The sequence below is a fragment of the Neolamprologus brichardi genome, chromosome 10 (genome assembly GCF_056152115.1).
Source record: "Neolamprologus brichardi isolate AB-2024 chromosome 10, ASM5615211v1, whole genome shotgun sequence".
Lineage (NCBI taxonomy): Eukaryota > Metazoa > Chordata > Actinopteri > Cichliformes > Cichlidae > Neolamprologus > Neolamprologus brichardi.
Window position 1 is genome coordinate 32,645,319 of NC_142113.1, and position 139,094 is coordinate 32,784,412.

The 139,094-nt window shown below is 43.7% G+C and overlaps 9 protein-coding genes and 5 non-coding genes across 24 annotated transcripts; 9 read left to right on the forward strand and 5 right to left on the reverse strand.

Moving 5' to 3' along the window:
- Positions 1-480: 480 nt before the first annotated feature.
- Positions 481-14,376, reverse strand: uimc1 (ubiquitin interaction motif containing 1). 7 transcript variants are annotated; one of them, XM_087847548.1, is made up of 23 exons: positions 14,169-14,371; positions 13,653-13,790; positions 13,290-13,377; positions 11,783-11,892; positions 11,571-11,649; positions 11,330-11,451; positions 10,606-10,992; positions 9,921-10,526; positions 9,693-9,735; positions 9,515-9,612; positions 9,265-9,383; positions 8,666-8,837; positions 7,973-8,077; positions 7,844-7,899; positions 7,579-7,748; positions 7,290-7,351; positions 6,512-6,611; positions 6,130-6,435; positions 5,134-5,209; positions 4,950-5,052; positions 2,674-2,722; positions 963-996; positions 481-839 (listed from the first exon to the last, which is right to left on the reverse strand). In XM_087847548.1, exons 3-23 carry the CDS (start codon positions 13,342-13,344, stop codon positions 671-673), a joined length of 3,021 nt encoding a protein of 1,006 aa, XP_087703674.1. In that variant the 5' UTR covers positions 13,345-13,377; positions 13,653-13,790; positions 14,169-14,371; the 3' UTR covers positions 481-670. The 7 variants fall into 7 exon arrangements, 5 of the variants coding, with proteins under 5 accessions (XP_087703674.1, XP_087703673.1, XP_087703672.1 ...); XM_087847547.1 differs by having other exon boundaries at positions 10,606-10,757; positions 10,836-10,992; positions 13,290-13,790; XM_087847546.1 differs by having other exon boundaries at positions 10,606-10,760; positions 10,836-10,992; positions 13,290-13,790; positions 14,169-14,370.
- LOC148100994 (uncharacterized) lies at positions 14,009-19,266 on the forward strand. The gene is made up of 5 exons (XM_087847549.1): positions 14,009-14,543; positions 16,177-16,391; positions 17,641-17,758; positions 17,844-18,003; positions 18,244-19,266. Exons 1-5 carry the CDS (start codon positions 14,022-14,024, stop codon positions 18,255-18,257), a joined length of 1,029 nt encoding a protein of 342 aa, XP_087703675.1. The 5' UTR covers positions 14,009-14,021; the 3' UTR covers positions 18,258-19,266.
- Positions 19,267-21,493: 2,227 nt separating this feature from the next.
- Positions 21,494-23,653, forward strand: LOC118453811 (uncharacterized). The gene is made up of 5 exons (XM_087847550.1): positions 21,494-22,093; positions 22,365-22,570; positions 22,681-22,798; positions 23,034-23,202; positions 23,303-23,653. The coding sequence occupies exons 1-5, from the start codon at positions 21,608-21,610 to the stop codon at positions 23,314-23,316; spliced, it is 993 nt and encodes a 330-aa protein (XP_087703676.1). The 5' UTR covers positions 21,494-21,607; the 3' UTR covers positions 23,317-23,653.
- Positions 23,654-28,315: 4,662 nt separating this feature from the next.
- LOC148100995 (GTPase IMAP family member 9-like) lies at positions 28,316-39,456 on the forward strand. 2 transcript variants are annotated; one of them, XM_087847551.1, is made up of 2 exons: positions 28,316-28,431; positions 38,249-39,456. In XM_087847551.1, the coding sequence occupies exons 1-2, from the start codon at positions 28,407-28,409 to the stop codon at positions 39,076-39,078; spliced, it is 855 nt and encodes a 284-aa protein (XP_087703677.1). In that variant the 5' UTR covers positions 28,316-28,406; the 3' UTR covers positions 39,079-39,456. The 2 variants fall into 2 exon arrangements, with proteins under 2 accessions (XP_087703677.1, XP_087703678.1); XM_087847552.1 differs by having other exon boundaries at positions 38,252-39,456.
- A 2,278-nt stretch (positions 39,457-41,734) lies between these two features.
- LOC102800103 (GTPase IMAP family member 9-like) lies at positions 41,735-45,784 on the forward strand. Of its 2 annotated transcripts, none has more exons than XM_087847554.1 (2): positions 41,735-41,861; positions 44,197-45,784. In XM_087847554.1, exons 1-2 carry the CDS (start codon positions 41,837-41,839, stop codon positions 45,021-45,023), a joined length of 852 nt encoding a protein of 283 aa, XP_087703680.1. In that variant the 5' UTR covers positions 41,735-41,836; the 3' UTR covers positions 45,024-45,784. The 2 variants fall into 2 exon arrangements, with proteins under 2 accessions (XP_087703680.1, XP_087703679.1); XM_087847553.1 differs by having other exon boundaries at positions 41,764-41,861; positions 44,194-45,784.
- An 11,283-nt stretch (positions 45,785-57,067) lies between these two features.
- On the forward strand, positions 57,068-65,705 carry LOC102788303 (complement C1q tumor necrosis factor-related protein 3-like). Its single transcript, XM_087846747.1, has 5 exons — positions 57,068-57,116; positions 57,858-57,920; positions 63,555-63,617; positions 65,193-65,324; positions 65,428-65,705. Exons 1-5 carry the CDS (start codon positions 57,068-57,070, stop codon positions 65,703-65,705), a joined length of 585 nt encoding a protein of 194 aa, XP_087702873.1.
- Positions 65,706-72,341: 6,636 nt separating this feature from the next.
- Positions 72,342-97,759, reverse strand: st6gal1 (ST6 beta-galactosamide alpha-2,6-sialyltranferase 1). 2 transcript variants are annotated; one of them, XM_087847555.1, is made up of 9 exons: positions 97,481-97,759; positions 96,883-96,967; positions 82,135-82,341; positions 81,144-81,506; positions 80,796-81,060; positions 78,809-78,906; positions 77,498-77,599; positions 75,209-75,383; positions 72,342-73,151 (listed from the first exon to the last, which is right to left on the reverse strand). In XM_087847555.1, exons 1-9 carry the CDS (start codon positions 97,738-97,740, stop codon positions 72,889-72,891), a joined length of 1,818 nt encoding a protein of 605 aa, XP_087703681.1. In that variant the 5' UTR covers positions 97,741-97,759; the 3' UTR covers positions 72,342-72,888. The 2 variants fall into 2 exon arrangements, with proteins under 2 accessions (XP_087703681.1, XP_087703682.1); XM_087847556.1 differs by lacking the exons at positions 96,883-96,967; positions 97,481-97,759 and adding an exon at positions 90,319-90,367.
- A 1,542-nt stretch (positions 97,760-99,301) lies between these two features.
- trnae-cuc (transfer RNA glutamic acid (anticodon CUC)) lies at positions 99,302-99,373 on the reverse strand. Its single transcript has one exon. It is a non-coding gene; the product is annotated as a tRNA-Glu (tRNA).
- A 436-nt stretch (positions 99,374-99,809) lies between these two features.
- Positions 99,810-99,881, forward strand: trnaw-cca (transfer RNA tryptophan (anticodon CCA)). Its single transcript has one exon. It is a non-coding gene; the product is annotated as a tRNA-Trp (tRNA).
- A 1,238-nt stretch (positions 99,882-101,119) lies between these two features.
- On the reverse strand, positions 101,120-113,462 carry ncf1 (neutrophil cytosolic factor 1). 2 transcript variants are annotated; one of them, XM_087847557.1, is made up of 12 exons: positions 113,298-113,462; positions 110,107-110,210; positions 109,883-109,963; positions 109,720-109,795; positions 106,894-107,062; positions 106,758-106,816; positions 106,219-106,341; positions 104,924-105,031; positions 104,718-104,835; positions 104,336-104,434; positions 103,548-103,723; positions 101,120-102,246 (listed from the first exon to the last, which is right to left on the reverse strand). In XM_087847557.1, the coding sequence occupies exons 2-12, from the start codon at positions 110,176-110,178 to the stop codon at positions 102,089-102,091; spliced, it is 1,239 nt and encodes a 412-aa protein (XP_087703683.1). In that variant the 5' UTR covers positions 110,179-110,210; positions 113,298-113,462; the 3' UTR covers positions 101,120-102,088. The 2 variants fall into 2 exon arrangements, with proteins under 2 accessions (XP_087703683.1, XP_087703684.1); XM_087847558.1 differs by lacking the exon at positions 113,298-113,462 and adding an exon at positions 110,505-110,657.
- trnav-cac (transfer RNA valine (anticodon CAC)) lies at positions 111,524-111,596 on the forward strand. Its single transcript has one exon. It is a non-coding gene; the product is annotated as a tRNA-Val (tRNA).
- Positions 112,942-113,014, reverse strand: trnav-aac (transfer RNA valine (anticodon AAC)). The gene has a single exon. It is a non-coding gene; the product is annotated as a tRNA-Val (tRNA).
- A 4,572-nt stretch (positions 113,463-118,034) lies between the features above and the next one.
- On the forward strand, positions 118,035-118,107 carry trnav-aac (transfer RNA valine (anticodon AAC)). Its single transcript has one exon. It is a non-coding gene; the product is annotated as a tRNA-Val (tRNA).
- A 185-nt stretch (positions 118,108-118,292) lies between these two features.
- On the forward strand, positions 118,293-124,540 carry LOC102782503 (uncharacterized). The gene is made up of 2 exons (XM_006785151.3): positions 118,293-118,421; positions 120,999-124,540. The coding sequence occupies exon 2, from the start codon at positions 121,155-121,157 to the stop codon at positions 123,825-123,827; it is 2,673 nt and encodes an 890-aa protein (XP_006785214.2). The 5' UTR covers positions 118,293-118,421; positions 120,999-121,154; the 3' UTR covers positions 123,828-124,540.
- The last annotated feature ends 14,554 nt before the right edge of the window (positions 124,541-139,094 follow it).

The window sequence follows — 139,094 nt, forward strand, 5'->3', positions numbered from 1 at the left end:
CAGTCACGACTTCAGCACTTCTTCCTTCAGTGACCTCAGAGGTCACCACGCCGGACCACCTGCCTCCATAACCAGCCTATCCTTCTCTGGATGACACCCAGAGAGCTCTGAGGTCTCCCTCTTCTCCTCCTTTGTCCAGACCACGTCAGCCTCGCCTCTCTAACCTGAGGCGTCCCTCTGACGGACTCATTTCTAATCCCGCCCATCCCAGTCGCTCGGCAACACAAAGGTGTGTCAGAGCACGGCGAGCAGAATGTTCACCGAAGGCCGGCGACACAAGCAAACTGAGTGAAGCTGAAAACTCGACTGTACTGTGAGAGTTTATGGGGACTGACTCACCGCCGCCTTGTGTGGCCACTAGAGGAACTGCAGGTTTCGGTACTTTGGTTTGGCCTCGCCTGTAAACGCAGCGAGCAGCGCCTCAGCGCCTCATCTAACCCGCTGTTTCCACACGAGTATCCATGACGACGGGACAGAAAATCAAAGGCAGAAAATCCAACATTTAATTTCATTTCATGTTTGAGCGAAGCTACAGTAACATAAAGGAAATGTCCATGAAGAGGTAGACTGAGACATCTTCAGCGTCAGCCCGACGCACTTTCAGCACTCAAAAGTTCGATCTGCAGAAATGTCCTTCAGCCCGCTGTGGGCTCCGGTTAAGGCTCCGCCCTCATCGGCGTCTTTGGTACGGCTTCTTGGCTCGCTGCTGTTTCTTGAAGTCGATAAGGCAGTCGGCGGCTTCTGAGATAGGTGTGAAGGACCTGATGGGAGAGTTACTGACCCTGAATGCTGACACTTCCTCCTCGTCATCATCATCATCCCGCAGATCGATGACATCACTGAAAGAATGAAGACAGAAGATTTCAGGCGTCTAAAACTTGAACAAACAGGCTGCAGCAGGAAGATTTCAGGTGTCTTTACAGCTGGACTTCAAACCCGGAGCTGTTTTAAAGGCGCTTTACCCGGGCAGGACTTTGGATCCAGACGGGCCAGCATCTGCAGAAACACAGCGAGGCAGGAAAACGTGACTTTATGAACCCTGATTCAGCGGTGACATCACATCAGCAGGACAACAGCTTTCCCCGTTTCTAGAAACATCCCGACCACGTGTCCCTGACTTTTAGAAACGGGAACGTTGATAACAGAAGAACAAAACCTGGAGCTTCATCTATAATCAGTCACATCAGAGTCTCAATAATCATCATAACAAAAGACTTTACACCAGAACTATCCAAGTCTCCACTCAGTAACTTCATCTCAGGGTTCAAATCTGTGAGAGATTTCTTCACGCTGAACCTTCGCGAGGCCAGACTGTTTGATTTAGGACGCCTGTGAAACACGAGGGCTGTAACTGAAACGTGACGAGCAGCTCATCACTGCTCAGTGAAGCGTGGCTCAGTTTGGTGAATAAGTTAAATAAAGAGATTATAATTTGACTCCACCCCAGTCTGAGGCCCGAGCGCTGAGTGTTTAGCTTTGGACACGTTTATCGTGGACATCTGAGACTCATTCCTCGTGTTTTCCTCCCTTTAAGCTCGTTAGACTACACTGCAACAAGGCCAAGGCCGGCGCGGGCCTCGCCTCGGAAAAACAAATTCCAGTGAGAACAGAAACAAAAGACAAAGTCTGACAGCGAGACGCTCCGCTCTGCACGAAGGTCACGGCGAATTGTTGCTGAGGATGTTTAACGGTGACTCAGACTTTTGGGTTTTCATTTAGCTCCTGTGATCTGCAGAGAGCAGTCGGGGCTCTGGCATTTTTCTCCCATCAGGAGCACACAGGTGGAGGCTTTTATTTTTGAGCATCCTCCTTTACATGTCACTTGTGTGACCTTTGACCTGCTGACAGTGCTGTCATAAAGAAAAACGAGGAAGCAAAAACAGAAAAACAAATATGAGCGTCAGACGCCCTCTGGTGGTCAGAGTGAGGAACTGCAGCCGTCTCTGCTGGAAGCTTTGAGCTCACAGGAACGTCTCATCAGTGTTTACTCTATTTTACTTTTTCATCATTGTTTTATTCTGTGTAAGTTAAAGAAAAGCAGAGAAGGCTGATCTGAAAACAGAATAAATTAAATCACCTTAATAAACTCATAATAATAACAATAATACATACAGCTAATGATCCGACAGCCTTCTTTGTCAGCTCGTTTCCACTGAATCAAACGCTCACGCGGAGCCTCGGGCTCTCTGACATCACATCAGCAGCATCACACGAAAAATCGATAAATGAGAAGATTTCTTCATCACTGCTCAGAATTTAAAAAACCTTTACTTTACGTATTGAACAGTAAATTCAGCAACGTTCCTGCAGGCTGCTTTATTGGGGGCGTGGCTGTAAAAACATGGCTGCCAACGACTCTGTGCTACAAACATGGTGATTTCAAATTTGTTATTCAGCAACTATTAGCAGGTATCTGTGATACAACCATGCACTCAATCATAGAGCATGCTAACAAAGCTAGCTAGCATTAGCCGATAGCTTAGCACTCCATGCTCTCATCTGAATCTTGCAAATTCTGCCTTCAGGAAAACCCCCCAAAAAACAACGACATCAAATGACAAACCACCGTAATGAGGCTACATCCATCTTTTATATACAGCCTTTGCTTTTTTTTATCATTCAGATTTTTGTGTTTCAGAGGAAGAAAAACAAAGAGCAACAACGATGACGTACCCGAGTCTCTGCTCTCCGTCTGATCCAGAGCCAGCAGCAGATTTCCCCTCTGCAAGATCAGAAGACAACAACTTTTAAACATCTTTACGTTTCTTTACTGAACTTTTACTCTTTTAACACCAACAGTCGGCACTTTGAATGAAACTCTTCAGCTTTCCGAGCAGCTTCTCTTCTTCGTCACCTGAGCTACGATGTCCCTGTCTGTTGTCTCCTGCTCCGTCTGCTCTGCTTTTAACCAAAAAACAATAAAAACTAAGTTTAGGAATAAAAAAACAAAAGCCTGCTGTAATTTAGGATCAACAGGTGTCTGATTTCAAAATAAAAGCTCGCTGCTGTTACACATTTTCCTTGATGTTTCTCCTGGAAAAATGCCACGAACATCCTGCTTCCTGTCAGACCTTCACCTGTGGATCTACACCGCCAAAGCCATCTGGCAAAGGGGGGTGTCAAACATAAGGCCCGGGGGCCAGAGCAGGGCTGCCAGAGGGTCCAATTGGTCCTGTATTTTCATGTTTTACAATTTTTACTGCTGATAAAGACCTCACCGCTCACACTACAACACAGTAGTAGGGTTGGGCCATATCATACCGTTCACGGTAACACCGGTGCAATGTTAGGCAACAATAAGAAAATGAAATATCACGATAGAATATGGGTAAAACGCGCACGCGCACATGGCCGAATAAGCACGGTGGTAACGGAGAATGAGAAGGGAGAAAGTGGATCGTTGAGTGAAACGGATGAACCAGAATTGGTTCGTAAAGATGGTGCCACTTCAGTGGTGTGGAACTGGTTTGGTGTCTGTCACAAACCCACCAAAACACTTTTTTTTTGTAGAACATGTAAGCGGCCATCGTTATTGCCGTATTTGTAGGACTAAGGTGCTCGTAAATCTGGGAGTAATCTGGGTCCTAAACTCCGTCCACTTCAGGTCCCAAAGTCAAATGAACACACAGCATCACTGAGAGTTACAAACGGTCTAAATTCTTTCATCTTTAATAAAACGATCAGTGTTGCTGCTTTACCAGGTATAACTATGAAGTTTAACATCCAGGCATCCATGAAAACAGAATTCATTACATTTAACCGAGTTAGAAGTTAGCAGGAAGTTAACAGAAGTTAGCTCGCTAATTTCGCTAGTTACCTAAACATGATATAGCATGTTCTGACTGAGAGATTTCTGAAAAAATTCAAACGTACAGCTCTGCTATCACTTCCAACATAAATGAAGACAGAAAACTAAACAGCAGTGACGTTTGTAAGGTTACTGAAGTTGGGCTAGCTGGTATATAATGATGTGCGACGTAATCGCTAGCGACACAGCTATGCTAGCATAGCATAAACAGTGAAGCTGGAGGAATGGTGCTAACTTTTTTCCACTCGATAAAAGTTAACGTGAAGGTTCCTGATGGTTAGAGACAAATACAGTCGCATGGCAGGATGCTGTAAACGGACCAAACTTCAGTCAGGAGAACAACTGAGATAATCCATCCACAATACGAGGTTAGTGATTAATATACTGCAACAACATGGGAACAGAGCAGCTGTGATAGAATACAGCATTAATGAATCAATGGTACAGAAGTGGAGGAAGCAAGAAGAATGAGTTGAATAAAGTTTGATTTATCTGACTGCTTTGTTGCCTTATAATCCCGTGCACCTTATGGTCCGAAAAATACGTATTTGACTTTTTTATTTGGCACACTGCAGTTTAATGTTGCAAAGCTCCTCATTTTAACTTCACTGGATATTATACATGGTTATGCTCAGGATATGTCAGCCCATTTCTACTGGAAATGCCCTTTGGTTAAACTTTCAGCAAGGAATTTGCATTTGCACTGTTAAATTTTTATATAGGTTTAATGCACATAAAAAACAGCTGCTTGTTTAAGTGAAAATAAATGGGTGTTTTTTGCGCTAGTAATGCTGTGGGGTTGTATTTAGTCTCGCATCAATTATATCGTCATTTATAACGCACATTTTATATGTATATTGTGATAAATATTTTTGGCCATATCGCCGCTCTACACGTTTGGTTTTCCAGGACTTACTATAGAAATTTAAAAAAAAGTGGGCCCAGAGTAAAAAACCAAACCAAGATAACGAGCTAACGTTTCACTGAAACGAGCGGCTCACATGTGCCTGCTCCTTCTTTGTAAACAGATTTGAGTTTACACAGTGAAAAAAAGCTGATCGTGGTTTGTTGCAGACTAAACTGGTGGACTGTCTAAGCTACAAGCAGACAGGTGTGTGGTTTCAGAGCGTCGCCGGCTTACAGCTGCAGTCTTGGATCCGTGGCGCTGGATGCAGAGCTCGGTGTGTCGGCTGTAGTCCTTCAGAGGCACGGCTCTCTGACAGATGTAGCACTTCTCCTGGTTCCTGTTGGATTAGAAGAAAGCAGCGAGTCAGAAAACAAAGAGCTCTCGCGGCTGATGTAGACGTCGCCGCAGACACACCTACCTGCCAACGTCAGCACCGTCATTTGTATCTTCGGCGTTCGCTCTGTGTGTTCTCTTCCTCTGAGTCTTCCGTGACACTAAAGAGGAGAACAAAGCTCCGACTGAAACCACAAATCAAACCACAAAATGCCACATCTGACTCTCACCGGTGACTCATGTTGTAATTCCCAGTTTGGCCTGAGGGTGGCAGCGTTTCGTCACTGTTAGGTTTAAAACCGTCCAACTACCTTCAATGTGAAGGTTTGGAATAAAAAATCTTGAGAGAACTGATTTTCTACCTGTGAATCACTCCGATAATCTAACGCCCACGCTCGCCACGCTCGCCACGCCCGGCTTTGACACAGCCTGAACTCCGATTTCATTCCAAACGTGAAGCACTGTGTTCTTTATATTTGGCTGACGCAGAATGAATCATCATTTAAAACCATCACACAGGACGAGGTGGAGGAAGCTGATAGTGGACACGCCGGTTTGATGGATTTTGCTCTCAGTGCAGCTTCCAGCAGAGCCGCGATTGGCTTGGATATACGAGACGCAGCGCAGGGGAAAGTTTTTGCTTCTGAATACGTCCGAAAGATTTCCACGACGACGACAAACCAAAACAAAGGTCCCGATCATGGAAGCTCGGGTTTATGATCGCAGTTTGCTGAACAACAGTGGAACCTCAGTATATATATAAGGTTCTTTATTTTAAATATCTGTTTATTCTATGATTTATTTAATTTCTATTACTCCTTCATTCCTTCTTCTTTTTTCCTGTTATATAATTGATGTTACTGAGTTACTCTGTGGCTGCTGTAAGACAAAATAAATCCTCCTCTGTACATCTGCATGTGTGACCGTTAAAGCATCTTCCTGATCTATGAACCTTCAGCAGTTTTATCACTTTGTTCTTTGACGTCTTTGTTGTTTTTCTTCTTCTTGTTTCTTTTTTCGAGCCGCTCGCTGCGTTTGAATGATTAAAGTTCCTGATGAACACTCATCTTTAAAAACTCACCTTGTATGTAGTCGACCTTGGGCCTCCTCTCCTCCACGACTGCCACCTCGCCGTCGCAGTACGCGGCGTGCATCTCGATCTTGCTCGCGGGGAAGGACGCTTGGCAGAGCGGGCAGTCGACGGCGGTCTCGGGGCTGCGGGGGACGACGGCCGGCTCCGGCCCAGGCGATGGCGCTTGGTCCTTTATCTCCTCCACATCTGGATCCCCTCCGTCCTCCTGCACCTCCTCCCCGCTCGCAGGCTGACCGGCGCCGCCCTCGCTGCTGCTGACGGGGACGTCCACCTCCATCTTCTCACCTGTTGGAGCTGAGGATAAATGACAGCTTCAGCTTCTGAAACACGCAGCGTGGAGGGTGAAAATGAAGCTTCTCTGTCTGATTACCGTCGGCCTCCACCTCCTCCACCTCCTCCACCTGTGGCTCGCTCCTGGAGGGAGGATCAGCCTGAAGGATCATCTGAATCTCCGGGTTTTTAGCTGCAGACTGCGGACAAACTTTTCACATTATTTCAGCACTTTAACACATTATTTACTGACGGCAGCCACACACAAACCCACCCAGCACCTCCACCTGCTGCTTGTACAGTTCAGGGTCTCGTGGCTCTGAGGAAGAGAACATGCAAACTCACAGAGGTGGTGCCGACCTGTGGACTTGAACCTAGAACATCCACAACGTGAGGCCTCAGTGCTAACCACTGCAGCACCGAAAACTCTGCCATAAGGCGTCAGGACCAGTTCCTGTCAGAGTCGGCCAATCAGCTTTAACGCAGTTAAATCAGAACACACGAGCTCAGACATAAAGGATGAACACACACACGGTGACGTTCATCAATGAAATCGTCGCTGTGACGGTGCTGCAGGTATCTTCTCTAACACCACCCATTTACTAGCAGACAAGCTCCACGCTCTTATTTTGAAAGTCTAGTTGCTGCTAATCAGTTGAAAGCAGTCCTTCCTGTCAGACTCCAACTCCACCGTGATGGAGAGGAGCCTCTGACGGCGGTCCCAGTCTGCTCTGCAGGTCCTGCAGCACGCGACGAACCGGAGGCTGAGCAGAGCGAGGACCGCCAGCTGCTCGCGGGAGGAGGAGTCAGCTGGGACCTGCAGTTAACCTCCTGACTTCCTGTCTGCGAGTTTCTCCCGCACACCTGAGCAGACTCACCTGATCTTCTGCGTCACACACCAGCGTCACGTCCTGACTGCTGCCGCCGCTCAGCTGCGTCTCTGAGGTCACATGAAGAATAACGTTATTGGAAAACACAGATAATAAAAGCACACAAACATATCACAGCATCATTGTTCGCTCCTCTCACTGCATTCAGCTCCTTCACACTCACATCAGCCTCAGCGTCTCGACTTCCTGATCAGAGACAATCTGACGAGTTTCTTCTATTTAAATAAAACGTTAAACTCAGGCTGAGGCGTGAGGACAGGGGGGACAAAATCCTCACCTGGACAAACCTCACAGTCCTCAGCGTCCATCGGTTCTTCGTCTCCATCCTTCTTCCCGTCCTCCTCTTTGTTTTCAGTCTTCGTTTGCTCCTCTTCCTCCTTCTTCTCCTCCGCTGTCGGAGCATCAGCAGCTTCATCCTGAGTTTTGCTCCTCAGCCTGAGACCTCGTCTGAAAGCCAGTTTGAACAAATCGAACGTTCCTCGTCAGATCAGACCTCCAAACACGAAGCAGACGCCGCTTCACGGCCCAGAGCAGAGTTTTACCTGCGAGCGGCGTGACGCTGAGGCGATCCAGCGGGCAACTCGTGCGACGGCGATTTCTAAAAACATCACACGTGTTCAAACATCTGGAACAGAAGCAAACGAACGTAATCTTCTGACACATTTTCGTACCTCCGTTTGCGGCAGGACGGCCTCGCCCCACTCCGCCTTCCTCAGCAGACGCCGCTGAGCCCGTTTCAGACTCTTCTCGTAAACCTCCATCTGAGCCACGATCACCTGAACGGCGACAGGAAGGACGAGTGAACGCACGCTTCACGTTACTGATTTCACAGTGACTCAGATTTGATTTGATTTTGACATTTTTAAGAGTTTAAAAACAAACAAATTTATTTTACACAATAAAATAAATTTGACACTTCATTAAAGCAGCTTTGCATGATTCACAGCTGAAAATAATCCTTCTTTATCCTAAACAGGGGCTTCTGCAGCCCCTTTGTTCTGATTGGCTGTCCCTCGTAAACAGCAGGTGGCGGGCTTCTCTGACTGACAATAGCCACACACCCCCTCTGTGACATCATAAAGTTGCACAAGTAGAAAAAAACTGTGTAAACATTTCAGGGATTATTTGCAGACATTTGAAACGTCGGCCATGTTGATTTCTGTCTCATCTAAGACCAAAACTACATTTAATCACTGAAAGAGTCGCTAATTATTTTTGCAGAATTTCATGCATGAAGGAAAAGAAAGCAGCAAAGCGTCGTCCTGATGTCAGAACCACGACTGTCTTCTAACAGTTTACGGGGTTTGTGCTGTAAACGTGTAAACGAGTCCGTTATAAATGATCGTAATCTGTAGCGTGACCACCTGCGTGTACGTGTCCGGGTCGAGGCCTCGCGGGCAGAAGGGAACGCCCCAGTAGTAGTGAACCGCGGTGGAGTCGGCGGACTCTCCAGAGCCGACAGAGGAGAGCGTCCTGCTGCGATCAGGCCGCGGCTCCTCTGTGCCGGACTTGGAAGAAGTTTCAGGTGAAGTTCGTCTGACAGAGAGAGGAGACGGAAACTGGTTTGCATGATTCGTTCGGCAGCAGGACTTCACTGTCCTGTCTGTGTGTGCGCAAACGTTACAGCTGGATTCAAGTAACGTGTGCACAAAACCCACAGGCCCGTGTTCACTGACTGTATTCAGGCCACGCCTCCTTTGTTTCTAAGGAAACACTTCCATCTATCCGTCCACAAAGCTTCCCAGTCCCTCTCGGGGGATCTCGGGGTATTTCTAGGCCATGAAAGACTTCTAATATCGCCCAGCTGGATCTGCCTGGATAACCTCGACAGGGAGGAGGCGCTGGGACGAGCATGAACCGCCTCAGGTGACTGAGGGCGGGTGTAACGCAGGCTGTGAGACAGGTGAACATCCCGCTCCCCTCAGTCTCGTGAGCCTGACAGCTGACACGTGAGGTTTCGTACCTGCAGTTTGATCCAGTCGCCCCTGAAGAAGCAGCCACGTGGTTCAGGGAGGCCGCCGGGCTCTCCGCCTGATGAACTGACGTCTCCTCTGGGAAGACGGGGCTGGGAGAGCCGGTCGGCTGCAGGAAAAACAAAAAAGCAAAAAAAGACATTTTTAAGACGACGTGACAGAGATGAAGACATCGCCCGTCTTCATCTGCAGTCTGTGTGGACGAGCTGTGTTCTTGTAGTGAAACGATCAGCTGTGTACCGTGACGTCCTCGTCCCCGTCAGACCAGACTAGCGTCATATCGCTGGTCAGCTGACTCTCGGCCGGGTCCGGGGCTTCGGCCCGCCCGCTCAGCTCGTCTGCATCGAGGAAATCCAGAATAAAAACACCGTCAATAAAAACAGACACAGTCCGAAAACAGAGCGAGCGACCTTCGTACCTGACTCGGACGCTTTCAGCCCGTCCAATCGACTCTGAGCGTCCTGCAATAAAAAGCAACAAAAACAGAGAAAAGAGTCTGAGTCACATAAACATCAAATAACTGAGACCCAGCGTGGATCAGTGAGGCACACGATCGAGCGGCTCATCGTGACGTAAATGTATCGAGCGTTCGGCTTTCTGAGGGAAAGCGCGCTCTGACATGCAGCACTGCGACCTCTGACCTCACCTTCCTGTTGGCTGGAGGACTCTCGCACCTCTGCTGCTGCAGTCCGAACACGGGGCTCTCGGAGTGGGCGTGGCTCGGCTCGGCCTGTCCTCTGTTGGGACTTTCTGGGAATGCTAACCGTTCTGATGGAGGAATGCCGGGGCTTCGTGGGAACACGGGGGACGGGGGTCTCGCGGAGGCGGTTAAACTGTCCTGAGAAGAAAACGTGAATCCTGAGTTTTCACCGTCTTGGCTGCGCACGGCGTCTTGGGGTCTGCGGGCGCTCGGCGACCTCTCGTGCTGAGCGTTCCTGCCAAACACGGGGCTTTTAGCGAACTCGGGGCTCGGCTCAATCTCGTCGCTGTTGTCGGGATCTGTACCAGACAGGGCGGGGCTTTTGGGACATGAGGCGACGTCGCTTCCAGGGAACGTCGGGCTCTCGGGACGAGGGGACTTTTGGGTGGCGTTCGAACCATTCTGAGAGCACAACACGAACCCGGAGCTCCTGCAGGTGTCCAGCAGGTCCTGGCTCAGCCGGCCGATGCGGACCTCCGCCCGGCAGCCCGTCAGTGGAAAGACGGGAGACCGACGCAGCTGTGAGTCCTCAATCTGCGTGGAGTCGGAGCTCTGGGAGGAAACAAAGAGATGAACCTTTAAATCACTTTTCTGACGCACGTTTCCCTACAGATCGCAGACGACGACGAACCTGCGGCGAGTCGGGGAGAGCCGGCAGAGACTCGGAGCTGCAGGGAGACGCCTGAGAGTAGACCCGAGTCTGCGACAAGTCTGGCATCTCCGGCAGAGGACTCCCCGCTTTCCTCTTCCTCTTTAAACTCCCGTTGTCACCGTCTCCAGATCCTGCTGGAACAAAGGAACAGTGCCTTTCATATTGATTTCCTGGTGTGAAGTCTGACCTCAGATGGACGCCGGTGTTACCTTGAAGGCAGCCGTCCTCTGAGGCTCCTCGATCGATGGCGAGCGTTGTCTTCCCGTTCGAGTACGCTAGTTTGCGGCGGGAGCAGAGCCTGAGGGAAACGTCGGCGGGCTGAGATGGACTCTTGGGGGTCCGGCACGCCTGCGTCTGCCCGACCATCTGTGAGAGGAAAAGCAGGAACATCTTTCTCTGCATTCATTTGTCTGTTTGCTCTGATTTGTTTATTTACTACGATTAGCATCTGTGCTGTTCTGTAGCTTTTAGCTAGTTTAAAGAACATGAATGAAACTCTCATAACAGGTTTAGAGGACGACTCTCATCCTGGCGGTAAAAGTAAACCATGCTAATGTCAGGATTCACATCGTCTTAGAGAAGGCGCCGGCGCTCTGCAGAGAGGCCCTGATTGGTGCAAACTGCCATCAGCTGCTGACCGACAGGTAAACAGGACAGAAATAAAACCCAGACGCGTGCACGCCTGCTCCAGCTCTGTACTCACGCTCTCCTTGATGGCCCTCATCATGGCCTCCTCCTCCTCTTGCTGCCGTCTGAGCGCCGTGGCGCTGGCTTCCTGTTCGCTCAGGCGCAGAGCCAAGTCCATCATCTCCTCCTCGGACATCTCTGCAAACACACACACAGAGCTTCATCGCCAAAGTCCTGCTTACACCCTCAAAATGAAACACGTTCAGCAGTTCCTGATCCTCCCGAAATGCCCTGATTCCACCTCCATGCTTCTGCACCTTTAGGTTTGGATTTGCTCTCCCTCTGCCGTTTCTCCCTCGCCATTGACGTGGCGAGCAGCGACGTCGAGAGCTCGTCCTGCAGAGACAAAGAAGGACGAACAGTTCTGATGTTGTTTTTCATGCGGCTGCCAGATTATCAGTCAGACTTTACTGATCCTGGTTCCACGAGAGCGACCTCGCGTTCATTCAGGACGCTCGCGTTTCTTCACCTGCTCGTCTGCAGCTTCGTCCTCCTGCGAGTCCTCCTCCTTCTGGCTCTCAGAGGCCACATCAATGAGCTTTTGCTTCCTCAGCGCCATCTTGCTCTGTTCCTGAGTAACTGCAGCCAGCAGACACACAAAACTCTAAATAATAAACCAACCAGCCGTAAAATCATTGAGTTTAAGTTGTTAGTAATCATCTTTAGATCCACTGCTTCCATAAACATGTAATAAAACATGTGGCTGCCAAGCTCCAAACAGGGTTTTACTAACACGTCGTTTCTGATCTCAAATATCACCACAGTCCGTAACATCAGGATCCACCCAACCATTGTCTTCTGCTCCAATCATCATTGGGTTGGTAAAGTCGATAATTGGTCGGATCAATTTATCCTCCAGCACAGTCCGAACTCTGAGGAATCTTCAGAAATGATTCTCCAAGCGTCCTGAGGGACATTCAAAGCTCTTCTTTGGATGTTTCTGTCTTTTGTCCTGTTCTCCATCAGAATGATCTCACTCTGCTTCAGGGATGTTGAGGTCCGGCGTCTGTCGCGGCCAATCTGTGACTGATGGTGTTCCTCAGGCTTCTCCTGCACTGGCAGTGTGTTTGGCATCAGCCTCATGCTGAAAAACGAAGCTGCTGCCACTCAGATGTTTCCAGACGGTACTGATGGCGTGTGGAAATCTGACCGCACTTTCATAGAGTTGATAATTCAGTTTTGATGAGATCAACACACTGATTGAAGGACAGCAGAGACCACGACGCAGCCTCCACCATGTTTTACAGACGGCTGTAGACACTCGTTGTTGTAGCTCCCTCCTGACCTCCTCCACACATTCGGACCATGATTTTGATTGGTCGCTCTACCAGACCGGTGTCCATTAATGTTAAATCCAGTTCAGGTGTAATGAGGCATACCTGTTTCACTTCTTTAAGAATGGCTTCCTGAGAGCCATCCTTCCCCTGAGACCACTCCTGATGAGGCTTCAGTGAAGAGCAGATGGATCTCTCAGGTCTCTGAAGGACATGACTGTCACCTGCTGTTAACACCTCTCACTTCTTCTGTCCTCCACTCGTCTAGCTTCCTCCTCTTTGTTAAAAACACACAGCACACCATGCTGAGATATACCAAGTTTCAGCTAATAGATCTTTGGGAATCACCTTCCTGGTTCAAACATACTTTCCATACCCCAAACTTTGTTTTTTCTTTCCACATTTTTTGATTTTAAATGTGAAGAAAAGTCCCCAATGGAGTAAAATCCCAAATAATTATGAGTGGTGGCTCAAGACTTTTGCACAGCAGCTGAGAAAACAAACATGAATGTGCGATACGAGTCTGAAGTTTGCTTTGATGGTCACGATTAAATAATTTAAGTTTGTGATTGTTCAGCGGGATTATTTAAAGGGTCAGTTCACCCCCAAAACACGAAGCTTTAATCCTTCGAACCGCTTATTGTTTCCGTCTTTAATAACGAACAGCAGAATGAATGGCAGCCCTCAGGCCACGCCTACTACCTGCTTCACCTGACGATGGTGGGTCTCCTCCTCCTCTTCTCCGCCCTCCTCTCATCTGTCCTGCGGTGGGGCCTGAACAAACTGCCCTCTGCGTTAACACAAAAACAAACAGAGGCGCGTGAGCGGCCTGAAACATCGCACACTGGACGTAACGTTAGCTCACACGGCGCGAGGGCAGCGGTTGATATGGAAACAAGCTGACCACACGAGTCAGCGAAAAGAGGCCGTTAAAAGTTGGCGCTTTTCGGTTTTCCCGCAACTAAACCGTGACGCTAGAGAGCGGGTCGGCCTGCCGCTCCTGCCCGGCACTCCGAGCGGCTGAGGCGGCGGTTGAAGGCCAGCGCTCCGCTCACAAACACTCACCCAGCACTTTTCCTTACTTTCGCGGCGCCATGTTTGTTTCTGTCCACCTCGTCACGTGACTGCGACGTCGGCGGGGCCGCCGCTGTCCACGATGCCTTCACGGACTGTCGGTGAACACAGATTCCTCACCTCATGTTCCTGATGTCAGAATTCTAATTAGAGTTGATTTGTGACAATAAATGAATTAACAATAAATAAATAAATATAAAAAGAAGAAAAATGTATATTAAAATTAAAATGAGTGTCTGTTTGTCTGTTCGCAAGATGAAATGCTTGATAAACTCTTGAACTTCCCCTTAAACCTGTAAAAATTAACTTTCATTTCTTGGTAACCAGCTTCAGTTACTGGGCGTGGTCCTTACAGTTTTTATGATCGCCACCACCCTTCATCTAATCATGGAGACGCGAAAAAACAGCAGAGACTATAGAGAATATTTTGTAAGGGGTGAACACTTAAAGCTGAAAGAGCTGAAATCGGAAGCTCGACATTACCTGGATACGAAAAGGAAAAAATACCTGTTCAAAAAATACATCCCTCCGTCCCCCTGGCCGGAGTTTCACGTGTCTCGTGTGAAACACGACACAGAGAGAGGGTCGCTGTGCTGGATCTGGAAGGATGGAGGCTTCAAGGATCCACACAGAGGCGTCAAGGACCCTGAAGAGCCGTCCCTGGTGTGGTGGAGTCTGGCTGTTGGACCAGAGGAGATCCGGTCAGCTGAGAGGAGGCTCCTGAAGAAGACCTTCCCATACCGGACCAAGGAGCAGGCCCGGAGGCAGCAGGGCTTCCTGAGGAAGTTCACCTCCTCTCCAGCCTTCAGTGAGAAGTCCAGGTATGGATCATACCGCTTCACCTTCACAGTGCAGGAGGTGCTGGAGGCCTACAGCGAGCAGGTACGGACTCCTTCAGTTTAAATTTAAAACACTTACTAACTTTTGATAATGCTGTTTTATTACAGCAGACAGTGATGAGAGGCCCGCTGACTCGTTACAAACTGAATTTTATTTATTCATAAGTGTTCAGTTCATCCAGCACCTACAGCCCGCCCAAACTCTGCGGACCACTTGCTTACTGTCACAGTGTAGATCATTATTATTTCAGTTATTACAGGTTTTAAAATTTGATTTCGTTTTGACTTTTTTGTTTTTAAATCATTTCAGTTTCAGGAAGTCTCCTGTTCAGTTTACTGGTCTCAGTTTAGTTTTTATAGTTTGAAAATGTTTCGTTTTCATTTAGTTTTATTAGTTTCGATCTCAGTTTTAGTCTTAATTAGATGTAATTTATCTGCATACATATTCAAATATAACCAGAAGGCTCAATCAAAAACTTCCATCTGACCTGATCAGGCAGTTTGTGATTTTACCAGAATATTAAATCACAAAACAAAAACATTTCCTTTGTAAATTGATTTTACTTTAGTTTTTCATGTTGTGAGATTATTATTCTAAACGTATGGTATCTTATACCTGTAGTCAAGGTAGTTGAATTATGTTAACAGCTGTAGAACATAAATATATTCCTTAGTCTAGATTGTGTGCAAAGTATGTAGCTTAGTTTCCCTTATATTTTTAGGTTAAAAGAACATGACCATTTTTGTAGTTTGTTAGACAGGTGTTCCATTATATTTGTGGGGTTGAAAGAATGTGACCATCTTTGGATTCTGTTAGACAGGTATGCGCTGCCATTGATCTGCTGTGAATGTATTACGCTGTTTTCTTGACATGTCAGACTGCTAAATCATGAAGTGAATGTTGTGTGCAGAGGACCTTGTGCCGATAATAGCAGAAACAGACCACATTCCATGCCCCCACCTTTGTAGGGGGCAGAAAGACAGGGAGCCGAGGTCATAACTTAGGCGCCGTGACAGAGAAAGAATGTGAATGTTTAGGCTTTTACGACTAGGTGGGGGCCAGTAGAGGGTATAAGATGCTGTGTAACCCATCACCATTTTGAGATTTTGCTGTGACCCTCTTCATGCATGTCTCCCCATCCGGATGGTTTATGCTCATTGTATGGAAATTGTATGGAAATAAAGGATTGTTGATTGAGCATTTATACACCGAGTATTGTCCTTCCTTCAGCCCAAAGATTCAAAGAATTGGGAGATTTCAACAATGTTCATTAAATTTCATTTCGTTCAGTTTCAGTTTGTTGTATTTAAGGTCTAATTTTTGTTGTAGTTCTATTACCGTGTAATAATCTCGGTGTACAGGTGAGTAAACGTCTTCCTTACATTTTGCTTCTAACAGCCAGACTTGATTGTGATATCTAAAGAGCCCTACAGATTTCCTGAAGCCTTTTCAAGGCTTTTATTTAGACATTGGCTGCTTTTTCACTCATTCTCAGTCTGGTCCTTGTACCTGACCCCAAAGCACCAAACACATGGGAGGAACCAAGATTATAAATCTGTGACCAGCCTTTCACGAAACAGTCTGACACCAACAAAGAGCTCTAAGTTGAGCACTTGTCACATCTCTGCGTGGTGTGCAGCGCTCCCTCCACTGAAACCTGTTTATTTGTCTCCAGTTTTGCTCCCGTGCTCGACCCGTCTTGCGAGTGTTCAAGACCTCCCTGTACAAACAGGAAGTGATGTATACCGTGCTGGTCCACCGCCCGCACGATAACGGGCGCTTCTCCGAGTACCCCGAGCTGCCCGATGATGACCCGAACGCCGTCTGTGCTTACAGACGAGAAGAAAACATCTTCATCTGGAGGCCAGAGGCCATGTGTAAGACACACTGGTAAGAAACAGATAAAAATTTCACCGCGGTAAAGTGAGCCGTCATTTGTAAGCCGCGATCAAGCCAGCCGCCTCTTATCCGCCGCATAAATGTCCTTGCGCTTTTACACCAGTCTTTACGGTAGCCTCAACTACTAAGGATGATTTTTAATGAATTTTTGAAAATTGACATAATTCTATTGTATTGGCTGTATTGTGTTGAATATAAGTTTCCTTTAATTTCTGAGGAATTTTACAGTAAATCTGGCTGAAACCTGGCACACAGGTACAGCAGGTGTCCCAGAGAAAGAATGTGTTGAAAGTTGGACCTCAACTACTAAGGATGATTTTTAATGAATTTATGAAATTGACATAATTGTATTGACTGTATTGGGCTGCTCCATCGTAATGTGTGCGAGCGCGTGCGCGTGTCTAGGCTTTCAATCGGGATATAAAGCGAAAAGGCGCTACCGTAAAGACTGGTGTAAAAGCGCAAGGAAATTTATGCGGCGGATAAGAGGCGGCTGGCTTGACCGCGGCTCACAAATGACGGCTCACTTTACCGCGGTGAAATTTCCATGGAGTCCACCGAACCACACACTCACTGCCAGTTTATTAGATACACCTTCTCAAACATCTAATCGTGTGGCAGCAGCTCAGTGCAAAACGACTGAAGCTGAGCATCAGGATGGGAGGGCGAAGGTCTGACCCAGAGTGTGGAGTGGCGGTTGGTGTTTCAGGAGCTGCTCATCTGCTGGGAGTTTCCCAGACAACCGTCCTCACAGGACCACACTGTGCCATCTTCTGATTGGCTGCTTCCAGCAGAGTAACACGCCATGTCACACAGCCCAGATCATCTCAAGTGTTTGTATATGATGTCATGCCACTCCAAGTTTAAGCACATTTAAAAAAATAGCTGCTATCTGATTCAGAATCAGCTGATTTGTCTGTAATTTGTAAAATAACTTTGTTATCGTTAATGAAACTTACTAACACGTGTAGACTCACAGAGATGATGGTGAACGGAGGACCTAGTTCCTGTGCCGCAGACACGCGGGTCCAGTTTTGAAACTGTGATGTAATTCAGAGTTAGTGAGAAAAACACTGATGCTGAACAAAAACCAGGCCGTGACTTCAGGACACTCAGAGTGTCTTTACACGCAGCCGCACGAGCATCAGGTTCACCTTCAGCGGTGACCTGAGCAGCGTCAGTGAGGTGCAGTGATGCAGTTTAACCTCTTTGGGCTGATTCAGATGCTGCTTCCTCTCAGGTATCAGCTGAACTACAGACCTGAGTACAACCTGATGGACGCCTGGGGCCCGATTAAGTACCCTCAGTATTATGTTTGGGATCACGTCGCCCTCGCCCTGCACATGAAGAGCGGAGAGGTACGTTCGCTCAGATCTTCACATCTTCACATTGCTACAAATCCAGCTGCACAGACGTGTTAATTATCCTCTGTTTCTTTTTCAGGTGCTGAAGTTTGACTCCGATCAACTGAGGCAGAACCTCAAGTTCTGTGAGCGAGACGACGTGACCATCGCACCGAAATTCTACTTTGATGATTCTGAGGAAGCTCAGAGCGTGATCGAAAGTCTGTGGCCCGAGTCGTCACTGGAGAAGGATTTTGCAGGTAATAAATCAATAAAACTCTCAGTTACAAACCTTAAAGTTATGACAGAAACTCAACTCCACATAGTTTTTATTACGTCAGGCAGCCTGTTTATTTCTGCTGGAACATTTTACCATTGGAGTCTATGGGGACTGAAACAGCCTCTAGTGGTCGCTAGAGGAACTGCAGTTTTCGCTCCTGGAGCGTTGGCTTCATCTTTCCTCCATCTCAGTTCCTCCTCTGCCTCTCTCCTTCTCACAGGTCTCTCTCTTTAGGGGAAGACAACCCCACAGCAGTGTTAAAGAGGCCTCAAGACTCGGTGAGGCAACGATCGGGTTTAACTTCTGCAAACCTTTCCTTTTTTAAAGAAACCAAACGTACACACTGCTGTGCAAAAAGCTTGAGGCACCTGGATAAGAAGCAAACTAGTGAGAGAGCTGCTTAAAGTGTTATTGATGCTGTCAATGATAAGCCGCGCTGCTGAAGCATCAGCGCCTCTGTGTGAGCGCACTCTGTCCTGTCTGCAGGAGACCAGTCTGCAAATTTAAGATTAGAGGACGATTTCAGAAAGTAAAACTATATACAGTATTATTATTATTACGACTGTTACTGTAGTTATTTTTATGGGTGCTGTGGGAAAGTTAGGGTGACCACCTTTATTCTCAGGAATCCTTCTCCAGGCTTTTCATTCAGAGCTCTTCTTTGGATGTTTCTGCCTTTTGTCATGTGATATGTGATTGTTGGGGTTTCTCAGTATCACTGTGGGGTCTTTACCTTGCAGTGTGAAACACCTCAAGGTCACTGTTGTTGTGATTTGGTAATAAAGAAATACAACGATGATCTCACACTGCTTTGAAAATGCTGATGTTTCCTCTGAGGAGGCCGATCCACGGCTGACCGTGTGTTTGGGCCAATCAGATGCTTTCCAGACTGCTGGTAACAAAGTGTCTGAAGATACAATTTAAAACAGCTTCTTTGATTGGTCGTCTGTTACGTGTACACTGGTTCACGTGGGTGGGGTTTCTCCACTTCTATGCTCCATCACGGTGGAGGTTATACATGTAACAGTGGAGACAGAAAAAGTGCTTCACATGCTTCGCTTTTGCATTTTATTAGTTGATTTCAGATATACGATTTCCTGTAATACCGGAGATACATAATTATGTCCCTGTGGGTATGAACATGTATGATTATGTGTTTTTATGCAGCTTCTCATGTTCATGTGCCTGAATTCTATACACATTTCTACCATTTTTATACAATAAGACAATAAAGTTCTTTTGAATCGGAATTTGTGTATTTATTAACAGAACAATCGTAGAATTAATTATAAACACAAAGATGAGTTTATTTATATTTCTAGAATAATATTGAAAAGCTCTGAGACATTAATCTAATTTGATTGACCCCACCTTGAAGTTGGACCTGTGGGCGGGGCTTGTCAGAGCCTCTTGTGGGTTTACCGCACATAGTTAAGAGCACCACCCTTCTCTGGCTCCTGGAAGGTGCTGATAGTGGGGACCGGGCTTTGACTGGGAGGAACGACCTACCTGATCTCTGAGCGCTGGAGGTCGACAGCAGGAGGAGCAGAGTGCAGCTCGAGCAGCAGCTGAAGCAAAAACCTACCATCAGTCATTAGGTTGGTTTAAAGTAGGGATGCACCGATACCGATACTGGTATCGGGTATCGGGGCCGATACTGTAAAATGTGTGATTGATGAACCATGAACCGATACCAACTTATTTCATTAATCAGAGGGTGGCTTGTCATTTCTGTTGTAGTTTTTTAGATTGGCCACTAGGGGGACATCCCGCGCTAAACAGGCACAGGGTTAGGCGAGTGAGACTGGCAGCTCCAGATAAAAAAGAGAAACTGGAGGCTGCTGTAGCTAGGCTAAACAAAATGTCAGCAGTGTGGAACAGCCAACTTTAACTCAGGTTTTGGAAAAGCGATGAAAAATGTCAAGAGAAAATCCACGGGCAGTTAAAATAACAGAGGCTCGACTCATTTTATCGCTCTGGATGACCAGCCAATGCCGGCTGTGGAAAACATAGGATTGCACCGTCTTCTCAGCATACTCGAGCTGCGATATGAAATATAATAAATAAACAGAAGTGTTTATTTATTATTCTGAAAGCTCGAGACAGTGCCAATAGTTCAGTGATGTTTTGTTAAATTACAATGTGGAGACTCTGCAATAATTTAACAGAAGTGCTTATTTTTCACTTGAAATTTTTTTGTGGTCATTTTTATTAAGATTTTATTTTTTATCAGCAGAGAATATAATAAAACCTGTCTTCCAATTCATTGCATTTGTGTGTGTGTGTGGTAGAAGTATCGGTTTTTGTACTCTGTATCGGCAAGTACTCAGATCCAAGTATCGGTATCGTATCGGTTTGAAAGAATTGGTATCGTTGCATCCCTAGTTTAAAGAGAATCGTGGATGCCAGCAGCAGGTGGGGCTCCATCAGTGAGGTCAGGTCTCTACAGTCACATTGTCATTGTTGTAGTTTGAAGTTTGTCTGCCCTCAGCACACATACTGTGTGTCTGTGTCGGGCCAGTAATATGTGTAATACTATCAAACCTGAGTTTGTGAATGAGTCAGAATTTGTGGGTTTATTGCTGATTTGAGTCAGAACTGCAGTTTAAACCTGGTGAGAAGAACAAAGAAAAGTAAAAGAGCCTGAAAAACTGTCATCAGGGGATCTGCAGCTGCAGGTGAGGCGAGCTCGAGAAACTGTCCAGAAATGCAGCTGGTGGGAGAGGCAGCGTTTAACAAACAACAACCTTGAGACGGTGACGGAAAGGTGGGTAGTCGAATGACGCTCCACCCAAGAGATCAACGCAAACATCCACCAGCCTCCAAAGCAGCACGATGAGAGATAAACGAACTCCGTGAAACTCTGGACCTGTTTGTTCTTACTGTCACTGCCTCATTAACACCAGAGAAGAAGAAGGAGGACGTCTGCTGTGCTCAGAGGGGTTTTTTAAAGGTGCCAACACAATAACACAATAACTGATGTTGTGTTGTGTGTATCAAAGAGCCATGTAGGGGTTAGAGGTGGGAAGTAATGAAGTACAAATACTTTATTACTGTACTTAAGTAGAATTTTCAGGTATCTTTACTTAAGTATTTATTTTTTACTTTCTACTCCTTACATTATCAAAACTCGTCTCTTTGGGCTCAGCAGTATCATTTCTATGTTAAAGTGGGGTTTGGTTTGATTTCTGTTATGTAAGCTCATAAGTAACTTGTTGGCCTATGATATGTGAACCACATCTCAGATGTATCCCTCATGAATGATATAAAATCATCTTGAGACACAAACATTCACATCACAAGAAACTGGAATCAAACAGACTTTTGTTCTTTATCTTTAGCTACAATGACGCAGTTTATCGGCACTGGGAACAGGGCCGTGTCTGTCTGTGGGATCACAGACAGACACAGTGTGTTATTGTGTGTTATTGTGTGTGTGTTCAAAGATGAACTTTTATTTCCAGATAAGCAGCCGACGACACTGCCTGACATATACTGAGCTGTCAGATCTCGGAGCTGCTCATCAGCAGAGTGACACTGACGGTCTGGACGGTCTTTTTGATCGACATCATCCAAATCGGATCATGCAGAGACAAGGAAACATCAAAGAACATTATAAAGCGAGGCATTTAAAGCTGAATGATTTGAAACTGGAAGCTCAAGATACTCATTTGTACAAGAAGTACCTCTACAAAGACGACATCCCTCCGTACCCCAGACCTGGAGAGGTTTCACTTGAGTTTCAGGCGTCTCGGCTGAAGCACGACACGCGCAGTTTAGAAGAGATCAAGAATGACGGAGGCTTCAAGGATCCAAACAGCGGCTCAGAGGATCCAGAGAGACTGTCCCTGGTGTGGTGGAGTCTGGCTGTGGCACCAGAGGAGATCCAATCAGCTGAGAGGAGGCTCCTGGAGGACGCCTTCCCAAACTGGACCGAGGAGCAGGCCCGGAGGCAGCAGAGCTTCCTGTGGAAGTTCGCCTCCTCTCCAGCCTTCAGTGAGACGTCCAGATACGGATCGTACCGCTTCACCTTCACAGTGCAGGAGGTGCTGGAGGCCTACAGCAAGCAGGTACGGACTCCTTCAGTTTAAATGAAGATTAATTAGCTCAATGAAGTTTTATTTTTTTAAACTTTTTTGAACTTGATTTTGTCAGTGTAGCACCTCAGACTGAAAAAGCTCCCTGACTGCTTCATGTAATCAATGATCTTCTGTTTTCAGCCGGTCAGCTTCACCTCATTTTGTGTACTTTGTGTTTGAGACGTCTGTACAACGTCCGGCTCACTGATGAAGCCCGCTGTTATTGTTGTGAGTCTCTTATCAAAACATGTTGTTTTTCCAGTTTTGCTCCGGCCGCCTGCCCATCATGCGTGTTCTCAGGACTTCCCTGTACAGACAGGAAGTGATGTATGCTGTGCTGGTCCACAGCTCAGCCAATGATTGGCTCTTCGCTCAGTATCCCATGCTGAATGACCCCCCGAACACCGTCTGTACTTACAGGGACGGACGCTTCACCTGGAGGCCCGAAGCCATGTGTGGGACACACAAGTAAGAAACAGATGTTACCACACACACACACACACACACACACACACACACACACACACACACACACACACACACACAGAATCAGCTGATTCTCTCCTGCTTCCTCTCAGATTTGTTCTTTTACAAAGACGTGACAAAAACCTGATGGAAGCTTGGGGGCCGATCCAGGATCCACAGTTTTATGTTTGGGACCACGTCGCCATCGCCCTGCATGTGGAGGGAGGACAGGTACCTTCACCGCTCCTCCTCCTCACACACCTGCAGAAACATCAGGAACATTATTGTGTTTAATCATCTTGAAGCTGGAGGAAGCTTTTTGTCTTTGTGTGTTTCTGCCAGAGTTGGCGTGTTTGGAGGTTTGATGAATAAACGACATGTTTCAGTTGTGTTTGAGTTTCATTTTGTTGGTTTTTTGTGTAAAAATGTTGCTCGTCTTTTTCTCTGTGTTCATTTTCTTGTCCAGGTGCTGAAGTTTGATTCTGATGATCTGAGAAAGAACCTCACGTTCTGCGAGCATGACGCTGTGACAGTCGCACCTGAATCTGACTTTCAACATTACAGGGATGCTCAAAACCTGGTCGCTCGTTTGTGGCCACTGAAGAAGGAGGTTTCACTCCAGCAGAGGATCAGAGGTAATAAATCAATAATCAATAACAGGCTGACTTCCTGCTTTATCTCCTGCCGATGAGCTGTGAGCTGTAAACGTCTCACACTAACCTTCTTCATCAACAGGCTCTACAGAGTGAGGCTGTCTGTGGAGTTTCTCCACCTTTATTCTCCTTTTCCTGAGCGACTGCAGCATCACCGGCTGCACAGTGAACCATGGTGGAGGTTACACAGAAGCAGCAGCCGAGAGGAACGAACACAGAAAACTGTTTGATGTGACTTTTTTATTCGATTAGTTTATTAAAGGTTTATTACATGAATTTCCAAAGTGCACAGCAAAAAACCAAAGACAGATAAAACATAAACATGTGATTATGTGTTTCACTGCACTGTCTGTGTGTGATGTGTTCATGTGACTCAATCAAAGACTAATTACTTTGTACACACAAAAAGTGGACAATAAAGTTGTTTTGGATATTTTGGGTGTTTTCCGTGGTGTTCAGGTGTCTTCACTGCTCCTCCTCCTCACTCTTCACACACCTGAAGCTTTTCACATCAGATCATTTGTTGCTGTCTTTGTTAAATCAGTCCAACGTGTCACTAAAAGCGCTCCGAACGACCATCTACTCCTGATTCTGAAGCGAGGTGAAGCACATCAGCAGAGTGTCTGACAGATTCAACTAAAATGCAAATAAATCTGTAACCTGAAAACGAACCCAGAGGACACTCTTCCTAATCTTTCGTTTAAACCATCATTTCTTTCAAAAATAAATACAGTGGCTAGCAAAAGTATTCGGCCCCCTTGAACTTTTCCACATTTTGTCACATTACAGCTAGAGATGGCACGATACCACTTTTTTATGTCCGATACCGATATCATAAATTTGGATATCGGCCGATACCGATATGAATCCGATACAGTGTGTTTTTTAATCAATAAAACTGTTTTTTTAATATCTTGCTGAATTTTGTATAAGTTTATACTCAAGTTAAAAAAAACACTAAAGCTATTCTGTTATACCTGTGTGCAAAAAACACACTGCACCCAAAATATTTCATAGTTCAGCAACACTGATCAATCTAATAAACTTAAACCTGCACCATCCTCCCTATTCTGGTATTTTAAAGAGTAAGCAACCTAACTAATTGGTTTAATTTAATTTATGTTTTTGCTGGGGGTTGAAAACTCCCAGCAAAAACATAAATTAAAAAAAAAAATAGGGAACCACCCTCCACCTCATGATGCTTAATCGACGTAATCAATTTTAATTTGATGCAGTGTGAAAAAAAATGCACAGAAATCAATTATTTTTCAAGAATAATTAAATAGATTCAACATCTTTCTTCAGCAGGATTGCAGACTGCACAGATGGTACCTTCCCAAAGGAAAAAGTACTATAGCTTACTAGGGTATATTAGACTTAATAGTTACTATATACAGTAATGGAGTTCTATACATTTTACATCAGATTAAAATTTTAGGTGTAAGATTCGGATAATTATTAAATAATTAAAAGCTAGATATTTTAAATGGGAATAAGAAAGAAAAGTATGTCTTTGTGCCCCCTTTTCCCTGTTCATGCCCTATCGGCCCCCCTGGCTAAACTTTGCTAGATCCGCCCCTGCACAGTTACCAGCCGTCAGCTGCGTAGAAAAAGATCCTGGTGTAGAAAGTAATATTAAATAAATTCTAACAACAGCTTATCAAGCTCAAACGTGCTGCTGCTGTTTATCCGCTGGTCTCCTCTTTATGAGTGGGGGATAAACAAACAAGAAAGTCGGGACTCGCGACAGAAAAGCCGATCAGCTGATCGTTGATCAGCTTCATGTTTGAAGTAATAACAGGAGAGGGAGGGGGAGTGAATGAGAGAGGTAGATGCAACTGCGCAGCAAAGACAGAATAACTTCAGCTTTGTGTATATTTTTTAATTCTAGCTGGAGTCCGGGACAAATCGCTTCCCTTTCACCTCAATATGGAACTCCGAAGGCCGGTTCAGCTGTGGCTCAATATATCAGTTGTTAAGCTTAACGTGGAAATACTCTGCAAACATTCAGGGATGAACTTACACACTGGCTTTACTTCTCTGGGATAGTTTTTGCCGAGATGAAAGGCCTTAGGAAGCTTGTAGCGAGGCTCCAAATGCTCCAACAGTCCGCCGACAGGCACATAGATGTTGCCTGATGAGTGCTAATGACTAAACAGAGTGCTCCTGTGTGTAATCTAATGTCAGTACAAATACAGCTGCTCTGTGACGGCCTCAGAGGTTGTCTAAGAGAATATTGGGAGCAACAACACCATGAAGTCCAAAGAACACACCAGACAGGTCAGGGATAAAGTTATTGAGACATTTAAAGCAGGCTTAGGCTACAAAAAGATTTCCCAAGCCTTGAACATCCCACGGAGCTCTGTTCAAGCCATCATTCAGAAATGGAAGGAGTATGGCACAACTGTAAACCTACCAAGACAAGGCCGTCCACTAGTGATGGGCAGATGAAGCTTCATGAAGCACTGAAGCTTTTCATCCAATTGGTTCACTCCAGCGCAAAGCTTCTTGAAGCTTCATTTGCTCTAGTAGGACACCTACTGGACGTAAAAATATTAGTTGGCAAGAATTTGAAGAGTGTGGCCTTTTGCACACAGCCTGTAAATGTCAACAACAAAAGGAGTGTGTAAAACATATATATTGTAGTGGTGGCAGTATACTTTGTATATTTATGCTGGCAGTATGGAAAATGATTATTTGGAAATGCTTAAAATGGAAACGATCATTTACTGTGAGGTGAGGTTGGGGTGTGGGCAGTGGTTGTGCTTTTGTAACGTTCAGGTATGGACAGCTACACACTGAGGCTTTGAGCCTCAGTCCTGCCCACATTTTATTCTGTAAAAACTAAATTTCCACTGCTTTTATGACCTCTGGGGAGTGGGGAGAACATAGCTAGGATTTAATGATTTAACAAATCTTTTAAATCCTTTGTCCTCCACAATGCTAAATGGCTGGGAGTCCTCAATCACCATGCCAACCAGGTCTTCATCTATTTGAGATTGTTCTCCTGAGGAAAGACAATAAAAACAAAGCACAAATATAAATATCACACACGTCACTTATTGCATTGTATAATATTGTTATATCATTTAGTAACATTACTGCATGCTATATTATCATGATTATCATGATGGCTCACCTGGTCTTGCTCCACAGTCGGTGTTCCCCTTATTCTCATGCAAAGCTCTGTAGTGCCTAAGCATGGATGAGGTGTTGTTGTTATATCCCAGCTCCCTGCACATAGCAAACACTTCACCTTGTACAAAAGTAAAGCCGCTTAACATATGTTTTATTGCACCATCAGTATTATGAAAATACATCTTCTGTAGAAATTTACATACCTTGTTGGGAGGAATAAAATCAAAATGTTCCCACACAGGGGAGGACATCCTCCTCTTCTTAGCTGGCTCCATTCTCTCCTGACTTTCTCTCCTCACTCTCATAAACCTCCAAACTGTCTCCAAACTCTCACTAACCGCAACTCTCCATCAAACACCCACATTTTTGAATGAAGTCTGAGGGGTTTATATCGCTGTCATATCTCGCGGCAAAGTTTGAACCACTTCCTGAACCAGTCACGTGGTACAGCCGGGCAGCGAGGCTTCGGACGTCATCATTTTCAGCTCCTCCCATAAATGAAGCAAGCCTCGATACGCGCTTCGCGGAAACGCCCCCTCAATTACTCGACACAAGCTTCGAAGCCTCGATACAGAACGTCACATCACTACCGTCCACCTAAACTCACAGGCCGAACAAGGAGCTGATCAGAAATGCAGGCAAGAGGCCCATGGTGACTCTGGACGAGCTGCAGAGATCTACAGCTCAGGTGGGGGAATCTGTCCATAGGACAACTGTTAGTCGTGCACTGCACAAAGTTGGCCTTTATGAAAGAGTGGCAAGAAGAAAGCCATTGTTAACAGAAAACCATAAGAAGTCCCGTTTGCAGTTTGCCACAAGCCATGTGGGGGACACGGCAAACATGTGGGGACACAGCAAACATGTGGAAGAAGCTGCTCTGGTCACATGAGACCAACATGCAAAACGCTCTGTGTGGGGGAAAACTAACACTGCACATCACTCTGAACACACCATCCCCACTGTCAGATATGGTGGTGGCAGCATCAAGCTCTGGGGGGGCTTCTCTTCAGCAGGGACAGGGAAGCTGGTCAGAGTTGATGGGAAGATGGATGGAGCAAAATACAGGGCGATCTTGGAAGAAAAACTCTTGGAGTCTGCAAAGGACTTGAGACTGGGGCGGAGGTTCAGCTTCCAGCAGGACAACGACCCTAAACATGAAGCCAGGGCAACAATGGGATGGTGTAAAACAAAATATATCCATGTGTTAGAATGGATTCAGATCTGGACTTTGACTGGGCCAATCGAGAATCTGTGGCAAGATCTGAAAACTGCTGTTCACAAACACCGTCCATCTAATCTGACTGAGCTGGAGCTGTTTTGCAAAGAAGAATGGGCAAAGATTTCAGTCTGTAGATGTGCAAAGCTGGTAGAGACAGACCCTAAAAGACTGGCAGCTGGAACTGCAGCAAAAGCTGGTTCAACAAAGTATTGACTCAGGGGGCTGAATAATTACACACACCCCACTTTGCAGTTATTTATCTGTAAAAAATGTTTGGAATCAGGTATGATTTTTGTTCCACTTTTCACCTGTACACCACTTTGTGTTGGTGTTTCACCTGGAATTCCAATAACATTGATTCATGTTTGTGGCTGTAATGTGACAAAATGTGGGAAAGTTCAGGGGGGGCTGAATACTTTTACGAGCCACTGTATAAAACAAAAAACATTCCTCCTTCAGGTCGTCTTTTTCACTGGAACTAAGGAGCCGAGCTGCTACTGAAAAACAACCAAAATAACTGAATGTAAATATGAGGAAACAACACAAAAATACTTCTAAAAAGGCACAAAACTGCAAAAAAAACTGCAGTAACATAAGACTGAAACAGAAACATTAAGGAACAGAAAATGAAAGTGCAAAACTGCTTGAATGTGCTTTTAAGACCAGGCAAACGATCAATATCAGATGACCTGATTGGAAGCTTTAAAAACTGGGACAGAGCTTTGCTGCAGAAACACAGAGCACTGCCAACGAGGTGGCTGAAGGAAGTCACGCAGCTGAGAGCAGAACACCAGCAGAGACAAAGATTATCCGCCTGTAAAAGACGAACATGGACAGCGATCCTGCTCCACCCGGTGAGTAATTTATAACTTTTATTGTTGTATAAGAAATCTCAGGTTCATATAAAGACCTGAACATTAAAGTCAATTTCTTTGTTGCTGTGTGCAGGTGTGTGTTATGCGCAGTGTTGTAGATGTGTCAGAGGACCTGTATATGTAAAAACCTGCTTTACTCAGCACTCATTGGTCGGACCAGAGAAAAAATAAAAACTGTCTTGGCTGCATCTCAGAAGGCTGCAGTGGTTTGATGCTGACAAAATCCGTCTTCCTTAAACCTCCATCAGAAGCAGACTCAGGGAGGGGCGGCTGTGTGCCGTGAGCTTTTGGAGTTGAGTGGAGGGAGACAGAACAAGGACACGCTGTAGAAGAGAGCCAGAGATTAATAATAAGAAAGGATTAAATGCAGAGAGGTGCATAAACGTACGTCTTTGTCTCCCTCCCCTCAGAGGGCTGCCCCTCCCTGAGGCTGAGCTCATTGCTGAACAGAAAGTGTTCTTGTGCATGTTGTCCCCCTGCTACCCCCCCAAAAACCCATCTCCATAGAGACTGTGTCTGCTTCCAAAAAGACAAAAAACAAACTAAAAACCAGCAACAAACAACTTAAACATTTACAAAGAAAGAACAATACAGTATCCACATCTGAACCAAAGAGTAAAACAGTGAAATGTGGATTATTAAATATTAGGTCTCTCTCCTCCAAGTCTCTGTTAGTACATGACTTAATAAATGATCAACAAATTGATTTACTCTGCCTTACAGAAACCTGGTTGCAGCAGGATGATTATGTTAGTTTAAATGAATCAACACCCCCGAGTCATTCTAACTACCAGAAATCTCGAAGCACAGGTCGAGGGGGCGGTGTGGCTGCAATTTTTCACACCAGTCTATTAATTAATGAAAGACCAAGACAGACTTTTAATTCATTTGAAAGCCTGATGCTTAGCATTGTCCACCCCAGCTGTGAAACTCAGAAACCAGTCTTACTTGTTATCATCTATCGTCCACCTGGGCCTTACACAGAGTTTCTGTCTGATTTCTCAGACTTTATATCTAATTTAGTTCTGAGCTCAGATAAAATAATTATTGTGGGTGATTTTAACATCCATGTTGATGCTAAAACTGACAGCCTCAACATGGCATTTAATCTGTTGTTAGACTCAATTGGTTTCTCTCAAAATGTAAAAGAACCCACCCACCACTTTAATCACACTCTAGATCTTGTTTTAACATACGGCATAGAAACTGAACATTTAACAGTGTTTCCTGAAAACCCTCTCCTGTCTGATCATTTCTTGATAACATTTACATTTACAATAATTGATTACGCAGCAGTGGAGAGTGGACTTTATCAAAGTAGATGTCTTTCTGAAAGCGCTGTAACTAAGTTTAAGAATATAATCCAGCCACTGTTATCATCGTCAATGCCCTGTACCAACACAGAGCAGAGCAGCTATCTGAACGTTACCCCAACAGAGGTCGATTATCTTGTTAATAATTTCACCTCCTCACTACGTACGACTCTGGATACTGTAGCTCCAGTGAAAACTAAGGTCTCTAATCAGAAGTACCTGACCCCGTGGTATAATTCTCAAACACGTACCCTAAAGCAGATGACTCGTAATCTGGAGAGGAAATGGCGTGTCACAAATTTAGAGGATCATCATTTAGCCTGGAGAAATAGTTTGTTGCTTTATAAGAAAGCCCTCCGCAAAGCCAGAACAGCTTACTACTCATCACTAATTGAAGAAAATAAGAACAACCCCAGGTTTCTCTTCAGCACTGTAGCCAGGCTGACAAAAAGTCAGAGCTCTTTTGAGCCAACCATCCCTTTAACGTTAACTAGTGATGACTTCATGAACTTCTTCACAAATAAAATTTTTATCATTAGAGAAAAAATTACCAATAATCATCCCACAGATGTAATATTATCTACAGCTACTCTTAGTTCCATTGATGTTAAGTTAGACTCTTTTTTTCCAATCGATCTTTCTGAGTTAACTTCAATAATTACTTCCTCCAAACCATCAACGTGTCTTTTAGACCCCATTCCTACAAAACTGCTCAAAGAAGTCCTGCCATTGATTAATTCTTCGATCTTATATATGATCAACCTATCTCTAATAATCGGCTATGTACCACAGGCCTTCAAGGTGGCTGCAGTTAAACCTTTACTCAAAAAGCCATCTCTAGACCCAGCAGTCTTAGCTAATTATAGGCCAATCTCCAACCTTCCTTTCATATCAAAAATCCTTGAAAGAGTAGTTGTCAAACAGCTAACAGATCATCTGCAGAGGAATGGTTTATTTGAAGAGTTTCAGTCAGGTTTCAGAGTTCATCACAGCACAGAAACAGCTTTAGTGAAGGTTACAAATGATCTTCTTATGGCCTCTGACAGTGGACTCATCTCTGTGCTTGTCCTTCTTGACCTTAGTGCAGCATTCGATACTGTTGACCATAATATCCTATTAGAGTGATTAGAACATGCTGTGGGTATTACAGGTATTGCACTGCAGTGGTTTGTATCATATCTATCTAATAGACTCCAGTTTGTGCATGTAAATGGAGAGTCCTCTTCACACACTGAGGTTAATTATGGAGTTCCACAGGGTTCAGTGCTAGGACCAATTCTGTTTACATTATACATGCTTCCCCTAGGCAGCATCATTAGAAGACATAGCATACATTTTCACTGCTATGCAGATGACACCCAGCTCTATCTGTCCATGAAGCCAGATAACACACACCAATTAGTTAAACTGCAGGAATGTCTTAAAGACATAAAGACCTGGATGGCCACTAACTTTCTGCTTCTTAACTCAGATAAAACTGAGGTCATTGTACTCGGCGCTGAAAAGCTTAGAAATATGGTATCTAACCAGATTCTTACTCTGGATGGCATTACCTTGGCCTCCAGTAACACTGTGAGTGTCAGGCGTTGTGTGGAGGCGAGGAAGAAGGAACCCAAACGCAGGACTCACAGGTAAGTGAAGACTGGTGGATGTTTATTATAAGGAGTGGAGGAACAGAGGGTGAACGGACACTGACTGGCTGGAACACTGAATGGCTGACTAACTGAGAGAACACGGGGAGGACAACATCACATGAACATCATCAATGACACGACAAAGAACGAATAGAAACAGAAGACTTAAATACACAGACTGATGAGGATGATAATGAGAGACCGGTGAGTACACAGCTGAACATAATCTGGCTAACGGCACGAGACGAGCTAACACAGGAACAAACAGGAAGTGACGAAATAAACTGAATGTGAACAACACGGAAAGCACTGGGTCACCGACCCAGGAACCCTGACAGTACCCCCCCCTCCAAAGGCCGGCACCCGACGGCCAAAAGAGAAAAAGACCAGAACAGGGCGGGCGGAGGGGGCCCAGGACGGAGGGACGGAGTCCACAGAGAGACAAACAGTTCAGGCGGGCGGCCGCGTGGCCGGCGGCCGAGACGAAACAGTTCAGGCGGGCGGCCGCGTGGCCGGCGGCCGAGCCGAGACAGTTCAGGCGGGCGGCCGCGTGGCCGGCGGCCGAGCCGAGACAGTTCAGGCGGGCGGCCGCGTGGCCGGCGGCCGAGACGAGACAGTTCAGGCTGGCGGCCGCGTGGCCGGCGGCCGAGACGAGACAGTTCAGGCGGGCGGCCGCGTGGCCGGCGGCCGAGACGAGACAGTTCAGGCGGGCGGCCGCGTGGCCGGCGGCCGAGACGAGACAGTTCAGGCGGGCGGCCGCGTGGAAGGCGGCGGCGGCCGCTGAGCTTGTCCGGTGGGCGGCTGCGAGGAAGGCGGCGGCGGCGGCCGCTGAGCTGGTCCGGTGGGCGGCCGCAAGGAAGCCGGCGGCGGCCGCTGAGCTGGTCCGGTGGGCGGCCGCGAGGAAGCCGGCGGCGGCCGCTGAGCTGGTCCGGTGGGCGGCCGCGAGGAAGCCGGCGGCGGCCGCTAAGCAGGTCCGGTGGGCGGCCGCGCCGGCGATGACGTCCAGAACGTGGCTGGGGCGACGGTGCGGCAGCCGCAGGACCAGGTGAAGCGGAGGCTGGCGACGCGGCAGCCGCCGGACCAGGCGAAGCAGAGGCTGGCGACGAGGCTGAGGCCGGACCCGGCGAAGCTAAAGCTGGCGACGAGGCTGAGTCCGGACCCGGCGAAGCTGAAGCTGAAGCAGAGGCTGAGTCCGGACCAGGCGAAGCAGACTCTGAAGCAGAGGCTGAGTCCGGACCAGGCGAAGCAGACGCTGAAGCAGAGGCTGAGTCCGGACCAGGCGAAGCAGACGCTGAAGCAGAGGCTGAGTCCGGACCAGGCGAAGCAGACGCTGAAGCAGAGGCTGAGTCCGGACCAGGCGAAGCAGACGCTGAAGCAGAGGCTGAGTCCGGACCAGGCGAAGCAGACGCTGAAGCTGAGTCTGAGGCTGGACCAGGCGAAGCAGACGCTGAAGCTGAGTCTGAGGCTGGCCCAGGCGAAGCAGACGCTGAAGCTGAAGCTGAGTCTGAGGCTGGACCAGGCGAAGCAGACGCTGAAGCTGAAGCTGAGTCTGAGGCTGGACCAGGCGAAGCAGACGCTGAAGCTGAGTCTGAGGCTGGACCAGGCGAAGCAGACGCTGAAGCTGAGTCTGAGGCTGGACCAGGCGAAGCAGACGCTGAAGCTGAGTCTGAGGCTGGACCAGGCGAAGCAGACGCTGACGCTGAAGCTGAGTCTGAGGCTGGACCAGGCGAAGCAGACGCTGAAGCTGAGTCTGAGTCCGGCCCAGGCGAAGCAGACGCTGAAGCTAAAGCTGAGTCCGGCCCAGGCGACGCAGACGCTAAAGCTGAGTCCGGCCCAGGCGACGCAGACGCTGACGCTGAGGCTGGACCAGGTGACGGCACGGGAGCCGGGGGTGACGGAGCCACAGCTTTAGGGCCAGCGGGCGCGGAAGCCCCTGGCTGGAGACAGGCAGGGCCAGCGGGCGCGGAGGCCCCTGGCTGGAGACAGGCAGGGCCAGCGGGCGCGGAGGCCCCTGGCTGGAGACAGGCCGGGCCAGCGGGCGCGGAGGCCCCTGGCTGGAGACAGGCTGGGCCAGCGGGCGCGGAGGCCCCTGGCGGGAGAGCGGCCGGGCCAGCGGGCGCGGAGGCCCCTGGCGGGAGAGCGGCCGGGCCAGCGGGCGCGGAGGCCCCTGGCGGGAGAGCGGCCGGGCCAGCGGGCGCGGAGGCCCCTGGAGGGAGAGCGGCCGGGCCAGCGGGCGCGGAGGCCCCTGGCGGGAGAGCGGCCGGGCCAGTGGGCGCGGAGGCCCCTGGCTGGCGAGCAGGAGGGCTCACAGCTGGCTCTGGGTGCTGTGGCTGCAGGTCCGGGAACTGAACTGACTGGACGGGAGGCGACTGGACTGACTGGACGGGAGGCGACTGAACTACAGGGGACTGGAGGACAGGAGGAGACTGGACTACAGGGGACTGGAGGACAGGAGGAGACTGGACTACAGGGGACTGGAGGACAGGAGGAGACTGGACTACAGGGGACTGGAGGACAGGAGGAGACTGGACTGCAGGGGACTGGAGGACAGGAGGAGACTGGACTGCAGGGGACTGGAGGACAGGAGGAGACTGGACTGCAGGGGACTGGAGTGAAGGCTGAAGAGCAGGTGAGGGAACTGACTGGAGTGGAAGCTGAACAGTAGGTGAGGGAACTGACTGGAGTGGGAAAGCTAAGGGATGAACAGAGGTTGGCGACGCTGATGGCTGAGCTAATGACAGAGTTACCGAGGGGGATAAGATTGCGGCCTGGGCTAATAAGGCTGGTGCCTGAGCAGGGGACACTTCAGCTAGCCTAACCAGGGACAGTGCGAGGGCGTGAAAGGTAGGATCAGGAGGTGGATGAAGAGGTGCAGTAGTAGGTGGGCCGGTTAGCTCTTCCAAGCCTCCAGGGAGGTCAGGCTGGGTTGAGGCTGCCCTCAGCCTGGGCGCTGGGACAGGCACGGGAGGTGGCTGGACACCAGTCACCCCCACCCGGGAAACAAGAGTGGATGTGGAGGTAGACTGCGTCGCAGCTGCCTTCCTCCTGGGAGCTGGCACCGGTGTGGGTGTAGGCCGGGCCCTAGACATCTGAGGAGGTGAAATGGCTGAAGAAGAAGGCCAAATCTGGGCTGCCGTGCTGGTGGGGAATGGCTGAGTGATGGGTGTGGAAATGGTGACCGGGTGTGTGCTACTGGCAGGTTTATCAGCGTTAGGTCTGTTTCTTCTGCCACCACGATTTACAGTCTTTGCGGGAGCACAGCAGAAAAACTCTTCCCAGTCTACATCATCCAGGAGGGAATCTCCCCATGAATCGGAGATGAGTCCCTTAGTTAATCTGGGTGAAGTGTCAAATGAGGAGGGTGGAAAACAATTACCGGAACTCACCACCGGGAGTTGTTGACAATAGTCCGTGTTATGGCGGCGTGTGCGCCGCTTTCTCCGGGAAGAGGAAGCGGCCGGGGTGAACAGCTGAGCCTCTGGCGCGGTAGCCTCCATTGAGCCGAGGTGGGAGGCGTAGCCGCGGTGTCGTGGCGAAGGTGGAGGTCCGGCGAATGAGGCGGCGGGTGTGTGAACGAGGAGCGGAGCGGCGAGAGAGGGAGCGGCCGAAACGCGGCATGAAACGTCCGCTCTCCGCGGCAAATGCTCCGGGGCAGGTGTGGCAGCAGGTGGGGGAACGCGGCGTCTCCGAGGCCCGCCCAGAGCCAGGCGAGTCCCCTCGAAGACGTGCTCTCGCTCCGCGAAGAGCCGCTGTTTTCCCCTGACCAACTCTGCCCAACGGTAAAGCGCTGCCACCTGCCGCTCGTTGAGGTCCGAGTCCGCTGGGTCCCAATCGTGTCTTCGTGGCACGGGTCGTGTCATTCTGTCAGGCGTTGTGTGGAGGCGAGGAAGAAGGAACCCAAACGCAGGACTCACAGGTAAGTGAAGACTGGTGGATGTTTATTATAAGGAGTGGAGGAACAGAGGGTGAACGGACACTGACTGGCTGGAACACTGAATGGCTGACTAACTGAGAGAACACGGGGAGGACAACATCACACGAACATCATCAATGACACGACAAAGAACGAATAGAAACAGAAGACTTAAATACACAGACTGATGAGGATGATAATGAGAGACCGGTGAGTACACAGCTGAACATAATCTGGCTAACGGCACGAGACGAGCTAACACAGGAACAAACAGGAAGTGACGAAATAAACTGAATGTGAACAACACGGAAAGCACTGGGTCACCGACCCAGGAACCCTGACAGTGAGGAACCTTGGAGTCATTTTTGACCAGGATATGTCCTTCAACGCACATATTAAACAAATATGTAAGACTGCGTTCTTCCATTTGCGCAACATCTCTAAAATTAGAAATATCCTGTCTCAGAGTGACACTGAAAAACTAGTTCATGCATTTATTACTTCCAGGCTGGACTACTGCAATTCATTATTATCAGGATGTCCAAAAAACTCACTGAAAAACTTTCAGTTAATCCAAAATGCTGCAGCAAGAGTACTGACAGGGACTAGAAAGAGAGAGCATATTTCTCCTGTTTTGGCTTCCCTTCATTGGCTTCCTGTTAAATCCAGAATTGAATTCAAAATCCTGCTCCTCACATACAAGGTCTTAAATAATCAGGCCCCATCTTATCTTAATGACCTTGTAGTACCATATCACCCTATTAGAGCACTTCGCTCTCGCTCTGCAGGCCTACTTGTTGTTCCTAGAGTATTTAAAAGTAGAATGGGAGGGAGAGCCTTCAGTTTTCAGGCCCCTCTTCTGTGGAACCAGCTTCCAGTTTGGATTCAGGAGACAGACACTATCTCTACTTTTAAGATTAGGCTTAAAACTTTCCTTTTTGCTAAGGCATATAGTTAGGGCTGGACCAGGTGACCCTGAATCCTCCCTTAGTTATGCTGCAATAGATGTAGGCTGCCGGGGGATTCCCATGATGCATTGAGTTTTTCCTTTCCAGTCACCTTTCTCACTCACTATGTGTTAATAGACCTCTCTGTATTGAATCGTATCTGTTATTAATCTCTGTCTCTCTTCCACAGCATGTCTTTCATCCTGTCTTCCTTCTCTCACCCCAACCGGTCGCAGCAGATGGCCCCGCCCCTCCCTGAGCCTGGTTCTGCTGGAGGTTTCTTCCTGTTAAAAGGGAGTTTTTCCTTCCCACTGTCGCCAAAGTGCTTGCTCATAGTGGGTCATATGATTGTTGGGTTTTTCTCTGTATCTATGAAGCGCCTTGAGGCGACTTTTGTTGTGATTTGGCGCTATATAAATAAAATTGAATTGAATTGAATTGAATTGAATTGAATGTTATCAGCTGCTGACTCATGGAGGAAAGTCCTGATATCAGTGAAAGGAGTAGAAGGAGATGTGAAACAGCTGGGCTTATAAAACTGCTCCATCATCTGTGTAGCAGTGATATCATTTCATGCTGATGAATGATGCAGCATGAACGATCTTTTAATTGGAGCTGACTCTGGTCTTCTCACCATTCTCGTCCTTTTAGATCTGAGCTCAGCCTTCGACACCATTTCTCACTCTGTACTTCTAAGCAGACTTTCCTCTCTCAGCATCTCTGACACACCCCTTGCCTGGTTTCAATCATGTCTCCTCGACCGTTCCCAGTTTATTCAACTAAGATCATTCCGCTCTCGTCTATTCCCCGTCACCTCTGGTGTACCTCAAAGCTCAGTTTTAGGCCCTCTTCTCTTCATAATATACATCCTCCCTCTAGGTACCATCTTCCACAAATTTGATCTTCAGTTTCACTGTTTTGCTGATGACACCCAGTTCTATCTCTCTTGCAAACCTGATTCCTCCCTCCCACCTTCTTCCCTTACAGAATGTCTATCCGAGTTAAAATCCTGGTTTACCTCTAATTTTCTAAAGCTCAATGAGGATAAAACTGAGATCCTCCTTATTGGCACCAAATCCAACCTTTTGAAGGCAAACCATTTCTCACTCACCATCGATAACTCCACAGTTTTCCCTTCTCCTCAGGTTAAGAGCCTTGGTGTCATCCTAGACAGTTCACTTTCCTATAAATCTCACATCAATAATCTCACCCGTTCTGCCTACTTCCATCTACGTAACATTAACAGATTGCTTCCTTCTCTTTCCACCCAGTCTACATCATTCTTGTCCACAGTCTTGTTACCTCCCGTATTGACTACTGCAATTCTCTTTTGCATGGTCTCCCCCAAAAATCCCCCATAAGCTTCAACTGGTTCAGAACTCTGCTGCTCGCATTATCACCAGAACCCCTCCTACCAGCACATCACCTGTTCTTCAGGAACTTCACTGGCTCCCTGTAAAATTCTGGATAATATTCAAACTTCTTCTGCTCATTTCAAGGCCCTTCATAACCTCGCTCCTCCTTACCTTTCTGACCTGTTAACCACCACCTGTTCTGCCCGCTCACTTCGATCTTCTTCTTCTATCCAGCTTGCTGTGCCTTCCTTCCGCCTCACCACCATGGGAAGCAGAGCTTTCAGCTGCTCTGCCCCCAGAAATAAGAAACACTGGTTCTATCCCACAGTTTAAATCCCAACTCAAAACTCATCTGTTCAAATCTGCATATTCACTGTGAATCCACTGTTTGTTAATTTTATCTTGTGCTTTTATTTTATTCTTCTTATTCTGCCATTGTTTTACTAAGTGTTTTATCCTATTGTAAAGTGTCCTTGGGTGACTTGAAAGGCACTCATAAATAAAATTTATTATTATTATTATTATTATTAGTATTATTATTACTAATGCCACTCAGAGGTGTGATTACTAATAAAGTGGATGTGGAATGCTTCTCTTTGGAAAACCTCATCGATGACATGTTGATCTTCTTCAGCAGATGCAGCAAAAGAACATCTCAGGATCGTGATGGTTGGGAAAACTGGAGCTGGGAAGAGTGCAGCAGGAAACACCATCTTAAATAGAAGAGCTTTTAAATCCACTTCATCGTCAGCTTCAATAACAGCAGACTGTCAGAAGGAAACAGGAGAGTTTGGGGCTCAAACACTGGCTGTAGTTGATACTCCAGGTCTGTTTGATACCAAACTATCTCAAGAGCAGGTGGTGAAAGAGATCAGTAAGTGCATCTCCTTTGCTGCTCCTGGTCCTCACGTGTTCCTGGTTGTGATCCAACCAAACAGATTCACCAAAGAAGAACAAGAAACAGTGAAAATCATTCAGAAGATATTTGGAGATGAAGCGGCACGCTACACTATGGCCTTGTTCACCCATGGAGACGATCTGGAAGCAGATGAAGTCAGTGTAAAACATTTAATTGATGGAAATAAAGAACTCAGTGACTTCATCAGTCAGTGTGAGGGAGGATATCATGTTTTTAACAACAGAGAAAAGGATTCCTCTCAGGTCGAAGAGCTGCTGAAGAAGATTAACACAATGGTCCAGAAAAACGGAGGAAGCTGCTACACCAAAGAGATGTTTGAAGAAGCTGAGAAAGCAATAAAAGCAGAAATGGATCGACTCCTGGAAGAAAATCCAGAGATGTCAGAAGAAGAAGCCAGAAGACGGGCAGAAAGAGAAAACGAGTACATCAGGGCTTGTGGGATAGGGGCAAGCGTTGGAAGCATCTTAGGCCCAGTGGGAGCAGCAGTGGGAGCAGGATTGGGAGCTGCAGGCGTTGCACTGAAACATGCATGTGTCACACAGTGAAGGTGACGAATGCAGGTTCATAATCTACATATTTCCACCTCAGAGTTGGTACATATTAGTTAGCAGACGACTCAGCACTATACTCAAAATTAACTCAGTGGAATAGAACAGAAATATATCCCACTATTATAAATACACAGCAGTATATATATATTAACCCTCACATGTAGATTTGGTGGTTAGAACTTCACTGCATGATTTTGCATAGCTATGCATGTTTAGATGGCTGAGAATAAAAGAGGAGCCGAGACGTCCCAGAGTTTGATGTGTGTCTGTTCTCCTGTGTGTAGTAACAAATACTTTGACCACAGCTCTTTCTGTGTGGCAGACTTTAGTTTGAACGACAGAATGCAAACAGCTTGTTGATTGGATGAGAATCTTGGAGCTGGTGAGCAAAATGTGACTATGTTCACTAATAAAGGTCATGTTCTCTGTGTGTTTCCATTTATGCATAAATCAATACACTTGTGATGTAAATGAGTAAAGTAATGTAACTGTAATCTTCTTGCATACTGAATACTGCATGCTGCATTGTTCATGGCTGCATGAGAGCGAGGCTCTCCTGCTGGTACAGCAGACATTACTGTCTCTTCATGCTGGAGGTGGGACATAAATTCCCACTGTGGGCGAGCCGTCACTCTGACCAGCTGCTGCTGAATGTGCTCCTTGTGTTTGGACCACACAGAGTGTGCGAACAATAAAGCTAATAAAGCTAATGCTAAAGCCATAGCATGACGTTCATGTATGTTCTACCAGAGTAATAAAAAAGACATCAAATAACCTTCTGTGGGGAGACTGTTATTGTATACACACACACACACACACACACACACACACACACACACACACACACACACACACACACACACACACACATTGTTTTAACCTTTTGTGACCATATAAGTGTTACAATGGGTGGTGCTTGTATTGACTGAATAAAAGGCTGCAGGGAAACAGGTGAGGAGCGTTCAGCGTCAGAGTCTCTGAACTAGCAGACCTGCTGAAGCGCAGACCCAACAGGATCATTATTGGGCCATATGTAAATAACAAAATAACTTTATAACTTAAAGCAAAATTGTGAAACGTGAAGTCCAAAACAAATCTTTATATTAAGGCCATCAGTCAAACAATGCTGTTGCTCTGGGTCTAAACAGAGCGTGTTGTGTGTGACGTCTTCTTTTGCGCATGTGGCCACTTTGAGGGTTCACACTAGAGCGCGTTTGCTGTTACATTTTATTTGTATTTTGATGAGTTCCAGCTTTTGTTCCATGTGATGTTCACAGCTTTGAATTTACCTGATCATCTGTTTACAGACGAACATCCTGCTGCTGATCAGGTCAAATGTGTTTCTCAGTCCTGCATATTTCACGTGAGGATCTCGTGTACCTGTGGAGTTATTCAGGATCGCACATGTTCACTCTCACCTGCATCTTCTTCAAGTCGCTGTAGCTCAGAGACAAACATACATGGCTTCATTAAATACACTAAAGTTATTGTAATAAAACAGTTCAGTGTGATTTTTTTATTTAAACGGGTTTTGCAGCATTTGAGTGCAACACATGTGATGGTTAGCTAACAGCCTGACAGTGAAGTGTCTCTAGATGTACGTGGTGTTGTCTCAAACATAAAGCAGGATTTATTTAAATGCTAAATAAATGTGCTGCTCAGATGAAACTTAACTGAAAAATATTTAAGATAAAAAACAGCAGTTAGTTGACTGGACTTCAGGATATGAGCACAGACTGTCTTCCTTTTCCAGCTTTGCACTACTTAAAGTATCCCATCCTTCCCAGTGTTCAGTCTCCCAGTATCAGTCAACTCTGACATTTTCTACATTTCTGCATGAACTTGAGTATAACATCAAACCTGTCTTCTACATGTAGATTTAAGTTATGCAGCGATCTGCTGTCAGTGATGACTTCCTCTGTGTTCCTCTTCAGCTCGTCTCCGTGGGTGAACAGGACCATTTAGACCTGAGTCATTTCCCTCCTCACATCAGGTTCACTCTTGCCGGTGTTAAACAGACCTGGAGGATCCACAACAGCCAGAGTTTGATCCCCATGTTTGTGTCTGACACTCAGACATTAGTGAGGATGATGATTGATGACGTGATGAATCCAGGGCCCACTCTACTCTTTCTTCATTAAGGCAGTTGTGTTTTTAACATGTTTTAGTGTTTTGTATCTTGTTGTATTTAATCTCAACAAGCCCCTAAAAACAGTCAGTGATCCCTGTCGGCTTCTCTCGGTTTTTATTACTGTTAATCATTTTAAAGCTCAGTTTTTAAACATTTACGATGTAACTACAGCCCAGCAGCAGTATATTAATGACTAACCTCGTTTTTATGGATGGATGATATGAGGAAACCAACACAAAAATACTTCTAAAAAGGCACAAAACTGCAAAAAAAAAAACAAACACTACAGTAACATAAGACTGAAACAGAAACGTTAAGGAACAGAAATTGAAAGTGCAAAACTCCTGATCTGTCCAGGATCATGATAATCTGTTAGGTCATTGTTTCCTGACAGCACAGGTTTAATATTGCTGACTGCAGATTTCCTACGTCTGCTTGAATGTGCTTTTAAGACCAGGCAAATGATCAATATCAGATGACCTGATTGGAAGCTTTTCAAAACTGGGACAGAGCTTTGCTGCAGAAACACAGAGCACTGCCAACGAGGTGGCTGAAGGAAGTCACGGAGCTGAGAGCAGAACATCAGCAGAGACAAAGATTATCCGCCTGTAAAAGACGAACATGGACAGCGATCCTGCTCCACCCTGTGAGTAATTTATAACTTTTATTGTTGTATAAGAAATCTCAGGTTCATATAAAGTTTTTATAAGGAGAATATGAGGTTTTGTATTCATTACATTGATGAATTGATTGTTTTCAGGCAGGTGATTTCTCCTTGTGAATGTGTGTGTGCTGCTAACACCGCTCTCTCATTCTGTTCTGTAGTTATTTGACCTCTGCTGTCCTGTTACAGCCAAATGTGCTGCAACACATTTTAAACAAATGCAAGTGAATTCAACACTGAAAAGCTTTTTGTGACCACAGAAAACAGTTAACAACCAAATTAACTGTATTTAGACAGCGTTACAATGAAAACTTTCATGTATTGGTGACATTTTCAGGGAGTTTTCATTGAGACTGAAGCTGCTCCACCATTACAACCAGAAAGAAACCAGAGAAGATCTGTGTTATGCGCAGTGTTGTAGATGTGTCAGAGGACCTGTATATGTAAAAACCTGCTTTACTCAGCACTCATTGGTCGGACCAGAGAAAAAATAAAAACTGTCTTGGCTGCATCTCAGAAGGCTGCAGTGGTTTGATGCTGACAAAATCCGTCTTCCTTAAACCTCCATCAGAAGCAGACTCAGGGAGGGGCGGCTGTGTGCCGTGAGCTTTTGGAGTTGAGTGGAGGGAGACAGAACAAGGACACGCTGTAGAAGAGAGCCAGAGATTAATAATAAGAAAGGATTAAATGCAGAGAGGTGCATAAACGTACGTCTTTGTCTCCCTCGCCTCAGAGGGCTGCCCCTCCCTGAGGCTGAGCTCATTGCTGAACAGAAAGTGTTCTTGTGCATGTTATCAGCTGCTGACTCATGGAGGAAAGTCCTGATATCAGTGAAAGGAGTAGAAGGAGACGTGAAACAGCTGGGCTTATAAAACTGCTCCATCATCTGTGAGCAGTGATATCATTTCATGCTGATGAATGATGCAGCATGAACAATCTTTTAATTGGAGCTGACTCTGGTCTTCTCACCATTCTCGTCCTTTTAGATCTGAGCTCAGCCTTCGACACCATTTCTCACTCTGTACTTCTAAGCAGACTTTCCTCTCTCGGCATCTCTGACACACCCCTCGCCTGGTTTCAATCATGTCTCCTCGACCGTTCCCAGTTTATTCAACTAAGATCATTCCGCTCTCGTCTATTCCCCGTCACCTCTGGTGTACCCCAAGGCTCAGTTTTAGGCCCTCTTCTCTTCATAATATACATCCTCCCTCTAGGTACCATCTTCCGCAAATTTGATCTTCAGTTTCACTGTTTTGCTGATGACACCCAGTTATATCTCTCTTGCAAACCTGATTCCTCCCTCCCACCTTCTTCCCTTACAGAATGTCTATCCGAGTTAAAATCCTGGTTTACCTCTAATTTTCTAAAGCTCAATGAGGATAAAACTGAGATCCTCCTTATTGGCACCAAATCCAACCTTTTGAAGGCAAACCATTTCTCACTCACCATCGATAACTCCACAGTTTTCCCTTCTCCTCAGGTTAAGAGCTTTGGTGTCATCCTAGACAGTTCACTTTCCTATAAATCTCACATCAATAATCTCACCCGTTCTGCCTACTTCCATCTACGTAACATTAACAGATTGCTTCCTTCTCTTTCCACCCAGTCTACGTCCATTCTTGTCCACAGTCTTGTTGCCTCCCGTATTGACTACTGCAATTCTCTTTTGCATGGTCTCCCCCAAAAATCCCTCCATAAGCTTCAACTGGTTATCACCAGAACTCCTCCTACCAGCACATCACCCCTGTTGTTCAAGAACTTCACTGGCTCCCTGTAAAATTCCGGATAATATTCAAACTTCTTCTGCTCACCTTCAAGGCCCTTCATAACCTTGCTCCTCCTTACCTTTCTGACCTGTTAACCACCACCTGTTCTGCCCGCTCACTTCGATCTTCTTCTTCTATCCAGCTTGCTGTACCTTCCTTCCGCCTCACCACCATGGGAAGCAGAGCTTTCAGCTGCTCTGCCCCCAGAAATAAGAAACACTGGTTCTCTCCCACAGTTTAAATCCCAACTCAAAACTCATCTGTTCAAATCTGCATATTCACTGTGAATCCACTGTTTGTTAATTTTATCTTGTGCTTTTATTTTATTCTTCTTATTCTGCCATTGTTTTACTAAGTGTTTTATCCTATTGTAAAGTGTCCTTGGGTGACTTGAAAGGCACTCATAAATAAAATTTATTATTATTATTATTATTATTATTATTAGTATTATTATTACTAATGCCACTCAGAGGTGTGATTACTAATAAAGTGGATGTGGAATGCTTCTCTTTGGAAAACCTCATCGATGACATGTTGATCTTCTTCAGCAGATGCAGCAAAAGAACATCTCACGATCGTGATGGTTGGGAAAACTGGAGCTGGGAAGAGTGCAGCAGGAAACACCATCTTAAATAGAAGAGTTTTTAAATCCACTTCATCGTCATCTTCAATAACAGCAGAGTGTCAGAAGGAAACAGGAGAGTTTGGGGGTCAAACACTGGCTGTAGTTGATACTCCAGGTCTGTTTGATACCAAACTATCTCTAGAGCAGGTGGTGAAAGAGATCGGTAAGTGCATCTCCTTTGCTGCTCCTGGTCCTCACGTGTTCCTGGTTGTGATCCAACCAAACAGATTCACCAAAGAAGAACAAGAAACAGTGAAACTCCTTCAGAAGATATATGGAGATGAAGCGGCACGCTACACTATGGCCTTGTTCACCCATGGAGACGATCTGGAAGCAGATGAAGTCAGTGTAGAACATTTAATTAATGGAAATAAAGATCTCAATGACTTCATCAGTCAGTGTGAGGGAGGATATCATGTTTTTAACAACAGAGAAAAGGATTCCTCTCAGGTCAAAGAGCTGCTGAAGAAGATCAACACAATGGTCCAGAAAAACGGAGGAAGCTGCTACACCAAAGAGATGTTTGAAGAAGCTGAGAAAGCAATAAAAGCAGAAATGGATCGACTCCTGGAAGAAAATCCAGAGATGTCAGAAAAAGAAGCCAGAAGACGGGCAGAAAGAGAAAACGACTACAACAGGGCTTGTGAGATAGGGGAGAGAATTGGAAGCATCTTAGGCCCAGTGGGAGCAGCAGTGGGAGCAGGATTGGCAGCTGCAGTCGTTGCACTGAAACATGCATGTGTCACACAGTGAAGGTGACGAATGCAGGTTCATAATCTACATATTTCCACCTCAGAGTTGGTACATATGAGTTAGCAGACGACTCAGCACTATACTCAAAATTAACTCAGTGGAATAGAACAGAAATATATCCCACTATTATAAATACACAGCAGTATATATATATTAACCCTCACATGTAGATTTAGGTGGTTAGAACTTCACTGCATGATTTTGCATAGCTATGCATGTTTAGATGGCTGAGAATAAAAGAGGAGCCGAGACGTCCCAGAGTTTGATGTGTGTCTGTTCTGCTGTGTGTAGTAACAAATACTTTGACCACAGCTCTTTCTGTGTGGCAGACTTTAGTTACAGAATGCAAACAGCTTGTTGATTGGATGAGAATCTTGGAGCTGGTGAGCAAAATGTGACTATGTTCACTAATAAAGGTCATGTTCTCTGTGTGTTTCCATGTATGCATAAATCAATACACTTGTGATGTAAATGAGTAAAGTAATGTAACTGTAATCTTCTTGCATACTGAATACTGCAGGCTGCATTGTTCATGGCTGCATGAGAGCGAGGCTCTCCTGCTGGTACAGCAGACATTACTGTCTCTTCATGCTGGAGGTGGGACATAAATTCCCACTGTGGGCGAGCCGTCACTCTGACCAGCTGCTGCTGAATGTGCTCCTTGTGTTTGGACCACACAGAGTGTGCGAACAATAAAGCTAATAAAGCTAATGCTAAAGCCATAGCATGACGTTCATGTATGTTCTACCAGAGTAATAAAAAAGACATCAAATAACCTTCTGTGGGGATACTGTTATTGTACACACACACACACACACACACACACACACACACACACACACACACACACACACACACACACACACACATTGTTTTAACCTTTTGTGACCATATAAGTGTTACAATGGGTGGTGCTTGTATTGACTGAATAAAAGGCTGCAGGGAAACAGGTGAGGAGCGTTCAGCGTCAGAGTCTCTGAAGTAGCAGGCCTGCTGAAGCGCAGACCCAACAGGATCATTCTTGGGCCATATGTAAATAACAAAATAACTTTATAACTTAAAGCAAAATTGTGAAACGTGAAGTCCAAAACAAATCTTTATATTAAGGCCATCAGTCAAACAATATTGTTTGCTCTGGGTCTAAACAGAGCGCGTTGTGTGTGACGCCTTCTTTTGCGCATGCGGCCGCTTTGAGCGTTCACACTAGAGCGCGTTTGCTGTCGCATTTTATTTGTAGTGTGAACGAGCAGACAAAACAATCGGATTTGATCAAAAAATCGGAATTGAGCATTAAGACCTGCAGTGTGAACGTAGCCTAAGCGACACTGGTAACACCTGGGCCCAGTGTGCTGGTGTTTCACCATTTGTACCAATGACTGTAGAAAACATGGACGACCTCAGAGCCAGAACACCTCCATCGCCCCCTCCTATTCACCCACACAGATAAAGCAATCTGACCATACCTGAACTGATTTACAAATGCAAACACATATCTGAATAAATACTGATCATTTAGACACAAATTGCTGCGTTCTTCCATTTGCGCAACATCTCTAAAATTAGAAATATCCTGTCTCAGAGTAACGCTGAAAAACTAGTTCATGCATTTATTACTTCCAGGCTGGACGACTGCAATTCATTATTATCAGGAAGTCCTAAAAACTCCCTTAAAAGCCTTCAGCTAATCCAAAATGCTGCAGCAAGAGTCCTGACAGGGACTAGAAAGAGAGAGCAGATTTCTCCTGTTTTGGCTTCCCTTCAATGGCTTCCTGTTAAATCCAGAATTGAATTCAAAATCCTGCTCCTCACATACAAGGTCTTAAATAATCAGGCCCCATCTTATCTTAATGACCTTGTAGTACCATATCACCCTATTAGAGCACTTCGCTCTCGCTCTGCAGGCCTACTTGTTGTTCCTAGAGTATTTAAAAGTAGAATGGGAGGCAGAGCCTTCAGTTTTCAGGCCCCTCTTCTGTGGAACCAGCTTCCAGTTTGGATTCAGGTGACAGACACTATCTCTACTTTTAAGATTAGGCTTCAAACTTTCCTTTTTGCTAAAGCATATAGTTAGGGCTGGACCAGGTGACCCTGAATCCTCCCTTAGTTATGCTGCAATAGACGTAGGCTGCCGGGGATTCCCATGATGCATTGAGTTTTTCCTTTCCAGTCACCTTTCTCACTCACTATGTGTTAACAGACCTCTCTGCACTGAATCATATCTGTTATTAACCTCTGTCTCTCTTCCACAGCATGTCTTTATCCTGTCTTCCTTCTCTCACCCCAACCGATCGCAGCAGATGGCCCCGCCCCTCCCTGAGCCTGGTTCTGCAGGAGGTTTCTTCCTGTTAAAAGGGAGTTTTTCCTTCCCACTGTCGCCAAAGTGCTTGCTCATAGGGGGTCATATGATTGTTGTATCTATGAAGCGCCTTGAGGCAACTTTTGTTGTGATTTGGCACTATATAAATAAAATTGAATTGAATTGAATTGAAATTATTAAGTCCAGTTTCATGAATTGGATGATTTTGTCTTTCTAACAGCTTTCTGAGCACACAGACATCTAAAACTACAGTAACATCCATCTCACTCACTCACAGCTTGTTTAATGAGTTGCTGCTTATTTAAACTATAAATCAAAGTGCTGATCAAATAGTTTGATGTATGGTCAGAATTCTTCAAGTCCCGGCTCGGACAGTCTCGGTCGTTGTGTCCTTGGGCAAGACACTTCACCCGTTGCCTACTGGTGGTGGTCAGAGGGCCCGGTGGCGCCATTGTCCGGCAGCCTCGCCTCTGTCAGTGCGCCCCAGGGTGGCTGTGGCTACAATGTAGCTGCCATCACCAGTTTGTGAGTGAGTGGATGACAGGATGTGTAAAGTGCTTTGGGGTCCATAGGGACTAAGTAAAGCGCTTTACAAATACAGGCCATTTACAATTTATTTATCCAGGTTAAAAATCTCATTGAGATAAAAAATTTTATTTGTAAGAGAGACCTGGCATCAGGGCAACAAAAGGCGCTCTGCGGTCTGTTCTGGTGTTTAAGTGGCCGCAGCACTCTTGACTCTGGGCATGGCTGAACTAAACCGGGTTTGAGTCCCCGACATGGAGATTGTCGGATTATAATATTATTTTATGCCATGTTAGACCCCTAATTAAAGATTGTGAATTATTATGTAGTTTTAGTTTGCATTATTCTCCTGAATTAGAAGAAGGTGATAACTATTACATTTGTTAAACTGATTTGTATTACATTAGACTGCTGATTTATTGTGAATGAATGATATTGTTTTATGATGCATTATACTGCTGAGTTATAAGAAATACTGTTCCAGAAAGTCATCGCCTTATTTGTCTGATTAGAAGAGAACAGAGCATACTGCCCCATCTCAGCAGGAGCAGATGAACAGGGAGCCAAGGTCGTAGCTTAGGCGCTGTGTGAGAGAAAGAATGTGAATGTTTAGGCTTTTATGATTAGGTGGGGGCCACTAGAGGCTATAAGAGTTTGATCAAGGCTCCACCATTTTGAGATCTGATGCTGTCTGCTGTATGGTGTCCATCTCCCACGCGTGTGTTCATTAAATCATCGTTTGACTCAACCCGGCCGGACCAGTGTTGTTATTTTGGTTTTCCTCTTGTATCCATCCTCAATACAGCTCGTGCTGTGGTATTGGGGTGGAAGTTTTGGAGGTTTGGACGGTCCGAGGTGGTCAGACGGGCAGACATTATCCGGCCATCGAACTGAGTGGACAGGCGCCTTTATAAATGAGGTAGGCACAGGCCTGTTGATTTTATCCGAAGTGTGCTGAATTGGACGATAAAATTAAATGTCTATTCAGTAAAAGTTGCCGGTGAGTGTCTGTTTTGATTTTGATGAAAAATCTCATGAGTTTTGAAAGTTGAAGTAAGCTTATAAGTTACAGTACTGGGTTAGAGGCCCAAGATAAAGGAAAAATAATACTGAGTTAGAGGCTCAAGGTAAAGAAAAACAGTGAAATTGGGTTAGAGGCCCAGGTAGTTTGATAGGGAATTGGTCATTTTGTGAGTTAGAGGCTCCATTGGTCTAAAGATTGCATCTGTGTTGGCCATTTTGTGAGTTAGAGGCTCCATTGTCCATAACGTTGCATCTGCTTCAGTCATACTCTTGTTTTGGGGGGTTGACTGTTGTTTCAAAGTATTAGAAATTCTGTGAGAACGGCGATCATATATCGCTAGGAAGCGCATAGCCCGGAGGTTACGCTCCCTCCTGGCCGCAGACGCGCGACCTTGACCTGTCGGCGAACAGGGTTAGTTCAGTTTGGCTTGACTGTGGGGTACAGGGCATCCTGGAATAAGCTAGGAGTTAGAGGCTCCTTACCATGTTGAACGGTATCTGCGCTTTTTTGGACACTTTAAATTGAGTTAGGGACTTTAGAGATGAGGCCAGATACAGTTAGAGGCTGATACTGGTTAATTGATTACAAAAAAGTTGGACTTTCTTCGGTTGGACCCGTTAACTTAAATTTGTCAAAATTGTTAGGCGCTAAAACTTTCAGGCCTGAGAGTGATTGTAAATATAAGACGTCTTTATTAGCTATAAAATGACAGAGTTGAGTGTGAAACGAGGCTGTGTGTGACGACAGCGCGCTGCAGCGCTGCGAGCTATTCTTAGACGGTGTGTGAACATGCAAATGAGGTGGCTGCTGTGAAGCCCACAGAGGACTTCTTGTTTAGCGTGTTATTGAGTTTTATAAGTATGATTTGCAAACAATGATACATGCCTGTAATTAAAACGCTGATTTTGCTGATTATAATATTACAAATAAAGTTTTGAATGACTACGGTGAATATTTGATGTTTGGCTGGGTTTTGATATAGGAGAGACGGCTTTGCAGCTGCTGTTGGTGAGTAGCTTTGTGTCTGTGACCGGAAATCTCCATGCCCATAAAAGGCAACTGCCTGACTGTGTGAACTATGCACCAAGAGAGAGTAAAATCTAGGTAGATGAACCAAATGGATGTTTTAAGAAAAATAGTAAATGAATGTTTTAGTCTCTTAATACAGGTGGATTTCTTTCAACCTGGAGACCTGAGTACAGCGGCAAAAGGATAGATTAACAAAATTGAGATGACAGACAGGCCAAGCTCTGGCTCAAAATTTTACAGCTTGACCTCTCACTTTGTCCCCACCCGAAAAAAAAGCTTAAAGGACATCTTCTCCTCCAGTTATCGGTTACCATCACTGGAAATTTTCAGGCAAGTTTTTCGCTGAATTGTTTTTGGCACCATGTGTCCCTGAATCTCACAAGCAAGCTCTAATTCCTGGCTGAAGACATGGAATGTTGTTATTTAAGGTGGGAAATCAACATTTGCGAAACAAAATTAAAAACACACACAACTAGAGAAATGCCTTGTTTGAGAAAAAAGTTAAAATAACCCACCCACAAACGCACACACACGCAATGAAGAAACAGCTTACACTCATGAACACGTGAATATTTTCCAGCAAGGTTAAAGCAGCGAAACTTAACATACACCTGATGTTAAATGATAAAGTTTATCCACTACTAACAAATAAACTCTCTGGGTTGCAGGACAACAACTTAACTTCAAAAAGAAAGACACTGATATGACCAACCAGTGATGAAACAACAAATTTAGTGGTTAAAAGAGTCAAATTGTGACATGTTTTCTTCTGATTGATTAATACAAGTGATTACTGAATGAAAGAAAATTCCTTTTTTGGGCTTTTAAACATGATCTTAAGAATTTTAACATGTACCTGTGTTGTCCTGTCAACTTGGTGGGTTATGACTTGAGTATATAGTGAGAAAAAACAAAAAAAGGGGGGGAGAAGGCTGACACAGGGCCTGGCCCCTCTCTGAATAACACAGCCAAAACAACATCATTTTCCTGTTCGTCTGTTTTTGTTTTGTTTTTGTTTTTTCTTTTTATGCTTAATTACAGGCTGCTTTGTCGGCCCGGAAAGCCGAGGCTGACCTGGACTCCTGCTCTCCCCTCTACCATCTTTGATGTGACCCTGACCAAATGCTACAGCAGCTGGACCCACAACAACAGCCTGAGAATGTCAACAGTGCTGCAGGAAAGCGATCTCATGCAGCGGAGACGGAGAGTGTTAAATCCAAGGCCTGTTTCACTACACGGGGGAGATTTCCAGACAGCTTCAGCTGACAGAGCTGTGACGAGACGCCTATTAAGCCCGGATGAAAAGTGAGGCCGAGCAAAAGAATGCTGACCTTAACAACTCTGCATTAAAACTGTGCAGGACAGTGATGGACCAACACGGATGATCGGGCAGCAAATAAAGCGTGCCAGAGACACACTAACAAATGCTATGCTGATACGCAAAATGCTGCACACAAACGTTCAAATACAGAATCTGTTACAAGAACAAGAAGCCATTGATTGTTTATTGGTTAAATGCATTTCATGTCACCCAGAGGGCATTTGTGCAGATTTAGGTGACGGGGTCTAGAGCAGTTTGGTTATGAAAACAATGTCTGTGAGTGATGTCTGTTTATGGCTCAAGGCCTCGACTGAATTGTTTACTGTGCTTCACACAGCCTGATAAGGAGCAGTGGTACAGAGTGAAAATGATGAATTAACGGTGTGAGCCTTATTTCGGAGCGCCACATTTTTGTGATTGAGATTTAATTGAAGGAGGAACACACTGAAGAAAAAAAAAGAAAAAAAAAAAAGAAAAGGGGGCCAGCCCTTGGATTTATGTAAGCATCTCACGTGTATTTAACACAATTGCCTCAGGCTTTAAAGACCTGTACAAAATTCAACAACTCAATTTGTTCTCATTGAGATGATACGATACAATCTAGTAAGAGTGGTTAGTTGTTGAACTCACAATTTACAAGACCGCATAAGATTTCAAACTGCAGAAAAATCATTGGAGTTATAAGAGGCAGACAATGACACACACACCACATGCATGCTATTGGTATTTATTGTGGATTAACCTGTCAAGGGCAAGCACAAAAGAAGTCTGCCTCAAATACAGGAAATCATAGCTTCCCTGTATTTCCTACATTGTTGGCATGCTGGTGAGTGCTGTTGCTCCACAGTAAGAAGGTCCTGGGTGCAAGTCCACAGTCTGGCTAGTTTGCAGTGGTTTCTCTCTGGGTATTCTGGTTTCCTGCCACAGTGAAAAGTCATGCAGCTGTTAGAGCTAGGTTAATTGATGATTCTAAATTATCTGTGAATGTAAGTGTAAATGGTTGTTTGTTTCTAGGTGATAGACTGGTGACCTGTTCGGGGTGCACCCTGCCTCGTAACCTATCACTTTAGGGTTATTTCCCAGCCCTCCTGCAATCAGGATAAAGATAGGAGGATGGTAGTTGTGGTAGACCCATTCAATTTTTATGGTAACCAGAATCTAGACTTTGTTGAACCGTATGCAATATGAAGACAACATGCAATATTTAAGTGACCAAGTAGAATTTGGATAAAAGTTATTGAATAGTGTTGAAATAAAATGACAGAATTGTGAAGGATTAAAATATTCCAGGAGCTCAACTTACTCCATCTGAACATGTTTCAATCGTGTTATATGAACCCAAAATGCACAGGTTTACTGAATATGAAAAGGTTGTGTTGATTTAACTCAGTTGTTTAAGTTTCTACCAAAGCAAAACATTTGTGTGCAACCAGTGTCCACTATTGAATCAAATAAGTCCAACATGTTTTTTGTCAGTGCAAAAACAAGTTACGGTACCTGTATTCCTACACAATATTGTCCCGGGACGGAGAAAAACTTTCTGGTGAAGCTTTGATTGATTTTTTGGTTTTGCTTAACATTAGGTTGATTTTATCAGTGAGGTTTGGATTGTTTTCTTTCTCTAAGAGAGAGAAAGATGGTTTTATGTTTGGACATGTTTGTAACGGGCCCCAGTATTTGTTATTATATGAGTATTTTATTGGTTACGTTTGTTTTTGCTTTTGTTACAGTGCACTGAAATAAGAACATCTGAGAGGAGTGATCCACCGGTGGTGATATTTTGGTATTTTGTGAGTTCCTGATTTAACAAATCAGCTCTTTAATCCAGGCCTGAGAGATTGAACTTTAAAGCGCTATAAAACATGATTACTAGAAACAGTCGCAAAGTGTTTTTCTCCATGATTATAATGGGCTTGGGAGAGATTCACTTATATGGGACATTGATCACATGAGAAGTCCTGAGCCTAAAAGGATTGCAGCGAGTCAATCCAGTTAAAAAAAAAAAGACAAGGAACTGTTTTCCCTTTAAAATGATGACGTCATCTTGCTGGTGATGGAGGCTTGAATAGGTTCTGCGTGAGACTCCATTATCAGCAATATCTGGTATGAATGTGTGTGAATGTATGCATGTGACTGGACTGTGATGGACTGACGACTAAAAGTTTTAACTGACTTGATACTGAGACAAAAACGGTACTGACTTTAGGATTAGTAAATGTCTACAAACAATTCACCCAGCCTGCAAAAGAAGGGTGGATGTTTTGTCTCGCTTTGTTTTGTTTTTGCAGGAACAGAAGGATGAGAGAGACTAAAGGGGGGAGGCTGTAGCTTCACATGAGTGTGAACTGCAGACTTAACCCTTTGGTTGCTAATTTTGAGTTACTGATGTTTGCATCAAGAAAATTGTGTTTTATTAGCTGTGTTTCGATTAATGTATCACATTATATTGTTGGGAATGTTAAATGCTAAAGTGAAGAAAAGCTTTGATTTCATTCATGACTGAACATGTTATTATTAACCACAGCAGGCCACTGTAAAAAGTCAATTAAGTTTTATAGAGAAAAAAAAAGAAGCAAAAAAACAAAAAAAACAAAACTCTATTGATGTCTATGAATAACAAGGGAATGATAGACTTTCACATTCAAAATAGAGATATGTAATAACAAACATTGGTCCACGTCATTTAGGTTCTCCATTGAAATAGTCAATAATTTAGAAAAGTAGGATAGAACCAACAGGCGCATGTGCTGAGATGTGGTGCTGCACAAGAACAAGAGCAAAATAAAGAAAAATTATTGTGTTTAGCTTTGATAAATTCAAATTAAAATGTACCATTACACTCAGAGGATCAATAGGAAATTCAATATATGCTAATTTTGTATGAAGTACATGACTGATAACTGTTCTGTCCTGAGCTTTTGTTTTTACAGCACCCACTTGACCACACCAACAGTTTCTCGCCACCAAAAGGGGGTACTTGCAAAGAATAGGGAGGAATATCATCAGAAGTGGGAAAGGTAAGCCCAGATGGGGGTGATAACATCATTAATTTCACGTATGGTCAAATTCTTAAAATTTGACCCCAAACATGAAAAATTCTTCAAACATTTAGAGACAGAGTGGAGTTCGAGATAAACATAATGTAGCAAACCACATAAGGATGGAGCGTTGGAATCAATAAGATGGTGAAATAACACGCAGGAAAAATGTTGATCATGTTGATTATGTTTATTCCAGTGTGCAGGGATTGGCTAATCTGACCAGGAAATGTTATAAATGGATTGTCGGAACAGTCAGCGTTAAAGTCACCTTTGACAGTCCAGACTAAGATGGCGTTGGACATCTTCAGGGCGGAAAAGGGTTGGTGTGACCAAGGTGTGGTTTGGCTTGTTGTATGTATATTTCAAGATGATATGGCTCTGGATGGACCAGTTACCAGGGCATGGAAGGAGGACAGACTCATTAAATGAGGAGAAGGAATTTTCTGGGGTTGGAGATCCTCTGGGTGAGTGGTTGACTAAAAGCATGCATAAAATAAAAGCTATTTTTTGTTATTGATTGGTAATAGATTGATAATTGGCCACATTTACAGCTGTATTGACTTGTTGTGGACGTAGTCTACTTCAGGTTTAAACACTCTAATTAGCAGATTGAAAATAGTGACATTAAAGGAAGAATATGCAGCGCCACCCTGTCAGATGCCAGTGACGGTGGGGCTCAGTGATGAATCAGGTGAGCTTCATGGCTGAATCAAAACATAGACGCCCCTGCTGTGGTCAGTAAGGGATAAAAAGGGTGTGTTTTACTGTTATTTTAGCATCAGCATTATTGTTACATCAGAATCATATAACAAGCATTGCATTAAACATTTATTGAAGCTACTGACATTACATTAACATTACGGCTGTATAAATGTCTCGCAGCCGCTGGCGTGCGCACTCACAACAATGGCTGAGCGTAATCGGAGTCATGTGCGGACGTATTTTACCTCCACAAACAGCTGAGATGTGGTTTGCGATACATGTGGCAAAAAAGTGCTCCAAGAGTGAGGTGTTGTGGCCATACTAGGGAGACATTCAAAAGGGCTGTTGGGGGGGTATTCTGTTTTCACACAGTTTATTCAGCTGTGTGAAAACCCCGGAGGAACCCTCCCGAGGGATTAATAAAGTTACATTTAATTTAATCTAATCTAATAACTTTAATCTCAGCCAAACCGATTTACTCAGGAACAAATAAAACACTTTTAAGTTATCAAAGTGACTTATATATCATGTTTAACCCAAGTAGCGAAAGACCGCGGGGGTTTGAAGACGATGTGTCGGTCGGCTCAGATATTTGAAGTTTACACAGCTACATTCTCACCTGAAAATATGTTAAAAGTTTTTTTTCGACCCAGAAAGAGAAATAAGAGTAATATTAAAACTAAGTAGCTGCCGCCATTGTTGGAAACTGGAATAGGCATATCATATTCTGTGATATGGTTTTTCAATTTTGTTGTCCGGTGGAAAATCGGGAGAAATTTGGGAGAATGGTGGCTCCGGGAGATTTTCGGGAGGGGCACTGAAATTCGGTATTCTCCCGGTAAAATCAGGAGGGTTGGCATGTATGGTTGTGGCAACATCACAAACCTTGTCAAACACCTCAGAGTAAATCATATCACAGAATATGACGAGCGTATGTTGAGGCGAACTGAAGAGAAGGACAGGTGCTGCTAGGGCGAGACAGACGTCTCTCATGGAGTCCTTTAGTGCTGCAGTCAAGCAAGGAGTTCAAATAGCGCAAAACTTCAGTTTTTTTATTTCTATATGATGAATTCTGCATTATTAAGTGATAAGAACAAGTAATCTGATGTCCTGTAATCATTATGACGCTGTAATTTGAGATACAATAAATAAAATACATTTTTGGTACAAAGTATCAGTATCGGATCAGTATCGTCGATACCACCCTGAATATTACTTTGTATCGGACCGGAAAGAAAATCAGTGGTATCGCACATCACTAGTGTGCACTCCTTCCGTGTGAGTTCCTCCTCCCGAAAACACCAGTGAATCCTTTCTCTCCACTCCTCCGTCCCGTACTTCTCCACCTGAGAGACGAGCAAACACAACAGCGGGTTACAAGATCATGAGCACACTTAGCTACCGAGCTCCGAGTACAATCCAGCATCGACTGTCGTCTGGACACACCGTTAAATACCTCCGCTTTGTGAGGAATGATTAGCGGGAGCTGGAGCGGAAGATTGCACTTCCGGGTCAGAGGTCGGCCATTCTCACTCTCTCGTCGACACCGCTCCTAGGCAGACCCGCAGAATAGGGATGGAGAGAGAGAAAAGAGAGGAAGGCGCACACACATCACAAATACCCTGAATCCTCCCTTAGTTATGCTGCAATAGATGTAGGCTGCCGGGGATTCCCATGATGCATTGAGTTTTTCCTTTCCAGTCACCTTTCTCACTCACTATGTGTTAACAGACCTCTCTGCATTGAATCATATCTGTTATTAACCTCTGTCTCTCTTCCACAGCATGTCTTTTATCCTGTCTTCCTTCTCTCATCAACCAATCACAGCAGATGGCCCCGCCCCTCCCTGAGCCTGGTTCTGCCGGAGGTTTCTTCCTGTTAAAAGGGAGTTTTTCCTTCCCACTGTCGCCAAAGTGCTGCTCATAGGGGGTCATATGATTGTTGGGCTTTTCTCTGTATCTATGAAGCGCCTTGAGGCGACTTTTGTTGTGATTTGGCGCTATATAAATAAAATTGAATTGAATAGAATTGAAAATAACCAAGCAGGTCGTCCGGCAGGACCGTCCGACCGTGACAGTCAGTGTCATGGTCCTGTGTCGTGTGACCCAGTATTCTGAGCTTCTTGATGTTTTTGGTATTCTTTTGAGTCTAGTTTCATTTCAGTTTATCTAGTTACATACTGTCATGCCTAGGTTACAGTTTTAGTTCATGATTTAACAAGCTCCCCATTTGTCTCATCCCTGTGTGAAGTTTTCTGTGTCAGCTTGTCATGTTAAGTCTTCGTGTGTTTATCTGTCATGTTTCATGTCCAAGTTTTCTTTGTTTGTCAAGTTCGAGTCATGTCTGTGTCTCGTTATGTTTCCCGTTTTATTTTGAAAGAGCCTTGTATTGTATTTAGTTTCACGTCTCCTGTCCAATCATTATGTTAATTGTTGTCAGCTGTTTTCTCCATGTGATTCTACTTCCCTTGATGATTCCTTATGTATATTTAGTCTGTGTGTTTCCTAGTTTACTCAGTGTTCATAGTTTGTTCACTGAGTGTCACAGCCCTTTGTCATAGTCTCCTTAGTTTCCCTAGTTTCATGTTTTTCTTGTGCCATCAGCTACAATAAAGGCTCGCTTTATTTTTGAAACTTTGTTTGGTCTCACCGTGTCTGCATCTGGGTCTACCTCGTTTTCGGCGCACGCCGCCATGACAGTCAGCGCTGTTTGAAGTGAGATTTATATTCCCGTAAATATTTTTCATCCATGTACAATTTTAGTTGGACAGACTGGTTGTCTGCTGTGCTGTCTTGTGAAACTGAATGTCTTTTAAAAATATTTGTTTTCAGCAATTAATGCAGTGAAATAAAAAAAATATTTTCATTTATTTCAGATCAGGCAGCAAAGCTGGAGAGTCAGAAGATTGAGACTGACCAGCTGAAGCTGCAGTCAAAAGGTATTGTGTGGAAATCGAATGATGTATATATAAATGTTAGAATACTCTTGACATATTCGCATTTATATAAATAAACGTCTGACCTTAAATCGGAAGTTAAATTGACCAGATTAGTATTTATGTGTGAAATTCTTAATGTTCGACACTGAAACTAAAACCTGCTCTGATCAGCTCAACATCACGAGCTGACTGGAATGTATTACAGTTACAAAGTGTTTGAAGACGCAACGCTGCTCAGTGTGCTGAGTGCCCATGTTACTGAGCCTACCTCAAAATATGAGCGCGAACTGATGAGAAGTGGGCTACTGGACCAAGACATACTTGGAGAGGTTATATACAACACATGTGGGAACTAGGTAACAGATGTTTGTAGCAGCTACACACTGAACTTCAGCATGTAACTGTAGAAGTATTTAGGAGTTATATTTCTTTAATTGTTCACTTAATGGTTGAATATTATTTCACTAGCTGGGACCACCTCCTCTGTAACGATGGGCGATGAGGGATGAGGAAGTGTGAAATGGTGTTGCGGTTTTGGGAAGGCCTCGAAGGGGACTGGCGACGGCTCTCGGGCCGGGCAGATCCCCATGTACTAACAAGAAAGGAATGAAGGAAAGGAAGAGAGGAGAAGAGGAGAAGAAAGGGGAAAATGGGGGGGAAGGGTGGGGCATGAAAATGAGAACAGCAGGTATTGGAGAAGGGGGGGGCTTTTATATCCTGAGGAGTGGTCCCACTCCTGAAATTCAGATGATATCTCCACTACTATGGATGTAAATGGTAGAATACAGCATTTTAAAACATACATTAGACCAGTGGTTCCCAAACTTTTTTTGCTGGGCCCCCCTTTGTTTTCAAGAAAAATGTTCGTGCCCCCCGCGCACACACATCCTCCAACCACACACACCCATATTTTGCTCCATTGCGGTTTATTTCACACCTCAAACATTTAGTGAACAATTAAGCAAATACAAGTAATCTGCAGGTAGTAAGAAAATAAACTACTAACTCTTTAACGCTGCGTCCACACCTACACGGGTGTTTTTGAACACGCAGCTGTTTCGTCCACGTAAACGGCGTTTCGAATCACCGAAAACTGAGATTTTTTAAAACTCCCTTTTTGAGTTCATCACGCAACGTCAAAGGTATGTGTCTTTTTCACGTCACGCGTTATTGTTTACATGAGATGAATTGCAGAATGGCCGATAGAGACAAAACACTGTTAATCTGACTGTCTGCAGGTTTACACGCAGTTACTGTCCCTCCATTACAAAGGCAGAGGCGTCACGGTGTGATTATTTTACTGTAGTTGTTTTTTTCCTGTGTAATAATATTCAACATTGCTATCAATACATTTTTCAAAAAATGCCTCTCTGTGCAAAATGGGTTTAAAAACATAAACAGCTGTGGGATACTGTTAGTCCGTGATTTAAACAGCCCAGCGCTGCTCCCGAGGAAGGGAAAACCAATCCTGCAGGGAGACCTACCTCTGCACTTGTGCAGGTGAAGCCAAAGGGAAGATTTGCTTCATCATATTTTCTAGTCTTTGGCTCAGAATGAAGTTGGTTTGGAAACATATTCAGCGATGCTTCATCTCCTGCTTTGCGTTTGTGTGGGCGTTTTGTTTCCCCCTTTTCATCCCGCGCCCCCCCTGCCATGGCTCTGCGCCCCCCCTAGGGGGCGGGCCCCACACTTTGGGAAGGTCTGCATTAGACACAGTTTGTGTGAGAAGTGAAGTAGGAAGTCAGTAAAGCAGGCGTAAGCTCCATCGATGCTGCTTCTTTACAGTGGGAAAATGATGTCAGTTGTAACACTGATGAAGCGCCAATGAATCAATACAGGCTAGGTATTGAGTGAAATAATATGGTTATTATTAATCAGAAGATTTAGGAATGCTACTGGAGCTGATGGGCAGTAATTAATAAATACACACAACACAAAATGCTTTTGCAGGTACCATGTATTTAACCAAACCCAAAGAAAAATAACAAAAAAAGGAAAATTCAAATAATCACTCCTGCTGCAGCTATTCAATTAATCAAAAACCCAGTGAGGGTGCACAAAACAACTAAGCAAATTCTTCTGGCTTATACCAAGCAATATAGAAAACAGTTCCCCAGTGCACAACAACACTATGGCTCTGGCTCACAGTAATCAGCATCTAAGTTGCATAAGTTAGTGGGTGTTAAAAGAAGCATTAAAACGGGAAAAGCAAGTGTTTGCCAACACAAACCTGCAACAGCTCTGTCACCTGGCTTGCCTCCACGCATCTGACAGGAGGAAGCCGGGACAGGCTTACTATGACCCACATGCCGTCCGATTGGCTGAGCAAAGTCATGTGGTTGGAGTCATGTACCTGCGATGCATTCAATGGCAGGAATAAGTGCAGGAAACAGATTTTACTCTGGGTTACACAGTTCTGCCTAAAGCCAGATTTATAGACCTGCAGATATTTCCACCCATGCACACATTAAAGATACAAAAGAATAAAGCATGAAAAACACAGTGACTGCAGTGGACACTTTTCACTGTTGACTTCAGCTCTTTGTAAGTTATAACTTCGTTCTGCTTCACGGCTCACAGACCAACAACAACACAGGAGTGACCCATAGACCGGTTGTAACACATACTGTGTACACTGCCTCCATCTGACAGCAGAGCTCACTGCATGCAGACGGGCAGTCCCTGGAGTGGACAGTGAGCGCGCTCTCTCTGTTCCAACATAAAATCAGCTGTATCCTCCACCCACACAGCAGATATACGTCAGCAATACGTTGCTGTGCTGTAATCACTGTTTGATGAAGGATGCTGTTCAATAAGTAAAGCAGGAGTTTTAAGTCACTGCAGGATTCCCAAACATCCTGGGAGCAACTGATGCAGCACTTGTACTGTTAAACCCTCCATCTGAAACTGAGCATGTTTTCTGTATCAGGAAGAACAAAAACTCAGTAATCTGCAAATCCACAAACATTATAATCAAAGTTGTGTCAAAATATCCAGGGTCTGTTCATGATGTCTTTGTTTCCTGGAAAAAAAAGACTTGTAGGGAAGTCCAGAGTGTCCTCCTGGTGTTCCAGATGATCAGGATTTAATTGTGATGAACATCTGACTCTGTTGAAGGTGACTGTGCTCATCCTTCCTCCCATGGATCATGACACTGACCACACCACCAGAGCAGCACTAGAGATAAAAACATGTGAATCACTGTGTGCTGTCAGTAAGATTTTCTTTGTTTTGTGTTTTTCTCAGTACAAGAAGCAAAGCTGGAGAGTCAGAAGACTGAGATCGATCAGCTGAAGCTGTAGTCAGAAGGTATGATCAGATTTTTGACTAATGTTCAAATTTATTCAGTCCAGGAAATCAATAACCTCGACCACGGTTACCTGTGCAGGTACAAACGACTGTTCAGTCACGGGTGTTTCATCCACAGGACCTCCAACAGTCTCCTTAACTTTGTGTGTCTGAGATCATGTTACCTTTTTCACATTTCTTCAGTGGAGCACTCTTTCACACCCGCTGCATTCACCCTTTCTAAAACAGACTCACAAACAGCTCTCTGACAGCCAGACTGAATGTTCAGATTTTGGAGAACATCATGAAACATTGTCATCGGTCAACTATGACCTCCAGCTGAGAGTGTATGATCTGTACTTATACACAGATTCAAATCTGAAAAGTCAGATTTGAATCTAATCTGAACATTTAGTGTAGTGACTTTAATTTACAAGAAAAAACACTTTGAGGAAACTGTTGTTGTGATTTTTGCACTATATCAACAACACTGAAGTGAATGAGTCCGTTCTACACCAGTACAAAGTTTTATCAGAATCTAAACTTCTCGAGCTGTCGTGTTTACAGACACAAAGAATGACATGCACACAAACACATCCAACAATATAACCTCCTTTGTGGAGGTAATGAACTGACTGCACCAGTATTCAGAAAACAGAGCAACCCACCTAAAACTAACCAAACCTATTAGTGCTGTTTCACCATTACACTCACAGGCTGTTTTAGCAAATCTGGGCCTCATTTCTGTGAACATTTGAAGCTGTATTTGTGCTGTAGCGCCACCTGCAGACAGAAGCCAGCAACCTCTACTCAACTGTTGGGTAATTATTAGGGCTGGGTATCGTCACTGATTTCTAGAATCGATTCGTTTCCGATTTGATTCAATTCGATTTGAATCTGGGAAATTTTGACAGTCAGAAATATTATAATTCAGATCAGTACATTTACATATTTTTGTATCTATAAAAAGGAAGCTGACACTCGCAAGACTTTATGAAAGGTGTGAGCATCACAGCAGAGGCCTTTTTGTCAAAGCAGCTGAAGATAAAACAGAAAAACATGAAGGCGATTTTCCTGACCTGGATTTTATAAAAATATTCTGCAGGACATCAAAAACGAAAGAAAACCATTAATCAACATATGAACATCACCTCTGAAGTTACAGCGGTTTTATTAGAGACACGGCGTTTTGCATTTTGCATAATTTTAAAAAGTTTAAATTTGTTCAGTATTGAACGGCAGAAATTAGGTTTTATTTTCAGGAATAAGTAAAAGGGGGGGAAAAAAAACAGCGGCCGACAACCTGTAAACAACGGCAAACTTGTGCGTAACAAGCAAGCGATTAATGCAGAAAACAGATTTTTAGACGGGAAACTGTTCTTGAAGTACGGAGAGAGAGAGAGAGAGAGCTGTGCATGAAGTGTGATTTTATCCTGGTGGAAGCAAAACAGTAAAAGTCATAGTGAATCCATGACGATGTTTATGTGAAGCGTAGTTTGGATCTTATTTTGCTGCTGGTTCGGTCAATATTGTTTGGAGAGAGATAAAAACCTGCAGCTTCAGAATCAGCACAAAAAGGGCGTGAACACAAAGCGCGACCCGCAGACAGATCAGAATCAGCGAGCTGTCGGCTTTCAGCCCCGACCGTGTCCGTGCCGTCGGGTGAGAAAGGCGACATCTCACTGATTCTGATCCGTCGGCGGGTCGCGCTTTGTGTTTATGTCTTTGTGCAGAATCCGTGTTCCTGCTCTCATTTACTGTCTTAGCTGTTTGGTGGTTGTTGAAATTTTGTGACGTTTCACCAGAGATTCTGTCATTTTGGGCAAAATAAATTTATATTAAAAAATCGATTCAGGATTTTAATGAATCGATTTCACGTTATCCAAGCCAGAATCGATTTTAATCGATAAATCGATTATAAAAACCCACCCATAGTAATTATGTGTGTATGAACTATGCTACATAATCAGGACTCAAACCCACACCCCTGTAGCCATTTGGCACATGGGTCACTACAGCTGCATGGTTACAGCCATCATCAATCCTTTGATTGCTTAACTGAGTAAAAAGGTTCTACATGAGTTTGAGTCCATATGGGTGTCATGTTAAATAAGTGAGCAGACAAGTGGTGTGGTTACAGCCATCTTTTACATACAGTCTATGGGCACCCAGCACCTGTAGGAGTTGTGGTCCTGTGGCTCTGCAGTGTGTGAGGTGGAGGATGAGGGGACGTGGAGGAGACCAGCGCTCAGTGTAGCATGAACAGAATGAGAGTCACAGTTACTGTTACTGTTACTGTGTGCTGTCAGTGAGATTTTTCTTTTTATTTCTATTTTATTTTCTCAGAACTAGCAGCAAAGCTGGAGAGTCAGAAGACTGAGATCGACCAGCTGAAGCAGCAGTTACAAGGTACTGTGTGGGAATCTGAAAGAGGAATGTTGCAAGATTTCTATAATTGATACATTCTTACATTTTAGAATTAATGTTATATCTTAAATCTGATATTAAATTGACCAGATTAGTGTTTATGTTTGAATGTCGTAATGTTCGACACTGAAACTAAAACCTGCTCTGAACAGCTCAACATCACAAGGTGACTGGAATGTGTTACAGTTACAGACACAACGCTGCTCACCAGTGTTGGTCAAGTTACTTGAAAAAAGTAATCAGTAACTAATTACTGATTACTTCCCCCCCAAAATAATCCCGTTACTTTACTGATTACTTATTTTCCAGAGTAGTTAATTACTTAGTTACTTTTTAAAAACACGATTTACAACCTGAATAGGTGATAAAGCGATAGATCTTTTTAAAACTTGTTTTATTAGTTTTAATCTTTTAACTTTATGCATCAAGCAAAAATTTAATTATCTGCAACATTCTCTGACTGGAAGAAATTAGTTTAACATTATTTTCTGCACATTCCAGCACATAAAATAATTATTTTTTGTGTGTTTACACTCAGTCTTTCAAATAGATGCAAGTAAAACACAGCAGAAAATAAATAAAGTCAAAGACTAGCGGTCCTGCTGCTCTATTTTCACCTGTAAAGCAGGAGTGAGGTAGGCGGAGGTTTACCCTGGTGCAGGTGTGCAGCGGTCAGTGGAAGAATCCGCGAGTTTCTCTGTGAGTTTCCCATTACGTCGTAGCTACTCGGTGCTTGTTTGGAAGTTTAGGGGTTTTTTTTCTCTGTAAAAAGAAGTTTTCTTCTCACGCACAGCGGACACTAATGTTTTTGTCACTTTTTATGGAATCAAACTCAACTCCCAAATATTTTAGCCACATTCTTCGGACGCCGGCTCGAAGCTCGAAGGTCGAGGCACGATGTGCCGGGAAAGCGGTGTTCCACCCGGCTGTAGTAGGTCTCGACTTTCCGTTAGCTTCGAGCTAACGGGAGGTCGAAGGCCGAAGAATGCGGCTAAAACTTTTGCGAGATCTCGCAAACGTTTTGCAAGATCCCGAGTTTGTTTTGCGAGATCTCGGTAAAGTTGTGCGAGATCCCGAGTTTGTTTTGCGAGATCTCGGAAAAGTTGTGCGAGATCCCGAGTTTGTTTTGCGAGATCTCGCAAAAGTCCATCTTAATTTTTTTTTTCTCCCATGTCCCCTGCGGGGCTCTTTACAAATCAATTTCTGTGAACATCTGAAGCTGTATTTGTGCTGTAGCGCCACCTTCAGACAGAAGCCAACAAACTCTGGAGGATCAACATATATCACTGCTATAAATCTGTTCACAAGGTGGCGCTGCTGTGTTTGAAAATCTTTAGTACCAACAATAGTTTTTATTTCTTCCACATGATATCTGAGGGCAAAGCTTCAAACTAATCACCTGCTGACACAGTATGTGGATTATCCAGAGTTTGACTTCTTCTGTGACAGTGAAACGCTTTCAGCTGTAAAGTTTTTGTCATGGTCACTTTTTTGGGAAGAGTCTAACTCTAAAACAGGAAGTTTAAAATGACATTTCTCTCTCTCTCTCTCTCTCAGTCAAACAGGTGGCTTTCTCAGCCTCTCTGCTGGATCAAGGTGAAGGAGATACTGGACCCTTTAACAATCAGACTACTGTGATCTTCAAACATGTTGTCACAAACATTGGAAATGCCTACAACAAACACACAGGTAATAACACTGAATGTCACTTCTCAGCTATGTTGATGTCAGGCTGATGTTCCAGATGTTCTAACAGCTGATTTTCCATTTAACAAAAACAAATGTCCCACAGGTATTTTCACTGCACCGGTGAGAGGAGCCTACCACTTTGACTGCCACATACTTGGTCATGGAAACATTGTTGCAGGTGCTTTCTTGTTGAGGAATGAGGAGCAAATTTATGTTGTATATGAAAATCCAACATCTGGTACAGTGAGCGCCTCTAATGGAGCCTCACTGCTTCTAGAGGTTGGAGATCAGGTGTTTGTACGTCTATTGGCTGGTGCAAGGATATTTGACAGTCAGAATCATCATAACACCTTCAGCGGTCATCTGATCTTCACCATGTGAGAGGTGTGACAGCTTCAACACTTCCTGTTTGGCCTAACCTGTGTGGGCGGAGCTTAGCCATTAGTTAAACAGGAAGTAAATCATTTGCCATAATCAGTTTCTCTCTCTCTTTCTTTCTGGTTGGGTTCTAGTTTTGTGTTTATTTGTTTCTACTGACTCAGATAATTTACTTCTTCTTGTTATCTTTGATTCAAATAAATCCAGTTAAATGCTCAGTGATTCTCTTCTCTTTGTCCTTTCTTTGAGTCGGCTCTTCATAAAGTGCTGGTCCTCCATTGGGTCATGACTATTTTCTATAAGTTGGTAAACTGCATCATTTGTTATTGGCTCCACTGTCCTGTGTTGGTCAGTCTGTTATTTTGGTGACTGCTGGCCCACATGTTTGCTTTTAACTGGAGTCTTTCCTGTTAAGTTGAGCAAAATCCAACAGTTCCTCTTTTTTCTCTTCTTTGATAATCATGCAGGTGTTTTTCTTAAACTCTTAACAGATGTTAAACTTAATCTGACTGTCATGATAAACATGTAAACAGCTGATTTACTTTGATATAAAATGTGTGTCAGTGCTGTGGAGGAATGTTTCCTTATTTTTCATCTGAATCCAGATACAGATAACTGACTGTAAACTTACTCACATTCATTTCTTTCAATTCTTTAGTTTCAAAATAAAAGCATCATTGAACTCACGCTGTGGATTTCTTTATGTGTGTTTCATACATGGAGCAGAGATCAAACCTACACATGCTGGGAGTTACTATCACAGGTAAAGTGACACCTGAGGGGTGACCTATGAAGTGAGATTAGTGGTTTAGCTACGTCGAGCTGAAACTGGCTAAATTACTACGGTAATGTCTGCTGAACACATAACTGGTCATGAGCTGATTATGTTCTGAGCTTGTTCATGCTTGGAAGCCATCAAACCTGAATGAACTAGAGATGTTTTGTAAAGAGGAATCGTCCAAAATACCTTCAACCACAATCCAGACTCTCATTGGAACCGACAGGAAGCGTTTAGAGGCTGTAATTTCTGCAAAAGGCGGATCTACTAAATATTGATTTCATTTCTTTTTTTGTGGAGCCCAAATTTATGCACCTGCCTGATTTTGTTTAAACAATTATTTCACACTTTCTGTGAATCCAATAAACTTCATTTCACTTCTCAAATATCACTGTGTGTCTCCTACATGATATATTTAACTTTTTTATTGTCACAACCAACGATTTATACAGGAGAATGATGACTATTAACAAGGTTGCCCAAATTTTGCATCCCACTGTATATTCGGTAAATGCCCATGACAGCTTGAGAAATGTAAATCGCCGCTTGATTCATCTATTTGGTTGACTTATTTTGGCGCTACACAGGAGTTTCCTCACCGGAGTCGGTGAGTAGACTGAAACTGAATGGTGAAAAGTGAAACAAATTATTTGAGAGCTACATTTTTAAAGGATAAAATGCAGTTTCAAAGCAAATGAATTCATTTTCAAAATATAAAATTCAATTTCAATTTAGTGACAAACATTTACAAACCAATACATTGAATTTCAAATTAGGCTAATTTTAGGCTAAAGTTACAATTCAGATTCAATCTGAGCAATTCAAATTCCAATTCGGTTTCTGATGGCACAAAGTTCTGCCCATACAAGATCCCTAGTACAAAATGTGTTTTGCTCCGGCTTCTTCCATGCATGTTAAATTTAATTGGTGATTTTGAATTGTGTGTCTGTGTCACCCTGTGTTGTCCTGTGTGTACCTGAATCCTATGTGATAGTTTCAGGTATCCACTGTTAGAAAAACAGAATCATATATTTTCCGCTTTTCCATAACTGGTTCTTGTTTTCTTTTCATTAAAACCCAATTGAACTTTTAAAAAAAGCCCAACTCCTGTCTGACATGCTGCTCCTGTTCATTTGTCTGTAAAACAATTATCTTTTATGAAAGAGGCTTATATTAGAAAAGTAAATTATTACTGAATTTCTAAGGCCTTAAAATGATATAATACCACAATACTGAGATTAACCACAACACCTGACCATATGCAACACTGTCACTGTTTGATCATTTGGATTCATTGCACTTCATAAACAAACCACATTTGCCACCAGACAGCGACACCCTGTGGCTAGAGAGGGTATTACATTGAAAGACTTGAAGCACATCGGTGGAGTTATAACATTATAATGAATCAAAGCAAAACAAACATTAAAAATACCGCTGTAAGCGTTAAAATGGTAAATGGCCTGCATTTGTATAGCGCTTTACTCAGTCCCTAAGGACTCCAAAGCGCTTTACACTACATTCAGTCATCCACCCATTCACACACTGGTGATGGCAGCTACATTGTAGCCACAGCTGCCCTGGGGCGCACTGACAGAGGTTAAATTTGATGTACTTTTTTCTTTGATATGAAAATAACTGCACTTATTAATCATTATACTGAACGTAGATTATGTACTGAACTCTACCAGTGAGAATGTGCTCTAAAGGTGGGGTAAACCTGAACATGCAGAGCTAACAGAGAGACCATTCACACTCACCTGCACTTCTTGGGACTGTGGAAAGCAGCTCGAGTACAAATCTCTGTGGAGTCAAAGCCAGATTTCACCCACAAGTCTACAAAATGTCAGCCAACAATCAGACTTGTGCATCTTTTAGGAACAAGTAATAAATACATTTGGAATTTACAGATTATCATATTTATTTATTTTTTTACAATTAATTAAAAAAAAATATTTCAAACAGAAGGTAGAGCTGAGCATTAGAAAATATCACAGAAAAGGATCAAACAAATCAAATCATCTCAAAGACAGATCAGCTGCATGCTTCTAGAACTCTGCACATTTTTAGTCTGATATTAAGTTACGAGACGGCAAAGAAAAAAATAAAGAAATTAAATCTAAGTTCACAACATTTAACCAATCCTCTCAGAAACAGAAGAGGATGAAGGCAAAGCAGAGGAAAAAGTGCATCTGTAAGCTGAAATAACAGAATATCAAAAGGCTTCACATGAATGTCCACAGAGACGAGACTGCATAGGGAGGAAATGTTCTCATAGCTTTGCTCTGAAATGCAATGACATCAATTATTCAAGTGTGTGACTCATGACTAAACAATTCTTGGTAAGCATGAAACTGAAGTGACCAGAACACAACAGCAGAGTCATTTCTGTTCTTGACGACTTTGCTCGAGCTCCGAGTCGTTCTGCTTCAGGATTAAATTAGCTGTGTTAGCATGTATCATAGTTAAAAAGCACTTATTACACGTTACTAAACTTGTACTTGTTACAGCAGAGAAGTGTGTTTTATGTGAAAAAATAAAAACAACAGCATCTAAAAATCTCTAGTGTCTGCATCGTGGCTAATTAAAGCTAGCTGGTGAGATTAAGTTTGCTACAGCTGATTTCCCCACTTTTGCATGTTTCATGTATTCACATATACAATATAACATCGTAGTATATGAAATACTACATAAAATTTGAGCTACATCTGATTATAACAGAGGAAAAATCACCATCGGTTAACCTCGTCCTGATAAATGCTAACTAGCCCAGCTAGTCGTATATTTCAAGGGGATCTATTAGCTTTTCTGTATTTTATGTGATATATATTTATTATATTTATTTGTTTGAATACCTGCACCCCACCTGACCAATCAGACAAGAGTAGGCTGTTTGGGGGGGGGGGGGGGTCTGCATAAAGATTGTGAACCATGCATAGCTACTGTAGCGAGAATCAAAGAACGAAAATATGAAGCTAGCGAATAACATGTTAGCATGTAGTTAGCATTGAAAATAAGGAGCTGCGTTAGCGCCATGCGGATATTTTCTCTATTTTTTTCAGAGATTTATTTTGTTGATATTTTCTCGTTGTTACAACACTAGTTTAGGGAAAACTGGTTTTAAACATTCATCTGTATTAAGAGATTAAGTCAAAAATCCTCCCGAGGCTGATCTTTACTGTGATAGCACTGAGAATGGAGCATTCATACAGATGTTACAGTAAAGAAAAGTAAAGAAGAAATTGCCATCAGTTCATAGGTAAGATAACTCACTAAGCTAAATGACCACTCAGCAGACTCTCCAGTAGCCTTAAAGCTACAAGCAAATATTTTCTGCACAAAACCCAGTATAAATACAAACCAGCAGGCAATAATTAGTGCAAATGACAAGGAGCATTATACGGATCATAAAACACTTATAACGCAATTTTTTTGTTAAATAAAACACTCAATATTGCATTAAAATAGCTTAAATTAGCTTAAAGACTCGAAGACGTTTTGGACATTTAGTGACTTTTTAAAATGTTACATTGAAGTGCAAATTAAATGAAATTGCCCTTAAATGTCCTCAAGTGAGAAAGCTCACTTTATATATAAAATAATGAATCAAAACAAACTAATTAACATTTTTGATAATTCTAGAAAGACACAGCGCTACCTACCCCTTGTCTTGTATGCTAGTAGTGTTAGCTGCTTGCTAATAAGGTAGAAACTGCTTGTGTGTAAACTACATGAAAGCAATATTTGTAATCTTCTACCTTAGCTATACCTGCACTTTATATTTTCAAGATTAGCTAAAAAAAACTAAAGCCTCACATAATTCTGAATCAATTCTGATTTGCGGTGGTACCATTAGCAAAAACCGTTCTTTATAGAAGACGTAAATGTCAGTTTTTCAGTTTGTTGCTAGTTTGCTGGTTGTTTGTCTGCAAACAGCAACAATACGTGTACTTTATGTGAAACTCTTTTCTAGGCTTTGTTAGAAAATGCAGTTTTACACCAGTGTAAGTTTAGGCTCAGTCACACTAACTAACTGTTTTGGTGGAAACTGCCAGACTCACCTACTCTTCGATAACACAGAGCGAATGATTTCACTGGATTTATTTTTTCGAGCCATGCTCAATTTTTACGATTCAAATCAGCTGATCAGACCAATCAGAACTTTTGGCATCAAGCGTTTGTAGCTCAAAGCGTGCACTGTTACTGAATACACAAATAGTGAAATAATACTGTTTTACATCAGACGCACAGCTACATGCTGCTCTGGGACAATCAGCTCTGTTAAATGATTTCTCTGCACCCTGAGATGAGGTCCACACTCTGCCAACAAGAGCTCAAACTGCCCCACCGACATCCTGAAATATCCACGGTTGTGATAAAGTCCTGGATCAGGCCATCACATTCGCCCTGCTGTTGTCTTCTCCTGAGAAGTTTCCATTTCCTGTTTAGAAGCATCAGGACCAGCTCATCGTGGCTACATGTCGACTTCATTTTGTTCACAGTGCATTTTTTCCACAACACGTTATAGACACTGTTAAACTACAGGGTGGGCCGTTTATATGGATACACCGTAACAACATGGGAATGGTTGGTGATATTAAAGTCCTGTTTGTGGCACATTAGTATATGTGAGGGGGCAAACTCCTCAAGATGGGTGGTGACCATGGTGGCCATTTAGAAGTCGGCCATCTTGGATACAACTTTTGGTGTTGCTATCAGTGTGTGAAGAGTGGGAGAAGAGGGTTGCATTGACAATCCAACACAATGGGCAGCACATCGAACACATTTTATAAGTGGTCAGAAACTTGTAAATAACTCATGAAAGAAGAAAGTTGCGTTGAAACCAAGCACACCATTGTTTTTCTTGTGACATTACCAATAAGTCTGATGTGTCACATGACCCTCTTCCTATTGAAAAAACAAAAGTTGTATCCAAGATGGCCGACTTCTAAATGGCCACCATGGTCACCACCTATCTTAAGAAGTTTGCCCCCCACATATACTAATGTGCCACAAACAGGATTAAGTCTGATGTGTCACATGACCCTCTTCCTATTGAAAAAACTTTAATATCACCAACCAGTCCCATGTTATTACGGTGTATCCATAGAAATGGCCCACCCTGTATAAGTTTGGATTTTGTGTGATTTTGTTGCCACATGCTCAGTGTGTCATGGACTGAAGAAACAAATACTGCAAATAAAATATCCATTAGCATGTCCATATAAACCGAGCGGGGCTTTTACGTTAGAGAAAAATCAAATGCTGATATCACAGTAAAGACCCTCCTCCTATAATACTTTCCTAATATTTACACTACGTGAGGATTACAAAAAGATTACTGGAAATGGCAGGACTCACAAAGTGTGTAAAAAACCTACGAAGTGACCTTTTGGGTTAAGTTAGAAGTAAACTCATCTGCAGGCAGTATTTTCTTCAATGAACAGGTTCAGTGCGGTGTGTAAGCATCATGTATGTAATCACACAGCGCCCTCCTACTGCCTGAACACAAACACACATCCACCAACAAGCAGAGACGGTGTCGCTGGACCTGCGCACGACTGATTTATGACCCAGTTTGCTCAATTTTGGATTTTATTTGCTTTTTAACTTCAGGAAGAAATGATTTTAGAACCCTCAAAACATGCTGGATGTTAGGGAATCTGTCGTGGGAAATATTAATATGCACTTTTTGATCAGAGGACATTGTTGGTGGTCTGTCACTCACTCTACTTGTACTCTCTCCACCTCATACGAGCTTTATTGTGATAGTTATAGCAGGGGTGGGGAACTCCAGGCCTCGAGGGCCGGTGTCCTGCAGGTTATTGCTGTGTCCCAAAACGTCGGCTACATCCTTCACAGCCTCGCACTTCCGGCCTTCTCTGTCTTTGAAGGACCCGGCCCACGTAGACCGCGAAGGCCGGGTCCTTCGAAGGATGCAGCCGACGTTTTGGGACACAGCCTATTGTGTCCTTGATCCAACACAGCTGATCTAAGTGGTTAAATGACCTCATCATGTCTTGAAGTTCTCCAGAGGCTGCTAATGACTTGATTCAGGTGTGTTGGCCCAGGGTGAGGACGCCCTGAGGCCTGGAGTTCCCACCCCTGAGTTAAAGGCAATCACTGAGATTGCTTGAAAACCACCAGAATTATCTTTTAAGGTCAACATGAGCATCAAAAGTTGGGCAACTAAGAAGCATCGAGTGATGATGATTTAGACTCAGGAACACGCGTCAATGACCTCACGGGTGTGTGTACAGCAGCACATGTATGAGCTGACCGGACTCCAGTGTGTGTGTTAACAGCATGAAATATCTATAGAGCGCTCTTCGTGGTTCAGTAGTGAGGATGAGGTTTGCATGCGTCGGCTCATCTTCATGCAGGACTCAGAGTTGTGCGTCGATGCAGTCAGCGGTCTCCTGCAGACTGGCTGCAGTTCAGCTTCCTGAAGCCGGGCAGCGTGACGCGTCCGTTGGTGTAGATGTCGCGGTCGGCGCCCTGGTTCATGCGCTTAACCAGGTTCTTCTCGTACAGCAGCGGGTGGTAGGCGCCCAGCGTGCAGGCGGCGTCGTAGAAACGCTGGTAGTAATGGCAGAGCTCCGTCTTCCTCCGGGACGGCAGGAACTCGTACACGTGCACCACCTCGCACAGCGACATCATCAGGACGGTGCCTGGACAGGAAGCAGAGGGTATGAGGACACTTTGCAGAGCTTTTCAGACAGTTTGGTGCTTCCTCTGATAGCTTATATCAATCAAATCAAATCGAATAACCACAGAAGGTCACAGGAGGACGTGAAACCTGACAGAATATTCCCAACTGAGTGAAAAGTGTTTCATTTGAAATACTGGAAACAAAGACGTCTTTCAGACTAAATATATGAAGATATCATTTCTGCCCACGTGGCCCAGCGCTGGAGCAACATCTACAAACATGAAGCCTTCATGTGTTCTTCATCCAGCCCACAGCTTTGTCCTCAGTTGTGTAACTACAGCGCAGCTACCTACGCACTGTAGGTCTGCCAACATGTCCACGTCCTCCACGGCCCGCACACATGCTGCACAACCACAGCAGAAACAACCTTCTCATTACAGATAACCACCTCTGTGTAACAGATCTACTTCCTGCCTGATGATCCTGGAGGAGAGATGTTTATAATGAACTGAGGCTCTAATATCAGACACCGAAGGAGGCGGAGCTCCAGTTACAAATCAGATCCTGCATTCGTGAAACTCGTGACATGAACGGAAGACGTTGGAGGAGAGAGAGAAATGGGGCGACCGTGGAAGCGTATCTGTAACCGGAAAGTTGCCGGTTCGATCCCCGGGCTCTCTGTCCTGGTCGTTGTGTCCTTGGGCAAGACACTTCACCTGCCGCCTACTGGTGATGGCCAGAGGGGCCGATGGCGCGATATGGCAGCCTCGCTTCTGTCAGTCTGCCCCAGGCTACAACTGTAGCTGCCTCCACCAGTGTGTGAATGTGAGAGTGAATGAATAGTGGAATTGTAAAGCGCTTTGGCTGCCTTGAAAAGCGCTTTATAAATGCAACCCATTATTATTATTATCATTAAATATGAAAATCAAGAGTCGTGATCGGCTACAAAGAAACCAAACTGAGACTGAGGGGAAGGACGAGGAGTAAAAAGACTCCCGGCAGGTACAGCTGAACTCACTCAAAACACCACGAGGAACAGACTTTCAAAATAAAACAGGAAGACAACTGACAGAAGAAACAGAGGAGTTTGTATATATGTGTTCAACCTTAAAGGGACATTTCACCCCTAAAATCAAACTAAATGTTTTTCCTGCCGAGTCGTTTCTATAAATTAAAAGAACCAAAAAAAGAAGGCAGGAAAAAACAAACGTGTCGGTTCGTCACATGAAGCTCTAACGACAGTGTAAGAGCCAATTAAAGGTTAATTTTATTGGTACTGGTAAAATGATTAGAGGAGAAATATACATGTTTGATGTTAAGAATATAATTTCTAGTTAATTCCAAAATACTGTTTTGTTAAAGGTATAGAATATAGAAGTGTGACGTTCTAATGCGCTTTTTAGTATTTTGGGCTTCCGGCACACTGTAATTACGTAGTTGGGGAGTCGGATAAGCTGGAAGCAACAGTTTTTTGACCGAGTCTTGCCATGTAAATGAAAAGTTTCAATAAATATCCTTTTGCAAGAAAAGTTCCTGGACTTGCTCGCGTTTCAAATGCATGTTGCCGGACTGACTCCTAAAGGTGGTGCAGAAAACTAGAATAGAGACGGAGTGCTGCCACTACAGACAGCGTCATAAAGAGGGCAACGTTTCCTGAAGCAGATTTCAGTCTTTCTTCGTTCTGTGTTATTATGCTCGCTGTTCTCCGCCCACAGCGCACGGCGGCGATGTCACATCGCTGGACGCCTCATTATCGCTCCTGCAGAGAGACTCTGAGGTGAAGCTGAAGGCTGAGACGGGCGGTGCAGATCAAACGAAGGAGTGAGGCGGACGAACGCCTCATCGATCAGCGGATCGGCCTGGACCAATAAGCAGCTGTCACAGAAACGTTCTTTCAGAAGATCGTGATTGGACCAGGAGACTCGACATTTACAGAAAACGAACAACACACCATCGATGCAGCCAATCAGGTCGCAGACACAAACATCTGATATGTAAACGCACACAGGATGTTAACATTAGCGTGTGTTATGAAGGCAGTTTGTAGCATAGACAGGAAGTGAGAGAAAACCATACCCAGCATGCCGGAGGAGGGCGGGTTCTTCTGGATGGGCTCGGCCATGTTGTCCTGTATTCGCTGCCAGATCTGCCACTCAAAGCGAGGATGCAGGATGTAGAAGGGCTGCAGAGGGTGGAGCCTCCTGTACCTCTGGTACTGGGCGAAGATGGGGTAATCAGTCCTGTTGAACCACTGCGGGGGGGAGGGGGGGGCATACAGGTATGAGATTTAGCTGACACCTCAAATACATCAGTATCAGCACCGATCCTGCTGCTTCAGTCTTTGTTTCACTGATTTCCTTTGAATAAGTGGCTGAGTCATCAGGGAGACGCTCTGTGCAGGCTGCAGAAACAGGATGTTAACCAGTTAGTGACCGAAGGATGTTTTAGAACAGAAAGTGAGCGACCATAACTGAAAACGGGAACAAAGACGTGAGAGGAACCAATAAACTCCAGAAACACAAACGTCACAAAAATACTGAAAACAGCAGCTGAAATAAAGCAGAAACTTTAAAAGCTCCGACCCTGAGAATCTCACTGGGATCATGACTTTTCTACCACATAAAGGCTGCAGAGATAATGTAGGGGGCGGCGGCTTCGGAGAGGAAAAGAAGGGCCCCCCCGCTGTTTGGGGTGTCCTTCATGTGCAAATCTTTCAGTACCACTGCTGGACTGAGGCCTAAATGTCAGAGTTGTCCTTTATGCAGCTTCCATTTAAAGGGACAACAGACAAGATGCATTGAGAGCAGACCAACTGGGCTGCATAAAGGACCGGCACAAGATAAATGACGTCTTTTGTCCGCTGGGTTTTAATCGTGCCAGGTTACTCGAGTGGAGTCCAGGAATAAAAACAAAGAGCAGAAGAAATCCTCTGCAGTGGTAGACGCGTCCTCTCAGGATAAACACATGAATTATGCATCAAACGGCTTCTGGAGCTGGAAAACCAGCAGTTGTTCCTGCTGGTAACTGGATTTACTGACGACTCGTTCAGTTTCCCCGCAGCGCAGAGTCAGAACGGCTCCACGAGGGGAACATTTCATCATGTCAACCTTTAAACTCCTGAGAAAAGCCTGCAGACCAGGACCACCCGACACAGGAACAGTTTCTTTCCCCTCGACCTGTCACACTGCTCACACTGCAACTGCACCTTATGTATATTCTGTAGTATTCATTAGGGATGCAATGATACCAATTTTTTTCAAACCGATACGATACCGATACTTGGGTCTGAGTACTTGACGATACAGAGTACAAAAACCGATACTTCTACCACACACACACACACACACACAAATGCAATGAATTGGAAGACAGATTTTATTTTATTCTCTGCCGATAAAAAATAAAATCTTAATAAAAATGACCACAAAAAAATTTCAAGTGAAAAATAAGCACTTCTGTTAAATTATTGCAGAGTCTCCACATTGTAATTTAACAAAATGTCACTGAACTATTGGCACTGTCTCGAGCTTTCAGAATAATAAATAAACACTTCTGTTTGGAATAAAATAAATACAAATTAGGTTTGAGAATAAAATAAACTTTTAAATTATTGCAGAGTGTCCATATTGTAAACAAACAAACAAAATAACAAAAGTATTTGGCATTGACGAACAAACTCATCATTTTCCAAAACCTGAGTTAAAGTTGGCTGTTCCACACTGCTGACATTTTGTTTAGCCTAGCTACAGCAGCCTCCAGTTTCTCTTTTTTATCTGGAGCCGCCAGTCTCACTCGTCTAACCCTGTGCCTGTTTAGCGCGGGATGTCCCCCTAGTGGCCAATCTAAAAAACTACAACAGAAATGACAAGCCACCCTCTGACTAATGAAATAAGTTAGTATCGGTTCATGGTATCGGTTAACTTTTACGAGTATGAGTACACACACATTTTACAGTATCGGCCCCGATACCCGATACCAGTATCGGTATCGGCCTCTTAGACTCAAATACAGATGCAGGTATCGACTGTGTGCATAGCAAAGTAAGCTGCGTGCTTTATGTTGTATGTTTCACTGTTTTTGCACAAACGTGACATTTTCCAAACAAAATTCTTGCAGTCAGAGACACCGTCATGTTTACCTGTGCTCGTCTGTGTTAGTCTAAAATCCACAAATGTCCAAAGAAACCACAAACTGATTAATACAAGCGTATGCATGAATATGTGCAGCCGACGGAGCTGTGGGAGAAAAACTTGAATAAATCTCTTATTTGACAAAAATTGTACATTTAATTTGAACAATTTAACAAAAGTTATTGAACGCACGCTGGTTGTGACAGAGCTTCTAGCTTAAATCCAAACACATCACCTTTGTGAGATCAGCAGAGAAGGGGGCGGGGTCCCAGGCCACCAGAACACCTGAGCTGTACAGAGAACTGGACAGGAAGCGGTGGTCATCGGACGCCATCACCTGTAAAGGCGGGAAAAGATTCAGAGAAAAAGCACGCTGACACACGTCGCTTAGCCGTGGCTCACAAGCTTTAATAAATAAAACCTGAAAATGAAAAGCTGTGAAAACAGAGCAGCTAAATTCTCTGGTTCTACTTATTAATCCACTAAGTCGAGCTTTGACTTTGATGATGATGCAGGATTCAGCAGCCTTCTGCAGATCCTCACAGCGAGCTGTTCTCACATAAGAGCATCTAAAAACAGCCACAGGCAGCTCCTCTGCACTGAAACGCCCACAGCCCATCTGCAAACTCCGAGTTCGACCTCTTCAGCGCGACCATCGCCTGCAGCGCCGTTACAACTCGACTTTACTCCAAACTGTGGAGGAGAGCCGAACGCTCTCACACACACTAAACAATTTAAATAACAAAGCTGCACGTGAGGTTTGGAAAACGTTATTAAAAAATAAATAAAAACAATTCACATTATTTCTGTCACATATTAGACACCCAGGTTTCTAACAATGAGGCCGAAATCAGACTAAACGCTTCTGTTGGAGCCATTTGTTCTTTTTTTTTATTATTTTGAAGTTAAAGTTTGTTGTTAGTTTAATAGTTTACAAGTTTATTTGTCAGTTAATATTTTGTTTCAATGTTTGTTTGATGTTACTTTGTTAAATTAGTCAGTAAGAGCTGTAGGACCATTTTTGTTTCTATAAATAAAGAGACTGGTGTAGGACCAGCATGCACTGGGGTGGGCCTGTGGTTTTTTAGCAGAGCAGGAGAAGCAGCAGGAAGTAACAAAAAAAGGATCTTGTTATTGCCAAACTGGATGAATAAACCATAAAAACACAACTTACAACTTTGGACAGTGGACTTCTTTTGCCTGCGTACGAAATATTATCTCAGTGCAGCAGTGGCTCGTGGACTTTTAATTGTGGGTTGTTTGGTTTGCCACTACAGCTTCGTTTCACACAGTTTTTCTCCTCTTGGATCTCTGTGATGTCACAGAGGGGGAGATCTCAATCATCTACTGTTGAAATATTTTGCTTATGAGGGGCAACCAATCAGAAGAACATAAGTTAATAAGTGTGTCAGAGAAAATTATCGTATAAAACTGGCCACAGATTAAAAATCAAAGCACAGATGATCTTTGGATTCTCGTCTTATCACCGCGTTTGTTTCGTTTGCAGTGAAGCACTTTCTCTCAGCTCAGCTGTTTCTGCGCCTACCTGTGAGTTGATGAGGCGGATGGTGGTTTTGGACCCGACGTCCTTCTCGTAGCCGGTGGTGGGCGCAGCGTTGAAGCGCAGCACGGCTTCATGTGCGTCTGAAAAACGAGAAAACTAAATTTGGTTAAGAAGAAGTGAAAGTTTGTGATTCGCTGAAGTGACGCGTTTTCTGTTCATGAACCAAGAACACAAACACACACACACACACACACACACACACACACTCTTAATTCAACAGGGTATTTTAAGGATGATGATAAAGTCAGTTATTACATAAAGAGCTGACTTCAGCAGGAACTCTGGTGAATTTAAAGCAGGCTGAGGTCACTTGTGCTTCTTTTCAGCCTGTTTTCACACTTTGTGCCTCCTCCACGTTTTCGGACACAAACAGCAGAAAAAGAAAAGAGCAGCTGACTCGTTTGTCCCACAGGGGTGGAGCTTAGTCTCAGTTGGACAGTCTGTCCATTCAGTTTTCTGCAGCTTGTCCGTGTGGGCAGCAGACATTCCTCTTCCTGCCTCCTCTGAGGCAACAGCGAGATGTTCCCAGACTGCCCCGGGGCCTCGAGGGGCCTTTGGAGGGGACACTCCACCCTTTTATGGCCAACAGCCAGCACATCATCCTCCAACAACAGAGAAATGATCCTGACCACCAAACCTCCACCCACCAGCACGGCGGTTGGTTATACAGGCGCTGCACGCGGCTCACACTTCATTCAGTGCGCCAAGCAAACTGTGTTTAAAGACCTGCTGTGTGAGGAACTCTGGAGCTACCAGACTTCTGCAGAAAACAGCTCAACACGTTCTTCCTCTGTGGTTCAGGGACAGTGTGCTGCAGAGGGGGAGGGCTTTGCAACTTGTATCCAACAGTTAACACAAGCCATCATATTAATAAGCGCACAATGCACCAACTACACACTGATGGTATGAATAAAAAACACATCTGGCTTTTGCTTTCTCTGTGCACAAGGTAGACTATGTCAGTTTGAGCTCATCCTTTTGTCATAGATCCGTTAGCATACAGGGATCCAAACTTCACGTACTGGTGTTTATTCACACACATCAAAACAAACACAAGTGTTTATTTCCAAGTATGGGATTATTTGCAATCGCCATGTTCACTATATGGGTTTCTTGGTCTGCAGTGAACAGGCTTCCTCTGCCCCAGCATCTGCTCGTCTAGCAACTCTGTAAAGTAACAATTTCAGTATTTTACATCTATGGTATTGTTGTGTTTCTCATTAGCATACGGCAGTGCTACAGATCTTAGTGCAAAGTGACTGTACTAACTGTACTCACCGATTCTCATTTCTAAATGTCCTCATGATGCTACAGTGTAGCAGCTCGAGTTAGGCTGAACCCATCGGCCTGCTTCCCTCAGGGTGACTCCACGGTTGATTACACGGTCCACTATTGTAGCTCTGATGTCATCAGCAATTCTATTTCTTACTCTTCTTACCCTTCTTCTCCCCCCTCCTCGTCCTCCTCTTGTTCCTCCTTGTCCTTGTCGTCCCCTTCATCTTACTTCTTCACCTCCACGTCCTCTTGCTCTGCCTCCTCTACTTCTCACTCTTCCTGCTCCCTCCATTGTTCTCCACACACAGAGCTGACCTGTATTATAGTGCTTGGGCTGATTGCAAAGTGAACTAATTATCTAAAAAGGTTTTCACATGTGACAGTGTGCCAGACAGTAAAATAGTGTAAATAACAGCCTTAAACGTGTATAGTTTTGCTAGGAGTGCGTTGATCATTTGGGAATTGAGTGTAAAGCAGTGAGTTGTGTCTACAGTTGTGCTGTGCAGTGGATTGTAGCTACAGGTTTGCAAAGTGTGTGCTACAAAATGTCAAACTGAGTGCAAAGCAGTGTTTGTGCTTTTAGTTTTGCAAACTCAGTGAGTGGTTTTGCTGTAAGTATTAATAGTTTTAGGAATTGTGCTGTAAGAATCACAGTCAGGGTTTAAGCATTCAGAAAAAACTGTAAATGTCTCACCGATCTCTTTGCCCAGCCCAGAGTAGCGCAGCGACCCCGCCGAGGACACCACGGCACAGCTCTTGTAGGGTCCGAGGTCAGAGGTCAGCTGCTGCGGAGGCAGCTGGGTGGCCCAGGGCAGCAAGGAGAAGGGCTGGAGGTCAGGGGTCAAAGTCGCGACCTCTACTTTGTCCTTCAGTTGGCAGAGAAGCTCGGGACCGCTCAGCTTCGGCGTGCCAGAGACGCCGCCGGGGCCCGACAGCTCGACTCCGTATTTGTTCATCGCCTGACAGAAACATGGAGAGAGGAGCGCGTCTATAAAACTGGACGTGTAACTTGTAGACGCCGCGTCACTGGTCCACGACTCACCTGGTAGTTCTGCACCACCTTCTTCATCCTGGTCCCCAGCATGCTGCTGGACATCTCGTCGTCCCACACCTCCCCTAAAAGCCCGTTAGGCCCGAAGAACTCGGCGTCGCTGCCTCTGCCGCTCAGCTCGCCCTTCCGTCGGCCCCCGAACAGGGTCTCCAGCGCTCGCGTGAAGGGGCGCGGCAGCAGCCGGCTGAAAAACCCCGGGGGCTCCCGCTGTTTCCGCTTCGACGACGAATCCCTGGCTTCGTGGCTGTGGTTGGACGAGGACAGGACGGGGATCGGACGGCGAGGGTCACCCGGGATGACGCCCGGCAGCTTCTGAGGGTCCGTGTACATGGGCTTGGCTCCGCCTCGCAGCACCTGTGGGAATCAGCAGCATCAACATTATTGTGGTTCAGCAAAAATAACTCAAGTCTGTTCGTTTCTTCCTCCTTCAGGAAGCGGTGCAGACTCGCAGGTGGTGCATGACACCAGCTCAGACATCGAGCCTGTAGCTTCCTGTCGCTGGAGCGCAGCTGCTACAAAAGCTGCACCACTAAACCCTGGTTTTGGCCTTGAGGCCATTTCTGATTGGTTCAGGGAACAGCAGAGCACCGATACTGTTCAGCTGTAGTTGTTTTTAGTTCTGCTGCGTCTCCTTCTGGGCTCCACTCGCTGAGTTTTCTCAGATTTTTTAAGGACTCGCTGCACTCTGTGCAAAGATTTCATCTAAAAGCTCATCTGGGAATCATCTCGTTGGTGCGAACATAGTTTTAAGCCTTTCAGACTTTTCGATATTTAACCAAAGAAATGAGAACAAATGATGTGTTTTTGTGACAGTCTGCTAATAAAAGTTGTTCTTATGTGTAGCAACAACACTTTAAAAGGGGTGGCTCAAGACTTTTGCACAGTGCATGTTTGTTTTCTTCATTTTTCACCTTCATTTAAAATGTTGTTTCCTGTCTGTAGTGTTGCTGTGGGTTGAATAGAAACTTTAAACTTTTCACACCTTGATGACATTGTGTGCATGAGGCTGCGCGCGGGTGCGTGCTCGGACGCCAAAGATGGCGTCGGTGACGGGCACGCTGTTTTCAGCACAGATGGCGTAGAGCAGAGCCATGGAGATGCAGAAGAAGGTCATGCAGAGCACGCCGCGGCGAGCCCGCCGCCTCAGACGCCACAGCAGGCTGACTCTGTCCATCGCTGCCCCGGGGATCTGCAGAGACAGAATGAAAGGTTTGTGTCACACGTCAGAGCCGCTGCGTCTCATCTGTGCTTTACTTTGAAGGAGTGGGTCAGCTTATAAAAGACGGGGTGAGGGTGCGGCACATTTCATATTCAGTATCGGGAGAATTCAGCGAGCTCAGAGACCAGCTTCCTGTGACGACTCCGTCAGTGCTGTTTAAGAAATTTCACACATGAAATTAAGACAATATCAAGGTGATGTGTTTCGTGACTGTTCAGTTCATCTCTGCTTCACAGCTGACTGTAGCTGATGCTTTTCTCTCACCTGAGACAATAAAACAAATTTCACAAATATGTCTGAAGGTTCTCAGTCATCCAGGTCATCGCAGTCTAAGGAGCTTGGAAAGAAAAGCGTCTGGACTTCTTTAAGTTGCTTGAAGACGTTTCACCTTCATCCGAGAAGCTTCTTCAGTTCTAAGGTCAGATGGTGGAGAGTCCCAGATATAAACCTAGTGGGAGTTTCCCCCCACAGAGGGACAAAAGGACCCCCTGATGATCCTCTACCTAACCACACGAGCCGAGGTGTGACAATGAGTGTGGGTCACAATCAGCCAGAGTTTCGGGTGAGCTCTTTGTGAAACCTGGCCCCACCTTATCATGTGATTTCCTGAGGTCAGATGGCCCAGGATGTGAGTGGGCGTTCAGTAGGGGTGGGGGAAAAATCGATACTGTGTAGTATGGTGATATTTTGTTTGCTAATAATGTATGGATACAGGGACAGCAGAAATCAATATTTTGTTACAAAAAGGTTTTTGTGCTCTGACTTCAGAGCATGTTGATCCTTTTTCTGAGCAAGAATCCTGACATTCCTTCACTGTCCAAATGTGTTTAACTTGTTTTTGGCAGCAATAAACATGACAGTTTACTTATTTTAATTTAAGACATGTTTTATTTTAATTAAGTTTAAAACTTTTTGATTTAATGTAAAATTATATTTTGTTTTAATTTACTTTCAAATTCTTCAGTTGCTGAAGGGGCTGCATAGTTTTCATAAACTGCATAGTTCAGAATAGCTATAATTGTACCAGATGGTTGATTCAGTTAAGTTGGACTAGACTGTAATACAAACCGTTCAGTTTGTCAACAATAAAACTGAAATGAGAGAAAGACTGAGTGTGAGACTTTGATATTAGATAAAATGAATATTGATAAAGTTTACCTTTATGTACAGAATCTGAATATCGCAAAATATTTTTAAAAATTGCAATAATATCGTATCGTGAGTTAAGTATTGTGATAATATCGTATCGTGGGATGTATGGGGATTCCCACCTCTAGCGTTCAGGCGTCTGGGGAGGGAACTAAAAGCTGGATTATAGATGGCAGACAGTTGGTGTCGTAAACCATCTTTGAACAGAAGTGTTGGTTAAACAGAAGTTTAAAAGTTTAAAACTGCCTGAGCTCATCAGCTGAGTGGAAGACGACACGGACTCATAACTGGACGACGGCGGATCAAATTCTGGTCTCGGGAGTGACTCACGAGTTTAAACTGACAGAAAAACGCAACACAAAAACAGAGCTACAAATAAAAACGTGGAACAAAACATATGGCTAAAAAACCCAATAAAGTTTGGGAGGAGAAACTGGATGAACATAAAAATCAACCAAAGCACGAGGCGCTAAATCCAGATACCAAAAAAACAAAAAGGATGGTGAACGAAACAAAGTCCTGAAGGTAAGTCTTCTAACTGTGCCACAGCCTGAGAAAGAAGACGTGGAAATCACTTCAGCTTGTCGCAGATCAAAGTGAAATTTATTTGATTGATCAGGTTTTCTTGGCGTGCTCTGAGTTTTCAGCCGATCAGACTATAAAAACATTCACACATCTACTAAATCACCAAATTATTCCATGCATGCTTCAGTCACGCTGCGATCCACAGTTTCCTCTTGGTTCTTCGCTCTGCACATCACCAGCTCCTGACCAGGTGATGTGTTCAGTGTCAGTTACCGTGGCGATTTAGCCTCGTAAAAGGAGACTGTTGTGCCCCATGAAACCCCGACTGTCAGCTCAGCACAGCTCCTCTTATGCTAACATCTGCAATCACACGAAGCAGGTTATCAACTCGATAAACCAACCCACCGTTTATCAGCCCGGCTACCAGCACGCTCACACCGCAGAGACAAACATGAGGAAGTGATGCACATCAAAGAGGAACCATCAGATTTCAAAATGCTATACTTTGGAAGTGATGGACACCGAAGGTTGTGGTGACGTTTAAAATTCATAACTCAATATGAAGTTGCTCAGGGCAACCACCACACGCAGTCAGAGGTCAGGAAAAGAAAAAAGGAGCATTTGGAAGAGAGCGTGCTGAAAGGTGAGTCTTTACAACGTGTCAGACTCGTCACAGACTTTTGCGAGCACGCCTCGAGTCACGCTGGAAGTCACGAACAAGCTCATTTTTTTTGTTTTTTTACAGGACGTGTTGGGGGTGTGACCTCTTCATGGCCTTCGCTCAGTAAGACCAGAGAGGAGCTGGTTTACTAAGTCTGCTAACATCGAGCTGCGTCCATCGTTCACCTCGATGTGGTTTATTTGTGCAGGCGTGGAGCAAAACGACCACACTGACAGTCCGGAAGTGTAAACGCTGCACGTCTGACATTCTGTCACATGACGCCAATAATCAGACTTTACTCTTCTGACCGCTGTCACGCTGTCTGAAGTAACACGCCGACGCTCCGCGCAGCTTTAGCGACTCTCGTTAGGAAATGACTTCAGAGCCTCGCTCTCTCCATACTCTGATGTCTGAGCCATGTTCAGGAGTCGAGCGGCTGTTTTTCTGATAACTGATTGGTCAGTAGGACGTGATTGATCTCTAAGGTAGTACACAACACTGCAGGGCAGCATAAGTTACCATAGCAACGTAACAAGTGAACTGCATTGGTATGTTAGAATTTATATTTTATCTTTAATAAATGTTTACTTCATTATTGTTACATTTATGTTTTTTCTTTTTTATTACACAGACAGTGTAACAGAAGACTGAGAGTACACACACACACACACACACACACACACACACACACACACACAGATGACCCCACTTAAGGACGTGTGGGTTTGTGATACCTGCAAGAAAACAAGGCCATAAATTATGATGTGTGTTCCCTTTTCTCCTTCGCCTGGTGACGCTTCCTCTTTCAGACAGAGGAGGGAGGAAGACCATATCAGCAATGTTTAACTTATAGTAGACTAATAAATGATATATGATATGATAAATGATCATTTGTGTATTTCATTACAGATGAGCTTTGTTGCAGGGAATGAAAGTCCTTCTGTTAATCAGCCTTTTTAGTAGGTCTGAGTTTTCCATATTTCTGTTGAGTTCAATCATTCATCTCTGGTTTTGCATATTTTATAAACATGACCGTTTCATCCATGCTGCCAAACTGTTGCTAAACATCATCAGTGACTGCTGTTGCAATCTTCCTGAGGGTACACTTGTTGTTGCAAGTAGGGCTGCCACAAACGATTATTTTGATAGTCGACCAGTGTTGCCAACTTAGCGACTTTGTCGCTATATTTAGCGAGTTTTCAGACGCCCTTAGTGACTTTTTTTCTAAAAAGCGACTAGCGACAAATCTGGCGACTTTTTCTGGTGTTATTGGAGACTTATTTATGACGACTTTTTGACATGAAAGAGCGTGTTGCTCTTACTCTCAACAAGCAGCGGTGCTGCCGTGGGTACCACGCCCGTCCCAAAGCGCTCACGGGCGGAGGATAGTCCTCCCCCAGCTGCAGGAGACGTTCACACCTGTGCGTCCAAACTGCAAATGAACCGCGCATGAGCGAAGCCGCTGCTCCCGCACTGACTGTAACGCAGTCAGTTCTTCTTTTACTGTTATGCTGTTTTGTGGATCACAAGGTTTAAAACTACTTATAAACACACACACACAGTAACTCCACCAGAGTGCCTATTTCGGGTCACTTTTGCCGGTCAAAGCCCGGGTAAAGGAGCAGGGTTGGAATTGTGACATTAAAAAAAACAATAATTGCTAAAAGAAATTTAATTTCTAGTTCTAAATAAACTCTAAATGCATTTAGTACATTTTTACTCACTTCATGTCTCTTCCACAATGTTATTTCTCTCTCCAACAACGTAGGTTACAATTATATTAGCATGACCAATTATGCAAATTAGGCGATGACTTCATTTAGTGACTTCTAGCGACTTTTAGGACAACCAATAGCGATTTTCCTTACTGAGGAGTTGGCAACACTGTAGTCGACTAGTCAGATGTGCATCCATTGGACATACAGCTTACTGCACCAGCAGCATCTGCTCTTATATAACTATCATTAGCTTACAGCTTTAAGTGTTTAAGGTATGTGCTAACTAAAAATAAAGACAAGATGATAGTTTATTACATTTTAATGACATTTGCAGATTGTTTCGGTGAAGTTTAATAAATTCCTTGCTATCTAAATTATAACAGGACACCGGAGTAAATTCTCGAGCATCTCACACTTCTGATAATCAGCTGTCTGCTTGACGTTTATTCAGCTGTGTAAAAACTATAACTTTAATCTCAGCCAAACAGATTTACTCAGGAACAAATAAAATACTAAAAAAAAAGCCAAACAAATTTTTGGAGTTATCTAAGTGACTTATATATCATGTTTTACCTGAGTAGCGAAAGACTGCAGCGGGTTTGAAAACGATTTGCGGGAGTCCGGTGTTCTCACGGCTCTAGTTAGCCTAGCCCCCGGCTAGCTATCGAGCTAGTGGGTAACAGACGTCTCCGAAAACGTCGGAGCGCTTTTGAAAATATGTGGTGTCTTGATAAACCGAGCAGATATTTGAGGTTTACACAGCTACATTCTCGCCTGAAAATATGTTAAACGTTTATTTTGTGACCCAGAAAGAATAATAAGAGTAATATTAAAACTAACTAGCTGCCGCCATTGTTGAAAACTGAGCTGGGCTGCGCTATGAATTCTGGGGCACAGCTTCTTCTTCTTCGGAGTTTAACGGCAGCTGGCATCCTTGTACATGCAGTGCTGCCATCTTCTGTTTCAGTCCGTTATTACACTCTTAAATCCTACTACTTATTCCTGCGTCTTTTGAGATCTTACAAAGCTTCAAACGACGCGTCGACTATTAAATCAGTCGTCGGCGATTTTGATAGTCGACGTAATCGTGGCAGCCCTAGTTGTAAGGTCTACACTCTATGATTAAGATAAGAGATATGATGAGACTTTATTGATCCCACGGTGGGGAACATTTGTGCGTTACCTCAGCTCAGGTAGAGATAGCAGAAGAACAAAATAAATAAGATAATACACTATATACATGGCAGCACACACAGTATGTGATTATAAATAGAGGGTTGTGGAAATATTCAAGAAGTATAAAGTATTCTACCACTGACACATCCATACATGTAAAAGGTGCTTTACATATAAAATGATTACTTAGCAGGTGTTTGTTATGTTCTCAGCACCATCTGTCTCCACACCAAAGGAAGATAATTACACACGTCTAACTCATCATACCACAGAGGTGGGTGAGGTGGAGCCTGCACGGTCCAACCTCGCTCACGTACCAGTGCAGGTCTGATGAGTCCTGAATGTTGATCTTGATTTAATAGAGATTTTGATATAAATTGGTGTTAATGAAGTTCTGAGGTTTATCTAATGAACATTTGTTACCTAATTAAACTGCAAACTAATTTAAATCCATCCTGTTGGATGAGCCCGAATAAACTGGACCGCATTAATTAAGTTTCCTATAATGTGGGAGATCTAGGAGATGCTCCTGACAGAGAGGGGAGGTGCTCGGTGTTATTAAGTGCTGCAGTTGGTTCTTCATAATAAAACAGCCTTATGTTGGCGTATGTTGGAGCACCTGGAAAGTGAGGATGAGTCGAGTCTGTGTTTACTGAGTGTGCGGCTCTTTGTTTGTTCGGTGTCCTGAGTGAACAAAGAGACTCAGATCCGTTTATAACTCGAACATTTAACTGAGTAATAAATCTGAAAGACATTTGTACTTTGAGTTTACGGCGTCTCCTCTAATAAAATAAACCCGACAGGCAGCGCATAAATTCCAGGATTCATTCCAGAGTTAGTCAGTGAATAATCCCAAATCCTGCGTCATAGTCCCGCCACTGATACGACATTCGTTTACAGCAGAGCAGGCCGCCTGCACCGTGTCAACCAATCAAACAAACTACACGGCAAGGTTATTATCGTTAACGAAAACTAGAAGTGAAAAAACATTTTCGTTAATGGAAATAAAAATAAAAACAAAAAAAGGAAAACTAACTAAAACTATAATGAGTGTTCACAAAACTAACTAAAATTAACTGAATTTATAGCAAATATGTGTTTAGTTTTCATTGATGTGTGCGTGTCATACAAGAGTCAAGGGTGAAAATGAAGTTTCCAGATTTTTTTCTTGCTGTGTCTCATTATGCCAGCAGGTGGCAGCACGTTAGTCGAGTCGTCTGTGTCGCTGCTCCGTCCACGCAGAATCATGTCAGAAAAAGTCGGAAGAAAGCGCCAGAGTCCAATTTGGGATTACTTTGAATATGACTGTGTTTTGGATAAAGCAAGTGTCTTGTAGTGGAAACAGACAAATTATGAGGGACATTTCTAAAGGGGAAAAAATCCCACAAACCTTAAAGTGCACTTGAAAAGCTCACACAAGAAGGCTAACCTAGCTTAGCTTGAGAAGGTAAGGGAGCACACTCAACCCTCATCCCCAGAAAACAGAAGCTAACCCCAGGCAAGGCAGCGTGATGCATCCCGAGACAACAGGACGGGGATATCTACACAACTGTGAGTCAATTACCTTCAAAAAGTTTATCAATTCACTTGAACCAAAATTACGAACACCCGGTGCTGCGAGAGTTAATAGTCTCATTGGGGCCAAGATATACATTTTATAGTTGCCTGGTATCAATGGTTGTTCATCTGCCTTTATTTATTTATTTAAAGAACCCATAGGTGGGAATGTGAGTTGTCTGTCTCTGCGTGTTAGCCCTGCGACAGACAGGCGACCTGTGCAGGGTGCAGTATGGTAGCTGGAATAGCAACATACCCAAGGATGAGCAGAATGACTGATATGATGAAACTGGGATTTTGTTACACTTAATTATTGCAAACACAACTAAAACTATAACTGAAACTAATCAAAACTAAACTGAAACTAAGGATTTTCACAAAAAAAATAAAAACTAAACTAAACTAGCAAACAATTGGTAAAAACTAATTAAAACTGATATAAAATTGAAAATCTGAAGTCAAAACTAAATAAAAATAAAAACTAATGAAAATTGCAAAACTATTAAAACCCTGCTACACGGCGACACGTCACAGTTTGTTACTCAGGAAGAGGAGAAAGCTGTGGTCAAGACAGCGAGAGCGAGTGTGAAGGTGTTTGGTGTGTGTAGTGTAGTCGTTTTTTGATCATTAATAAATAAATCGATAAACGATATATATCGGATGACGATATAAAAACGTCTATTGTTTCATTTTACGCTTCGTTTGTTTCGTGGTGTCGGAAAATAAACTGTTTACAGCAATATTTTTTCATGTTTTGATGGTATTCTCTTTCTCTTATATTTAATATAACCACACTACAGACGGACAAGAGCAACAACGACGGTAACACCATCGTTGTTGCGCTTGTTTAATTTCCACATAAACCTTTCACAATAAAGCTCAAGATCCTGTTGAGACTTTTCACAATAAACTGAATCACGTGAAAGAGCAGATTATTGACGGATGAGAAGTAAAAAAGACGCCAGGTGCTAAAAAATGAACCTTAGACTCAAACGTTAGAACAGGCTTTTCCCCGCAGCACGCCGTGTAATAAATACTCACAAAGGAAACGGCGTTCCATACACACACACACACACACACACACACACAAAATTAGTACAAGTCTACCAACAACATCTCCTGAAATGATGATTTTAAGTAAAGAGATAAAAACCATCTTACTTTTCTGAACAGACGTTCCAACACATCCAATCACGAGCTCTTCAGCGCCTCTAATAACTCCAGCGAGCAGACTGAGACTCAGCAGCACTAAATGCTGATCACAACATCCTGGTCAGACCACACGTAACAAAAACCAATCAGATGTGCATCACATCAGTTCCACTGACCGTAGCATGCAGCAATAAAAGCACACAAAGTGCTCTGATAGTGTCGGGTTAAGGCTTTAAGTCAGTATCATCATCATTATGAGATTGTTATTAAATTAAATGTTATTTTCGTGTTGACCACTTCTTCCTGTTCTGATCTCAGGGGGCAGGCGATGCCCGAGGGACTACAGCTGTGTGCAGTAAACTTATTCCGTTTGAAAGGCTGCTTTCTGTTTGTTAGAGAAATTATTAGAAAAAGAAATAAGAAATATAGCACACAAAAAAAGGAAATAGGCACAATGGTTACTATACTTAGGACAAAACGTAAGAAAACCTGCCTTTGGCTGATTATTTGTGCAACGGTGCTTCTCAGTAATAAATGTTAGACTATTAAAAGCTGACTTACGTCCTCGGACACGGCGCCTCACTAGTGAGGAGGATGAATTTGTGGAGCAGCAGAGTTGAGGATGCACGCGCAGGAAAACCTTTCTGCCAATGACCAGCAGGAGGTGTCTTGGGGCAAGCAGGGCTGTGTTAGGGCAGGGAGATATATCGAGTTTTTTAAAAATATTGATATATTTTTATACGAGATATGAGATGTGACAACATCCTTTATATCTTTATATCTATGTTACGATATAAAGTTATCTACGAGCTAACCACGCTAACAAGCTAACCGCGCTAATGCCATCTGCACAGCCTAGAATCCTTTCATTCTCTCAAAAGTCGACAGCGCGCCTTATGGATGAATTCTGGTTGTGCTTGATGGCCGCGAACCGATTTTATGTGCACGGCGCTCAGCAATCTGTCAATAAATGTTTCAGTACGACTTTGCTAAGCTACGGAGCTGCACCGCTTGATGGATTGTCGGAGCATTACAGCTACCGAGGAGCCTCGCGGAGTGATACGTACTGTGTGTATAAGGGCCATAAATGGCTCCTGTTCAGCGACGTGGTTACGAAGCGGATTTCAAACTCCAGGCTGTCGGTCACACAGTAGAAGTTGGGAACAGAGCAGCTGTGAAATCTTTGTTATTATGCTCAGCGTCTGTTACTTTACATTTTGACTGCACAGTTGTGAGCTCTTTGTTATGCACAAAAACAACATTGTTTTCTTTTATTTATGGAGCATTATTATTTAATAAATGCTCATAATTTATTTTTGAGTAATTTTTCATGTACATCTGTGCTGTATGTTAATAATAGTGCCTGTGTGACATCAGGGACACAGCTGTGACTAAACTCTGTTTGTTCTTACTTTATGGCTTTAAAAAAATATCGAGATATAGATCGTATATCGCCATCCAGCTAAAGAATATCAAGATATGAAATTTGGGTCATATCAACCAGCCCTAGGCTGTGTCGTACATCATCACCCACGATAACCTCAGCTTAAATTTCTATCCATCTATTCTCCTCCGCTTGTCCTTTTATGGGTCGCGGGGGGCGGAGCCTATCTCTTTTCTCAGTTATTGATTCGGTCTTGAATACCTCCCCGCTTTCCATATAGATAGCTCCACTGAAACTTGCGATAGGTTCTTGCAGTTTTTTATTAATAAGATAGAAAGGCTTCGATCTACATCTACCCTGTAATACTATTTATTATCTCTGTATAATGTCTCACTAACATATACCTCCTCAACTGCTTTTGACCAGTTTGAGGCTGTACATCTTAACCAGGTGGATCTTTGCAATAGCATAAAGACATCATCCTGCCCTTCAGATGGAGTCCCAACCCATTTTCTAAAAAAGATTATTAAGGTAGTTGGTCTGACATTTTAACTATTTTTAATAGTCTCAGCTCTGGAGTGGTACCAACTGGATACAAGCACGCTGTAGTGCAGCCAGTGCTTAAAACACCGAACCCTGATTCTTCTGTTTCTAAGCTTCTGTTTCTGTCAGACATTTCAGAAAGGATGGTATTTGAGCTGCTACAAACCTTTCTAAACAGTTATAATATTTTTGAGAAGTTCCAGTCGGGCTTCAAAACCCACCACAGCACAGCAACTGCCCTCCTAAAAATACTTAATGATATTTTATTAATCACTGACTCAGGAGACCCAGCTGTGCTCCTGCTCCTAGACTTAACTGCAGCCTTTGATCCTGCTGACCACAGCAGTCTGATCTGGAGCAATGTGGTATCAAAGGTTTCCCCTTGGAACGGTTTAGGTCGTACCTCTCCGAGAGGACTTTTTCCGTGAGCCTTGATGATTTCATTTCTTCTCCAGCTCCTTTTACTTGTGGTGTCCCGCAGGGATCCGTATTAGGCCCAATTCTTTTTTCAATCTACATGTTGCCCTTAGGCCTAATCTTTAGGAAGCATCTGCTTTCACTCATATGCCGACGACACCCAGATTTATCTTCGGTTTAATAGAAACACCTCCACGCCCGTGGAAGCGCTAGTCAAATGTCTCAACGAAGTTAAAACCTCAGATTTTCTTACCTTCAACGAGGATAAACTGAGGTAATTATTTTTGGACAGATCTGGACTTATGCAACCGAACATGTGCTGTTAAAACGCATGTAAAAAACCTGGTGGTTTTCTTGGAGAGCAAACTTACATTCGAGAAACAAATTAATTCAGTTGTCCAGCGGTCCTTTTTTAAATTAAGGCTCCTATCCACAGTGAGATCTTTTTTATCTTTTAGAAACTTGGAACGAGCAATTCATACGTTCGTTTTATCTCAGCTGGATCACTGCAATTCACTATATGTGGGTGTCAGTCAGTCCAGCTCGGCAGCTCGCCTCTTGACTCGTGTGAAGAAACACCAACATATTACTCTGCTTGCTTCCCTTCATTGGCTTCCAGTGCATTTTAGAATTAAATTCAAAATCTTACTTTTGACGTATAAAGTGCTAGTTGGCCAGGCACCGGACTATTTGTCTGACCTATTGCAGCTTTATACGCCCTCTAGAGCCCTTCAATCACGCGATCACCTCCTTACCTCACATAAGTCTAGGATGGTTCATAGAGGAGATGTGGAATAATCTACCTCTCCACATTAGAAAGGCCCCGACTGTTACTCTTTTTATTAATCGCATCTTAAAACATATTTTTTTACTCTGGCTTTTGAAACTGCATGAGAGTTACCAAATCTTTGATCCTAATTTTCTTTTAACTTTCTTACCTGTCGTTGTTGTCAATGTCATTGTTTAACTGTTACTCTGTACAGCACTTTGGTCAGCTCCCTGTTGTTATTAAACCTGCTTTATAAATAAATAAATGAAATCTGGACAGTTACAGTTACACGTGACAGTTAATTGGTAACTTTAAATCAGGTGTGAATATGGTTGCCTGTCTCTGTCTGTCCCGTCCACACTGAGATGGAAAACGCAGCGTTTTGAAAACTCTCTTTCATTTGAAGATGGCGCGTTCACGCCGCAGTGTGGACAGCGAAAACAGAGACTTTCAAAAACGATGACGCGTGTTCGTCATATGATGCAGTCATGTGACCAGTTAAACTAAGACAGCGGAGGGCAGCAGTTGTTGTGTTTGCTCTCAGCTCTGACAGCCCTATTAAAGATTTAGATAGATAGAGATAGATAGAGATAGATAGAGATATAGAGAGATAGAGATATAGAGAGATAGAGATAGATAGATAGATAGATAGATAGAGATAGATAGAGATATAGAGATAGATAGAGAGATAGAGATAGATAGATAGAGATAGATAGATAGATAGATAGAGAGATATAGATACAGAGATAGAGATAGATAGATAGAGATAGATAGATAGATAGATAGATAGAGAGATATAGATAGAGAGATAGAGATAGAGAGATATAGATAGAGAGATAGAGATAGATATATAGATAGATAGAGAGATATAGATAGAGATAGATATATAGATAGAGAGATAGAGATAGATAGATAGATAGAGAGATAGATAGAGATAGATAGAGAGATAGATAGATAGAGATATAGAGATAGATAGATAGATAGAGAGATAGAGATATAGAGATAGAGATAGATAGATAGATAGATAGATAGAGATATAGAGATAGAGATAGAGAGATAGATAGAGAGATAGAGATATAGAGATTGATAGATAGATAGATAGAGATAGATAGATTTGCATGTTCAAAATAAATTATAATTGAAATAACAACAGAAAAAAACAAAAAACAAAAAACAAAACTTAGAAATCATCAAGTTTTCATGTATATATTAGTCTGTGCTACAGATCAAATTCTTTGATTCTCACTCGCTTTTGCGCTTCATGCAGGACTGGAACGTCAGCGTTTTCAGCCGTGTGGACGCGGAGCGTTTTAAATCTATCCGGGTTCGTGTGGACGTAGCCTTCGTCTGTGCTCACACTTTGTTTCAACACTTCAAATTATGAAGCGTGTCTTCAGTGGGAGCCGCTCAGCGACAAACAGCCTTCATTTACTCACAGTTAGAAACCAAACTGGAGGTGTGAGTGTCACAGCGATAACACTGTGCAGTGGGTGCTTTCCCACAAACGCTCTTATTGTGAAATCATTTGGTGATTGTTGTAAAGGCTCACCTTTCAGCACATCCACTTCACCAAATGCACCTTGTTTCTTTTCCTCACCTTTGATTGGTTGTGGTGCTTGGCCTTATTTGCACTCACCTACCCCTCACTCTTTCTTCACTCCCACACGGGGCAGCAGCTGAGCTGAGTGTCTCTTTGAGTCTCCTGAGTTCATATATCGTTTCGAGTTACTTAAATCACACTTTGTCCTCTTTAGAGATGGCAGTCCATGTGTGTCTTTCCTTCCTTTACCCATTGTTCAATAAAACAACAAAACCTGTAAATGATTGACTGCTTATTCTCATTCTAATTGGACGAGCCCATGATGATGACTACGTAAACCCTGAACCTTCCTTCCCCCAAAACAGTGATAATAATCTGATGTTTTTCCTTATTTGCTCATTTGAGGTTTTATTAAATAAAAAGTTTTAGTTAGTTTTAGCATCTGCAGGTTAGCAGCTCATCCAGCCTCCAACATGATCCAGTGAACGGAGGCAGCATCAGTTTAGTGCTGCTGACTGCAAACAGATGTTGTGACAGAGCATCTGATTAAAGATGTTTAGACAAATCTCCCCCCCCCCCCCCCCCCCCCCCCCACCCACCCACACACACACATCTTTGATAAGATACTCACTCTGCAGCTGGAACGGCTCTTTAAAGACACCAGGAAGTGAAGACTGACACAAAATGTCCTCTTCTCTCTTCACGAGATCACAAAATCTAGCAGCTCCTCACACAGAGCAGAATCGTGTGTGTGTCATGCAAGGAGACGTGAAGCCATAAACTACCCGTGATTAAAAAGGCCGGCGTGTGCGTGTTTTAATCCGTCCACTGAGGGAGGTTGGCAGCGGCGTCACAGCAGCTGATTGGTCGGCTGCAGTGGGACGTTTACGCCTCAGATCACATCTCCTGAACTCATCGCTGAACACAGACGCAGCAGTTTAACGCAGCGCTCACTGGTTTGACTCTAAATGACCAAAATCCTCACACGTTCCCGGCTGGTTGGAAACGGTGCACGATGAAATTTGGCCTTTTTTAATTAATGTTGCATATTTGAGCTTCATAAGTGCGACAGAACAGCACGGTGGCACGGTGGTTAGCACTGTTGCCGCACAGCAAGAAGGTCCTGAGTTCAATTCCAACATCAGGCCGGGGTCTTTCTGTGTGGAGTTTGCATGTTCTCCCCGTGTTTGCGTGGGTTCTCTCCGGGTACTCCGGCTTCCTCCCACCGTCCAAAGACATGCAGCTTGTGGGGATAGGTTAATTGGATAATCCAAATTGTCACTAGGTGTGAATGTGCGAATGAAAGTGAGTGTGAATGGTTGTCTGTCCCTATGTGTTGGCCCTGCGACAGACTGGCGACCTGTCCAGGGTGTACCCCGCTTCTCGCCCTATGACAGCTGGGATAGGCTCCAGCGCCCCCCGCGACCCTGAAAAGGATAAGCGGAAGCGAATGGATGGATGGATGGATGGAAGTGCGACAGATCTCCAATGAAATTTGAACAGATGAAGGTCTTAACATCTTCATGTACGTCTACAGTCATAGTTTGAAGGTTACTGAGAGGCCCGCCGGGGAACTTTTGTACAGTTTGGTTGTCGATGGATCAACTCCGCAGACGCAGAAGCGGTTTGTGAACGAACACCTCGCTGCTGCGCTGCTTCCTGTTTACTATAACAGCTGCTGAGACACCCCTGTGATGTTTGTACTGATACTCAGCGCAGCTGAAGCTGTGTGAATGAAACTCGACACCCACAGCATCTGCTGCTGGTACTACTGCTGACTCTGTGAGTCAGCTTCATCACAAAGCACACGTTTCTGAGCGCAGAGGCTGAGATTTCAAACACAGAGAGGACGGATTTATGTCGCTCGGAGGATTCAGAGCAAACACTGCAGATGACCTGAGAGGGAAGTGAGCACGTTACCTTGTAGGCCATGGCTCGTCTTAGTGCGTTGGTCGTGTTGATGGTTTGAAACAGGATGCTGCTTTCAGCGCTCACCTCATTGCCTCTGTGGAAAGAAATATATACAGTAAATACAGGGTTCACACACATCCAGTCCACTCTCTTTCTTTCAGTTTATCTAAAATAAACTCTTAATGAAGGAAACTGGAGCAAACGTGTTAGAACAAAAATAAAGAAATGTTAAGCTATTAATAAACGTGTCAGAGTAAACAAACCCAGACTGTGTTTCTATGATAGCTTCCTGATAAATGTGCAGCACGTTGCTTTGTTCTGTTATCACTGCTGCATTAATGCACTGTGGACTAAAAGGCCTCAGGAGCACTTTTACTGTCTGCCTCACTCACGATGACACCGGGACAGACACATGATGCTGCTGTTGGACAGCAAAGATCAGAGGAAGAAAGGAAGAAAGGAGGATATTTAAAAACGTGTGAAAAATAACAGGTTTAATGATGATGCTGGACAAGATTATTAATGACTGACAAGAATAAATACAGTAACACATGCCGGCCATTGGATCGGCACAGACACATCAACAGAGAGAGATGTCTGAGGTGACCTGTATAGGTGATGCTCCTCCGCTCGCCTCTGCCTCTGATTTGTGGACGCTAAGGCTCCGAGCAGCTTGTTGTTCCCGCCGCCATGTTTCCGGTGATTCGCGGTCCTGCTGTCCGTCCGTCCGCTCCGAGGCCGCTGCCGGTGTCCGCATGCATGAGCGGAGGCCGGGAGCGGTGAGTCCTCCTCTCTCGTTTTAGCCCGTCTCTTTTCTACTGTGTTTCTCTGTGACGGTGACCATGCAGGCTGCTCCTGCTGCTGCATCGAGCAACAAGCTAGCACTGACACGACCGGCGCATTTCCGGTGAGATTTTCAAAACTAAATAATACATTTAAGTAAATTAATATGGAATTTATGTAGCACCTTTTTAGACTTTCACAGAAATAATTTAGAAATAAATAAATAAAATAATATTGCACGTTTAGTAGAACATACATAAAATTGTGGAAAGAAACATATTCTTAAAATTAACTGTGAGACAGTTTTAAGAAGAGATTTACCAATTTAACAGATTTAGAGAAGTGAGAGAGGATGTACATGACAATACCTTACTTTTCTTTTTGTCACACTTTTTAAGATCATTAAATACATTTTAATATATTTAACACAAAACTAATCCAAGTAAAAACAAATTCGATTTGTATTTTTCTTTATTAAGAGGAAAAATCCAGCCAAGCCTTGTTAAAAGTCATTTTATTGCATTTTTTTGATGATCTGAAACATGTAAGTGAGAGAGATATGTCAAACACTAAGAAATCAATGACAAGTTAATATATTTTCACTTTGTCCCCCTTCAGCATGATGAATGACAATATCTGAAGCTGGTTCTGCAGTTATCGCACAGGGAAGCTCTTCTTCCCCGTGCGTGCCTAGTGCTGCTTATAAGGGATCATCTGATCATTGTGGTTTTCTCTGTCTGGTGCTGTGGGCTCTTTACTTTAACTTTACTTTGATCTTGCCTTGAGATGGCTGTCACATGCATACCTAAACATTAGTTTTGGAGGTCATAACGTTCCTCTCCCACAGTGCTGGGATTATAAATCACTGTCCTCCTTTAAGATGAATTCTGCTGATATACAACTGATAACAACCATATCACCAATAATCACTGAGGAGGACACTGATGAGCCCATGCTAGGGTGACCATATTTTGATTTCCATAAAGGACACTTGGACCAGTCGTGAAGAACTTTAAAAATACTGTTTGCTTCAAGAAAACGTTAACATATTTAAACGATGCCTTCTCTGTGTGGTTAATGAATTATGAAGTAAAAAATGTCTTTATATACTTTTACAAGTCAACAAGTGCAAAAGAAGAGGACGGTTGGTCACCCTAGCTTATGCAGACAATTTGCTTCTGCAATCTAAGATAGATATTTTTACACTTTTATTGCTGCTGTTATACAATTTTATTTATTGATTCGTTGATTTTTGTGAATACCAGAGTGACTTGATCCCCCCCCCGTCATAATTGGTTACCCATCCAATGCATATGGTGTCCTGCTGACCCTGCTCCTCTGACAGGTGAAAGACGTTTCTAATGTGAAACTGCGTTTTTATTTTGAAGGGAAGTTTTAATCACCTGACTTCCTCTTCTCGCTTTATTAATTCTGAATGACTTGTCGTGCCCTTATGCAGCAAGCCAGAACACGCAATCTCTCTGCAGGGAACATTAAGATGCACCAAAGATGCAAGAGCCTGAGAGTATCTTTGCTTTAGTGAATCTTGTGCTGTGCATACTGACATAAATAACTAAAGAATCACTTTTCATTTAAAAAACAGTTTGTAAATTCATGTTATTAAAGCAATATTATAAAACTGATGTTCCCTGACCGGGAATCGAACCCGGGCCGCGGCGGTGAGAGCGCCGAATCCTAACCACTAGACCACCAGGGACAGATATCAGTCACATTTCACCAGGTCAATTCATAGTACAGTACATATACGTTCTATGAGATGGTTATGTGCAGTAGCTAATATTAATCAACGAGCAGAAGAACTGTTCATTGTCTGTTATATCGGTACACTGACGGCGACACAAAGCTAACAATTCCCTTCACTTTTAACTACTTTAGAGCCATGCTTTTTACTTTAGAGCCCTGCTTTTTTTTTTAGCCGTTAGCCCTTCGCTAGCGGCTTTCGCTAGCTTTAACTTGCAGGGCGACAGCGGCGCGACATTTGACGGTGGCTTTATGTCGCTTTTGTTTCGTGATGCTACAAATGACGGTAGCACGTGTCTTTTACTGTGATATAAAATCAAAAAAAAAAAAAAAAAGACTTTAGGATGAATGGTGCTTATTCATATGACCATATACTCGTTCTTTGCACACAGGACCTCGTGGCGCAACGGTAGCGCGTCTGACTCCAGATCAGAAGGTTGCGTGTTCAAATCACGTCGGGGTCATCCTGTTTTTTATATTTCTTTTCCCTTTGTAATTGTTTTGGTTTTATCGAACAAACTCAAAGTGAAACAGTCACTAATTATGCGAATGCGTAATGATGGCAGTATGTGTGGTGGACTTGTGTGACATGTATACCTATATAACTATATACACTATATATAGATAGATAGATATTAAAAGTGTAGATATATCAAAAGTGTTGATATATCTATCAACACTTTTGAATTGTTGAATTGTTTTGAATTTGCATTGTTTATATTGTCTACTTTATTACTTAATGTTTTCTTTATTTTAACCTTTGTGTACAGCGCTTTGTAACTGCCTGTCTACGAAAAGCACTTGATAAATAAACCTTACCTTATCTGCACTGAACATATATTTTAACTTCCACGCAGAATCTTAAGCAGATGGTTTATTAACGTGGTAGAGTAACAGGGCAGTTAATGTAAGGAGAGAATTTCTCCTGAATGACTCACTCTCCAGATCCGGTAACCTCTCTCAATACACACTCAATGTCTTTCATGCAACAGTAACAATTTAACAGAAAACCTGAGCACATCACAATAAAACATCACACAATATAATTACTCACACACACACACACACAAACTTTGAACCTACACTGAAGTGTTTTAATGTATGAGAATTACTGTGTTAAGCATGTAACCCATGTAGTTAATATTGTATATTATACGATTATGCCACTTGCTGTTTAAGATTTAATAATTAGGATTTATGTGCGACGTTTTACCGTGTCATGACCTATTGTGATAAGCCAAAGCCAAAAGCGTAGCCAGTCCTGACTGGCCTCTGGCCAGGACTGGCTGCTACCTGACCCTGCAGCTGTGTTTGGCTGCAGGACGGGTGGGAAAGTTACCCTGCAGCAGGGGGCGGGGATACTGGTCCCTATATATTAGAGGACCAGAGGCGTCTCTGTGTTGCTCTGCTGTCTGTGCTTAAGGCTGTTTGCTTTGCTTGCTTTCCGCTGTGTTATTTTGCTATACCTTGTATGTATTTTCTTGCTGTTCATGATTCGGTGTATTAAACTCTGTTCCAAGAATTCTGGAGTTTTTCCAGAGCATCTGTTTGATGGATTTTAACTGGATCTAAAAAAGTTGGATCTCCACATCGTTGGTGGGAGAAGGTATCAGGATGGCTTTAAAATGTGCGACCACAGACGACTGAATCACCAAAAATCACACAAAGAGTTTCATGTACATAAAGCACACGTGCTGTGCAATGGCCTTTATTTTCTAATAAAAGTAAATTACTCGATGAACACCTCGAACTGTTTTTTATTCTTTATAAAGCAATTTACAAAAAAATAGACAGAGTCGCGTAACATGTACACTTTAAATAGGACAACAAGCAAATAAAAAGGTGAGGTGATGCTCCACAAATGCATTTACTTATTCCGAAACCATTTTTTGTGCTGATATTTGGCATAAATTAAAAATAAGCTTACAAATGACAACAAAACAAAGCATTTTTACCCCCAGATAACTAATAAAAATGTGCCAAAGACACGGTTATTCTTTTATCACCAAAGATCCAAATCTACATGTTAATGGTGCAGGTGGGTCAGAGTTCCATTACTGCTTATAATCATAATAAAAATTAATGGTGTTATCTTTGAGATGAACATCTACAGCAGACAACCTGCTATTCAGACCTGTTTGTGAGGGGCAGCCAATCAGAAGAAAGCTGGCTTAAAAGAGGAGGAGCTAAAACAGCTTATGTTAGACAGAGGAGTAACTCAGGAGCTGCGCTCAAGCCCAGTGTAAGACAAAGAGGCATTATTTTGGACTTGAATCATACAAAGCTGCTCTAGTAGTCCAAAGATATAAAACATGGAGTCTTTAAAGCTCTGAAACAAAATGTGCTGCTGCCTAAAGTCAAACCACGTAACTTTACACTCATTCATTCTGACCGTCCATCTGCTAGAAAATATGGATCATTACGCCACTGAAAAGTGAGGAAATGTTTGAAAGGCTGAATTAAAGACGTGTTCACAAACCAATGAATAACTTACTGACACGTGGCTGCTGTTTGGTCTTTCCATGCGTTTGATGGCAGTTACATTTCCAGCCCTTTTATCCACACCTTGTAATATATCTAAAAACTCGAAACATGAACGTCTTCTAAAACTAGGACCGTGTTAACAAAGCGGCTCTAAGGATTGCTCCGTCAAATCTTTTGTGTGCTAGCTTCAGGAGCTGGACCGGGACTTGTGGATGCTGACTTTCTTGCGGGTGTTGTCGGTGCAGCGCTCCAAGATGAGCTCTGGGCTGGGTCGGGGAGGGATGACCGGCGCCTCCTTCTTTAGCTCGCTCTCTGAGCTGGTGCCGGACATCTCGGGAATGTTATCTGTGAGTCAGAAACAACAGCACGAGCAGGTCAGCCCGGGGTTCGAGGAACAACGTTAAAGACCACGTTCACACTAACTGAAACAGAAGTGTCACCAGGTGTTTGGTTTTAATGGTCTGGTTGAGACTCCTGTCCAGAGGTGGCACAACTTTATCAGAGACATTCAGCAGTTAAGTAGAAGTACAGATACTGGTGTTAAAAAATACTCCAGTAACAGCTGAAGTACGTCACTTTGTTTCAGAATATAACTCGTCTCAAATGTGTTAAAGCAAACGAGCCTGTTTCAAAAATGTAGGGAAGAAAAGTAAGAAGTAGTCGGAAGACAAACTACTCAAGTAAAGTGCAGATACCTGAAAATACTACTTAAGTACAGTAGTAGTACAGTTAAGTACTAATTCCGAATTTGTATCACAAGAACTGTTCGTTAATGTATTCCCAACATGATGTTTAACCACCACAGACATGGACTCAACCTTCGCTCTGAACTCAAGTCTACCTTTAAACCCTAAAACAAGCTTCCAATCCCCAAACAGGCCTTTAAGGTTTACTCTGATGGTTCTAATAAAGATAGCTGACATCTCAGTGGATCGTTGGCCTCCTCCTGGACTAAAATATTCCAGTATTATGAAACAAGTTTGAATCCATATTCAACCTGTCAAAGATTTTTATGCCTTTTGACCTTCCTCATGCAATCGTATGTCCGGGCTTGGTGTTGGTAAAAGGTCTCTGTGGCTGAGACCTGTACATGGCTTTTATCAAGTTTTTACCCATTTAGCCTTTTAATTCCTTTCATTCTTATTGGCTGACGGCTGTCTAGTTAGCGCTCTCTGTTGCACATCTAACTCAGTTGTAACAAACCAACCGTTTTGTTGCAAAATGGGATTACAGGAAGTCAAAAATCCTCTCAGTTTGGCTCTGATGTGCTTTTATACATCACATTACACACAGCACAGACTGCTGACTGTTAGAGAAAATTACAAGTATGTGGAGAATTCCAGTGTGAGAACATTTTCAGTTTGATTTCCAGCACGTGGAGCTTGCAGATAGCGTACAGTTTCCAACATACATCCCCCTGTATCAGTTTCAGCCTCAAAAGCTTTGTTTGCAGTAGCATTTTTGCTTTGACACGTCTAAAATGAACGAACTGAAAAACAATTAATTTAAAAAAAACAACAAACAAACAAAAACCTTTTAGCATTTTTTCAAAGACTTTACAAGAGTAGATGTTCAAACATGTGAATACTGCTAAATTTATTTTTTATTCAGAGAGTTTAAGACTGTGGTGGACACGTGGTCGTTACCCTGGTTCTTCATCTCCTTCAGCGGCGACTTTGCTGCATTCCTGGAGTTCCTCTGTGGTTCGCTGAGCCGGCTGCCTTTCTGCTGGAAGTACCGGCGGCTGTTCCGGCGGTAGGTTTCCTGACTGAGCCGCTGGCGAGACTTGTTATGAATGCTCTTGGCATTTCTGATGGTCGATCTGAGGGAGACAAAGGACAGGTGGTGGGTTTGTTAAGTGTTCGGAACAGCTGCAAGCTGCAAAAAAGGTGAGGCGATAGACAGTTTGCAAAAGTTTAGTATTAAATCTGAGGCTCCCCTGTAACTGGTCCTTTGACTCAAAAGGTTCAACATCCCCTGGATTAATGTGTCCCGTATTTTAGCATCGCTGACATCAAACATATAACCTGAATCCCTCAATCCTCTTTGGGAGCCCAGTGTTTAACCTAACTCATGATGGGCATCTGGGGGTAACTGAAGGTGACAAAACCTGCAAACTGTAATTACACAAAATTGGTAATATTATCTGTTTTATTACATAGCTGCTGATTTCCTGATGATTAAAAAGCAGAAAAATGACCCAGACACCCAAAAATAACTCCTTGCAGAGCATTTCCAGGAATAACTAACTCTGAGCACATAAACGACCATAAAGCAACGAGGAGAAATGAAATCACATCCTGAGGGTTTTTTCACAACTCACTTCCCTTTAATCTGATGTTACACAATCAAATGCCGGTGTGAGAATGGAGGAGGCACTGCAGACCTGGCAACAGAAAGCAGCTCATTATGTATTTGAAGATGAGGCACAGACCTGCGAGGTGGGGGCTTCTGCCCACCCGGGTTCAACCTCTCTCTCTTTCCGGCCTTCGACAGGAACATGGAGGGGAAATATCCAGTCTCGTCTCCTTTCCTGCACAAAACAGCAGTTTAAGAGGAAAAAAGGTTCGATGAACTTTACAAATGTGGAATCAGCCTCAAACAACAGCTTTTCTTTAACTTTATAAGCCTGAAGTGCAGCTTGTTAGACAAATACACGTTAGGCAACCTTAGCTGGAAACAAGCAGAGTGGTTCCAGTTAAAAACTGAGACTGGTGTCGAGGTACAAAAACTCTCTGAATCTGTGTTTTTTATGAAGTCTGTGAGATCAAGCGTCTGTTAAATGCACTGAAGGTGCTCTGAAGGGCTCGTCGTACCTTATGACCCACCACCCGTCCAGTAGCTTGTGGATGACCTCGACAGTTTCACCGACCTCCAAAGAAATCTCGTCGTCCTGCTCCGCCTTGTAGGCCTGGATGGTGACGTGCTTGTCTCCTGCAGTGACACACGGCATTTTACATGAACACGTGCCTAAAAGAAAGAGCGCCACAACCCACGGCGGATTAAAACCAGAGCTTCTTGCCTTCGTAGTTGGGTTCAGCCTCCTCGGCCTCGTCCGGTCCATCCAGAGGCTCCAGGTACGACGCGGGAATCCAGCCTCGCTTTGACTCACACTGGCAGAACCACCAACCTGATCACAGCGGGAACATCGAGCGTCACTCGGTAAGGCTTGAAATTCAAGACCGACATAAATTATTCAGCTAAGTGTTTGCTGAGGTCAGCGTTAAAGTGAGAAGATGGGTCGTTTCCTATTGGCTTAAAAACAAACCCCCTGGTGGCCACGAGAAAGAATGCACACTCAAGACACGTCTGCACTGGCTTCACCTTTCAGACCTTCTCATATATACGGTGATACTGTGACTGGAAATACTGCAGATTCTGGACCAAAGTGGCATCATTTAGAAGTGAACAAGAGTCAGAGGGGTAAAGGTGGTATTTAGATGTCTGTGTAGGTTTTCAGTCATGCTGAGGAGCTTGGACTTCCTTAAGTTTCTTGAGGATGTTCACTTGGATGAGCGACGAAACATTTCTCCCACTGAAAACGTCCAGATAAACACAATCAACCTTTTGGGATTTACTTACCTGGATGATTGAGCATGCATCAGGACAGATCGCATAAAACTCTACTTAAACAATTCGAGGCACCATCAGAGCAAACACTTGTTTTCCTTCTGCATCTGCAAGCTGCTTTGCAACCTCTCCTCCACCCCAGCTCCTCCTTTTCAGGCAGTGTCACCATCAAACTTGACTAACTGTGCCGTAACACCGACTTCCTGTTTCTCTAGAATTTATCATCACTGAATAGTAAAACAATAAAAACCTTCAGAGTATTTGTATCTTTTCATTTCCCCAGGGATTTCAAATCTGTACCTTTATTATAAACTCTGTACTGTTTTACGTTTTGTCTTTTTTACCTGCAGACATGTTTGATTATTGTTGTTTTTCTTTTTACTGAAATTAAGAAAGAATGTGGGACACTAATGTATGCGTAATCCCAGTGAGTCAGAAGCTTTCCTCTAATATCATCGCACTGACTTCTTTATATGGTTGTTTACTGCAGAGACAGCACGAGCAGGAAATGATGGACGTGCTGCTCATAAGAAATGCCCTTTGCTTCCTTTTAAAGAAGAAACATGCAACGTTTTGGCCAGAAATAAAATGTCACTCAAGAGGTGGGGCTAGCAAACCAAAAAGCAAGTCTTAATTTTCACCTGATGTGGTTTATAGAAAAAAAAAATCACTGGCAAATAAAATTTTCCGGGAAAAGACGAAGGCTGTAAAATTCAGAATAACAAATAAACTCAGTTGTTTTATCACCGTTCTCATTCTTCTCCACGATTTCCACCAGGTCCCCGGTGTGCAGAGTGATCTCATACTTGGTCGACTTTTCGAAGTCTGCGATCACTCTGTAGGTGTCCAAGATGATGGGGGCGGAAATCTCTGAGAAGTCAAACACAAGAATCTGTTTTAGTCTCATTAAAAAGACATCAACATCTGGATGATGACGTCTTCCAGTTTCTGAACATGTGCCCAGTGACCGTGTGGCCAAAACGTTTGTTTTTATTAAAACATTTGATCAAAGAGCTCACAGTCTGTTTATAAACAGAGTTATGAAGGAAAATCTTGAGGTGGGATCAGGAAATAGACACGTTGGTCTCTCCGAGTTTCTTTGCAGCCACCTTTTCCTCAGCTCCTCCCTTTCAGGGTCTCTGATCGAATCAGTATCTTTTGTCTGCTCTGTCTTGTGCTTTCCTTCACCTTTTAGAAGGACATGGCTGCCATCACACCAAATATAGCTGCTGCCTCTGACCATAGTGGTCCTGAATGAATAACAGAAGGCTGAGTGTGAGTCTTACCGGACGCCACGTCTCGAGCCTGGTCTCTGGACACCAAAAAGGTCTCGGCTCTTTTCAGTCTGAGGAGGAAAGAGTCATTTAGATGTCGTTCTATGTTTAACTGTAGCGTCAACAGAGACGTGCGTGATGTACTGACGTGTTTGGGGCAGGCGGGTTTTCATCCTCCGGTCGGACCTTGAAGAAGCTGGAGAGGTGTTTGCAGCGGGAGATGTGAGGCGGCAGGCTGATGACCTTTTGGCAGTACTCAGCCAGGGTGCTCTTCGTGGTTTCTCTTGACTTCTCGCTTTCCCACAACCACCGAGGAGCTGAGGACAGAAACAGTCTGTGTCTTTGGGGTGATGTTTTCTAACAACAGGAAACTAAATCCAGGCTGGAGAAACTGATCAGGAAGGCTGGCTCTGTGGTCGGCATGAAGCTGGACACTAAAGAAACTGCTGGACGTTATGGACGATGCTGGGCATCCTCTGCACACGGCCATAAACAACCAGACGAGTCTGTTCAGTGACAGGTTGCTTCTCCCAAAGACAAGAACCAACAGACTTAAAAACTCCTTTGTCCCACACGCCATCAGACTGTTTAACGCCTCTCTGGAGGGGAGAGGGAGGACAAAGGAGGGGGAACAACTAAGCTGTAGTGCCTCTCCACTTCACTGTGCAATACTTTTGTTAATAGTCAACGGTGCAATAGACCTCAATACTTGAAATGTGCAATTCACTTGTATTTTTATTTTTATTCCTATTTATTCTATTTATCCCCTTCGTATATTTTATTTATATATGTCTCTGTATTTATTTATATATGTGTGTGTATATATAATATTCTGCTCATGCTCTGTAACTTCTGTCGGTGCTTTTGGAAACCGAATTTCCCAGAGGAACCCACCCGAGGGATTAATAAAGTTTTATCTTATCTTAAACTGTTGTTCAAAGATCCATGTTAGCTCCTCTTGTATGCTCAGTAAATGCTGCCAACTTTTCACTGCTAAACTGATGACACTCAGTTTTCTGCACCTGCAATAACTGATGAAGAGCTTCCTGTTTGGATGATCTACAGTCAGTGTAAAAGATGCAGAAGCTGTGGCTGCAAAGAGACATCCAACCTTGGCCTCAGTCGATGCTTTCTGTAGCAGAGATGTCACTCACCCATCCACCCACCCATCCATCCACCCACCCATCCACCCATCCACCCACCCACCCATCCATCCATCCATCCATCCACCCACCCATCCACCCATCCATCCACCCACCCATCCACCCACCCATCAATCCATCCACCCATCCATCCATCCATCCACCCACCCATCCACCCACCCATCCATCCATCCATCCATCCACCCATCCACCCACCCATCAATCCATCCACCCATCCATCCATCCATCCACCCATCCACCCACCCATCCATCCATCCACCCATCCATCCACCCATCCACCCATCCACCCATCCACCCATCCATCCATCCATCCACCCACCCATCCATCCACCCACCCATCCACCCACCCACCCATCCACCCACCCATCAATCCATCCACCCATCCATCCATCCATCCACCCACCCATCCACCCATCCACCCACCCATCCACCCATCCACCCATCCACCCACCCATCCATCCATCCACCCACCCACCCATCCACCCATCCATCCACCCACCCATCCATCCATCCACCCATCCACCCATCCACCCATCCATCCATCCATCCATCCATCCACCCATCCACCCATCCATCCACCCACCCATCCACCCATCCATCCATCCACCCATCCACCCACCCATCCACCCATCCATCCATCCATCCATCCTTGCAGGGCGACTGCACTATAAATGTCAGATGGGTTTTTCCACCCATCTGTCTGAATTAGACGGGTGGTTGGATGGATGCTACGAGATGTGCCAAGTTGTCAGCTAACTCATTAGGAATCGCCCTCTTAGTGCAAACATACTATATGACACTATTGACCTGTGTTATCGTCTTGAATTTTTCATAACTTCGACTAAAGAAACAGACGATGTGTTTGGAGACAGACTGCTGGTCCCTAAAGAACCTGTTTAAAATCGGTTCTTTGCCAAACTGTCTGTTTTGAGGACACATCAGTGGTTTATTTGAGTGAGGTGCATTTTTATGCTTTAATGAACTCGACTGAAACTGAGGAAGAAAGCAGCCAACGTTCAAAATGTTGAAAGATCTTCAGAAATCCTGGAGAACGGCTTTAAACTAGAAGGTTTGGCTGTTTGGGAGCAAACGAAACATTTGCACTGTAAACAAAGACTCGCCTACTTTTGCATCTCAAACATAATATATATACAAGATATATTTAAATATATTTATACAGATGCAGTTTTGTCTTGTCCTTCACGTTGCAACAGCTGTTTGGTAAGTAAAGTTTCATAAGAGGAGTGTGTAAGGTGGCAGTTCTGTTTTCTTTGAAGAGGAACAGAAAACGACAGTGAGGACGAGGACTCACACGTTTGTTTAAAATGAGAGGATCCAAACTTCCAAACATCAGACGGGAAAGGCCCTAAAATGTCTCTAAAAGTCTGCACGTCTCACAGCTGCTGTCCTGTCAATGTAACCTGTGTGCTGTGTCAGCAGTGCAGCGCGCTGCTCTGACTCGTGTTGCCATATTTTCTTAGGGGAATTAATACAGTTCTCCCACTTCTTCTTTTTCGTAACGTATTTTTCTCCTGTATTTAAATTTCACTGTAACTGCTCAAGAGCTGCATTTGGACACCGGCTGATTTCAGCTGTGTTGCGTTTGGGGGGAAAGCAGAAGTGAGCCCGGCTGCAAGAGTCTGATAATCACAGGTGCTTCCTGACAGCGGAGGGTTTACAGAAAAGATACGACTGGAAACGATCTTTTAATACTCTGAGGTTTCATATGATGACCTGCTGAGGTGTTGATTTTGACCTCTGCAGTGTTACATATAAACTTGCCTACAGTAGCAGAGCTTCCTCTTTCTTACCTGGCAATGAGGGGATGATTCTGTCTCTCGCTTCTATTTGACCGGACTCGATGGGAAACATGTCCTTCAAAGATTTCTGTGATGAAAACGAAATATTTTTGAACTTTATTTTGTCCAAACGTTGCTGAGCGGAGCCTTTATTTCGTGGTGCAGATGGACTTACGTGGAAAGTGTGGATTTCAGGATACGTCCTGTAGATGAGCTTCTCTGAGAGGTCGCTCCATTTCACCATCAGCATGTACACCTGCACACATTTAAAGGCACAAACACAGGAGCTACTTTCACAGTTCATCAGACGGTTAAAGAAATGAACTCGGTGCTGTTGGACTATAAACCAGGACTTTATCTGAGTTTTAGGGCAGCAGAATAAGATGTTTGCAGGCTTACGTAGTGCTGACTTGGGAAGAAGCGCTTCTCGTAGCCCAGCAGCTCCAAGTGCCTGACGTAGATGTTCTCCATGCTGAGAAGCAACACACCAGAGTCCAACTGAGCTGAAAGACAACAGAGGCGAAGCTTTTATACTGTCTGTGTGCCGCGGCAAAGTTTACTTCCTCTTTGTGAACACAGAGAAAAGAAAGAAGGAAATTCTGCTGCTTTCACTTCTCAACTGTATAATTTTATGATAATAATAATAATAAGAATAACACCTGCGTTTGTTATGCTTATAAAACTAAAACAGAGTACAAGTGCTTTCAGATTTACTAAACGCACACAGGTGATTACTGCACGAGCTTCTCTTTCAGAGAGAAAACCTCCAGAAACACGATTTCCTTTATTTACTTTACATTGTCCGTGGACTCGACCACGAGACGTGTCCCCTCTGCGTCCTCCTCGTGGGTTTGGAGGGTTTCTTTCTGGACTTTGCTGTGAATGAACGAGGGCGAGATGACAAACTCTGATCTCCTTTTCAAACACTGGATGAATTACTGTAAAAGCTGAAGAAATGCTGAAAGTTCAGAGTTTCCCTCGTTTGTTTTTCACAACCTTCCAGAAAGGGAAACACAAACCCCAGCAGCTGATTGCGTGGGCTTTCAGGGGGGCTTTGAGCCGAGCTTGTGACATGCCTGAGCTCTTGCAACAGGACAGGAGGAACTACCACATTACAACACAAACAAACACACATGGGCGAAGTCACGTACTGAGAGGCACGTGGGTCTGCTTTGCCCACGCTTTTCTGTTTACATATTAGTGAGAAGGTAATAAGTGACTGTGAGATAAATTTAGATGAATGAGATCATTTTCAGGCTGTTTCATCAGGTCATATTTGGAAAAGGTTGATGTTGCTGCTCCATGTGACATTGCTGTCGCTCAGGCAGGACCAACATCTGAGGGCTGAATCAGCTACACACGTATGTTTCTGTGGCTTCGCCTACCCTAACACTGGGGGTCACACAAAGTTGAACCAAAGTGAAAGAGGTGGTGTTGCAGCATCTGATCAATCAGTTATTGATAAGTGTGTTGGCAGCCGAGCGGCAGATTTCACAGAGGAAGACCAGAATACACTGTGGGAGAATCTGATTATTACCATTATATAAACATTAAATTAATGTGTTCATTTTTGTTTCTTCCCTCGGTGTGGTTTAATACTCTGAGAATAAAGAATAAATATAAAACGGTGTATAAGAATCTATATTCAACACAGCCCGGCAAATACTCTCACAGCCCGGCGGACGTCTTTGGAAAACACGAAGAAGGTCTCGCACTTTAGATTGTTTAATTTTACCACTATAGAAATGACTGTAGTTAACGTTGTTTCTTTTTTGGTGATACATATTTTTGGCTACGTCACCAGCTCACCGTAGCAGTTTCCGTAGTGTAGTGGTTATCACGTTCGCCTCACACGCGAAAGGTCCCCGGTTCGAAACCGGGCGGAAACATGTTTTTATTGCTTTTCTTTTTTATTCTCGATTTCCCTCCCATATTCAAATATATCATACATATGTAGGTTATAAAAAACTAAATAGGACGGGCCGACATGTTTCACAAGAAAAACACATCAGTGTGATGTCCACGAATTACTTTAATTTTGATCACACAGCAAGAAACAGCGCCCCCACAAACACGCGTGTGGCCACAAATATATTACACCGGTACTAACAACGTTGAAGGTTTTAGTACATAAGCAGCGAGGTAGTATTTATTAAATAAGGTTATACAGTTTCACATTGGTCTTCCTATGAGCTTTCATCATCATCATCTTTATTTATGAAGCACTGTAAAACAACCACAGCTGACACAAAGTGCTGTACATTGGAACTTAATAATAAAATTACATATGATATAAATAAAAGAAAACAAATAAATAAAAGTAACATACTTAATTTGTTAGTTAATAATTAATTTAAATACAAGATAAACTAAGTCTCTAGCCAAAGAATAAAAATGGGTTTTAAGATGCGTTTTAAAACAGTGAAGAGGCCTCTCTAACGTGGAAGGGCAAGTTATTCCATAATTTAGGAGCCACGATAGTAAAGGCCCCATGCGCTCTGAGCTTCCTCCTGGATCTCATTACTTCCAGAAGAAGCTGGTCAGCTGACCTAAGAGACCGACAGGGTGTGTAGGCACGAAGAAGCTCAGAGAGGTAAGGCGGAGCAAGATTGTTAAAACATTTAAAAACAAACATAAGAATTTTAAAATTAACTCTAAAAGGCACAGACAGCCAGTGCAGGGAGGCCAGGACAGGGTTATATGCTCTCTTTTACGAGAGCATATAACCATATCAGTAATGCAGCGGCATTTTAAACCAGTTGCAGTTACAGTTACAGCAGATGGGAAGAAATTAAAGCATAGATCGCTGTTTCGAGGTGCTGCCTAGAAAGAAATAACTTCGCTCTTGCCAGTCGCCTTAAATGATAAAAACCGAACTTCACCACTGCTCTAATTTGTCTGTCCAACATAAAACCGAGGTCAGTAACAACAAGTTAAAAAAAAAAACACTTCCAAGGGTAACAAATCCACAGACGTGGACTCACGTAGACCGACACCTCTGTTTTCTTTTCATGCACATTTAAAAAGTTTAATGTCATGTCGACATGTCAAGATGAGATCACATCCGTCTTTATATATAATTGTATTATACATAATCTGTCACTACATATTAAATAAATATATTATTATATTGAGTATATCATCATTTTGTCGTCATTTTATAAATATAGCCTTTTCACACATCACATAATACAGTGTTTGTTATACAAAAAAACCCCGTCTTCTAGCAATAAGTGTTTCCGCCCGGTTTCGAACCGGGGACCTTTCGCGTGTTAGGCGAACGTGATAACCACTACACTACGGAAACCACTGATGTTTCATCACCTAAAGGAAAATTAGTGACTCAGTGCATATAAGCATACTTAACGTTTTCAAAGACAGCTTAATGTTTATTATATTCTATAATACCCACTAACTCCTGTAAGCTCTTAATATGCATTTTTATTTATTTATTGGTGCTATTTTTAAAATTCACACCATCATTTAAATTTGGATACCCAAATTAAATGTTTAGCTGCTAGTAAAAAAACTACTCAAACAAGTGCTGAGATCATTTCTATGGTCCAATCATTTTCTGCCTTTGTTGTGCCCTTAAACAGGGGAAATAGTGAGGAGAGGTGAAAGAACGGCACAGACACGCAGCTCTCACTCTCACTCGTCTGTATTGAGTTTCAGAAGCAATACAACCAAAACAATATTCTTATGGATGCACTCAGTCTCAGGACAACTGTATCCAAACTAAGTCACTACTGTTCGTTGCATTAGCTGATGAGAATACTTTAGATAACATGAACTGTAGCATTACACAAAAACATCTTTTTAACTCGCACATGTTAGCTGACACAGATAGTAATAGAGAAAACTAGCATACACAGCAACAGAGATTAACTGAAACTTCTCAGCCAAAAACAGTCTGCAATTCACATCTTTCGCTACAATGAACAATGATAACAACGTAATAATCAACGGTAACACACATTTATACAGATTTGTGCATGACAGTTACCTGAAACAGGGGAAATAGTGAGAAGAGGTGAAAGAACGGCACAGACACGCAGCTCTCACTCTCACTCGTCTGTGAAGGAGGAAGCGCGCGAACCCACCTACTGGAGCCCTGAGGCATTACCAATGGATCGACGCACAATCAACCCAGGCAAAACTTTCACTACTTACTCCCTCTATATTCCCACTGCATATTCTATTCGAAAACAGTCAAAGCAACAAATAAAACATTAATAAAAGCATGACATGAAATGTAAGGAACAGAGATGTACAACTCCAAAACTAATCTAATTTATGATCCACCACACCTTCTCCAAGATAATCAGCCTTTACTGCATGCTTTACATTTCACTGGTCTTCTGTCTTTCAGACACTCAGCCATGCAACCCACCTCCTCACCCTGGTGTGTGGAATGACCAGGGTGATGAGCTCCAAGCCTCCATCTTCATCGAGACTCTGCAGGGTCCTCTCCTAACTGCTTCGATGGCTGGGATCGTTTCTTCTATAATGGGTCATCTGAGTTAATTGCCAGATGGTTTAATTTATTTCTGTATTTTAATAAATCATGGGCAGTTTTTCCACATGATCTCTCCTTATTTAACTATTTTGTAGATAATCTATTTAAAAAATATCAAAGAAGGGCAACAAGGTGATAAGAATACAATTTTAACTGCAAGCATGCATTCAGTGACAAAAATGAAGCTCCAAATCACTGATGACAAACAGTTATTAACAAGGAAAACTGCTTAATACCCGAGGGATCACTTTAAAGTAACAGAAACACAAGGACTGTAGACACATGTCAAGGGCAAGATCCTGATCTCTGAGCTGTTCTCCTGAGTGTGAATATTAAATATAAAACACCATAAACACACACAGGGTGCATGAAGTGCTAGCAGTGTCCAAGCGTTGTTGTTGTTTTGTTTTCCCCTTCATACCGCGCCCCCCCTGCAATGACTCTGCACCCCCTCTAGGGGGCGGGCCCCACACTTTGGGAAGGTCTGAGCTAGGGTGATGGTGGCATAGCAGCTGCAGACGGTGAAGCAGAAGATGGCAATGTGGCTGCCACAGGCGATGAAACGACAACTATTCACAGTCCCAGGCACTGTGGTCCCCGTAGTGATTCCTCCCCAGAATCCCCACACAGTGCTGAAGGTCCAAAAGGTGAAAAAACAACTCCAAACTCCTCCCTAAATCGAAGTGTACTCCAAATGTGGTGAACAAATGCGCAGCTCCTTTCCCCAAATTTGAAGGCTGGGTCTGGTGTACACTTCGTGGTCCCATATATCCCACAATTCATAGCACGGCGGTGGGTGTGGATATTTTTGTTGGGAAAAAAACGACGGATGCCTGAAGCAGGGCGGCCGAAGAGTAAACTTTTGAAAGTAAGTACTGAATATTATGTCACTTATTTATGTGCGAATGTTTAATAATGAAGAACATTAAAGCATTACTGTTGGCCACATGTCGGCAAAGTTATGTGACATTAGCAAGTTTGTACTAACTTGGTTTTAAAGCTTTTACTTTAAAATATTCGCCGTTCAATAGCTGACTTTAATCTTACAGACAATGTGATGATTTTATGGATAATTAAAGTCAGTCATATATTCACAAACACAACAAGCTGACAGTGATGCTGCTCGGTTTGCAGTCCTGAATATCACGGCACAAGCAGGATTCACTGCACTGTTAATGTTAGCTATGTTATAGAGATTGAAAATGTGACGTCATTCAGGGGCAAAAGAGCAAAGGATTCTGGGAACGAGAGGCAAGCGGTACTAGCGCACGCAGGCTTTCACATGAAAACAGTCACACAGTGATAAAAAAGAAACACAAAAAATGGCAAGAAGCTGTTGTATTATTAACTGCAATAGCCGGTGTTCCAGATCTACTGGCGTTTAGATCAACTGGTGTTGGTCGAACAGATGTGTGGCAGTCTTGCGTTTCAGGAGCTGCTACCGACAAACCAGCAAAAAAACGCCAAATGTGTCACCTGTGACACTTGTAAGGTTATCTCAAACACACTCCGTCAGTCTTGATGCTGTTGACAATTAACACCACGCCGATGTTGTTCACAGGACAGCAAGAGTAAACGATCGGGAGACTCTTGTCGTCGTTATCGTTCCCCTCGCACGTTTTATTTCTCCGGTTTCAGCGTTTTTGCTTCACAACTAAAGCGAGCAGTTTACTTTGTGCACTAACATGGACTCGAGTCAACCAGCGCCACCTCTGGCCAAGTGCCACAGCCTACAGCCAGATCAACTTGTGACACACATCTGCAGCACGTTTGAATTCGTTTCATGCACACACACATTTGTACTTTTCAATTGTGTCTGTTTGTGCGTCATGCAAATAAACCTTTGAAAAGAATGAAATGACACTAATATTTCACTAGTGTTGTAATAGAATGCAAAATGCAATAGAATAAACAACATCACGATGATCTGTGGGAATATAACTGTAAATATTAAATATTAAACATTATTGTACAGCACGTAATATCAACAGCGCACAGCGTGCTTTGAGGTAGGAGCCAAAAAGGGTGTAGTTTGTGTGTGTGAGCACCCTGTTATCATGGTTCCGAATAGGTAGATATCTTCAGCGTCCTCGATCGACAGTCCCGCCAGGCACACGACCCTCCAGTTCTGCCATCCGTCCATCGTGTATCCGGCAGGGAAAGTCCCTCCAGGACACTCGGGCTCTCCCGAGCCCAGACTTCTCGTTGAGAAAAGGGTGGAAATAGCATTCAGAGACCAGTTGATCAAATCCATAATTCTCTTTAAGTTTTAGAAACAGACTGTGAGAGACTGTTCCAGGGAAAGTAATACAAAGAACACGAGACTAGACAAGGACATAGAGGCTAAGCAGGGAAGCTAAGGGAGAGGAGGAGAAAAAGGGCGACCGCCTCCTCCGAGAGCCATTTGTTACATTATGCAGAGCTTATCCTTCACTTTGGACCACTCATTTATTTTTATTTTCAGTTGTTACAGACGGGACACACATGGCAAAACTCCACCTCATTGTTAGTCCATTTAAAAAACTCGGTGCTCTTCCTCTACCTTTTGCAGCAGTTTCAAAGAGCTGGAAAGTAAATAAACGGCAGACAGAAATGAGGCAGGTCAAATCGTCTTGTGTTTCACACATGCACAGTACTGGAACGTAAGTGTTTTCAGCCGTCTCAATGTGGACACACAACTCTGTGAAAACAACTGAAAACGATAGTGTGGACGCGAAGCGTTTTCAGACGAAAGCCCCGTTTCCAAAGTTATCCGGGCTAGTGTGGACATAGCCTCAGACTATGCTCTTTGAGCGCAAAATTGATAACATGTCGGAGAGGCTCATGGCCCCCCAATGGGTGATTGAGAGACCAGTGACGGACATTTAGATCGACTGTAAAATCGACATGCAGTTGTTCGCACTACAGGAAAACACCATCATTTCATGTGGCTACCATATCAGCGCCAGCCGTGGTCTCAAGGCTGGAGCTTAACAACAAATTCTTCCCTGATAACAGACTGTTTAGACTCTTTGCCGCCATCTTACGCACCCCCATCCTGGACTCCAAGCGCCTTCGAACACTTCCAAGGCCGAGGTCAGACGGCAGGTCTAGGCCCAGCGCTGGATTAGTAGCACATGGCAAGATGGCTGTGTCTAATCAGCTCACTTCTCACCCCCTTACCCATCCCGTTGCTTGTCATGTGCTTCATGGTGTTGTGATGTGCTCTCTGTGCAGAGGAGTTTTTTTGTTTTCTGTTCTCATGCTGACCTCCCACAAGGAGCCCAGTATGAGTAGAGGTCTCTTTTTTCCCTCCTCCATTTGCCCATTGTCTTGTACATTTCAATGTTCTTCCAAATTACTACCTGTCTCCGACCTGTCTGTGCTATGTATGTATGGTCGGTGGTCCAATTCCACTGCAGGTGCAAACTTGCATGTGACAAATAAAGGTCTGATTGATTGATTGATTGATATTTACGTGTTACCATAGCGACCAGACACCCTTAAGGGGCAGAGAGGAGGATGTTCTCATTGTTGTTGGCGTATTTCAGGAGGACCCTGCTAATAGTTACACAATTACACAGTGAATTCGCGTTTATTATTATATTTACAAAATACCACTGTCTTGGTCGTATCATTTTATTTTGTTGTATTTATCCGTGACACCTTAATGGTCGGTGAAAATATTGTCGGACATTAAACCGGTCCATGCTGCAAAAAAGGTTGGGGGCTGCTGATGAGAAGTAAACGCTCGTGCAACCGACCTGACAACGGTAGACCGCATGCAAGCTTTTAAAAAGTATGCTCAGGTGGCTTTAACCGCCACACGGTTTCCGTAGTGTAGTGGTTATCACGTTCGCCTAACACGTGAAAGGTCCCCGGTTCGAAACCGGGCGGAAACATCATTTATTTATCTTATTTCACTTTATTTTTTTCATTAATTTGTCTTCTTTAAGTAACCAAACCATATGCCATGCAGTCGTGTGGTCTTGGTGCGTTGTGGATAACAAGTGAAACAAATATAAACTGATTGTGTGAAAACTGAATTGTCCGACATATGTCCTTGGACGCGACCCGTACTCAGGAAGCACGCATGTGTCGCTGCAGCTGTTGTTTAGCGCCGTGTTGCAGTACGTGCTTTAAAAAAAACTATGCAGCCACAGACTTTCTAACTCTCACCAACCACCGATGTGTTCGTTTTCTGCTTCAGCTGTAGGTAAGTGCTTGTATTTCTGCCCTCGGAGCTTCCGTCCACCCGCCGAGACAACCCACAGTTAGCTTTGCAGTCCTAAGCTAACGTTAGCGCGGATGCCGATGTTGGTGTTTCTGCAGCTCCATAAACTCCACAGGAAACTCAGGGAGTTCGCTTTTAGCATAAATCTGTGAAGCTAACTATTCACCCCTGTCTCCACGACATGCGCAACAATAAGCGAAGAATCTAAGATTTTCAAATACCTGAAATCCGCTGGTTTGGTGCAGAACTGCAGCCGATTGCGGCAAAGAGTAATGCAGCCATTCCAGGTGGAGTAAAAGTTTAATTTGACGCCAGGGAGGATAAATATTGGAGAAAACAATTCAATGAAGAATTCAAGATTAAATCTGTTCGTTCATTTTAAAAATTAGACTAGGAAAATCCCATATTCATACGAAAATTGCACGCTTATGGCCACAATTATGTTACACCCACAGTGATGATAACTACTTAAGAGAATAAATAGGAGAAGCTAAGAAAGATGAGCCATGAGTCCATTGCTGGACTTTGAACGCTTAAAATATTAGTGGGCGGATCGATCCAAATATCGATGATATTGAAACCTATCATTGTATTGATATTGATCGATAGGAGCCTAATGTGACTGATACTTTAGTTTCTGCGGTTTCATCAAAGAGGCAACCTGACTGACTGTTTAAGTACCGCTGCAGCACAGAGCAGTCATCTAACTGAAGCACGTTGTTTAAAGGAAAACATTTAGTGCAAATGAAAATTCACCAAATACAATATGGCTCAGGTTTGATTGAATATAATTACCCTTTTGTGTTACCTGTGAAAGTAGATGTGCTGCAGACTTAAACATTTTATAATTTATCTCCTGGGTTTTAACTAATTCATAATCCAAAGGAAAAATCCCCAAAAACACTTAATGGTCATGAAAATTTATTCAGATCTGGCAATTTGATGATGAATCACCCTTAATTATTAAAATAAGTATTAGTATAATTGATACTGGCCCTGTAGTTTCTTGGTGTCTCATTACCAAATCTTGCAGTACTGCATGCCACTAGTTTAAAATAAATTTGTTTCTCAGTGTACTGTGGATTTGAAGTGAACACAACTTGTGTGTGTTTCACTGTTTAAAAGATAAAACTGAGTCCCTGAACACATCTTTTACATCAATTCTTTTTTTCCATTAAAATACTTTAAAATACAAAACAGTAAGCTAAAGTAATATTTTTACTCACAGTAAAATATTCACCAGCTGAAGTAAAAAGTTATTGCAGGTTGAGCTTTAATCATTTTTGCACTGTGCATTATCTCGCACAACCTTTTTCTTGAAGCTGCATTAGTGACACATTCACAGTATTTTGGTGTCTGCTGATACTGCAGTGCTCTCTGTCAATATGTAAAATCCTCATGGCCTTAAATCTATTGACTTGCGTTGTCAGACAGTCTTTCTTTTTACTGATTTGTGCTGATGTGTACAAAATGAATATTTTTCACTTTCAAAAGGGGGAAAAAAAGAGTGCAGCAATCTGCGCTACGCAGGCCTTAAACAGTGTGTGCACAGTACAATTAGCTCAATGTACAGTCAGTATAAAAATTACGAGAAAAAAAAGATGAGAAAGAAAGAAACTCAGAATGAGCAGAGCTGCTGTACCAGGCTGCCACACACGGGGGCGCCGGAAGCAGCGAAATGAAGCTCCAAAAACTTATTTCTAGATTTTAAGTCTGTGTGTTACTCTGTTTTTATTAAGCACGGTTTAACTCTGTTTTACAAGTGCTCAATATTTTTTAATGCATACATCACATGGATTTTGATGAAATCAGATCCTGTTGCTTTAAGATTTTTCTTAAGATTTTTCTGAAGATTTTCTGACTTTGGATGCATGTAAAATCTCTGGTTCGCTCCTGTTTTTATCACTTGAGAAACATTGTTAAGCTGAGTCCCGTTGTATCGCGCTCCGAATTAGAAATTGTCATTCATGCATTTGTTTCATCTCGTCTGGACTATTGTAATTCTTTGTTTACTTGTTTATGTAAAGCCTCTTTGGAGCGTCTGCAAGTCGTTCAGAACGCTGCTGCAAAGCTTCTGACCAAGTCCTCCCATGTCACACCCCTGCTGATTCAGCTGCACTGGCTCCCCGTTAAATTCAGAATCCACTTTAAGGTTTTGACCTTGACTTTCAGGGCTCTGCATGGACAAGCACCAACATATATAAGTGAACCTTTACATTCATACATTCCCAGCAGGTCCCTGAGGTCATGTGACCAGGGCTTGCTTGCTGTCCAACACACGAGGCTGAAAACAAAAGGCGGCAAAGCTTTTGGAACTGTGGCCCCCAGATTGTGGAAGTCTCTCCCTTTGAGCCTGAGATCTGTGGACTCAGTGGTCGCTTTTAAAAAAACAGCTAAAAACTCATCTTTTTAAACTTGCTTTTGGTTGATTTTTATTTTTAGGTTTTAGCTTCTGTGAAGCACTTTGTGATTTTTATCTTGAAAGGTCCTATATAAATAAAGTTTTACTTACTTCCTTCTAAGCCTAAATAATTGAAACTGTTTTGTCTTTACTTACAGACTGAGAAGATGTGGCAGTGAAGAGGATGCCTTCAGATAATATCTTGTTTTCTCTACAAGAAAGCTGTCTAAGAGTCTAACCAGGTGCCTAAGCAAGGACCAGGGTTTTTGACATAATCGAGCAGTTTCTAATGACTTTGGGCTTTAAATGTCAATATGGATGGCATTGAGGAGAGCTACATCTGGGAGCGCCGCATTGCCCATGGCATTAGGTATCAAAAAGGAGCAGTCCCCTTCCCAGAATCGGTTGATATCGGTCTGGAGTTCAATGCGGCACTTGAAAGGAAGGAGAAGTTGGATCAGAGCCTGCTGACGAATAGTGTTATGCTGGAAATTTGTCAGTTTGCCAAAACAGTGACCAGGTCTGAGAAGTATTTCCTGTTCGAAATGCTGGAGTTCAACTTCGACCTCGGCTTTGACATAAACAACGACAGTCTGTGCTACATCTATGCAGTTCGTGTCCACAACAGAATTAAACTCCTGAAGGAGCAAATAAAGATGAAACCAAATAGATGGAAAGAAACATTTCAGTTGCCAAATCCAAGTGTTTTAGCCGGGTCCAAAGAAGACGTGTCAGGACGATACTGTCCAAAATGGAACAAAATTGCTGATAGTTCAGTGCTCACTGTCTCCAGCAAGAACTGTCAGTCTTCAGACAACCACGAAGGTGAAACTACCAGAGATGCTAGCAATAAATACACTGTGAAAAAACAAGGAGGAATCCGTTTGAGAAAACCATTGGGCGCTAACCCTTTCTGTGCACAACTTGGTGTGACCCTCGCTATTCGACCAAGTCACGCCCCCAAACAGAAACTGGATCCAAGTCTGCTCACCAACGGTGTGATGATAGAGTTGCTTGATTTTGCCCGAGTGCTGTGTGGAAAACACACTTACCTCGTTTATGAACTGGTCAAGCACAACTTTGGTTATGCTTTTGATAAACCTCAGTTCCGAATGTGTCTAAACAGGGTGATCGAGAGAAAATACACCTGTCTGACAGCTGAGGACAAAGACACTTTCAGAAAGGAACTTTTTAAGATCCCGGCTGAGAAGAATAAATTGGAATATAAAGGTAAAAAACGAAAAACACCTGATGCAGATAACCAAGAACTGGAAGCACAAATTCTGGCCACCAATAAAAGACAAACACGGAAGCAGCAGGCTAGCAGAATGGAGGAGATGAAGGAGGATGATTTGTCATACATGTGTCCTGTTGAGTTTGAGACCGAATTGCAGTCAGAAACAGAAGCTGAGCCAGAAAATGTGAAACCTGAAAGTTGTTTGTCAGGAACGGAGGTAGAAATGAACGTGCTGCAGGATGTAAAGCCAGAAGAGGAAGAAGTCTTCATCTCACCAATGCAGCCTCTGAGTTACGGCCACAAATCGTCTTCGTCACCCACACAGACAAAGGATGCAAGTCAAGAATCATACTGGTGTCTGTTCTCTGAGGGAAGATGTGCAGAAACCCCAAAGCAGAGGCTGTGGCTGAGGCGCGCCGCTCGCACACAACAGATCCTGACGTCGAGCCGAGTCAATGATATGTTCGCCCACTGCAGAGAGATCGGATTAGACTTCAACTTTTGTTCACCAAAACGGAGCTTAGATCTACAACTGTTGACCAACTGGGTAATGTGGGAGGTTTTCAAGTTAGGAACTGCTTTGTCGAGGAGTGTACGCAGTTTTTTATTTGAAATTCTCTTAAACAACTTTACTCTTACGCTCCAAGATGAGCAACATGAGCGCAATTTCTTAGTTTACATGATGGCAAAACATAAAAATCTTGTGAACCACCCGAAGAGTCAGAATATGGATTTTCTCTGCAAGCCTTTCAAACTCCCTGAGATATACCACATGGTTGATGTGACCAGCAGTTTTCAGACTCAACAGGAACTCCAGAGTCAAGGGCAGAAAGGGTTGGATTCATCAGATTCTGCAAAGAGGGAAGAAGCTGAACAAGAAGAACACCCTTTTTGTAAAAAGTTGGGTCTAAATCTTTGGTCAACCGTAGAACGCCCGTCAGACCAGAAGCTTGATTTGACCATCCTGACAACAGGCGCTGTGCTTGAGATCTTCAGCTTTGTAAAGGAGCTGTGTGGTGAGGCCCGCAATACTGTTAATGACATCCTTGAGCACAATTTTGATCTTCATCTGCAAAGTGGTGAGACTGAGGCTGCGCAGAAGATCCAGAGATGGTACACAACACAGAAAAGCTTGATGAAAAAGCAAAACATGTCACCGAAAATCAACAGGTGGTTAAATACGATTGTCCCGCTGAAGGGCAACTTGCAAGAGATTCCTCACTCACCAACCGAAGATGGGGACCCAGATCCAGAAGGGGAATTGGACGGCTTTGGTGGATTTGTCAAACGCTTTGACTACCAGAACTGCAAGGAGATCGGACTGGACCTCGACCTCGGCTCCAAATCAGAAACCAAAACGAAACTGGATTTGAAGGTTCTGACAAGAGGAGTTTTGTTTGAGTTGCACCAATATGTGCAACAAAATTACAACCGATACGTTCCTGCTCTGTATGAGATTCTGGAGTACAACTTCGATCTGAGCTCTCAGAGCCACCGGAAGGTGGAGTTCGCCTGGTCCATCGCCTCACAGGTCATAGCCATGACTGGCAAAAAACGCAGAAAAGGGGATTACCTGACCAAAGTTTTTGAGCTCCCTTTCGAGGCCTCAAAGCTCCCTGAGTCTTCCCAGGTGGTCTTTAAAGAGGAGCCGAAGGATGATGGCGAGCTGGACTTTGGCGAGCCGGACAATGATGACATTGTGTTTGTCCGAAAACTGAAGCCTGTTGATATGGAAGTCGAGATAGAATAAAGTTCCAGCTGCTGTTTGTATTTCAAATGTCAGTTTTCAGGATAGAGTTGCGACTGAACTGCTTTATATCTACCAGGTTAAATCAGTTAAATTCACCTTTACCCATTCATATAGAAATGGGGATCCTCTTTCTGTTTAGCATGTGCCTAAAATCCAACTTGACCTTTACCCTGGTGGACATAAAGAGGATGAGACGCTTGATCGAGTTTTGTTTTGGTCTATAAAGTGGCAAAAAACAGCTTTTTTAAATTGTTGACATCTTGGGATTACTTGTAGCAAATATCTTTTAACTTGAAGAAGAAATACTTGCATTTAAAAAACTGAAACTTGATCATGTTTGAATTCAGTCTTGAAATCAGAGTTTAATGTCAGTGCCCAGCAGATCCAGCTGTGTCTCAGGAGGTGGGGTCTTTGCAGACGATAAAGGTTCTGAAATGTGAACGATGTGTTACTGCTGGGCCTCCTCGACTCTGCTGTGGTTCAGCGCTGCTTTATTCACAGTAGAGTTCTTTTGCGTACCATTAGGTGCGTTACGACTGGAGTGTAACAGACGAGGAAGTAGGCTATCCACGTCAATGTAAACCGCTCGAAATTCAGCCATCAGTGACGTGAGTTAAAGAGGACAGAATGAATGGTCACGGCTGGCGTATTTAATTGTTTTGACTGATTCGTGATGTCACCTCCGTCATTTAATAAAATGTGAAAGAAAACATTCCACCTTAAAATTTGGTCAGTGTTCATTATTATTTGTCTCTTGACTTTATTTTAATAGTAAAGATCAAAAGTCAGTGAAATATCCTGTTATTGTAACAGTTTTCATAAAGCAGCGCACACGGCTGTGGTTTAATGTTTTCTTGATTTACATGAAAAAAAAAAAGAGTTTTGAGCTTTCGAGTCATGACCAGATGTTTTGGGGTACAGATGTTCCAGTTCTTATTTAGTTTATTTTATATGTGAAGGAAAATCCGAAGTCATAATTTTTAACTTTTATTGGCAAACCAGATTTATTCAAAGATTCAGTGTTTTCTAGCTTTTGAAATTGTCTGTATGCAAAATATCGGTTTGTTAGTCTGGTCAGCCCTTAAAAAGTTGGTGGATACTTTTTTGGTAAATGGTCTGTATTTGTATAGCGCTTTTTACTAGTCCCGCCTAGGGACCCCAAAGCGCTTTACACACCGAGTCATCCACCCATTCACACACTGGTGGAAGCAGCTACAGTTGTAGCCACAGCTACCCTGGGGCAGACTGACAGAAGCGAGGCTGCCATATCGCGCCATCGGCCCTTCTGGCCAACACCAGTAGGCGGCAGGTGAAGTGTCTCGCCCAAGGACACAACGACCGAGACTGTCCGAGCCGGGGCTCGAACCGGCAACCTTCCGATTACAAGGCGAACTCCCAACTCTTGAGCCACGGTCGCCTTAAACTTAGTTTTTACATTAAACGTGGCATACATGGCCCAGGTAAATAAAAGTGATCACAACATGCACATTAATGGGACTCTTGAAGTTCTGACTGCAGGATTGTAGGTTGCAGCTCCTGCCCAGGAAGTTAAATCTTTTATTCTTTACTAAATATTGTAAATGTGTTAAAATGTTGAAACCTGCAGAAACACGTGTGGACTTGTCACGAATGTCACGCTGTTTGGCTTGAGTGTGATGTAATAACTGCTTCAACTAAACTAATGCAGCTTGCAGTGTGCTGTCACAATAATTACAGGCTTCCAGTGGATTATATAACCAACCCTGCAGATTTGAACTGATGGAGTCAATTTGCATTTTAAGTGATTCAATTCAAAGTGTAAAAATAACCCAATGAGACTAATTGACTTGTAAACTTTCATTAGTATATCCTCACATGATGGGTACATTAATTTTTAAGTTGATCATTACACCATATTTAGTCAGGCTTTTTCAGGGCTTCCCATCATGCACTCTGTCATGGCCCATTTCTCCTCTGCAGGCTGCAGCTGGGATGCTTTTGGTCTCAAATTAAACAGGTGTCACTCATCAGTTCCTCTGAAAGCTTCAGGACATTTAATAAACAAAGAGAGGAGATGAAGCTGCAGTGTTTCTGTTCAGTGTCCACTAGGTGGAGCCAGAGGCCAGGTTTATACATTTGCAACAGGACAACTGATATAAAATGATGCACTTAGATTAACTGCACAGAAAATGAAGTTTTACATTTTGATTATATTGGAGAGGTTTTTTCTCACTGGAATTTCAGCCGAGTGCACGTTAAACAGAAACCGTCTGCAGCTTTTATTTTTCGATGCAGGAGACGCCATCTTGTAGCCCAAACGTCCACAGAGCAGCTCAGCTCCACAGCCGTTCATCTCGCTTTGATGAGAAGCTGTTGTATTCCTTTCTGGCACCAGCAGAGTAGCTTTGCTTGATTCACAGTTCAGAATAATCCTTCCTGTCAGTCTGGGCCTTGATTTCATTCGTCCTCTGTTAAGTAAGTGGTTTAGCTTCTCCGTTAAACCAACTTCTTTTTCATGAACTGTTGGAAAGAAACGCTTGAAGATCCAGTGGGTGGGGCTTCTGTGCCTGAGATAACCATATTAGGCGCTTCCTCTCTGTGTGACATCAAACAGAAAGGATACACACACACACACGTATATGCTGACGTGAGGAGAAGCAGTAAAGATCCACTTTAATGAGGATTCAGAGTCTGATTGTCTCCTGGCCTGCTGCACATGCTCAGTGTTTTATTCTTCTGCCCACATTGATTTTTTTTCTTTTGTGATGACATCACAGAGAAAAAACACATTTTTCTGAATCCTGAACAAATCCACTGAAACCTCACTGGATTAAAAGCTCACAAAAGTTTCATTTTTAAGCTGAAAGTTTCCTTTTATTTTGAGCGACCACTGGGTGACACATTAAAGAGAAAAACCTCCACGCAGTGTCTCAGCTGGGCAGCCACAGCAGCTTCAGCGCTTATCATTGATTCTCAAAGTATCCTGGAGGATGGACACTGATATTCCCACTGATATTCCCACACTGGGACTTTTGGACCAACAAACCGGTCCAAAAACTCCCAAATCTGTTGACTGTAGGGCTCACTGGATGACACGGAGGCATTTCTTTAACAGATTGTTAAAACAGGTTCAACATTAGAGTCGTGCTTCTCAAACAGCAGATAAGAGATTTATTTTGCTGTGTGTTATTTAACCACGTGTGATTATGGACAGAGATGGGCAGTAATGCGTTACTGTAATCGGATTACTTTTTTCAAGTAACGAGTAAAGTAAGGGATTACTATTGCAAAAACGGTAATTAGATTACCGTTACTTTCCTGTAGGAACGCTGCGTTACTGCGTTACTAAAACTGATTTTTTGCGAGAATGTCTCATGACAGTGACGTAAGCGAGTGCGACGTTCGTGACAACAGCTGTGTGCAGATCAACAATGGATCAAATATCGAGTGCAGAGAGAGTATGAGCGTGCAGCGTTTAAAGCGTGGAAGTACTGACCTTACTTTGAGTTTGATTCCATAAAAAGTGACAAAAACATTAGTGTCCGTTGTGCGTGGGAAGAAAACTTCTTTTTACAGCGAAAAAACCCCTAAACTTCCAAACAAGCACCGAGTAGCTACGACGTAATGGGAAACTCACAGAGAAACTCGCAGATTCTTCCACTGACCGCCGCTGCACACCTGCACCAGGGTAACCCTCCGCCTACCCCACTCCTGCTTTACAGGTGAAAATAGAGCAACAGGACCGCTAGTCTTAGGCTTTATTTATTTTCTGCTGTGTTTTACTTGCATCTATTTGAAAGACTGAGTGTAAACACACACACAAAATATTTTCTTTTATGTGCTGGAATGTGCAGAAAATAGGTTTAAATGTTAAACTAATTTCTTCCAGTCAGAGAATGTTGCAGATAATTAAATGTTTGCTTGATGCATAAAGTTAAAAGATTAAAACTAATAAAACAAGTTTTAAAAAGAGACTTTTCCATTTGATTACATTTTGTATGATGATTATGTAGAAAAAGTAGAATTGGGCTGAAAGATCTATCACTTTATCACCTATTCAGGTTGTAAACCGTGTTTTTGAAAAGTAACTAAGTAACTAAGTAATTAATTACTTTTGAAAATAAGTAATCAGTAAAGTAACAGGATTACTTTTTTTGGGAAGTAATCAGTAATTAGTTACTGATTACTTTTTTCAAGTAACTTGACCAACACTGATTATGGATGCACAGCAGCCACCAGGACACGTCCCGGTTCTCCTGATGGAGAAAGACAAAAATCTTTGCTCCTGTTTTGCAGTAACATGTAATCTGAAAGTAACGTCATGATGCCTTCATGTGCTGTTATTTGTTAAAGGGTAAATGTGGGGATCACATGTTGGTGTTTGTTCACATCTGGAGATAATTCTCAGGGTTTGGTCTCTAAGTTCAGGTGAAAAACGGACACTGATGGGAGTCTGGAGTCTATGATGGTGAAGCCGAGTGAAGCCGGCAGCCTCCGTCCCCGCATGGATAAAGGTTTTTAAAGAAGCGGCCGGGCTGGAGCAGCACACTTCGGTCCTGTTGGATTATGACAGCTCTGCTGTGAGCCCACAGAGTCTCTGAGCAGATTATGAGCTCCGGTGAAGACGAGTGGGAAATGTGTGGGAGAGCAGCTGCAGAGGTGAGGAGTGTGCACGTCCATATGTCGGTGCAGATGAGGCACTGGGGATGGAGCGTGTCGCTGCTTGGGGAGCTCAGATTTGTCTGTGTGACACTTTACAGTATAGCACACACACATGTAACTGCACTCATCCTGTGTGCCCTCATGCTGGTGATGGAGGTCATATCCACGGGAATAATTCACCCCTCTCATTGTGAACACTCACCGAGCACTTTATTACCTATCCACCTGCTGCTTCACAAAACCTCGAGAGCAGATGAAAGAGTTCACAGATATCCAGGATTCATTTAGACTCGTTTCACTGAGGCAGGAGCACAGACTGTCAGTCATGATGGAGGTTTACTCTGTGCAGTCAGCTGTTCCACATTTCGCTGTGGTTTCTTTAGCCTGCACTGACATGCTCACAACACTTTTTTAAAGGTCCTCTCCTGCAACGCTTCGTCTGAGCTCCCCGTCCTGCAATAGCTATCAAGCGACTACGCTCATAAATTGATGACTTTATGAGAAATTCATAAAAACAAAACAAACAAGCAAAGCTATAAAAGAGAAATCGGCTATGCAGACTGTGTTTTTTCCTGTCAGGCTCTAACATGTTTATTTCTGCTGTAAACTTGGATGTTTTAACATGAACTTCTATGTGGACTCACTCAGCTTTGCAGCCGACTCTAGTGGCCAAAAGAGGAACTGCAGTTTTTCACATTTCACTGTCTGTGAAGGTTCTCAGTCGTCCAGGTGATAGTAATCTAAGGTCCACTGTGGACAACTGTCCTTGAACAGAGGGAGGGGCTTATGACACCACCTGTCTGTTATCTAAATTTTGAGATTTCTTCCCAGACGCCTTAACGCCCACTCACATCTTTGGCCACTTGATCTCAGTAAATCACATGATAGGGTGGGACAAGGTCTCACAGTGGGGTCACTCGAGACCTTGGCTGACACCCAGACCTGTTTTCACACCTTGGCTCATGTGATTAGACAGAGGATGCATAGTGGGTCCTTGGCTGTATCCCAATTCAGGGTCTGCAGCCTTAAAGGCCGCATTTTAAGGCCGATTACGTCACAGCGACGCGACGAAGGCTGTCCCAATTCAAAGGCTGCTCGAAATGCGTCCCTCAAATGCGTCCTTCATTTCCCTGAATTTTAAGGACGTGGCGGTGTAGACTTCGTGGCCCAACATATCCCAGAATGCATAGCGCGGCGGTGGGTGTGGATAATTTTGCCTAAAAAAATGGCGGATGAGGGGCGCCCGAAGAGTAAACTTTAAGTACTGAATATTATGTCACTTATTTATGTGCAAATGTTTAATAACGAAGAACATTAAAACATTCCTGTTGGCCACATGTCGGCAAAGTCATGTGACATTAGTGACGTTTGTACTAACTTGGTTTTAAAGCCTTTACTTTAAAATATACGCCGTTCAATAGCTGAGCTTAATCAGAGAATGATCAAAGCTCATGTAGAAACAAACAAATGAACAAAAGATTTTCTCCTTCATTTCTGTCAAACAAAGCTGTATGAAACGTTTCCAGCTGTTAGTATCATGGTTGCTAGGCAACCTGGGCAGCGCGACGGAGGCTAGACCGTCCCATTTCACAAGCCTCGCACTTCCGGCCTTAGCGGTCTTTAAGTACGCGGCCCTTGTGGATCGTTGAGGCTGCAGACCCTGAATTGGGATACCGCCCTTGTCCCTCTTATGGAGGCCTTAAAAATCGAGGACTCTCCATCAATTGCTCTTAGAACTGAAGAAGCTTCTGGGCTGGAGGTGAAACCTCTTCAAGAACCTCAAAGAAGTCCAGATGTTTGTTCTCCATGCTCCTCAGCTGTTTCATGTTCAGCCCCAGAGGCTGATGCTTGAGTGAAATGGATGTTGGCCACAATGTTGCTGCAGGAGGAGGAAATCATGCTAACTTTCTTTGAGAACTTCTTGTCATTGGCTTCCTGTTAAATCCAGAATTCAAAATCCTGCTCCTCACATACAAGGTCTTAAATAATCAGGCCCCATCTTATCTTAATGACCTTGTAGTACCATATCACCCTATTAGAGCACTTCGCTCTCGCTCTGCAGGCCTACTTGTTGTTCCTAGAGTATTTAAAAGTAGAATGGGAGGCAGAGCCTTCAGTTCTCAGGCCCCTCTTCTGTGGAACCAGCTTCCAGTTTGGATTCAGGAGACAGACACTATCTCTACTTTCAAGATTAGGCTTCAAACTTTCCTTTTTGCTAAAGCATATAGTTAGGGCTGGACTTCCTAAGGATAAATGCTGAGAGGAACCCCCCCCTTTCATAGTGAGTATGAAATAATTTCTCTACTTTGAATGTCCTCTTGTGTTTAATGTTGTATTGACTGGATGCTGAGGTGAGGGTTGTGTAAGGATGAGGGCGACAGTATTAACAGGGACTGTCTCTGTTGTGTTATGTGTGTATATTGTGGCATAAAATGGAAATATTCAAGCGCAGCACTGCAGACTTCAGTCATAGCAGATTGGCTTCAGTCAACCTCGGCAGTTAAATCATAGGAGACCGGCTCACACTGGCCCACTGAGCAAAAGGCTTTCTGCTATCTACACCGACATGAAAGGAGTGTAAGAGCAGTGACAGCTTCATTTCCTCGATCACCAGCGTGGCAGGCAGGCTGTAAGGAGGTCAGGAGTGAGCGTCCGTCTCAACAGTATTCCTGCAAGCTGCACAAAGACAGCTGAACGCAATGTTTTCCTGTGACAGTCCGACTCATTAAATCTGCACTTTAGTGGCCTCGAGCTGCCAGTTACTGTAGTCACGGCATGTCGGCCGATGTTTTTCCATTGAAATCTTAGTTCATTGACTTCAGCCGTCACTGAAACTGAGCTGGAGGCGAAACAGAAAAGAAGAAACACTTTTTGTATCTGTGGCTCCCAGTTAAAGAAGCTGCTGTACTTCAGCTCTCAGACAGTGTAAAAGATGGAAGCAACTTCTGAAGAAGGGCTTTAAACCTGCAGCCTCACTCATGGCCATCCATTAGAAAACAACCTTCTTCACTCACCTCCGCACATCACTTCCTGATTAGTTTATGAAGTCAGACGCTCATTTGAACTTAAATTTGGAGTCATTCTTAAAGTCTGAAAGGAGAATTAACCAGGGACAAAGGTTGGCTCTGCATAATCCTCTTTATCAAAGGAAAAGTGGGCTTCATAACAGGACTTCATTCACCAATGGATAAGGTCACCGTGACTACATCCATCTTTTATACTGTGTGTTGCGAGTTTCAACAGTGTGGAAGCAGGAAAATAATCCAGGTTTAAGTGAAGTCTTGATTTCCTCATTTTAAATCTCCCTGTTAGTACAGTTTCATAATTCAGAGGGGGAGAAACGGAGCATTAATAACAGAGGAAACGGTCTGCAGCTCACTAACCCCCAGGCTGCTGCAACAAGCACTCCAGCCTTCAGTGTGTGAGTCATCAGCAGGTGATGAGGTAGCATTGTTTCAAACTGTACGGGCGCATTTTAGCTGAAATTATGTTTGCAATCCTTCACCAGCTGATTGCTAACAACCCATTTTGTCACATCATTTTCTTAGCTGGTTAGCTTTAGCTGTAATGGTAACGTGTCCCACTCCTGCTGGTGGAAATTTGGGTGGTTTCTCTCTTTCTGCTATGTACCCAAGATGGCGATTCGCTTCCCTGCGCTGGTGCGTCTGGAAGAAGAACAACATCTCATTGGCGACAAAGATCCGCCTTTACAGAACCCTGATCCTGCCTATTCTACTTTACGGCGCAGAGACGTGGACAATGCTCAAACACGACCTGAGCAAGCTCGAAGTTTTCCAGATGCGTTCTCGGCGTTTCCCTTCGCGACCGTCATTCGAATGACACCATCCTCACCAGCTGCGGCAGCCAACCGACGATCGGCGACCTAATCCAGCGCCGTCGACTCCGTTGGTTTGGCCACATTTGTCGAATGGACCCGAGCCGCTACCCCCATGGCCTACTCTGATTGACCTGCCCCACCGATTGGAGGGTGCATCGAAATGCACCAAAGAAGACATGGATGAAACAAATCCAGGATGATTTGAAGGCCCTTCGACTTGACCTCGAGCAGGCAAGAACCATCGCCTTAGATCGAAAAGCATGGAAGATAATCGTTGGTCAAGCAAGAGAACCTGCGGCACCTACAGCAGCGTACTGGTTGCGCGGCAGACCACCGCCGCTGGTCGCCCGCTAAGGACAAGAAGAAGACCCAAGATGGCAACAACTGACAATGAGAAGTTACTGTATGAGTATTTTGTGAATACAAAATCCAGCATCTACTAAGATCTACAATCTAAGACGTCACTACCAGTGACCACAATCGCAGATGGGATTTAACAGCATGAGGTGTGTTTTGTAGACATACAGTGAAAATGATCCAGCTCCACAAGTGCAGATAAACGATCTCTTATTATGGATGTTTTTCCCTTTTTACCTCATTTGACCTAAGGTCTGATGAGGTTATGTCATGGTGAGGTGTCCATCCATCTGTCCACAGTTCTCCTCTGAATCTAAACCACCTTACACACGATGATAAACTAATGGGTTCAAAGTCACATTTGTCATTTTCCTGGCAGCAACCTTTGACCTGACTCTCTGGTTTCAGACCAGACTTTCAGTTAATCTGCAAAAGACTCGTTCGTGAGCAAGTATAGACTTCAGAAATGTGCATTCTGATGGTTTATGGTGCTTTACTCCTTTTTCACAGGTGAAGGAAAGAAGACGTTTTATAGAATTTCTTCCAAAGTCAGAACTAGAGGACCAGAAGCCAGAGCTTGTCTCTGTCTTTGGGGGCCACTCCACTTCCTGTTAATACTGTTGTACAGATATTTGCTTCAGTTCAAATGGAGGTAAAAAAAAATGGGTGCTCGTGAGGTTGTCCTCAAAATTGATGAATGAATGAAACCAAAACACTGCCAACTGTCCACCTGTGGCTGAAGGATATTCTCGGATATTCTGAACCAATCAAATGCTGAAAATATGTGCATGCTGATTGGTCGGTTAAGGCACCCTGTCGCTCTGTTAAACATCAACAGAAACTTCCTTGTGAAGAAGCCAGTTGTGGTTGTCAGGAAGTTACTGACTGAGTGTTGTTTGATGAGAAAAGTCAGAATGTTGGATGCTGCAAAGATGATGGTTCTGTGACGCCTCTAATTACTCACAGTTATTCACTCATTTTAAAAAACTGAAACTGTAAAACTAAAAATGTCTGAATTATTGGTTCAGAATATCCGAGTGTAGGCAGAATATAAAGTTTTGGAGGGCCAGTAGTTCCCAGGAGACCTCCTTAAAGGATGCTTACCAGCAGGTCAGCGCCTGAACTGTCAGGGCTACAAGCTGCTCTTCAGCCACAGGTGGACAGTTAGCAGTGTTTTCTAGCCTTTACAAGACAGTTTCACTGTGATCCTCCTGTTTCCTCTCCTGTTATGTAAGTCCTTCTGTCTTGTGGAGGCGTCTTACATAAGCACTGAGGCTTAACTCCTCCATGCAAACCCCAACAAAACCCTCCTTGTTGCTTCTTCTTCTTCCGTGATATCCTCTCGCTTTCCCTCGTCTGTTGTTCCTTACCTCCTCTTACCTTTAAACTTCCTTCTTCCTTGTCCTGTCATACTCTTTCGTTGGTTGCATAAATTAACACAAAACTCTTTAAACACTTTGTAGTTTCAGGTGCACCCAGGCTACCTCTGTCTCGTCAGGACCTGTGCAGGTTTTGGAGCCTTCAGGTGAGATGACGTCTCTGCCTGATAACGTGAACGGTGCAGAAACATCACAACCTGCAGAAGGCGAAGCTGCAAACTGCAGGTAACTTAGGTGATAGATGAAATAACTAAAGATGCATTTAACTAACTGCATGCACTCACTGCGTTTGTCTGCTTTTGTTTAATGCAGGACTTTCACCTATAGAACATAAAGAGTTGACATCTTTCATGAGCATGAAGGGAACTATAGCTTCTAAAAGCTCTTTTTAAAACACCCACAAGACCACAGACGTGTTAAAGTGAAGCCATTCTGCTCCTTTATATCCTCGGACTCTAACAGAGTGGAGTTGTACGATTTACTGCTCAAAGTAATCCTTCTGTACTTTATCCCAGGCCTCAGGTCTATCAATCAATCAATCAATCAATCAATGTTTAGGACGAGCGTCCTCTGCTGTAAGAGCAAAGATATGACAGAAAATAAGGAAAAGCAGACTTGAGCACTTAAAGGCCACAGCAGGAGCAGGAGCAGTGTAAAAACAGCTGACTTGGTAGAATTGCAGAGTTGGTTGTTTACCTTTGACCTGCCCGACAAACACGATACTCCACAAATCCATCACTATTTCATAAAGCACTACACGTGCGGTGCTTTCCCAGTAAGTTTCATGTTCATGTAAACATGATGGAAGGCGGCACCGTTCAGGTGGTTCTCCCTGAGATGCCTCAGGATGTTACTGCAGCGCTCACTCACAGCTGGAGCCGGTGAATGGAAGGAAAACAAAAGAGTGGTCGTGCTCCTGCAGCACTGCTGTCCTGATGCAACACCTTTCACTGAAATCTATTTAGACAAACAGCAAGATTAGGACATGCAGCAACAGCCGAGGGAAAGTCACATGCACACAGTACACAAGTACCATGAAGCACCATCTATATGCTACACCTACTGAATGTGCTGTGGACAGCCATGATGAAGCTCCTGCCACACAGCTTATGTTAATGTGGGAGGAGGTCTGGAGCTCCAGCAGAGAGCCAGAGACCCTCTTTATGTGGACTGTGAGCTGCTGTGGTTCCTTAGTGCTTCCCCTTTGGAAGAAGACCACTTATAGTTGCCTGTGGAAAATTACACAGTGGCATCCTTTGACAGTATCACACTGAAACTCAGAGTCAAAAATCAATAAAGTCCAGATGCAGGAAGAAGAACAGGAAATGCACAATATACCAAAATAAAGCAGGTAATGAATGCGACTGAAACATGTGAAAGACTGAGAAACGTAAAAATACTCAGCATGAGATGTGACAATGATGACAAAGCCTGAGGCTCACAGTGAGAGAAAGAACAACACTTTCATTTAACTTCAATTGAAATCAGGTTTAGATGTTTTTAATGAGTAAAGTCCAATAAATGTATTGAGTCCAGAGAGACAGCCCATGGGTTGTGGTTCGCTGTCAAAGACTCTTTTTCAGCGACTGCTTTTGGAGAAAATCCTTGAAATCTTTCCCTCAGGCGTTGGTGGAGACCAAAACAGAGCAACGAGAGTTTGCATGATTTAAAACGGTTGTTGCGCTAACAAAACAAAAACGACATCACCCGACTGACTCAGTGAGACGGAGTAGATCTTCTTGGTTTAAATATTCAATCTGTGTGTCTGTGTGTGTGTGAACGGAAATTAAAAGGAAAAAGAAAGAAATGCATCCGCACTGGCGTTTGTGTCTCTGTGCGTGTGTGGTGGATGGTTGGAGCGCTGTTGAATGATGCAGAAAGCGAATGTGCTCTGGGAACAAAAACACACCAACAACACACACGGGGGACTGCAGAGAGGGAGGGAGGCAGGGGAGTACAGCATGTTGGAAAGTTGAAAGATTCTCCCCGTGGAAGTCCACACTCACACAAACACAGAGGAATTAGATCCTTTTCACCACCTGGCTGAGTCCGAGGTCGCTGATCTTCCACATATGTCGTGCTGTGAAGTGACAACACCTCGTAGGGTCGTGAGACGCAGCGTCTTTCCTGTTTCCGGCCAACACAGAGACGACCTCAACTGCTCACCACTTCCCTGCGCTGGTGCGTCTGGAAGAAGAACAACATCTCATTGGCGACAAAGATCCGCCTTTACCGAACCCTGATCCTGCCCATTCTACTTTACGGCGCAGAGACGTGGACAATGCTCAAACACGACCTGAGCAAGCTCGAAGTTTTCCAAATGCGTTGCCTTAGATGCGTTCTCGGTGTTTCCCTTCGCGACCGTCATTTGAATGACACCATCCTCACCAGCTGCGGCAGCCAACGAACCATCGGCGACCTAATCCAGCGCCGTCGACTCCGTTGGTTTGGCCACATTGTCGAATGGACCCGAGTCGCTACCCCCATGGCCTACTCTGGTTGACCCGCCCCACCGATTGGAGGGTGCTTCGAAATGCACCAAAGAAGACATGGATGAAACAAATCCAGGATGATTTGAAGGCCCTTCGACTTGACCTCGAGCAGGAAGAACCATCGCCTTAGATCGAAAAGCGTGGAAGATAATCGTTGGTCAAGCAAGAGAACCTGCGGCACCTACAGCAGCGTACTGGTTGCGCGGCAGACCACCGCCGCTGGTCGCCCGCTAAGGACAAGAAGAAGAAGAAGCTCGCCACAGAGGGGGACTTTAGCTGAAGTCATGAAAGACTTCTCATATTGGGAGAAGTTTATCTGACCCGACCTTGATGCATTTCTTTAAACCATCCGTGGTTCTCACCTCAGATTTTTGAGCCCGTTCTCACTCCCGAGGCCTAACATGCCGACGTTTTGTCACGTCCCGCGGCGTTCCTGAGGAACGCGAAAGGAGACCTTCGGCGTTCTTATGGTACGCGGCGGGTTATGGCCGAAATCCAGTGCAATGACGCTCCCACGGTAATAGACGTTCCAGCCCTGTATTCCAGCCCTAACCATAACCTTTTTCCTGACCTTAACCATGACTTTAATTATGTTAAATAGCGTGTTTCTAAGCGATTTGAAGAAAAAGAGCGAACATGTGTAGATTGAGTCCTTATGGTTCTCTCAGACTTCTCCATCAACTCCCCACGCTGCCACCTACAGAAGTTCTCTGACGACTCTGCCATAGTCGGCCTCATCACAGGTGAGGACGACTCAGAGTGCAGACAGTGGACTCTGGACTTTGTGGACGCCAGCAGAACCACCTGCTGATCAACGCCGGGAAAACGAAGGAGCTGGTGGTGGACTTCTGGAGACGCAGACCCACCACACTGACACCGGTGAACATCCAGGGAGTGGACATTGGAGCCCTAACCTAACCTTATCCCTAGCCCTAACCATAACCTTTTTCCTGAGGTTAACCATGACTTTAATGATGTTAAATAGCGTGTTTCTAAGCGATTTGAAGAAAAAGAGCGAACATGTGTAGATTGAGTCCATACGGTTCTCATATTTCCTCATTTTTCCGAGGTCGTCATTTAGGAACATGGTGGGTAGCCGAAAACGTAATATGTTGACGATTTGTCACCTAGCGTAAAATGTTACGCTTTGGGAGTGAGAACGTGTTGGATTTTTCTGATTTCTTTCCCTCTGTGAGACATCAGAAGTGTAGAAGCTGGATTAGCATCATGGACTGTGGGAACGTCAAAGACTCGCACACAGATACACGCTAATTACCAACACTAGGAGGCGGCAGAGATGCACAGAGTGTGGCCCCGCCCACTTCAGTTTTACTCAACCAATAGAATGTTTTTTCAGACTTTAGCTTCCAAAGTGTACATTTTTCTTTTTCCTCCTGTCCTCCAGTTTAGCCAATCCGGAGCCAGTCCCCCCCCCCCCCACACACACACACACCATCTGTTTTCTCCAATTCCCTAAATCTGTCTGAATCATCTGGAGTCACAGCTAAATCTCCTGCAGGACTCAGTTTGTGTGCCTGTGCATGTGTGTACTTGTATTACTCATTTTGGGAGGACAAATATCTTCCCCACACTCCCAACTTGGGGACTCATCTTCCTTCGGGGGACAAAAATTAAGTCCCCATAAGGTACATCTGTAAATTTCTCGGTCACGGTGAGGGGAAGCTTCCAGGATTAATACAGGCTGGAAAGATGGAAGCATGTGTGGGAGTGAGTGTTTCTATCTTTGTGAGCACCGGTTTGAGTTTTAGACTCAAATACTTTAACACAAGTTTTTTTCCTTTTAAATTTGGTTGCAGGTTAGAACGAAGTCGCTGCACGTCCTCACAAAAAATGTGTTGATGGCTGAGAGCAGTCCCAGCTGAACGTGGAACAGAGAGTTGCTGATGAGTGAAATATCTGCACTTTACACAGAAAATTCATTTCCGTTTGTCCTTTTTTTGTTTTCTAACAGCACGCTGTCTCCACATACTCGGCTTGTCATCTGCCTTTTGCCCTCCACAGTAAATGATAAGTCACTGGATGATAATACGTCACTTCATCGCACGACTGGAGCCTGACAAATTCTAAATACACAAGAACACACATGCTTTGTTTTTTATGATGCTGATAGAAAAGGTAAAATAATAGATAGAATTCAATTTTTTAGACATTTTCAGATGCTTGTATTGCAGCAGTACATTTTTCTGTAATTATGAGGGATGTCACAGCACAATCGTTACGATTTAAGGCATGAAGTGAGGACAACCTGTTGTATAACCAGGTCCTGTGAAAGGCTGTACCCCCTTTGCTTTGTGCTCTCCGTTCAAGGTTTCCTCCATCTGGCATCTACAGACAGGGAAGACGCTGACGTGACGTATGTAGGCTCAGACCTGTGGGGAGGAGAATAATAATCAGACTACTTCATTGAATCCAGAGGAAATTATGTGCTGCAGCTCATGAAGGTAAATCAGGGAAAAAAAGTTTGTTTTCTTAAATGTTATAGTGATGAGATAAGAATGAGTTTTAATGACATTTTTAAGGAAACAATATTCAAAATGTG

Coding starts and splice junctions, on each gene's coding strand:
- uimc1 (XM_087847544.1), bottom strand. CDS start 13,425: ATGTTTCAGGCCGCTCACGCGCCTCTGTTTGTTTTTGTGTTAACGCAG. Junction 11,650..11,782: donor ACGAAGCTGCAGACGAGCAG/GTGAAGAAACGC, acceptor TTGTCTCTGCAG/GACGAGCTCTCGACGTCGCT. Junction 7,352..7,578: donor GGACTGTGAGGTTTGTCCAG/GTGAGGATTTTG, acceptor ATGTGACCTCAG/AGACGCAGCTGAGCGGCGGC.
- LOC118453811 (XM_087847550.1), top strand. CDS start 21,608: ATGCAGAGACAAGGAAACATCAAAGAACATTATAAAGCGAGGCATTTA. Junction 22,094..22,364: donor TGGAGGCCTACAGCAAGCAG/GTACGGACTCCT, acceptor TTGTTTTTCCAG/TTTTGCTCCGGCCGCCTGCC. Junction 22,571..22,680: donor GCCATGTGTGGGACACACAA/GTAAGAAACAGA, acceptor GCTTCCTCTCAG/ATTTGTTCTTTTACAAAGAC.
- LOC148100994 (XM_087847549.1), top strand. CDS start 14,022: ATGATCGCCACCACCCTTCATCTAATCATGGAGACGCGAAAAAACAGC. Junction 16,392..17,640: donor GCCATGTGTAAGACACACTG/GTAAGAAACAGA, acceptor GCTTCCTCTCAG/GTATCAGCTGAACTACAGAC. Junction 17,759..17,843: donor TGCACATGAAGAGCGGAGAG/GTACGTTCGCTC, acceptor TTTCTTTTTCAG/GTGCTGAAGTTTGACTCCGA.
- LOC102800103 (XM_087847553.1), top strand. CDS start 41,837: ATGGACAGCGATCCTGCTCCACCCT. Junction 41,862..44,193: donor CAGCGATCCTGCTCCACCCT/GTGAGTAATTTA, acceptor GATCTTCTTCAG/CAGATGCAGCAAAAGAACAT.
- LOC102788303 (XM_087846747.1), top strand. CDS start 57,068: ATGGTCCTGTGTCGTGTGACCCAGTATTCTGAGCTTCTTGATGTTTTT. Junction 57,921..63,554: donor GCTGAAGCTGCAGTCAAAAG/GTATTGTGTGGA, acceptor TTATTTTCTCAG/AACTAGCAGCAAAGCTGGAG. Junction 63,618..65,192: donor GCTGAAGCAGCAGTTACAAG/GTACTGTGTGGG, acceptor TCTCTCTCTCAG/TCAAACAGGTGGCTTTCTCA.
- st6gal1 (XM_087847555.1), bottom strand. CDS start 97,740: ATGCAGCAGCAGGAGCAGCCTGCATGGTCACCGTCACAGAGAAACACA. Junction 96,968..97,480: donor GAGGAGCATCACCTATACAG/GTCACCTCAGAC, acceptor TTCTTTCCACAG/AGGCAATGAGGTGAGCGCTG. Junction 75,384..77,497: donor TCTCTGCTGATCTCACAAAG/GTGATGTGTTTG, acceptor TCCCCCCCGCAG/TGGTTCAACAGGACTGATTA.
- ncf1 (XM_087847557.1), bottom strand. CDS start 110,178: ATGGAGAACATCTACGTCAGGCACTTGGAGCTGCTGGGCTACGAGAAG. Junction 109,964..110,106: donor TCTTCCCAAGTCAGCACTAC/GTAAGCCTGCAA, acceptor AAATGTGTGCAG/GTGTACATGCTGATGGTGAA. Junction 107,063..109,719: donor AATCATCCCCTCATTGCCAG/GTAAGAAAGAGG, acceptor TTCTGTCCTCAG/CTCCTCGGTGGTTGTGGGAA.
- LOC102782503 (XM_006785151.3), top strand. CDS start 121,155: ATGGATGGCATTGAGGAGAGCTACATCTGGGAGCGCCGCATTGCCCAT.
- LOC148100995 (XM_087847551.1), top strand. CDS start 28,407: ATGGACAGCGATCCTGCTCCACCCG. Junction 28,432..38,248: donor CAGCGATCCTGCTCCACCCG/GTGAGTAATTTA, acceptor GATCTTCTTCAG/CAGATGCAGCAAAAGAACAT.